We start from the raw sequence: 144,179 nt of genomic DNA, 5'->3' as shown, positions 1-144,179 counted from the left end.
GTACACTATATTTTGGGGAAAATAAAATAAAAAACAGAGGCAAAATTGTTTCACTTGGAAATTAAGCCAAATCTCTGGGACAAACAATTTTTGTAAAATAATATTTACACATTACATATTAAAATCGTTTGTTTATTTCACTGTTTGTTTAGATTATAGTTTTTATCATATCATTTCTATAATGGGTTTTCATAGTATAATATTGAAAGTTTAATATTATTATTGGACAAGGGTAAAACAGTCAAATCTGTACTTTAATTCTATTTGAAATGTACCAAATATAAAAGATAAAGGCCTGGTTAAAAGTTTCCAGTTCAGTTTTAATGTGACCAAGTAACAGTTTTCAAGTAAGAAAAAAAGTTTAAATCTGTTCGTTAAACAACAACTGGGACATGAAATTGAAGTTGAAGAAACACCCATATATTTATGTGTGTTGAAATAAATATTTTAAAAAAGTTGTCCTCAGGTGTCAACCATGTTACCATCATAACTCACTTATACAAATAATATTCAGTTCCGTAAATAATAAATGGCATGATCATCCTTTCAGTGTTCTTTCAACTTTTAAATGACTCTTAACTAATTTATGAAAACTGAATATTTGTAGAAATATCAGCATGACATTTTCTTTCTAATAATCACATTTTAGTATCAAAAAAATAACATTTTGTAATTTATTTACACTTAAAGGGATAGTTCACTCAAAAATGAAAGTTCTCTCATGATTTACTCAGCCTCATGTCATCCTAGATGTGAATAGGTGCATCCCAAACCGCACACTTCAGCACTATTTTACGTCATTTTGAAGTGTAGGTAGTGCAAGTAGTATGTTTACACTGAAAATGCAACAAAAAGAAGTGTACTAAGAGTACCCGGATGATGCACTTTTTCTTCCATCAAAATGGAGTGTGGAATGTTGGAAACTTCGTGCACTCAGCGCATGTGGCTTGCGGTACATAGCGGAAGGGGCGGAGTTACCGGCAGCGATGGTGATCTGGCAAAACTATTGTAAATATTGGAGAATATGACAACTAGCGAAACTTCTGTGAAGACAGCACCTTACAAAAGTGAGTTAAATGCATTACCATCATACCATGCTGTTTGAATATGTATTTTATTGAGATATAAGTGTTGAACTGAGGGTGGGTAGCGCGCTAAAGCTAGTGGCAACACAACGCTTGGGTTTGAAACGTCACTTCCGTCAGCTGTTAAACAGCGCACGCTTCCTTGTAGTAAAAACCGTTAAGTGTTCCATTTGGGATGATACTACACTTTGAAAATTCATACACTACATGGCTGTGTGCATAGTACATTTTGTAGGTGCATAGAGTATAGTGTGTCATTTGGGACACAGCTTATGACTTTCCTGCAGAACACAAAAGAAGACTTTTAGAAGAATATTTCAGTTCCTCACAATGCAAGTGAAAGGGAGCCAAAATTTTGAAGCTCCAAAATCCACATAAAAGTAATCCATATGACTCCAGTGGTTAAATCCATGAGTTCAGACATGATATGATAGGTTTTTTTCTTTTATCATAAATTCTCCTCTCTGCCCACTAGGGGGCGATATGCGTGAAGAATGTGAATCACCAAAAACAAAACAAGAAGAAAAACAAAGTGAAGTGGAGATTGACTGAGCAGGGAGGAAAATTAATAATAAAAAATAACTTAAATATTGATCTGTTTCTCACCCACACCTATCTTATAGCTTCTGAAGACATGTATTTAACAACTGTCGTCTGGAATGTTTTGATGTTGCCCTAGTGTGGATTTTGGAGCTTCAAAAGTTTGGCACCTATTCACTTACATTGTGAGAACCTACATAGCTGATATATTCTTCTAAAAATCTTTGTTTGTGTTTAGCAGATGAAAGAAAGTCATACACATCTGGGATGGCATGAGGGTGAGTAAATGATGAGAACATTTTCTCTTGCTCTCTCACTTTCTCTCAACACACCCAGCCACCCACACACACAGTAATTGTGCTTATTTCCCTCTGCTATGTATTTTTCATCCATCTGTAGTGCTTTCTATGTTTTTCTTGGCGTCTCCGCAGGGATGCACATTTGGAGCAGACACATCTCACACCCACACCTCCTCACCTCTGCAGGTGGAGGTGTGAGGAGGTGTTGTGATCGCGTGGAGATTCCAGCTGTACTCTCTAATTCTCTGCAAAAACGCACATGCCATTGGAGATGTGGAATTGCTGCGGTTAGTATATAATGTATGGTGTATGTTAAGGATGCTTCAGCATTGAAATTTTTCGCAATATCAATTGCCGGTAATTGTTTTTATGTTATGGCTGATATCTGCTTTAATTGTTAATATTATATTGCTAATAAATCTTTTTTATTCTAAACAGTGTTGACATTGGATAGACAGATGAATGGACGGAGGGATAGATAGATAGATAGATAGATAGACAGACAGACAGACACACAGACAGATAGATAGACAGATAATTCAAACAGAATTATGATAAACTGGTTATTATACTATCTGTTGTGATATAGCCAGTATATCACAATTCTGTTTGAATAATAATAATGTAAAAAACCATACATGCTTAATTAGACCATTGCAGGTAATTTAAATAAATTGTAGGCTAAAATTGGCAGATTGTCTGATATGTCTGGTATGTCATTAATATATTGTGCATCCCAAATGTGTGTGTGTGTGTGTGTTTTAGGCCAGTCTGGACAGCACTGCCCTCAGCCTCCAGATGGCCACGCTCCCAACAGGTGCTGTCAGGGTGGAGGGGGAGGGTGAGAGGTCTGACATCTGTTGTCCATGCACTCCAGACCCTCATACACACACACACACACACACACACACACACACCCCACCCCACATCATTGTACAGGTATATGCGTACATTTAAATATGCATCCTGGTGAAACACAGCGCATCAAAGCCTTTAAAAAGAGTAGCATGACACATGTTCAGTTAGATATGTTGTATCAGACCAGTACACTGGTTCATAGTTCACGCCCCCAAATATCAGCTCTCCCAGAAAAAAGAAAAATCACAAAAGAGATCTATTTATATCACAATTGTTTTGCCAAGATGATGACATTGAGACTAAATGGAAAGCAAATGGAGACTTTTGCTTAAGAGCTGTACTCAGATCTGACAAGATACCAAAGTCTGGCATGAAAAGGCAAATATTCCCAAGAAGGAATTATTGGAGCTATGCTATCCACATTAATAGTATCGCTCAAAACTCTTGTAAACTGCATGTAAACAGTCGTCTCATTTGTGACTTTGTTTTTCTCCTAATTGGAATTTTAAGAGTAAGATCTTAGACAAAGCTCATATTTTAATAAAACTGAGGACTAGAATTTTACTCTGGTTTATTTTACATGCAGAGTCAAGTTTCCTCCCCCTCTGCATCAGTCCTCTTATTCTTTATCTTCACATAATTCTGATTAATTTTGCTCCTCAGCCCTGTTTCAGATTGTTTAATTGCTCACTCCATTTTTTCCCAACATAATGGTATTGATTGCCCTGAGAAGACAGCCTCACTTTCTCTCACTTTGCAGAGATTTGTCATGCCAAGGAACTTGTGTTTAGATATATTGCTTAGAGATTACTCATATTGCAGTAACTAAAAAAGTTAATGCAACACATTGATGAAAGTATAAATAGCATAACAAGGGATGCCAATGCAGTAACAATGATAAAAAATAAATGCATGATTCATAAGCATTTGGACTTGGACATTATTTGCCAAATAAAAATAGAACAAGAAACTGTATAACAAGATGCATATTTATATACAGTAAGGAATTACATAAAAATAGCATATATAATAAACAGAAACTGGAAATAAATAGAAAGTGTTACGATTTTGACATTTAAAAAAAAAAGTTAGGACGTAAAATGAAGGAGAAATATTCTGCACTATTTCTAGGTCACTAATTAAATACGAGCAAATTTGTGACATTCATCATGTTGACTTCTTTGTGCAAAAGGTCAGATTCCTTTGCTTCCATCGAAGCACACAAGAGGCTTTTTAGAACATTCTTAAATCATGCTGGATAACATTTAAGTTATTATTGTAATGTCAGTTTTTAATTGTAAAAGGCACAAATACTATTAAAATTAAACTATGTATTAAATTATAAATGAATGCAAAATATAAGCAATTTCACTAAACCACATCCCCCAATATCAGCTCTCCCAAAATAAAAAATAAATACAAAATAAATGACAATCAAGATTCCTTCAATATCTTATAGCATTAAGATTAGTGTTCTCAGACTTTTGGACCCTATTGTGTCTATTATATACAATTAATAAATAAAGTGACATCTGCATATACAGAAAAACAACAACAATAAATGCAATTCAGGGGGTTAGGACAAAGTCTTTCAAGCAAGTCAGTCCACTGTCGGCCATCTTTGGAACGCTCTCGGGAGGATATTTCCAGTCATGCCAGTGAAGCTCCTATCTACTTGAATGGAGAAAGATCAAAATCTCAAAAACGGTTGGTCAAGATTACGATCAAAGAGCATATTTTAAATCAGCAATAAAATCTGACAATACTAAACTGTGATTCTTTACCTCATATTACGCAATTTTCCAGGCTTGTATAGCTAATGTGCATGTGTATTCTAGAGTTGATTGACAGGTGACGTCTATATCTAAAAGATGATTGGCTCTTTTATCAGTAAAGGCGGTCGCACACGGGATGAGAAGCGCCACGCTGCATCGCGGCTAGGACACATGGCACAGGTATCAAACACATGGCACATCCAGTGGTGTAGTAGTGTCTGAAGTGGTGGGCATACTGTGAATTTATGAAAGACCCAACCCAAAACACATGCACCCGATCTCTAAAATGTATTTACATTTCTATACAGTACATATGTAAAATGTGTAAGATTATTATTACAAAATGTATATCAGGCTAAGTTTCTTGCTGGTATGGTGTACAGTACACTAAGAACAATGGTATGATAACTTGATGTTAAATATGTATTTAAATTAATAGGTGTCATTAATGTTCCTTTCATTCCTTTCACAAATTCATAATACACAATAAACTGTTAAGCATTGTAGCTAATATGAGTGTAGTAATGTTCACGTTAGCACGTTATCTTGTATTACCATATATAGCCTACATAAAAATGAATGGTTATTTGTTTTATTTGTGTACTATTATGTGCTTTTCTGTGTATAGTGAAATTGTTTTCCTACAACTGAAATGATTTGATATCATGAGAAAAAGGCACCACCGACAGCAGTAAAAGGCAAAAAAAAAAATAAAAAAATAAAGGCTGCTCTGGAAAAAGACAGTGTGGTTGTTTCAAGGAGCACAATACTTGTTGATCCCTTTCCAATCATAGCGCTTATGGTTGTGACCATAAAGCTCTATTTTGGTCTCGTCACTCCAAATTACAGTGTGCCAGAAGCTGTGAGGCATGTCAAGGTGTTGTCGGGCATATTGTAACCGGGATTTTTTGTGGCATTGGCTTCTTTCTGGCAACTTGACCATGCAGCTCATTTTTGTTCAAGTATCGTCGTATTGTGCTCATTGAAACAACCACACTATCTTTTTCCAGAGCAGCCTGTATTTCTCCTGAGGTTACCTGTGGGTTTTTCTTTGTATCCCGAACAATTCTTCTGGCAGTTGTGGCTGAAATCTTTCTTGGTCTACCTGACCTTGTCATGGTATCAAGATATCCCTGAATTTTCCACTTTTAATAAGTGATTGAACAGTACTGACTGGCATTTTCAAGGCTTTGGATATATATTTTATATCCTTTTCCATCTTCATAAAGTTCCATTACCTTGTTACACAGATATTTTGACAGTTCTTTTCTGCTCCCCATGGCTCAGTATCTAGCCTGCTCAGTGCATCCACGTGAGAGCTAACAAACTCATTGACTATTTATAAACAGACACTAATTGCAATTTAAAAAGCCACAGGTGTGGGAAATTAACCTTTAATTGCCATTTAAACCTGTGTATATCACCTTGTGTGTCTGTAACAAGGCCAAACATTCAAGGGTATGTAAACTTTTGATCAGGGCCATTTGGGTGATTTATGTTACCATTATGATTTAAAAAGGAGCCAAACAAGTATGTGATGATAAATGGCTTCATATGATCACTATGCTTAAATAAAAGACAAAAGTCATATTTTCAAAATCAATGCCAAAATTTCACAATTTCTGCCAGGGTATGCAAACTTTTGAGCACAACTGTATATATATACTCAAAGTGAGGATTTCTTAAAAAAAAAAAAAATGACATAAATAGTTTTCATTAATCAATTAATGTCATACAAAATCCAGTGTGAACACGTTTGCATTCAAAACAGCACCAATTCTCCTAGGTACACCTGGACACAGTTTTTCTTGGTTGGCAGATAGGATGTTCCAAGCTTCTTGGAGAATTCACCACAGTTTTTTTTATTTATTTAGGCTGTCTCAATTACTTCTGTCTCTTCGTGTAATCCCAGACTGACATAATGTTCAGTGGGGGGCTCTGTGAGGGCCATGCCATCTGTTGCAGGGCTCCCTGTTCTTCTATTCTATTCTATTTTCAAAAGGAATGTTTGGGAGTATAAAATGTATATTTCCTATTGACACACTAAAGTAGCAGATATAAATAACCATCTTAAGACAAATGTTTTTGTGAAACATCTTATGTGCCTAAGACTTTTGCACAGTACTGTATATATATATATATATATATATATATATATATATATATATATATATATATATATATATATACGTTTAGCAGGGAAATAAATTTACAGTGCAAATTATGGTTACTCCAGGGATGCTTGTGCATCAGATGCTGGAAATGTCCCACCCCTTACTGAAATGGAAAATATGACTGGTTTGCAATTATCCAATCACGTGTGAAATGAATGTTCTGATTAGTGGATCAGCTTAGTCGGACTGTCTGCCATGTTAGTGCCATCAGTTGGGCTCCTGCAGCTCTGTGCGCATTTAGTGAGAAAAACACTACACTTTTTAAAATGAAATAAAAAACACAATTCACTCAATGGTGCTGCGGCATCATGTTAGTAGACTGAAAAAGTTCCGGGTCAAAAGACTACTCGTTGTTCTGGTGGCCATACATATCATCACTTATTTCAGGTGGGCATACGCAAAATCCTAATAAAGATAGGTGGGCATATGGCGTATGCCTGTGTATGCCCTAGACTACAGTACTGGGCATGTCGATGCGGTTCAAGTAGCAGACAGTACACACAAAATTTACCAAGGTTTTTCCCTTGTTCAAGAATGAAGAACACAAAGTAAATCTATGTCCTTTGATAATGATTTGGTTTCTGGGCGCTGCCAACAGATGCCGAGTGGCACTGTGCGTACCTTCATTGAAAACATTTGTTTCGAATTTTAGAACATGCCACGTCGTCCGCCAGATGTGTCCTGTGTGCCATTTCCTTTCTACATCCACTGACTGTTGGGCACTCAGAGCTCCTTAGTTGAGCATTACAATTTCTCCTATTCATTTTAATAGAAGTGGCCCATCTCTGCTAAATAATCTCTGGTTAGGACTCTCATTGGTGTAGCATTTAGTCCATGGGGAGTAAAGGAAGGTTTAACAGTTTTACAGAAATCTTGCACTCCAGTGAATTCATTGGCACTTCATTATTGAGTCTCCATGTGTGTAAATGGCAGCTGAGTGCCGCTGGTAGTGTATGTGCGAGGTTTACCAGCGAGTAGCCACATGACGTGTGCTGTGCTGCGCCGTGTCCTCGCTAGCACCAGGAGTCTTAATTGGGCAACATGTGCTGCAACTCTAGCAAGCAACTGCTCTCGAGCAAACAGCTGTCACTCAATGGTGTCATCAGTGGTGGAACCTCCCACCACACCAAAACAATGGAGCCAAGTGTGAGCTTATGATCAGCACCGCATGCATCTCTACTCTCCCATTTCTCACATTAACTCTATTTACATCTCCCCTCTGGCTTGCTGCATTTTCCTTTGCTGAAAAAAAAAAATGGTCATGGTGGTAAAATGGTATATTGATAGTACCAGATGGAAATACCATGGTATATTTATATACAGTATGTTATTATACTTTATGATTTCCAAATTTATATGCCATAGTATAAACACAGCACTCCAACATATGTCAAATATAGCATGGTGGTATAGGTACATGTTCAAAAATGTGGTAACACCATGGCACTGTGCTACATATACAGTACAATGGTATTGCATTATCACCATATTCATATACCATGGTACTGTATGATCACCATATTCATGTACCATGGTAATCAAAGAATACCATGGCACTACCATCATGGTAGTGTCCAAAAGATAGTATCAACATGGTACCATGTCCAAAAAACATGGTAATACCATGGTACAACTCCAATGTACTTCAAAGAATACCATGGTAAAACCATCATGGTAGTGTCCAAAAACATGGTATTAACATGGTACCATGTCCAAAAATATGGTAATACCATAGTTCTGTATGGTTGCCATATTAATTTACCTTAGTATGTACATACGACTTCAAGGTACTTCAAAGACTAGCATGGCAATTCCATCATGGATGTGTCAAAAACATGGTAATGCAATGGTATTTGGTTTATGTACCATGTCACTGTATGATTACCATATACATATACTATAGTACTCAAAGAATACCATGATATTACCATCATGGGAGTGTGAAAAACATGGTATTAACATGTCACCATGTCAAAAACATGGTAATACCATGGTACCTTGCTATGTATACCTTGGTACTATATGACCACCTATTTGTATACTATGGCCTTTACATGGTACTTCATCGTACTTGGTACTTGGCAAACATGGTATTACCATGAAACCCTGACCAAAATCCATGGAAATATCATGGCACTGTGCTTCATGTACTATGGTAATGTATAATCACCATATTCACATACCATGGTACACAAAAATCCTGGCAGTAACCAAAGGCATGGTATTACCATGGTACTTGGTACTATATTTAAACACCATAGTATTTATGTGGTATTTTAAGGTACTTTATGTAATAAATATGGTATTAGCATCATGGCAGTGTCAAAAATATGATAATACCATGGGTACCATGTCTACAAAACTGTGCACACATGAATGATTAACCTGTTTATATACCATAGTGTTTATACGGTACTTCAAGGTACTTCGAAGAGTACCACAGTATTACTATTGTGATAGTGACCAAAAACATGGTATTATCATACTACTGTATTATTACCATATTCATATACCATGGTATTTAAATGGTACACCAATGTACTTCAAATAATACCATTGTATTACCATCATGGCAGTGTCTAAAAACATGGTAATATCGTGGTACTTTAATACTGTAAAAGTACCATGGTACTGTTTGATCACCATATTCAATTAGCATAGTACAGTATTTACATGGTACTCCAACATACTTCAAAGAATGCCATGGTATTGCCATCATGGTAGTGTTAAAAAAAAATGGCAATACCATGATTCCTCTTATAAGTGTTTTCAGTCTCCATTGACCCGACCCCTTTAGTTTTTTATCCTCTCTGGTACGTAAAGAATCAATACTGTCATCACAGGTATTCAGTTAAAGGGCAGGGGCTTTTGACAGATGGCATATGGAGTGTTTGCATGTATACAGGGGGAGGAGAGAAGGCTGTTTTTTAATAGACCGCAGCCCTGACCAGTCAGTGGACAGGGATTACAGTAATCATATCAGTAACTCCGTGGGAAAGCAGGACATGTCACCGCACCAGGCCCCCACTGCCCTCTGCAGCTCGTAAACACACACACACACAAATTCTACAGAATAATCATTCACTGTTTTAAAGTATCAAGTTACATACAACAAGTTGAGAGCTTGAGGAGAGGAATTTGTTCTGAATGGCATACTACTCCTACTATTTCTTTAGTATGCAGTTTATACACTGTCCCCAGCACAAGAAGACCAGAGCACCAAAATTATGAATGAAGGATAAAATGAGAAATATATGGGGTGATTATGGGGTGGGGGGGTTCTGCGAAATGACCAACATGATCACATGAGAGGTCGGCACTTTTGCATCAGCTCAAGTGTGTTTAACTTCCCATGTGGTGCAACAGGAAGTGCGTTGCAGAAGTTGTGTGGGAGACCTGGGTTTAGATTCCGCTTTGAAACCATGAAGTAGTTGTGTTCGCATTATCATTGACAAGCTGGATTCGGAGGTTGCATTTTTCCCTCTAATATTACATTTTTACTCACTGATGGTTAGGTTTAGGTTTGAGGTTTGTATAATACGTGCTTTACTCTTCACTGTATTACTGCCTGTAGAGCTGAAAACAATTCTTCACAACTTGCTTTTGGCGATCTTCTGTGGACATTTCACCTGCAAAATGGAGCTCACACATGCCCATATGCCCAACAACAGTTGCCACTTTGGCCACTGGGGGCAGTGTTACAATTATGGCAAGCACAGACCATATTTAGCCAAAGAAAAGTCAACCTACTGTTTCCGATTTCACTGTGAGATCAGTCAGAAATGAAGAAGGGGGACCCCCCAATAAGATGAAGCGAGAACCTATTACCCACCCACCCAAAGATCACATCCTAGTACCGGCTCTGGTCATTAGAGTATGAAAACTTGAATTGTTATGAGCCAAAGCTAACGTGTTAAAAAATCTCAACCTCTGAGGTCAACTGGACACCTTTTTCAATTTTACCAAAGAGGAGAACTACAATATTTGTCAGTAAGTGCCTGAAAACTTCAGTGGATTCTCTCCCTATTTATTTTTCTCTTTTGAGCTCCTGTTTTTCTAAAACAGCGTGACCTCCATTTCCTCATTTGGCTTGCGGGGTTTGCACAGCCCTCTGCAATATTGCTTTTAAACTAGCTCCTATAAACAAACAATTACAAGAGACGATGACTTATCTGCCTCAATGGCTTCACTATGGGGAAGCGTTTAATTCAAGATTTCACAGTCCCCTGCGAGAGATGACGGGGGGCCAAACGAAACATACACTCATTTCCCCAGGCCATCAAGGAAACACTTGCGCACATACAATGTACAAGATACACTACAAAAAACAAAAAAAACAAAAACAAAACAAGACAACACAAACACAAGAATATGTTAGTGAACATAACTCACACTCCCTCCTGCCCTCAGTAGTTTGTATTTATGGTATTTAATAGTTCTTCTAAATTGTAACCGCGGCCAGCATTAATCTTTGTCATGCGATTTATGGTTTATGATGGCATGACCACATAGTAAATTAAAATACGGGTCAATTTGTGGCCCCCCACAGCCATTAAGTTTGAATGACCACATCAGTAATACAACATTAATGGATGAGAGTGGACGACAATATGGGGCCTGACATTCGGAGCTGATCGATAGATTTCAGGTTGAGTGGTGAGGTGCGGTCAAGCTGCTATGCAGTAATCACACTGCTGGTGCCTGAGACTCAAATGGACTCCATTGGAATGAGCTTCATAAAGAAAGGATGGGTGTATGGAAAGAATCTGTTTAACTGGAGTCTGAACTGTAGTTTCAAAAACAAGAACTGCATAATGAGGAGTAGAGTTGGGAGAAAAAGGAAACTCAAAGATGCATCACAATGCTTTTTCAAATGATTCTGCATTGATGCAGAAACATTTATGATGAGATAATTAATGGACCCTAGATTTTTAATCTTGTTATTATTTAATGTACACAAATTACATTAAATAATAACAAGTCACCGCTGCAACAATGGGGTTTCAAATATGCCTGTGTGACGCTCCTGTTCTACCCGTTCCGTACGGGACTCGAACCAGCGTCTCTGGCATTAGAGGCGGGTGCACTAACAAGGCTAAAGGCTACAGCCTCTAGTGTCAGTCGCTAATGCACCTCTTGAGGTCAGGAGAGTGAGATTTGTACACATTGCACAGCTATCTATCAGCTGGCTCCCACTACACTCACCTTCCTAAACCCTCACTCCCATCCAGTCACAGCACCATTGTGACGCTCCTGTTCTACCCACTCTGAACGGGACTCGAACCGGCATCTCTGGCATGGGAGGCGGGTGCACTAACAAGGAGGGTAAAGGCTACAGCCTCTAGCATCAGTCGCTAGTGCTCCTCTTGAGGTCAGGAAAGTCAGGTTTATACACACTGCACAGCTATCTATTAGCTGGCTCCCGTTACACCTGCGAAGGAAATAACAGTAAATTTGGCATTCTTCTATCTTCTGACTGCTGTAATATACCTTTCATTTTTCTCTATTTTATCAACATGCTGAATTATTGACAAGTGCCATCCCCATCAGACATTTTTGCATAAATTTAGCCACGATTACATTTCGCTTTAGTGCTACTGATAATGTGGTGCAATGACAATCCCTAAGACATAAGTTCTTGTCTCATGACAATTTGGAAGTAATCGCGTTCACACAAACAATGTTGAGCACGATTCAGTGGTTGCTTTTCAGCTATTAAATTACATTTTTACTTAGGTTTGGGTTAGGGCGAAGAGTTGACTGCCTTGCATCATTTACAATTAAAAATGCAACTCGCTTTTGGCGCCACTCTGTGGACATTTCACCTCTGCAATACTTTCAGCTTTGGCCACTGGAGACAGTGATTCAAAGTTTGGGAAGCATAGATTTCAGAAGCAGAACTTTCAACCTATTGTCACAGAATTCACAGTGTGATCAGTCTGTTTTTTATTTTTTTATTTTTTTATTTTTTATTTTTTTTGTTTTTTTTTTGCTTTTGGAAAGTTGTGGTAACGTGATAGTGGATTTTTTTTGTTGTTGCTGTTGTCGCAAATAGGAATGCAATATTATGTCATATTTGCTGTAGCCTCCCATTCACCGCTATACAGTAGATGTTTAGCCCGCTATAGTTTACTTCCACATTCCAAACACAGAAATTTGAAATGTGTCCATTAAAAATTATTTTATTGAAAAAGCATACTTAGAACAAAACATTACGGATACAGATAAGTGCTATGCAGTATGCAGAACTGCCACACTAAATTGAAATAATGCAGGAAGATGACTAACATTAAAAATCACATTTAAAGGAATGTTCCGGGTTCAATACAAGTTCAGCTCAATCAACAGCATTTGTGGCATAATGTTGAACACCACAAAAATTTCAACTCGTCCTTCCTTTTCTTTAAAAAAAAAAAAAAAGAGCAAAAATCGAGGTTACAGTGAGGCACTTACAATGGAAGTGAATGGGGCCAATTTTGGAGGGTTTAAACACAGAAATGTGAAGCTTATAATTTTATAAAAGCAATTGCATTAAATATTCTGTTAAAACTTGTGTATTATTTGAGCTGTAAAGTTGTTTAAATTGTCATTTAAATGTCGTTTATGGTTTGTTGACGTTACATCATCATGTAATGAAGTTGTAAAATTGGCTATAACTTTACATAGAAAAGATTAGACACACATATTGTTTATATCTTGTGGCTATACTTTTGAAAAAGTTAATATTTTAATGTTCAGAAATTGGCCCCCATTCACTTCCATTGTAAGTGCCTCATTTGAACTCATATTTTTGCTTTCTTTTTTTTTTTTTAAAGAAATGGGGGGTCTTAGGGGGGCCACCCTGACTACCACCCCTGGAGTCGTGAGTTCGAATCCAGGGTGTGCCGAGTGACTCCAGCCAGGTCTCCTATGCAACCATGTTGGCCTGGTTGCTAGGGAGGGTAGAATCACATGGGGTAACCTCCTCGTGGTCGCGATTTGTGGTTCTCGCTCTCAATGTGGCGCGTGGTAAGTTGTGCGTGGATCGCGGAGATTAGCATGAGCCTCACGTGCTGTGAGTCTCCTCGGCGTCATGCACAACGAGCCACGTAATAAGATGCACGGACTGACTGTCTCAGAAGCGGAGACAACTAAGACTTGTCCTCCGCCACCCAGATTGAGTTGAGTAACCGTGCCACAGCGAGGACCTACTAAGTAGTGGGAATTGGGCATTCCAAACTGGGAGAAAAGGGGATAAAAAAAAAAAAGAAAAAAAAAAGAAATGGGGGTCTTTCTTTCTTTCTTTTTTTTTTACCACAAAATAATAATAGTAAATAATAATTAACATTATGCCAGAAATACTGTCGATTGAGTTTAACTTGTTTAGAACCCGAAACATTCCTTTAGCCTTTTTCACTAAGAGCTATAAATCAAAGCACCCACATCTTTCGGAGAATGTGAAACACTAGGTCTATCGCATGCTTTATTGCAAAAGATTGAAATGGATTGAGAATAGTTTCATAATTGCATCAATACTCGAAATGTAATCAAATTCTGAGTTGACTCAAGATTCCCAACCATAATGACGAGGTCTAAGTGTTGTTCTGTTGCTTGTTCCTCCCAAAATTCATATTGGTCTTGTTACATGTTTAATATTAATATTCATATTTCATTTGAGCGCTGAAGCAGAAGGGAAGACTTTCAGTGAAAAATGACTTAAATTTTGATATTTTCATCACACACAGAATCATATGGCTGTAGATGACTAGGAATATACACTGGTAATCAGCAGTTGTTACCTGAAGAAGCTATTTTTACTTGATATAACCTATAAAAATTAGTTTTGTTGGTGTAACCTGATGTATTGGGTTAAAGTAATTTTTATGACTTAAAACCAGTCAATTTAGATGTTACCATCATTGTTTTTCAGTGTAGCATATGTCACATGGGGTTCTTTAATGTTTTTAAAAACATGTTTATTTTTCAGCCATTTTAGGAGCTTCACAGACGTGATCACTATAAACTGCTGTTGTATGGAAAAGAGCTGAAAAAAGATTTTTCCAAAATTCTCCATTTGGGTTCCATTGAAAATTAACAGCATATGCATTTGGAACAAATAATGGTGAGTAAATATAATGACAGAAATTTCATTTTTGGGTGAACTATCCCTTTAAGTCCACATGGGGCCTGTCCCGAATCCTTAAAAGTGTTTAGTCATGATAAGCATGTGGAATCGCATGATTCTAGCAAAGAAACATCCATGATCCTAGCCAAAACAAGCTGGTACATATACATAACACAACCCAATGAGTAACAAGTGCCACGGCAGAAAATACAACTTCTAGAAGCAATAGCTATTTAATGAAAACATAACAAAACATATCTGATTCATATACACGCACATATGCACTCGTACTTAGAGTAACACGTCTGCCCCCTGGCCCGTCCTTTTGTCCTGCTATTTTTCTTGTCCTGGATCCCCCTTGTGCCTGGTTACCCCCGCGGCATCTGCTGAGACTCAGCCCATTGTCCCCTCCTGTCGCAAAACAGGTCTCAATTAGGAAGCTATACCCTCTACGGCTACACTGCGGTTGAGGCGCATTGCCTGTCATAGCACCTGCCACCCACATGTCCCTCACTTTGGAGGCCCTGTAACTAAACCACTCTTCAATTACACACTGCACTAAAAATAGCATCTGGGGCCCTCCACTGTGCCTGTAATTTTAGTGAGCTTGTGGCATTAATTGTTAAACACAGCATTTGTGTACGCACGACCCCCAGAAGACAGAGGATGGATGGGTTTTGATATTTAATATGGTGAATGAGTGAGTCAGTAGTAACTGAGGAAAAAGGAGTGTGTGTTTGTCTGACAGACTTGTGGTGGATATGTTTTCAGGAGTCTTAAGGGTCATTCAGACCGAACAAAGCAAGATGCAGCGCAATAAACAGAACAGAAAGCAGGTGTCTCGAGATGCGTTTTTAACATTTGTAGTTCTTTTTAACCTGACACACCATCTAAAATACAGTCCTGCACGTAATTAAAGGGTGGGACGGGTGGGACATGTTCCTTCCACTTTTTGCCTTTGACAATTTTGTCCCCAACACTTTTTGGAATAGCTTTCATCAGGTAAGTGTCTAATGCAGAAGAAACATCTCCAGGTCTTGAGCAGGAGTTTCCATTTCTTTTGTGCATGATTTAATAAGTGGTGATCCAGCGCTAGAGTTTGTTATTTTTTATGTTATAATGAGTGCACGTTGCAGCTGTAATCAAGTGACAGCGGGCAGCGATGTTCTCTTGTGCATCTTCCTCCGCTGTTTCGCAGCTCGTGCTCCTATCCAGTTAAATCGCAAAGCACAATACAAACAAATGTGTTGCCGCTCATGATGTACATCCACTAACGTACAGATGCAATCTTCATTTATTAAAATAAAAAGTTGTATTACGGCAGTTTAGAATCCGGAACTCTTTGTACCAGAGCCATAAAATTTATGAGACCACTCAGTCATTCAGACAAATGTACTGTACTGATCAATGTATTTATCCACTCACTAACAAAATCCTATTTCTGATAGTTACATGTATGGATCAAGTTTTCAAATTAATCGTGAAATATTTATTAGAGCGTTTGAATTGCTCATTCAGAACAGCAGGATGACGTTTTTTCAAAACAGTAAAATATTATTTGACATTATCTGCACGTAACCGATTTAATTTTCATGAGTTTCATGACATCACAAACTGTCCTCACCACTTTTTTAAATAAAGTGATGCCCACGCCTGCACTAGGCGCTGAAAAAACAGCAAGACATGGCGCAATTGTCGAAGACATACATCTAATGCACGCTGTGTTAGAGAACGTTGTGAATCAATTGATTTCAATTCGGATTGTTCATATCAAGGATGTAGAGGGAAAATGCAACGGTTTGCGACCAAATAATTTGACCAAAAGTTGAGAACGTTTTAAAGGGATAGTTAGGGATAGACCCAAAAAGCACTTGTGAAAGTTGTGGAATCTGATTTGCTGTTTTTCCACTTCATTTTAAAGTGACCTGGCTCTTTCTCAACCCTGAAAAAATGGATCTTATGAATTCTTATTGGTTTATAGGCTTTGTTTACAATGCACACAATTCCGGGAGAATTCAGGAGATCAGCAGTTACCGAAATACTCAAACCAGCCCGTCTGGCACCAACAATCATCCATGCGATTAACTCATCAGCCAATTGTGTGGCAGCAGTGGAGTGCATAAAATCAAAAGCTTCAGTTAATGTTCACATCAACCATCAGAATGGGGAAAAAAGGTGATCTCGGTTATTTGGACTGTGGCATGATTGTTGGTGCCAGATGGGCTGGTTTGAGTATTTCTGTAACTGTTGATCTCCTGGGATTTTCACACACAACAATCACTAGTATTCACTCCGAATGGTGCCAGAAACAAAAAAGGGCAGTTCTGCGGATGGAAACAGAGAATGGCCAGACTGGTTTGAACTGACAAAGTCTACGGTAACTCAGATAACCACTCTGTACTATTGTGGTGAGAAGAATATCATCTCAGAATGCTATACTGAGATGCGGGTTGGCACTGTTTTGGCGGCACGAGGGGGACCTACACAATATTAGGCAGGTGGTTTTAATGTTGTGGCTGATCAGTGTATACTGTATGTGTCATATGTGACATCTAGAAGAAAAAAAAAAACACGAAGTTTATCCTGACCGTTTATACTAAACACATTTCCAAAAATCTGAATTTAATGGATTTCTAATCATATGCGATTGATGTTCAGATCAGGTTTTTAAAATTTCAGGTTCAGATTTGGATTTCTGCATTTCTTGTGAAATTCAGACTACAAACTACTAAAGAGATATGAATAATATTTTTGCTGTTTGTCTAAACAGTAACACTTTACAGTAAGGTTGTATTTGTTAACATTAGTTAACTATAATAGTTTAAATGAAACCGCACCTTATAATCTTGGTTCATTTTCATTTCAGCATATATTAATACATTTATTAAAATTAACATTAGTTAATGCAATATGAACTAACGTGAACCATGAAAGTTATATATATATATATATATATATATATATATATAAATTAACATTAACTAAGATTAATAAATGCTGTAAAAATAGATTGTTCATTATTAGTCCATAATACCTAAAGTCTAATGGATTGAACGGGACAAAAATGTTCTTTAACACAGAAATATGTGGATGCCATTTATGAATGCAAAATCAAATACAAACATGTGTACTGTATATAACAAACACAAATACATAAACAGAAAAATGAACATCCAAGCACAATACTTGGTCTTTGCTGATTTATAAGGTACACAAGCATAAAAAAATAAATAAAAAAATAAATAAATAAAAAAAAGAGAGAAGCATGCATTTGTATTAACATTCATTCATCTTGTCAAAACAATCTTGTCAAGGTGCATTTCCATGCAGCGCCACAATTCTTGCAATACGCCACATCACATCTAGGGCCTGGATGCTGACCTCTGACCCCCAGCTGCTTCCACGTGTCAGGACGCTATGAATAGTGTTGTTAATGGTAAACGGGTTTGCCCCGAGCTTCAATGAAACCACTGACCTCATTAACTGGCCCCATCAAAGATCTATTTAGTCTTGTTTCACAGGGCCTTTTTAAATGTAACATTAACAAAGAGAGACAAGGACGTTAGCCAAAGATGTGCTCTAATATGTTACGGCAGTTTCAGTGGATGAATGATTGGGTTGTAAACGACATGGAAAAGTGAAAGTGGCATCAAAGAGCCGAGAGTTTAAATCATCTACATTATGTCGGAATTCTATGGCGCTATTTAACGTGTCAGTTGATAATGGTTGAAAATGAAAACAAAACACGCTATTGTAGTTATAGGGTTTCTGGTGGAAAAAAGCTAATAAATTAAAAACTAAAATTTGGATCTTAGAAGAATGTGATTGTCGATTAACTCAATAATTTTCACTAGTCCCTCAGTTTTAAAAACAAACAAAAATCCTGCATAAAGGCACTCACAATGGAAGTCCAAGGTGCAAGTGTAGCATTTAAAAAGAGTGTTTATAAAATAAACATGGAGCTTGTATTTTTGTTTAAAATATTTAAATGAATTCTTTGTACAAAAAGTTGTGTTATTTGACCTGTAAAGTTGTTTAATTGTCTCAATTTAGTGGCGGGACTACCATTCTATACAGATTAAATGAATATACCAGGTTCAATACAAGTTAAGCTTAATCAACAGCATTAGTGACATAATGTTGATTACCACAAAAATTAATTTCGACTCGTTTTCTTTAAAAAGAGCAAAAACCGAGGTCACAGTGAGGCACTCACAAATAATAGGGCCAATTTTTCTCCAAAAAGCACATAAAGACAGCATAGAAGTAATCCATATGATTACAGTGGTTAAAAAATACATATCTTCAGTAGCAATATGATGTGGGTGTGTAACAGATCAATATTTAAGTCTTTTTTTTTCTTTTTTTTTACTATAAATCTCCATTTTCACTTTCTCATTCTTCTTCTTTTGTTTTTGGCGATTCACATGCTTTGTGCATATCACCACCTACTGGGCAGGGAGGAGAATTTATAGGAAAAATGGACTTAAATATTGTTGCACATGAATTAAACTACTGGAGTCATATGGATTACTTTTATACTACTTTCATGACATATTTGGACCTGCTGAATTCTGGTCACCATTCACTTTGGACTACAGAGCTGAAATATTCTTCTAAAAATCATTTGTGTTCTGCTGAAGAAAGAAAGTCATAAACATCTGGGATGGCATGAGGGTGAGTAAATGATGAGAGAATTTTAATTTCTGAGTGAACTATCCCTTTAATATTGAAAGTCTGGAACAAGGCTAAAATAGCCAAATTTAAATATAAAAGGCATTTGGAAAGTACCAAAAATAAATGATAAAGGCCTGGTAAAAAGTTTCTGATTCAGTTTTAATGAGACCCTCATAGTGTATAACAAATAAAAGTTTAAATCTGTTTATTTTAATAAAAATCGACTCCTGTGACATGAAAGTGCCCAAACTTGATGAAACACCCTTATATTATCAGCATGGTTGAGAACACTGTATGACAATTTTTTTTTTTTTTTGGTTCCTGGGTAGTAAGTGTTATTTCCTAATTGCTTATGCCTCAAAAGTATAGAAAATGGATATTAATCCCCACAAACTTTGCTTTTGTGACCAGGACAGTGATATTTTAAAATTGACCTATTTCCAATGAGAAAACGGGCGACCTTGTGTCTTTTCGTTCACATAAAGTCAGAAAAAACCCAACATATGAATCCAAATTAACATGTATTTATACTAAAGTAATACAAAAATGACTACAAAAGATTTACAAGTGAGTAGTTTTTCGAGATTTAAGATTATACTGTAAATCACTTTCACGAGTCAGCCCCCAAATGTAGTCTCCCATCATGTTCTCATTATACTGTCCTTGGTAGTGATGTTCAAAGTCAAGTATATCCTGATGGAAGTGCTTGCCTCGCTCCTCCGAGAACACTCCCATGTTCTCCTTGAATTCATCAAGATGAGCATCAAGGATATGGACTTTGAGGGATTTCAGAGGTGGAGCTGAGGAGAGAAACCCATACTACCCCAACCAAAAAGACCTCAATGACTTGATTAGAAATCTTGGTCTCACCAAGCCCAATGCTGAGCTTTTGACATCTAGGCTCAAGCAGTGGAACTTGTTGGATGAAAGTGTGCAAGTCGCAGATCAGAGGAAGCCTCACCAACCTTTTTCCAGCTTCTTCACCTGTCAAGATGGGCTCTGCTTCTGCCACAATGTGACCAGTCTGTTCAAGGCAATCGGAATCGCCTGTAACCAGAATGAGTGGCGCCTCTTCATTGACAGCTCATCCAGGAGCCTCAAAACCGTGCTGCTCCATAATGGTAACAAGTACCCGTCTCTTCCCCTTGCTCACTCAGTGCACCTCAAAGAGGATTACAACAGCATCAAGACCTTGCTGGACACCTTGTATGATGAGTACGGCTGGGAGGTCATAGGAGACTTCAAAATGGTGGCATTCCTAATGGGTCTCCAAGGCAGTTTTACCAAGTTTCCCTGCTATCTTTGCCTTTGGGACAGCAGGGACACCAAGGTGCACTACCACAGGCGGGACTGGCCACAGCAGACGAGTTCTCTGTGGGGAGGAACAACGTCAAGTGGGAGCCACTGTTGGACCCCCGGAAGGTGCCGATGCCACCACTGCACATCAAATTGGGCCTTATGAAACAATTTGTCAGAACTCTAGATAAGGAGTCGGCAGCCTTCAAGTACCTTCAAGACTTCTTCCCTAAGCTGTCTGAGGCAAAGGTCAAAGCCGGTGTCTTCGTCGGACCACAGATAAAGAAGATCCTGGAGTGCAATGAATTCCCCAAAAAGCTCACTAGTAAGGAGAAAGCGGCTTGGAACAGCTTTGTCGCAGTGGTTCAGGGCTTCCTGGGCAATCACAAGGCTGAAAACCTGCTGGTTGAGACTCTGGTGAAGAACTATGGCACAGTGGGCTGTAATATGTCCCTCAAAGTCCATATCCTTGATGCTCATCTTGATTAATTCAAGGAGAACATGGGAGCATACTCGGAGGAGCAAGGCGAGCGCTTCCATCAGGATATACTGGACTTTGAACGCCGCTACCAAAGACAGTATAATGAGAACATGATGGGAGACTACATTTGGGGGCTGACTCTTGAAAGTGATTTACAGTATAATCTTAAATCTCGAAAAACTACTCACTTATAAATCTTTTGTAGTCATTTTTGTATTACTTTAGTATAAATACATGTTAATTTGGATTCATATGTTTTTTTTTTCGGACTTTATGTGAATGAAAAGTTACAAATTTGCCTGTTTTCTCATTGGAAATAGGTCCATTTCAAAATATCACTGTCCTGGTCACAAAAGCAAAGTCTGCGGGGAATAATAGCCATTTTCTATACTTTTGAGGCATAAGCAATTAGGGAATAACACTTACTACCCAGGAACAAAAATTGTGTTACATAGTGGAATCAAATCCATACCTGTGGCGTTGCTTGTGCCATCTACAAGTTTAAGTTTCTGTGTGTATTTAAAGGGATAGTTCACCCAAAATTGATTTATTTATTTATATATAGTATTGTGGTCATTACTGACTTACCCTCATGTTGTTCCATACCTGTATGACTTTCTTTCTTTAAAATAAAAGCAGTATACAATACAAGAAAAGCAGTACACAATACAAGACCAAAGCCCAATATGCCTGACTTTCAGTGCAACCTTCAGGTGATTTTAACCAGGTCATCAACATAACCACTTATGGAATTGCAATTATCTCGTCACGGACAGCGCTTCACTTAATCTACTCACAAACTTCTCGGTTTAAGAACTGCAGCTAATTAACCACACACACAAAAACAGGAATGCATTTAAATATTGATTCTCACTCACACACTCCATGCTTAACTGCCTTGCTCGAGTATTATGTATGTGTGTGAGTATGATTATGAATATTTTAAGGGGCACATTTAACATGGTGAAGCCACACGGCCTCGGAGAGGGATTTGAGCCCACTCATCAGCTAATGACCCTGGGCGCTTCCAGCAAACCTCTTCATATTTTAAAGAAAGTCGATAACACAAGCAGCCCAGTCAGCAGCATTAAGATTCATACAGACGCCACGGGACCTGAAAAAAATTAATAGCACACGTGCCTAACAATCTATCCTGTGATTTAGAGAGCTGAACTCCTCTGCTCGAGATGCAAAAAGGTAATGAATACACAGCCGAGATGAATTCAGAACATGCACCCTTTCATTTATTTACCTTAGGGTTGCCACCCATCCAGGATTTTCCAGGATCATCCCGGTTTTTTGCCATCTGTCCTGGAAAAATTATATTCCATTCCAGGGTGCAAAATGTCCTGGAATTTCAATATTTTCCCAACGCGTTCACACATATGAACCCTATGGGGGGGGGGGGGGGGGTTTGAGGTTGCAGCGTGAAGCATTTACATGTTTCTATTGATCATGTTATAAATATTGGGGGGGGGGTTCACTCGCTTGTTTTGTTTATTGGGGGTATTAAACCCACCCACCCCCCCCCACCACACATCCCCCATGGAATCTACGGCCTTGATATGCCAGCTGTGAGTTTTAATTATTTTATTTATTTAAGTTCAAAAGTTCGTGTGATGACGAGTAAGGAAACAAAACTGCAACGCTCCCGTTAGATTAGCAGGTGTTTGACTGTCACCAGAAGTGTTTCCTAGCAAACCAATTGATAAACAATGCTGCAACGCTAGCATTTGTGCTACAGGTGTACGGTTATCAAAAGAGAGTTTACTTTAATTTACTGTGTTTTTAACACCTGTCTCTGCAAACATTTGTTAAACAAGATTTAATATCATGTAATGTAGGAACTGAATGTTTATCACTTATCTCCCTGGGTGCTGACATGCTTGTGTTTAAAATTTCTGCATGAGTTTCCCAGTTGGAATTCCAACTTCAAGTGGCGTTCCACTGCACCTTTCCGACTTTCCGAGCATTAGTTCACCTACCGATTATTATTATTTTCTTTATCCCCTTTTCTCCCAATTTGGAATGCCCAATTCCCACTACTTAGTAGGTCCTTGTGGTGGCGCGGTTACTCACCTCAATCCGGGTGGCGGAGGACAAGTCTCAGTTGCCTCCACTTCTGAGACAGTCAATCCGCACATCTTATCACGTGGCTCACTGTGCATGACACCGCGGAGACTCACAGCATGTGGAGGCTCATGCTATTCTCCACGATCCATGCACAACTTTCCATGCGCCCCATTGAGAGCGAGAACCACTTATCGTGACCATGAGAAGGTAACCCCATGTGACTGTACCCTCTCTAGCAACTGGGCCAATTTGGTTGCTTAGGAGACCTGGCTGGAGTCACTCAGCACGCCCTGGATTCGAACTCGTGACTCCAGGGGTGGTAGTCAGCGTCAATACTCACTGAGCTACCCAGGCCCCCCGCCTACAGATGATTAAGAAATGCAGTGACGTTTATGTTCTGACAATGTGCTCGCTTGGTGATATCAGAGCCCTACAAGCTTAGCCTAAAATAGCATAATGCGACGGTCCCATAGACATTCTATGGCGGTACACTGGTGAGGAGACAAGAGGCCATTATTTTAAATTGAGGAAACAGCTCATTACTTAATTAACTGACCGCCTTCCTGCTAATCTTCAACATGTTTTACACTAAACAATACTTTTGGAATGAATTCTGTGTGGAGTTTTCAACGATAAATTGATGTTTTATAAATAATTAGATACCCATGTTGCTGTCCTTAAAATGGATAACTTTGTAGCCTGTCTCTCAGAGAAGTATACTTTTTCACATGATTTGCAACACAAACTCTACAAAGACAGCACAGCCACGACAAATGAGCAGAGAGAGATTGGAGTTTTTAAAAGTGCAAGGGGCCCTGACAAGTTTGATAAAGCAAAGAAGTGACACAGCGCTAAATGCGGTGGTCCACGGACAGAAAAACCTGCATTATTGGCTTTACTTGTGGCTGGAACAGTATACATTAAACACCATGACATCACCCTAAACAAAGTCATTTTAAAATGACACGGCGCTTAAAGGTGCTGTAAGCGATTTTAGCGTTCTGAAGCTTTCACGTGACTGAGCCGTTGAATTAGCCATGCCCATTCATCCCAAATCCTCCTCCCCCCCCTCCCCCCTCCAAGAGAAGATAATTTGAGACCAAAACTGAGCAAATAAGTAGCATTGTTTGTTCCTGTGGCTGTCAAATTCAACAGTGGCACAATAGCACACTCAACTGGCAAATATTATGAATCGTAGCCTTAATGATCCGCTTTAAATACTACCATAATACTACCAGTTTTGTTCGCCGAGGGTGCGTTTGTTCGTCCAATAGAAAAAAGTTCGGCTTCTTCCAAAATATAAACCAGGCTTAACGGGATGAACCGGACCACATCTCCACCACCACAGCACAAACTGGCTGTTGCTGAAGGAGATATAAGAATAAAAAATAAAAAATGTACTACCTCAAACATTTGTCTTTGTGCTTATTTTGAATGCAGTTACTCGTTCAGTCTAAATTGGCTGATTGCATATTGAATATTGAATATGACAAATTTTATTATGTACTGCGTGTGGACCACTACAGATGCAGTACAGGTGCATTTTGCATGTCTGATGCTATTTTTCATTAATATATGCCACATTTCTCAGGCTTTAGATGTGTGTTAAACGTGTGCGGATGTGTGTTCATCAACCTGTTACATGTTCGACTAAATCAGACAGGCCTATTGAACAATTTGAAACTGATTTATGGAGAGTTCAAAAAGAACCTATTAATTCACTACAAACCATAGATATCCTATCACTCAGAAACATATTTTAGCCTATTTCTAAGATTTACGCATTTCAATTGCATAACAAAATTACATCAATTTTAATTAATAAAACTTAAAATATTTAGTTTATTGTTATTATTATTATTATTATTATTGTTATTATTAAAGGTGCACTCAGTAATTTTTTATTTATGTCACCTTGGACTTTCACTAACACATAGTGGAATTGATTACAGCATCATTCAAATGCATTACAGTTTTCAGTTAGAGCTGCCATTGTAGAAATTCACTAATCACTGTCAGAAATGATTCATTTAATCTATGGGTGAAAGTGTCAGGGCAGTTACTGAGATTAAGCCAGCAGTATTCAGCTGGTCATGTGATTCTAACATGGCAGCCCCCTTGAGGGGACCCTCTTCGTGTAAAATAAAACTGCTTTTAAAAGGTCTCTAATATGACTGCAGTCTTCAGCTCAAGTGAGTGCTCAAGATTGTTTACATATGTTTCAAAATTACTATTAATTTCCTTAGGAGTAAAACTTTTTTTGCACCTTTAAAGTTTACTCAATTCAATTTGATGAATTTATTTATTTATTTTTATTGAAGTGCTTACATCTTAAAATTATTTTATTTTGAGTGTATAATAACTTTTATTAACAAAAGAAACAGTATTAGATTATATAATGCTTAACTGTTTTTAAAATTGCAACATTGCCCATATCCACCATTGAAAGCTGCTGCTCAAATGAACAGCTGCGCGATTGCCTGCTGTGTGACATCACAGTAATATCATCTTAACAATTTGGTTGCTTGGAGACTTCTTTGTTGACAATCAAAAACCACGCAAAGCTAATGATATTAGCATTGCCATTTCATTTCTTTATATGTCATCTTCTGAATGTCTATTAAACAAGACATACATTTGCAGTTAATAAAACAATTAAAAAAAAAAAATAATCACAATAAACATTTTCACCAAATAATACAGTTCATCAGCCTGACTCGATAATGTTTCTGTTGCTGTTTTAGTGCTTTGCAGCAACATAATCCATTTAAAATGAACATAGAATTATACTGATGTGCGGTCACAGATGTGCCAGTATCTACTCTTTTACAACAGCTTCAACCATGGCTATCAGATTCCAGAGTCAGAACAATCCTTTTTATTATGCACTATAAAATCCTGTCTTTGTGTCAGTCATCAATGTGCAAGAAGGCATTGCTTAAAAGTACAGTTTAAATTCTTCTGACACACAAACACACAAGCCAAAGAAACTGAAAAAGAGCCCTCTTTTACTCTTTCTAGCTGATCTCGTATTCAAAGTCTGCCTTTAGCCGCATGCAGTCGCAGCATCAGCTCTGCGGCAAAGCTGGGCGTCCTCCCAGAGGCTAGACAACATATGGTTCTGTCTCTCAGCATGGAGCGGTGTGACAGTCTCACACTAAGAAAGAAACCGAAGTGCCTGGCTGAAAGAGGAAGAGGAAATAAGAACCTGCTTGAAGAGGAAGTGTGTCATTGGTGATCTATTCCATGCAAGGCCACATCGCAACACTCTGCTCCAACCTTAGAGGAGTTAATGCATCTGAAGTCTCCCATAGTGAGACTTTTGAATATCAGCGTGAAATCTGTCCAAAATATGCCCCAGAGCCACAACACTTTGCTTTTTTACATGTCGTTTATTGGGGCCAAGTAAATCAGAAATAATTTACAACCCTTACAACAACAAAAAAAAAAAAGTGGCGAATGACTTTCACCTGTGTGCCACACAGATCTTGCGTTCCAGCGAGGGGCGGCGGGAGTACTTAAGGAAAAGAGATAGCGGCAGACGGGAGAGAGAGACGCATGTAGCTGTTTGAAACGCCATTAAAGGTTGAATTACCTGGACTGCCACCCCGCTTCCCGCTTCCTTCCTTATTACTGGAACCTTTACACTGGTGCCGAAACCCGGGAACTCCGAAGAAGACTGGCCGCCATGGACACCTCACCGCTGGGCGAAGTCATCCGTGCCCTGGCTAGCATCCAGGATACCCATCACCAAGCCCTGCTCGCCCAGGAGCGTCGTTTACAGGAGCTCCTCCAGGCCCAGGCCGAGGATCGGCAGGCCCTACGGAGCTGGCTATCCTCCGCCACGACCCCGGTGGCAGCGATGATCCCGCACCTTCTCCTTATCAAGATGGGCCCTCAGGATGATCCGGAGGCATTCTTTGAACAGTCAGCCACCGCCTCTGGCTGGCCTTGAGCCCAATGGGCCCTTCACTTGCTGCCGCTGCTTTCCAAGGAGGCCCAGCTTGTGGCGGAACAACTACCAGCTGAGGACTGCCTGGACCACGCGAAGCTGAAGACCACTGTCCTGCAACGGGTGGGCGGCACCCCCGAACAGCACCGCCAGCGGTTCTGGTCCCTCACACCGAGCGAAATCGGCCGCCCGTTTGCGTTTGCCCAGCAGCTCCATGAAGGGGGAAGGGCGCAGCGTGGAGGATATTATCGAACTGATGGTGCTGGAGCAGCTGACCGTATGTCTGCCAAGGAAAACTGCGGAATGGGTCCAGTGCCATCGCCTCACGTCGGTGGATGACATTGTCCAGCTGGCCGAAGCCCAAATGGCGGCCTACCCGGAAGCCAGCGAGCAGTCCAAACCTCTCTCGCATCTCTCTCTCCTGTCTGCCGCTATCTCTTCTTCATAAGTACTCCCGCCACCCCTCGCTGGAATGCGAGACCGATGTGGCATGCAGGTGAAAGTCATTCGCCACTTATCTCTGCCCAGATGCCGCTTGGCTCCACCCTGCTCACCTCAGTTAGATTAATCATGAACATGACAATATTAAGTGAATTGGTCACACTTTATATTAGGTGGCCTTAACTACTATGTAATAACTTTAAATACATACAAGACTATGTATTTACTGTGTAACTACATGTTGTTCTGCAAAATGCCCACATTTGCTGTTACTGAGGTTGAGGTATGGGTAGACTTAGGAGCTAGTGTTAGGGGTTAGAGTTAGGTTCTGGGGTAAGGGTTGGGTTAGGGGTAAAGTTAACAATGTAACTACAAATGTAATTAAATGCAAGTACTTTAAATTGAATTACAATGAAACAACATGTATGTACATAATAAGTACATTGTATCAAATGGTTAAGTACATAGTAGTTAAGGCCACCGAATATAAAATGGGTCCAGTAAATTCTACATTTGTACTAATTCAAACATGTCAAAATGAATGCTCTAGTTTAATATTAATATTAAGTAATAAGTAAATATTATTTATGATTGTTAATTATCTTTACAATGTGTCATAATGTCTCAATCCTAAAGTAGAAAAGCTTGTCAGATTTATTTGCTAATTTGAGTAAATTTCACTTAAAATAATAAGTTGTACTTAAAGGGATAGTTCACCCAAAATTTTACATTATCTCATCATTTACTCACCCTCATGCCATCCCAGATGTGTATGACTTTTTTTCTTCAGCAGAACACAAACAAAGATTTTTAGAAGAATATCTCAGCTCTGTTTGTCCACACAGTGCAAATGAATGGTGTCCATGTCTTCTGAAGCAATCCAGTGTGCTCATTATTCCAAAGAAGATAAATAAATAAATAATCAAAATGTAATAACTTGCTCCACCTCTTTACTCACAACTTTACTTTTCTGCAGATATAATGAAGCCCTATTATTTTTTAACACAACCTTCAAATGTGCAATGTAGGTTTCAACCCGTTCTCTTGTACTGTAGGTTTTTATGATCTAATCAACTCCCAGTGGATAAAGTAAAGTCTTTTTAGTTTTTTAATATCCTGTTTCATTAAGGAATTTCAGATTTCGGAAGTAAAATATGTTACATATGTCATTTAATGTAAATTCAATTAGGTTTTGAAATGTTCTACTTCGTAAATTCTTTCCTCATCATTTCCAAACAAACCGGAGGCAGCTTTGTTTTTTTTTTGTGTTTGTTTTGTGGTGGCCTGAAGTGCTCTAGTGTAGGTCTAAAGAGGCCGTGCTGCCTGGAAGTTGGATTGGAAAAGCCCTGATTGTCTCTCTCGTGCAGTCATTTCCGTTGCCTTGAAAGAAAGCAAAGAGAAAACAAAGAGAATCAATAACTTATTGGAGGGAGACTATCAGTAATTCCAGTGTGCCCTGAGGATGGTAATGTCCAGCAGAGGCTGAGAAAGACCATTGTGCAGTAGAGCAATCATCAAACCCAATCTGTATCTCAAACTACTGTTCTTCCAAAAATCAGCATAACAGCATGTGCGATGAATATCCCTTCCTTTTTTACTAGTATCAGAATCTGTGTTGACATACAGTACATAGTCTTTATACAGCTGAGCTAAGGCTACTCTAATCAGACTCAGTGCTCACTTCAAATTCTGTGTAAAGATGTAATGCTGCATAAAAGCTGAACTAAAATATGCCAGCCCTGACCCAAAAGTATCAAGAGCAGTTCTGATGTGGCTTTGGTTTTGTGGAAATAAGATGCAGCGTTAGTGCAGCCTTACGGCTGTCAAGTAATACATTTTTAAAACATTATATGCAGATTAATTAATCACAATAAATTTTGCTGAGAAAGGCCATTAAATATCAATAATTCATTTTACACTGTAAACTCTAATTAGTTGACCATACTCAAGTTCACTTGGCTCAAGTTAACTGAACTTAAATATTTTAAGTAATGTTAACTAGGTACAAGTAAATTTAACTCATCCATGATCATTACCATTGTTTTTATTTAAATATTTAAATTGAGTTATATCATGTCTTATAGACCAATCGTATTGTTTGCCAAAATTTCAGCACATACACAGTAAGTGGTGGCAGAAAGCCGGCAAACTGTTGTATTAGATTTGACAGACTAGACGATTAAACAAAAGTACAACACAGTACCATCATAAATACAGATATATTCTTAGCTATACAATTATTATAATGATATGAGTTAATAACATACCTGTAATAATATTCGCTTCAAATGTTCACTGCGAAATCGTGATTTGAAATTAACTCCTAAATCCAGTCAGCTCTGTTGATGGCTTGAAGCCACAGCCGTCTACGAGAGCCCTCTAAATCATTTTTCAACAACGGAATCCGATAAAAGTTTACTACTTGCGCACGGTTTTTCCCACCACTACCGTAAGTGACGTAAGCGGTAACGTTGCCAAAGGATTGGAAAATTATGACTGGACTTTCGTTAGCCATATGGCACATTGGATTCTACTCTGTACTTTTTAGTGCACATAAATCTGCACTTTTGTCAAGTACAATTGAATAAAGAAGAATGGCTTGAATTTAACAGGCTCCAAGTTACCAGAGGTAACACTAATCACCCTAATGGTGACTTCACAAAAGTCACACATATCAACCAGCTACAACAAAACAACAATAGTCATAAGAATTTAAACTATATATGTACATTTTTAAATAACAATTATTATTTTTCAACATGAGTTCCCTTGTTTTGACCAAACATACATCACTTCTTCAAGAGCAAGGGCATATGGGTTTTCCACACAGCCACAATTTTGATAATTTTGAGTTAATAGTACTCGAAGCCAAAGTGTAAAGAACGTATATATTTGAGTTACGATTCCAAAATGTGACATTTCAAGTACTGTTTAATTAGGACCACTTAAATGTGTTTATTAATGAAAACTTTAGGGTTTAAAAAGAAACAGTAACTTAATTGAAACTAGTAAGAATAAGCTTAAGTTGAGTAAACAATTGTTGTTTACAATTTGAGATAACTATTAGTATTTACATTGTATGATGATTAAATAATGATAGTTATATTATAATAATGATCAATTTAATATATATATATATATATATATATATATATATATATATATATATATATATATATATATATATATATATATTAATTATAAATATAATAATTCAGATAAATAAAATGCATTATATTATTGTGGCAGACAATAAAAGCATTGACAAGACAATACAAAAAGTGTCTTTAGAAGGCAATATATATGATTTATTTCCATATTATTGACTTGTCATTGGTCTACAGTCCACAGCAATCCATTTAGCAATTTAATTAATCAAGCTGTCCAAGATAGATTTTCTAATCCCCGTCCCCATCATGTGCTGTCTGAATGTGGTTTGTTGTTTGTACAGCTGCCCGTTGCCTACACAGCTAGAGTTTTGCTTACTGCCCCCTGCTGAAAATAGGTGGTACCTCAAGAATAGATCTGATGGCAGGAATATTCATTATTATGGTTCGGGGATACAATTAATTGCATTATTTATTTATTTTTTACATGTTATTTTTTTTAATATAATTTAGCAAGCTAAATTAATGTGTTAAATTGTCAGCCCTAATTTGTATGTATAATTTAATATTTCCATTCATCATTGATTCAGAATTCCTTGTTTAAAGCTGAAGTGTTTAATTTTGCATTGTTGCTGTTTCGGGCTGGATGGCATACTCAAACAAACAGAGGAATGTTTTGATAGCCACACAGACCTACATACTGTGTCCCATATGACGCACTATACACTATACACAGGAAAATCCGCCCCCTTCCAATATGTACAGCAAGTCGCAAATGCTGAGTGCATGAAGTGTCTAACATTTTTACGGAAGAACAAGTGCATCATCCGAGTACTTGTATGCTTCGTTTTGTTGCATTTTCGAAATTTACATACTACTCGCACTACTTACACTACAAAATGACGTAGAATAGTGCAGAAGTGTGCAGTTTGTGATGCACCTACAGTGTTACACTTTTTAGAGAAATCAATTTATCAATGGTATACTTATAATTGACTTCAAATTAAGCAAGGATACCAGAAAGTAGGAGAAAGTTTTAACACTGCTAAATTATATCAGTTATAAAACTACAATTTCACAACATAATTTTTGTGATTGTAATTTCTGTGTAAATGGATTTATTCTGCCTCAGTACAGCATTAAACAGTCATTTTGTGGTATATATTTTGCTTCAGATCCAGCTTCTCTGCTGCCTTTGCAGTGTAAAGTGGTAATAGAGTGATAGATTGGAGTCACATACTGTGATTTAGAACTGTTTATAGTTCATCCATCTTACTGCATCATCTGAACACCAGCATCGGGCCCCATATGTGCATCTCTCACTCGGCTCCCAATGGGCACAAGCTTTGGGCACTGATACTGCCCACACATCTGCTTGGCTGCCAATAGTGCCAGCTTTCTTTTCTATTGGCCTGACTATAGGGAAAGCCCTGCTCCTCCCCATCCATCTGTGCTGGGTGACGGGCAACTAGCGACAGGGCATCATGAGTATTCAGGTCATTTTTTAAAAAACCTTATATATTAAACTTTGGGTTTGCATAAAGGTGAGCACTTAAAGGGATAGTGCAGCTGAAAATAAAAATCATTTACTCACCCTCATGGCATTTGAAACCTATGTGACTTTCTTTCTTTTATTGAACACAAAATGACATGTTAGACACAATGTTAGCCTCAGTCACCATTTACTTTTATTAAAGATGTAATGAAAGTAAATGGTGACTGAGATTATCATTCTGCTTAACACCTTTTGTGTTCCACAGAACAAAGTCATATTGGGTTGGAGCAAAATAATGGTAATTATATGTTGAGAGTATTTACATTTTGGGGTGAACTATTTCTTTTACTAATCCATAACCATAAATAAAAGCATTTCCTGTTACCAATACAAATACTTTTTGTTTTTTTTTCATATCTTTTCTATGCTGTGCAATATTTACACTTTATATTTTATGTTTTAATTATAAAAATGTTTAAAACAGTCCATTAACTTGGTGTTAGAGTCTGTGAGAATCTGAAAAAGGAAATTAATAGACAGTGATTTTTGGTTCGATTTCAAAATGTAACAGTTGTGGTGAAGTTAAAGGAAGATTCCACGTTCAGTTCAAGTTAAAGGAATATTCTGGTTTCAATACAAGTTAAGCTCAGTCGACAGCATTTGTGGCATAATACTGATTACCACAAAAATTACATTCAACTCGTCCCTCCTTTTCTTAAAAAAAAAAAAAAAGCAAAAATCGAGGTTACAATGAGACACTTACAATGGAAGTGAATGGGGGCCAATTTTTTGAGGGTTTAAATATTTAGAATTTTATAATGGCACTTACATTAATTCTTCTGTTAAAACTTGTGTATTATTTGAGCTGTAAAGTTGTTTAAATTGTCATTTTAACAGTCGTTTTAGGGGTTGTTCACTGTAAAAAAAAATCCTGTTGTTTTTACAAAAAAAAAAAAAAAACTGGCAGCTGTGGTTGCCAGAATAATTATGTAAACAATACAGTAAAATTTTACAGTTTAAAACTGTTGTAATTTACATGACCACGCTGGCACTGTGAAAATAATAATAATAATAATGTTAAATTTACAGTAAAAAAAAATCATAAACTTGATATTAACCTTCTGAAGCTATAAAAATCTGCTTTTCATTTTATAATGTATAGTTAATCACCGTAGTAATTACAGAAGAGCACATGATGACATGAAGTTCATCAATAGTGGCTCTTCCAGGAGCAGTGACCAATAAACATGTAGAGACAGTGCTCAGTGTCACTCACTCAAACACTAAACACTATCAGGGTAACACATGTGAAATTAAAATAATTCAGTAAACATTAACTAAACTACATTAAAAATAACACTGTACATCCCAATGTGCATAAGTGATATTAAAAATAAGAAGAAACAACTATTCCCATAAAATATAATGACGTAATGGGTCACGCAGAGAATTGTGGGAATGGCCAATTATTGTTTTTACTGTAATTTTAACAATAATTTAAACATAATGTACATTTTTACCATTAATTAAACAGGAAAATCATACTTTTTACATCTAAAAAATTTAATGTTTACAACATTTTATTGTAAAAACTATTGTATTCTCTTTTCAAATATATTAAAAGAATTTACGGTATATTTTACAGTTAATACTCATTAATCAATGAAAGTTTTTTTTTTTCTGTAGCATTTTTACAGTCTTTTACTCTTAAAATTACAGATATTTTTTACAGTGTTGACATTACATTATCATGGAAACGAAGTTGTAAAATTGGCTATAACTTTACACAGAAAAGACTAAAATCATGTTTACACACCTATCCTTTATGTCTTGTGGCTATACTTTTGAAACATTGAGTATTTTAACATTCAGAAATTGGCCTCCGTTCACTTCCATTGTAAGTGACTCACTGTAACCTCGCTTTTTGCTTTTTTACAGAACAGGAGGGACAAGTCAGAATAAATGTTTGTGGTAATCGACATTATGCCACAAATGCTGTCGACTGAGCTTAACTTGTATTAAACCCGGAATATTCCTTTAAGCTCAATCGAAAGCATTTGTGGCATAATGTTGATTACTACAAAAATTTATTTTTACTTGTCCCTCGTTTTTCTTTAAAAACATAAAGGCAAAAATGTGTGTTAACATAATTTTAGTATGATATAATCGCTTACTAACCTTTTCTGTGTAAAGTTGTATCCAGTTTTACAACTTGCCACGTTGCATGACAATGTAACGGCGTAAACCCCAAAACAACCATAAAAACAACGATTTAAGCTTTACAGCTCATATAATACACACGTTTTAACAGAAGAATGAATGTGAGTGCTTTTATAAAATTACAAGCTTCACATTTGTGCCTTTAAACCCTCCAAAAATTGGCCACATTCACTTCCATTGTAAGTGTCTCACTTTAACCTTGATTTTTGCTTTTTTTTTTTTTTTTTTTTTAAAAAAGCTAATGAGTCTAAATTATTTTTTGTGGTAAGCAACATTGTGCCACAAATGCTGTCAACTGAGCTTAACAAGAGATTATTTAGCAGAGATGGGCCACTTCTATTAAAATGATGGGAGAAATTGAAACGCTCAACCAAGGAGCTCTAAGCGTGAAGTGCCCAACGGTCAACGGATGTAGAAAGGAAGTCCTGCCTTACAGGTAAAAGAGCCAATCCCCTCTTAGAAACAGACATCGCCTGTCAATCAACTCTAGAACATGCATGCACATTAGCTACACAAGCCGGGAAAATTGTGTGTTTTAGTGTAATATGAGGTAAAGAAGCACAATTTATGATTCCAGTATTGTTAGATTTTATTGCTGATTTGAAATATGTTCTTTGATCGTAATCTTGACCAAACATTTTCGAGATTTCGGTCTTTCCCCATTCAAGTAGATTGGAGCTGCACTGGCATGAAATAGCCTCCCAAGAGCATTCCAAAGATGGCCAACAGTGGACTGACTTGCTAGAAAGACTTTGGCTTAACTTGTATTGAACACATTCATTCTATCTCTCTCCCTTTATCAAATTAAAACTGATGTATGTAATTTTTCACTATTAATGCAGAATCAACTATACTGTAAGTAAGCCATTTGTAGGTTGATTTCACTGAAAAGTGTACCAATACTCTGTGGCGCTATCAAAAATGTTGTTTATTTGAACGTCCTATACAGCCCGATGCAGCAACATTAAATGGTGGGAGTTTTTTTTTTGGGGGGGGGGTTCTGGAATGCTTTTTTCAATTATGTTTGGTGATGATAGTGGTGCAGAAATTACACACCTCAGCTTTAACATCCATAAGTAATGCACAAATAAAGATGCAAACACACCCTGAGCACAAGCTCTAACATCACACTTTGCCTTCTGGCAACACAGTTACACTGTTTTAAAAGACTTCAGCACATCCAGTGTTTGGGTCCTGAAGGCCAGTGCTGTTCCTGACATATGCAATGAGACGAGGGGCAGACAGGAGTCAGGTCCAGTGATACGTCTGTGGCTTGGTGAGGATCCCTTATCCCCCTACAACTGCACATATGCTCACAACATGAACAGTTGGACGTGGCCGTGGGCTAAACTGGGTCAGGCCAGCACAGATGGAGCCAAAGTCCCAGTGGGTCACAAGAAACTGAACAAAAAAGAGAGCTGCTGCTTTTGAGTCTTGATAGATATAATCTGTCTCTCAAAACAACACAAAAACAAAACCTTTAAAGAAAATTCAATCCAATCTGGGTTGTGTGGTTCTGCGGATGCCAGTGTCTAGATGACTTAAAAAACAATGCTTGACACGTTTTTGTCAAATGTGTTGCCTGATGTTGCCTTCGCTGCTCCATTCTGGTGTAACCAAGCACGCCCTTCCCATCCGGCTCGACAAGAGCAGAGCTCACTGTTTAATTTATTCAAATGCTGAGATGCTCTAGTGGTTTTGCAACTTTTGCAACATTTAAAGAACATGACAGTTATCCTTGGAGAGACCAAAATTATGCAGGAGGAGCGCTTGTAACTGCTTTAGAGAGCTGATATATGTAGAACAGAAGGTTTGGGGAAACTCTTAGAAAATCAAACAAGGACAGCCCTCATGGTTGATATATTAAGGCACAGTCCAATGTAAATGACGATGTTTGACATATGGAGAACACAATATACTAAAGCTTGACACAGTTCCATGCAAAGAGCACTGTTTTTCTTATTCCAATAAATTAAGCATTACAAAGTAATTATGGAACCTGATAGCACACATGCATTAACCATATGTCTATTTGATGTGTATGAAATATGTGTATAAGATGCAGGGCTGGATAGGGAGTGCTGGGGTGCCTAACCATAACCCTAACCTAACCCTAACCCCCAATTTATCCCTATATTCCCCCTTCCCCAAGTACAAGTGAAGCAAAGAATCAAATTGTTTCATCATGGCGCTAACCCTAATGAAAATACGCTGGAATGGAAGACATGGTGGTCTGGTCTGCCCAAAAAATGCTGACGGACCGGCAGGTCATTTTTAGCTGGGTTTTTAGCCCGTATTTTACTATTATATTAATATTGTAGTTACCGTGACTGCAGCAACCAAGGTTAATTTTGTAACTACTATGGTTTTACTAAACATACCATGGTTAAACTATGGTTACTGTAGTCCATGGCTAATTTTTGTAAGGGAATGTCACTCTAATTCAATATATAACTATCAGATTGTTATATAGCTTAAAATATTTTCTTCATCTGGATCTTTTTATTCATCTGGAAGCTATTCTTTAAAGGCAGATGGTTAATTGCATTAAAACTATGGTTTCTGCCAAAAAACATGGTTACTACAATATTACTATAGTAAAACTGTGATGCAATCTACACACAACAAATGCCGAGCCGATGTACAACATAGTTAGCTACTTTTTGTTAGTAGCATGTAGTGTAGCTAACTACTTTTTTTAAGTGTAGCTTGAGTGTGGTTCAACTAATTCAAGTTATGAGTAGCTTGTAGCTATAGTTTCAAAGTAGCTTCCCCAACACTGCGTAATAAGGCACAGTAGAGAGCCTCAAGGAACTTCTTGATGGCATAATCCAGGCAAGGGTGTCTTCACATATCATATGTTGTAACCTACGACTTTCTTTATGCTTTTTCGAATTTCAAAAGGAAAACTCCACACTCATAAGTATGGGCAGGCAACAACGTTTGCAAATGCTGTAAGTTCCTAAAGAGTACAAAGGTTTCCACATGTTAATGAGGGTGAACTTCCTCCAGAGACCAGAATCCTAATGTTGAATTAACTTCGCCCAGATGCGTTGCACGTGTCTGTGAGTGGCACGAACCTCGCATGTGTTTACACAACTGTATATCTTGGAAACATGTCAAGTTTTGCAGCTGCAGTGCCAAAGAATTCATCGCCCAGGAGAAGCCACAGGTAGTTGATGAAGTGGCAGTGCCAAGCATCCCAACTGGCGAAGACAAAGCGCAGCTGCTGAGAGTCAACGCAGCCAGATGCCGCTGCTGACGTGCCATGTGTTCCTAGAGGGGCAAGGGGGGGAGAGTGAGGCGCTTGCCAAGACTTTCTCATCTGGTGCCAACCTGACACATGTTTTTGGAACACCCCTTGATTTCCGTTCCCTGCTCACTCACAGAATCCTTCAGAAAAGAGGGGGCTTCCCGTTTCTCCCTCAATTTTCAATGATTCCTGTGCCAACCAAATGGGAAGCTGGCGCCCACTGCCGGACATGATACCTGCTAACACAGCGACTATGAAGATACTGGGCTGGCGGACAGCCATTGCTGCAGTGCATCAAACGTAAGTTCACCAGCTTGCCTTCTGCTCTTCGATCACCTTTCACCCTTCTCTCTGATCAGATATCTTTGAAGATCATCTGGAATTTCAAAATTTGTGCCAAGAACAATGCTCCAAGCATCCAAGCCTGATAACATTGAAAAGAAAATCATGTTTGATTGTCAATATTCCTCAAAACAAGAAAGACGTCCACTTGGAGTTCAAAACGAGTCCACTTGGAGTTTCAAACGCAATACGATGCACTGAGAATCCATGTTTCATCTCAGCCTCCAGGAGGGTATCCTTGCATCAAGCTCTTTCTCTGGATGTGAATGGATCGTTCACTGACGATACTATTTCTCAAACTGGAGGGGAGATTCTCAGACAAAGCTTCCAGTTTGCAGGAACATGCCATCCCTGTTTGCCACGGAGGGGTTTGGGGAAGTGGGAACTTTTTGAATGAGTGCCATGTCGGAACAATTCTTATTTGAGGCCCGCGACTGCCAGCTGGTGGCTAAGTGCGCCCGTGCTGTGAGCTGATGCCAAAACCAGTTGGCATGATGAAGCTTGGGTGAGAACAGTGTGATGGCTAAATATACACTTAGATATCAGTCCTGACCAACTTCAGTCCATCTGTCTGTCTGTCTCTGTCCCCATTTTTTTTAAATATCCATTACCAGTCAAAATTTTCACACACCTACTAATACATTCTGTATTAGTGCTGTTTTTCACTATTAAGTATAATAGAAAAGTCATCAAAACTATGAAATAAAACAAATGGAAGTATTGGAATTACGTAGTGACCATGTTAAACATGTTATAAATATTAAACAAATCAAAACTATCATACATCTTAGCTTCTTCAAAGTAGCCAAACTTTGTCTAGATTACAGCTCTGCACACTCTCTCAACCAACTTCACGAGGCCCATCCTGAGATGCCTTTTAAACAGTATTGAAGGCTTTTCCTTTATTGTTTGGTCCAACTTGCCCATTAAAAAAAAAAAAAAAAAAAAATGTAAAAAAAAAATTGTAAATAAATGTAAATGTAGACCATTTCTATTTGTCTTGAAAAAATATTAGGAAATATTATAGCATAAGCCTTTGGATCAAAAGGTTTTTAAAGGTACAATTAACCCAATATATGAAACTTTGTCATAATTTATGCAAGTTGTTATTCCTCACTACAATGACTTTTGTTTTTCTTTGAAAATTAATTTTTATTTTTGGGGGAACTGTCCCTTTAAGATCATGAGCAACAAAAATTCAGTCAAGCATCCAAACTTTTTACTAGTAGTTTAAGTATTAAAAGTTAAAAACAGTAGTATGATATTCCAAAGACAGGCAGAAATTACTCACTACAAACTGCAATATGTCTTTAAATCTAATGGTATCCTTACCATTAGATTTAAAGACATATTGCAATTTGTAGTGAGTAATATCTGCCTGTCTTTGGAATATCCTACTACTGTTTTTGCAGTTTACAAATCTGTCTGCCCATCCACCCACCTCCCTTTGTGACTGTCTGTCTGTCCATCTCTCTGTCCATCTGTCTATCTGTCCGTCTGTCTGTCTGTCTGTCCATCCATCTGTCTGTCTGTCCGTCCGTCCGTCTGTCTGTCCATCTGTCATCTGTCTCTCTACGTATCTGTCTGTCCATCTCTGTCTGTACATATGTCTATCTGTCCATCTATCTGTCTTTCTGTCTGTCTTTCTATGTATCTGTCTGTCCGTCTCTCTGTCCGTCTTTCTATCTGCCCGTCTGTCTGTGTTTCTGTCCGTCCATCCATCTGTCCATCTGTCTGTCTGTCTTTCTCTCTATGTATCTGTCTGTCCAGCTGTCTGTTCATCCATCCATTTGTCTATCTGTCTGTCTGTCTGTCTATCTGTCTTTCTGTCCGTCTGTCTATATGTCCATCTGTCTGTTTGTCTATCCGTCTGTCTGTCTTACCATCTCTCTGTCTATCTGTCCTACTCTCTGGGTACCTGTCCGTCTGTCTGTCTGTCTACATATCTGTCTGTCCTTCTGTCTGTCTCTCTGTCTGTCAGTCCATCTGTCTGTATTTCTGTCTGTCTGTCCATCCGTCTATCTCTCTGTCTGTCTGTCTGTCTGTCTGTCTTTCTATCTATGTATCTGTCTGTCCATCTGTCTGTTTGTCCATCCATTTGTCTCTCTTTCTGTCTAGCCACCTATCTGTCTGTCCGTCTTTCTGTCCATTCACTGTCTGTCTGTCTATCTACGTATCTGTCTGTCTAACTGTTTGTCAGTCCGTCTGTCTATCTGTCCATCTGTCCGTCTATCAGTCCATCTGTCTGTCTGTCTCTCTATCTAGATAATCAATATGGCATAAATAGTAAGCAGTATGATAGTATGCTATTCTGAGCTTTGTCATTGTAGGCGAGGCATTACATGGTATATACTGCGCAGTGAGCGCTTCTTAATTTGCTTAATTTAAATCTTTTTTACTGCTTGTTTTTGTTTTTATTTACTTTTTATGTTCTGTATATTCATATTTGTTTTCTTTAATTTCTTGTTCCCATGTTTAGACTGATGATCAAATGGTAAAGTTTGTGGGCTGCTTCTGTGTGCTCAAATATCATGCTGTCCTTACACACTTCCTGGTCTTCAGGGTGGTCTTGCTGTAAAGCCTGCAGAAGACCCCTGAAGTGGCTCCTGAGAAATATTGAACAGTGAGCACATGCGTCATCCAGCCTCAAAATCACTCCAGCCGGAGGGAAGGTGGCTCCGGTTTTCTCCAAAGCTCCAACATATGGAGACGATGTGGCCATTACCGATCACAGTGGGAGCCACACCTACCACTCGCTCTACAAAAACAGCAAAAGCCAGACATGATGTATTACCAAAGTGCTCACCTGTCAATCAGGAGACCTGCAGGGCAAGCACATCTCATTCCTGTGTGCCAATGACACATCCTACACGGTGGCCCAGTGAGCATCCTGGATGTGCCATTGCCTGTACAGGAAATATCCTCAGAGAGAGCTGAAATATGTAATCGCAGACTCAGAGAGCTCACTGCTGGTGGCCGGACAGCTTTTCACGGGCACCTTGGAGCCGATGGCCCAGAAACTCAGGCTTCTCTGCCTGGAGCTTCCCACCATGTCCATCCTAGAGACTCTGCAGTCAGAGGACATGCAGTGACTGCCTGGGGAGAGCATCTCAGACTGGGTGGAGAGGCCAGCCATGCTGATCTACACCAGTGGAACCACAGGCAGACTGAAGGGAGTGCTACACACCCACAGCAACTTGCAGGCCATGGTGAATAAATGTTTTATGCTGTATGCAAATACATGCTCTCAAAAAGATGCAGCTTTGTCTTGTGTTTAAACCAGTGATTATGGGTTCGTACACATTTTGATTTTGATTTGTTAAACCTTTCAACATTTTATGGTGGTCAAAAGATTAAAATATTATTATTTTTTATTTTTATTTTTTTAAATTAATAGGTTAACAGTTACTTTTTAGGGAAAGAAAACAAAATAATATGTGTAGCTTATGACAGACAGATATCTAGATAGATACTAGATAGACAGACAGACAGACAGACAGACAGACAGAACGATCGATTGAACCATAGATGATAGACAGACAGACATCTAGATAGATAGATAGACAGACAGACAGAACGATCGATTGAACCATAGATGATAGACAGACAGACATCTAGATAGATATATAGACAGACAGACAGACAGGACATCTAGATATATGGATGGATTGATGGATAGACCGGTGGACATCTAGATAGATACCAGACAGACAGACAGACAGATAGATAGACAGATAGATAGACAGATAGATAGACAGATATTAAATACATTCATGATCGATGACACATAGAATCAAATGAGATCATCAGAAGTTTGGTCCACTTTGATTTGAAGCAGTTGTTGTATGATTTTAATGCAGTTTTATGTAAAGTAGTTTTACGTTATATTTGATGAGAACTGTAGCTGTGGAATGAGAGCCCCTCCCTCCACAGATGTCACTGCGTTCTTTTACTTTTGTTCCACTTGAGCTCTCTGAATAATCACTCAGATTATTTAATTTCATGCTGCACTCAAGGCACTGCAGTTTTTCCCCACCAAAATTGACCTGCATTTCCAATAGGGTGGAAAATTAGATCACTCTCAATTAAGGGGGGCTTCATCTGTCAAGCTCAAGCTTGTGTGTTCCTCAAAGGCTGGACGGAGCTGCCGCTGGTCAACCTCACAACTTACCACTGTTACACACACTCACATGCTTTATGTCTTGTGTACATGTGGAACTAACCTGCCTCTATTGTTTGTCAAATTTAATTTTACACAATTATAATTTTTTTTTTTAAAATATATACATTTTTAACTAAACATAGGCATGCAACGTGTCCTGCACGTTTGTGTTACAGACATAAATGATATCACAATTCATGCAGCTTGTAAAGAAGTGTGCTATTACTTTTCAAACCCTTTCACACATATTTTCTTACGATTAATTTTGTATGACTTCAGAAATCAATGGCATTTAATGGGAAAATCTTGATTTTTAATTACATTTTTCATTGAGGTGACTTTTGTGTGATTTGAGCAAGCTGTGACATTCAATATTTAATTTTCCTCCCACCAAAACTGTTGTTGGGATACAGCTCAGAGTGTCAGTTTATGTTGTGTAGTTTTTACCATTTATAATAGAAAGATTTATTGTTCTATTGCCGTAAACAAACTGGGTCTCTGAAGGCTAAGCAATTGAACCTAAAAAATTCAGCATATATCAGAACAAAAAAATGGTTGAACACCTTAGCATTACCACTAAGAACACTTTGGCATAGCAGTGCCCTGGTAACCACCCTATTGGTTTTGCACTGGAGAGCTCCTTTTCTTTGGAAAATGCAAAAATCTACTTTCTTTTCAAGATTGTTCTTTTATAATACATAATAAATATATTCATATTCATTCATTTAATATACATTTCTTACATTGAAATTCATGTAATAGTTAATATATTTGGTTTGATGTATGAATATATAAACTATTTGTAACGTTGCTGGAACTGCTGACAATGATGGGAATGACGAAGACGTGAAGATGAAGAACCCAAGTGCAGTTTATTTACAAAGTACGTGAAATCCAAAAACCCTAACCATAAACGTGATCTAACAAAAGCATAAACTAGACTTGACTATGACTACAAAACAACATTCACATTCAATACTTGACAACTAGACAATGCAAACATGAGGGCTTAAATAAAAGACATGGGAGAACATAAACCAGTGAACAAACAGAACTCATAACAAGCTAATTAAACAATAAACCAATGGAAACATGACACATGAACATGGAGGGAAAACAGAAATCACATGACAAAGGAAACAGGAACACATGACATGAAACAGGAACTAGAATTTCAAAATAAAAGACATGAATCAACAAAATACACCTGACATATCTCCCCCACTAAGGGGTGGCTCCTGACACCCCAACACATAAACAAAACACGTAAAACATGACATAATTCAAAGTTCTGTAGGGAGCGGGGGGGGGGGGGTGTCTTGAGGTGTGGCGAGAAAGGGCGAGGGGCATGGACCAGGGCAAAGTCCATGGGGGGTGAAGCCATGAGAGGCTCGAGGGGCGGAGCCATGGAAGGTGGAGCCGTGAGAGGCTCGAGGGGCGGAGCCATGGAAGGTGGAGCCCGGAGAGTAGCCAAAGACTCGAAGGGCCAGAGTGGAGCCGATGGCAGGGAGGACCAAGGCGGTGCTGGAGGCTCGGAGGAGCAAGGTGGAGCTGAGGGATCGGAAGACTGAGGTGGAGCCGGTGGGACTGAGGACCAAGGTGGAGCCGTAGGGAAGGAGGTCCCCGGTGAAGCTGACAGATCATAGGGACGAGGCGCAGCCAGAGGATCGGAGAGCCAAAGCGGAGCCAGGTGACCGACAGACCAAGGAGGAGCCGGAGGGACGAGGGACCCCGGCACAGCTGACAGGCTGAAGGACCGTAGTGGAGCTGAGGGAACGCCGAGCTGAGGCAATATCGAGGGACCGACAGGCCAAGGCGAAGTCCAGGGCTCGGAGGGTCCAGGCGGGATCGGAGGGCCGAAAGTTCCCCTTGCCTGCTCAGGAGAACTAACGGTGGGTATAAGGGTGGGAACCATCTCCAGGTCCCACTGCTCAGGTGTGGCTGTGACGTGGCATGGAGCAGGCTGAGGCGTTGCCGTGACGTGGCATGGAGCAGGCTGAGGCGTTGCCGTGACGTGGCAAGGAGCAGGCTGAGGCGTTGCCGTGACGTGGCATGGAGCAGGCTGAAGCGTTGCCGTGACGTGGCATGGAGCAGGCTGAGGCGTTGCCGTGACGTGGAACTCTGGCTCGGCGGCGGCCATGACGTGGAACTCTGGCTCGGCGGCGGCCATGACGTGGAACTCTGGCTCGGCGGCGGCCATGACGTGGAACTCTGGCTCGGCGGCGGCCATGACGTGGAACTCTGGCTCGGCATCCGCCGCCCCCACAGTGAACGGGGAACCGATGAACCATAGGGCAAGGTCGATATATTGAGCCAGGCTGAAGGAACTGCGACCGCCAGGCATCAAAAAAGAAATGGACTCATTCAGTCCAAATCTAAAACAGTCTTTGAGGGCAACCTCATTAAAGTCCACCTGGCTGGCTAGACCGCAGAAGTCCTCAACATAGTCCTCCAGGGGACGATTCCCCTGACGTAGGCGCAGAAGTAAAACTGCTGGGTTCATGGTGGGTCAAGGATTCTGTAATGTTGCTGGAACTGCTGACAATGATGGCAGTGACGAAGACGTGAAGATGAAGAACCCAAGTGCAGTTTATTTACAAAGTACGTGAAATCCAAAAACCCTAACCATAAACGTGATCTAACAAAAACATAAACTAGACTTGACTATGACTATGACTATGACTATGACTATGACTATGACTATAAAAAAACAACATTCACATTCAATACTTGACAACTAGACAATGCAAACATGAGGGCTTAAATACAAGACATGGGAGAACATAAACCAATGAACAAACAGAACTCATAACAAGCTAATTAAACAATAAACCAATGAAAACATGACACATGAACATGGAAGGAAAACAGAAATCACATGACAAAGGAAACAGGAACACATGACATGAAACAGGAACTAGAATTTCAAAATAAAAGACATGAATCAACAAAATACACCTGACACTATTTTATATATTATTATAATATTAATATTATTATACTATTATAAAAAAGTTAATTTAATTTTGCATTGGCACTCACAATCTCCAAAAATACCTGCAGTTTCATCATGAATCATGAATCATCATGAGTTTGTGAATCCCCGGTTGGAAACCTTTTTGTACAGTATGAGTGTGTCAGTTATTGCAATTTTGTCTAAGTGCTTTTTCTGTTTGCCATTGTGGTGATCTGGATTGTTTTGGTTTCATGTGCGTGAGGGATGATTGTGTGAGTATGTTCAGAATTAGGAGGAATTAGGTATTTTGCCATTTAAAATGTAATTAATCAAAATGTATTTAATAGCTTCATTTAATATTAAACGTATGCTAGACAGCATTGTCCACAGATACCCATTCTAGTGTGCAGAGTGTAGTGGTTAAAGTCGAATGTTTCAGCCTAATGCAGGGTGGCATGTATGTGAGCGCATGCATCAGCCCAACTGCACATGGTAAATAATTAAGTTCAGAACACAATGAAAACTAAAGAATTGCTTGTATGGAACATTCAGTCCACTTTAACTCAAACAGTGAACATTAAATCACATCACTGATTTAAAGATTCTGAGCACTATGGCGTTGGTCTGTTTCTTGCTTTCCAATGACTCTATCATGCTTTAAACATTTGAACCCTGATAATCATGAAAACACAACTGGATCTGTAGGTCAACATCTGTGTTTTACGTCTCTTGTAGGTTCAGGGTTTGGTGTCGGAGTGGGCGTGGAGTAGAGATGATGTCATTCTGCACACGCTGCCCCTCCATCATGTGCACGGCATCGTAAACAAGCTGATGTGCCCACTCTGGGTGGGTGACACCTGTATTATGCTGCCAGAGTTCAGTGCTCAGAAGGTACAGTGCACCCTCTAACACATTATTAATTACAACAGCTCAGTCATATAACATACACTAGCGCCAAAAATATTGGGACACAAGCTACACTTTAAAATGAATGAATGTTATTGCATTAAATATCAAAATCAAAGCAAGTGACAATTATTTTAAAAAAAGAGGTAGGGCAAGCATTCTTTTCAAGCAGAAATTTTTGACAATTTTAAATCACAATTTTTCTTTCACAATTTTAAATGATAAACAATAGATATATTATCAAAATAAATACATTTATTTGGACACTTTGTTTGTCAAATATTAGTTGTACAAGTCCATAGTTAATGTGCTGTACTACACCTGTTTGAACTTGAGAGGAACTTCATAGAATTACAAAAAAATCACCAAAAAAGACAAGCTGTTTGGACCCATAGACTTTCATTGTAAGTGCATTACTGTAAACACGTTTCCTGTTTATTTTTTAAATATTGTAAATATTGTTCACATCATTTGTAAGTCGCTTTGGATAAAAGCATCTGCTAAATGAATGAAAGTAAATGTAGGCCCTTATGTTTCTGCCTTTAAACCCTTCATTACACTGACCCATAAACTACCATTGTAAGTGCATTACTGTAAATGCGCTTTCTATTAGTTTATTTTGGTTTTGCTGAGGCACAATTATGTGGCCAAGAGTTACTGAAATGTGCATACCCAGTCAGATAGCTATCTAATCGATGCAGCGACTAAGTGTAAATAGATCCTCACAAATCTGCCATAAAACCCTCCAGAATGCTTGTCCCATAGACTTCCACTACAGTGCATTACTGTAAACGTGTTTCCTATTTATTTTTATAAACTAAGTGACTACAAGACCTTTTTGTCTGTGGTAATCGACAGCATGCCACAGACGTAGTACATAGGCCTTGAGTTGTAAATAACCCATAATATTCCTGTAAGATCAAAGCCATTTGATTTGTTTCATTGTGCAATCCGTGAAGCTTTCGTAAAGCAATTAAATGAGTTTGCAGGACTCACACTGCAAGCATCACTGAGTCTGCCTGTCTGCCTGCCTCCCCTTGGGTGAAACTCCTGAAACCTGTGCAATGAAGTTGTGTATAGCGAGCAGAGGAGGGCGCCGATCACCCTTATCGGGTACTTGTCAGAGGGACACGCTAATTGTAGCCGTGTTACAGTGTGCCAGCACTCTAAGCGTCAATACTGGGGCTGAGGAACTGACAGGTACTGGCTCAACCAGTGTGTGTGTGTGTGTGTGTGTAAAAGAGAGCACGGGCTGTCACAGCAAGCGTGGAGTTTGCATGATGGATTGCCCCGTGTAGCTTTGTATCTAGCCACGCCAACTCTCGGTAAGGGCTTTAGAAGCAGATCAATGCATGCTGTGACATTGAGGAATGATACCGTGCTTTGTAAAGGGAGGGGGCTCATGGTAGCGGGCAGGCAAGCGGAAGGGCTATAAGGTCCAGGAGAATTTAATGGGAGTCAAGGATGTGATTGACAAGAAAGGTCTACAGAGGACGCAATGAGGGAAAAAAAGACATTCAAGACAACAAGAAAGTTCCTTTCTTTGTTTTTCAGCAGGTATGACCTCGAACGTGCACTTTAAAACATAAACGCCTTCTTCGAGAGATCAAACGCTTTCTACACCACAAGGGATTTATTATTTACAACATGCAGTGCAGTCATTTTTAATGAAGCTGAGAAATCGATACTTGAGCAACCATTACTTGGGCTTTGAGTTGTTTGAGTGATGAACATTCAGCTCAGTTGTGGTGGGAGCAAAACACGCGTGAAGATGAATTTATTGTGGTATGAATACATTAGACAGCCTGCAGTCAGAGAATGTACCATTATTAATGACGGGATGTAAATGCTATCCATCATATAGGTGAAAGAATGGGGCAGGGTGGGTGTTTACGACATATGTGTTGGTATGTATTTGATGAAAAAGGGGAGAATTTTGTAAGTGTGAATAGAGTTTCTCCAACTTCAGGCACTTTTAGCACTGTTGACTTCTAGAATGCAAAATCTTCCTAAAACATGTTTTACACTCACTAATTTTTAGGGATGCACCGATACCTTTTTTCTCTTCCAATCCGGTAACTGAAATCTTAGTATCGGCAGATACAGATCCCGATCTGATACCAGTGATGTTGTTGTTTCATAATCAGTTTAGAATATCTATACTTCACTATGTGACACTAATTGTGCATACTCTTTTATACATAAAGAAACACAGTCCTCTAAATACACATTATTTCAATATAAATTAATAGCCTATTAAAAAAAACTTTATTGTTAACTAGTTTACTGGATAATGTAGGAGCAAAATTCCAGTGAAAGTCTTCAGTAGAAAAGAAGCTAGTTTTCTTTGCATGATTTTTTAAACTTGTATTTGGACTTTAAAGGATTCAGGCCTCTTTTATGTTCACTGTAGTTGTAAAATATCAGTCCACTTTTTATTCACACAGTTATTTTTTCGAACATATTCAACTTAAATGTTGTTGTAATTTGTAAACAAATAATAATGATAGTAAAATTCTATTCCCTTTTTCTTCCAATTTGGAAGGCACTTAGTAGGTCCTCATGGTGGTGCGGTTACTCACCTCAATCCGAGTGGCGGAGGACAAGTCTCAGTTGCCTCCGCTTCTGAGACCGTCAATCCGCGCATCTTATCACGTGGCTCGTTGTGCATGACACGGCGGAGACTCCACATGTGGAGGCTCATGCTACTCTCCGCGATCCACGCACAACTTGAGAGCGCCCCACTGAGAGCGAGAACCACTAATCGCGACCACAAGGAGGTTACCCCATGTGACTCTACCCTCCCTAGCAACCGGGCCAATTTGGTTGCTTAGGAGACCTGGCTGGAGTCACTCAGCACACCCTGGATTCAAACTCGCGACTCCAGGGGTGGTAGTCTTCTTCTTCTTATTGTTATTATTATTTTATTATTGTCTTTTAAAATTGTATTATACAATTTCTGTCTTGCACCTTTAAAACCCTCAGGCTTTTATTTTGACGGTCGGAACACTCGAGGAAGTCCTGTAAGTGTCTCTATGTGGACAAGTTCACAGTGGTTTAGTTCGCTTCTTATTCAAAATCTGGGGTAATGCTCTTCCGGTGTCATTGTAAATGCATGTTTAATAAGCAAACCGAACTAGGTTCTACATCTATATACATATTGCACGACACTTTGAAAATTCGAGCGCATCACCTGCCTGAGCTGCTGCTCGTGCATACTGTATATTTACGTAAACACAGCCTTTTAAGATTCACAAAGCTATTGCATGTCTTCAAGTGGTTTTGGATAAAATGCCATATGGACTACTTAAATGGTGCTTTTATGGTTTTTTATGTCATTTTTGGAGCTTGACAGTAACGAACATGACTAACACACAGTATTGGATTTGGATCGGGCTCGTCGGACCGATACCCGATCAGCCTAAAAATGTCAGTATCGGAGCATCCCCGCTAAATTTAACATTTGTTTACAAACAATGTCCAACAGTGTATGTACATTAATCACTGAAATGTATGTAATTTTTGTAATTTTTCCTGAAAGTCATGAAAATTCCCCCACAAATGTCATTTTTACCACATCTCAAATTCTGTATTGTGTTTAATAGAATTCTGGAGTGAAAATGACGCTAATGTAAATGTAATTTTTAACATTTTGAAATAAAATAGACAACTCCTTTGCCTTTCTAAGGCTAATTTCACATCTAACCATTTATGGATCCTTAATACACACAATTAAGAAATATTTTTACACGACTAATATGGCAAAATTACATCTTAATTGAAAATGATGCTCAATAAAAAATACTCTGCTCTCAAGTGATATTTCCCTTGATTTTTCTTTGCTTATTTTAAACATCACTTGTCTTTTATTTCATCTCAAACATGCTCTTCACTGATACTTTTGTTGACTTTGTTAACAAGTACATTAATTTTTGAAAAAAAAATACTTTTTTTCAGGGGCAAAATTATATAGTGTGGGGGAAATGACTCCACAACTGTGGGGCAGTCATAATTTTTGAAGAATTAATAGAAAGGATTTTCACTCAACTATTGCAGTGGTCTGTTTATTGAACTTTTTGTTCAGATTATCATAGTTTTATACATGCAATAATTTGTATTTGTATTTTTATAATGGATTTTCATGGTTTAATATTGCAAGTCTGGGTTTGGGACAAGGCTAATAAAATAATACAAATCTAGGCCTAAACATAAAAGGTGTTTGAAAAGTACCAAAAATAAATGATGAAGGCCTGGTAAAAAGTTTAGCATTTCTATTCCTATTCCTATTATAAATCAATCCTATCACGAATCCTGGATGAATACTGGAAAATTGTAATTATTTTGACATTCATTACTTTATATATGTATTCTATTTAAATCAATTTGATGTTATACATTATATTTGTGATGTTTGTCTTTACTAAGAGCTTCTTTTAGGATTGTGTCACTTGAGATATTGTTACTTGTTATGATGACTATAAAGAAACTAATCTAAAATCTAAATTTTGAAGATTTTAATAAGTATTTTTGTTAGATTTTGTAGTGCCCCTTAGGACAAGAAACTGATGAAATTTGGCATGTGTCCTCTTATTGTCGTGGTGTTTATTTGTTCTACGTTTTGTGAATGTTGTATTTCGTTTTATTCCGCTCTTGACCATTTCCAAGAATTCAGCTGAATCTTGTTTGCAAAACAATTTGATGAATCTTAATTTTTTTTTATAGCTTTTTGTCAAAAGTGTCACCAGATAAAAAAAAAGTAAACCAAGTTTCATGTAAATTGGATGAGCAGCCAACAGTTAGTTCTCACACATCTTATGCCGATATTGTAAACACCTTTTCTTGTGTCCTTTACAGATAATAATCTGATGATTTCAAATCTAATTTAAACACGATTTCCTTGCGTGGTCAGATTTTTGAATAAGCAGATTTTGGGGAGTTACCAGCGTATTGGTGTGCATGTAAACACACTCGCTAACACATATCAAACATTTAAAAAAAAAATTCAGTTCTTTGTTGAGGGACTAATGAAACGAAAAAGAGAAACAAGAGCAACTTTGGTACCAAAGTGCAGAGGAGGAGGTGTAGACATGAGAGATGGCTTTTTGATGATAAAAGAAGTGTCACTATGTGTGTGTGTGTGTGTGTATTGATGGAGAGAGGGTGAGACAGGAGAAATGATAAAAGCGCAGAGGTACTGAAGCAGGAAATAATGAAATGGAGAGAGGGAGAGAGAGAGAGAGAGAGAGAGAGAGAGAGAGAGAGAGAGAGAGAGAGAGACAGAGAGGGAGGGAGGGAGGGTGGGGCAGACGTGTGCCTCCCAGGGGGGACAGAGCCAAGGAGAATCTGTCGTTCACCTTCAATTAATTCACGTGTTTCTCCCACTGAGTTCTAAAGGTGCAGCGAGGCGTGCCGCCGACTGCTAGACTGTGTGTGTGTGTGAGATATAATAAAGAATTGTTATATTGTAATTTCTATGTGTCTTTTATGTGAATTGTACACAGTTATGTTTGATAATTCCGTGTACCCCTTATTTATTCTCTCGTATGTTGTACAATGAAAGAGAGTGTTTAAAAAGAGAGTTCGGCTGTATTTACCCTGCAAAACTTAATGCACAGATCTGATCTTTTGAACCATGTTTGATTTTTTTTGTTCCGATAATTACGATATTACCAACTTTGTTTACATAAAAGGAATAGTTCCCCCAAAAATGAAAATTCTGTCATCGTTTACTCAACCTAATGTTGTTCCAAACTTGTATAATCTTTCTTCCATGGTGCACAAAAGGAGATTTTAAGCATAATGTTAGCCTTAGTTACTATTTACTTTCATTGAAAAAGATGAATTGAAAGCAAAAGGGTGACTGAGGTGAACATTCTGCCTAAAATCTTTTGTGTTTCATGGAGGAAAAAAAAGTTGTTGGTAACAACAGGAGGAGAATTTTCAATTTTGGGTGAACTGTTGCTTTAATGACGCACCTATACAAAATCATCATTAATTTTATAGTAAATCTCATAAGTCTGTGAGCGACTTAGGGGCTGTTCAGACCAAATGTGTGCTTTTGTTAAATAGCCAGACGCTGCAGAATGAATGGAACTGAATGCAGGTGTCTTGAGACACACTTTTAAAGTTAAAGTTCTTTTAACTTCATACAGTGTCTAAAAAAATGTGGTACTTCTGCGTGTGATGTTGAAAAAGACAGAGACATTGCAGCGCTCAAATACGTCCAGCACGTTTATAGAAAAACAACTGAAAAATAGCACAGACAGATGCAAAAACACATTTGATGTGAACGGCCCCTTACTATGCTTTCACGTGTATTTTAATTTACGCTCATTTCTTTTGTTTAAAAATGTGTGTTTGACATTTCAACTAGCCCGTAGCTTCTTAATTACTTAGTTTAGACATGCACAGATATTTCCGAAAATTCTTTTACAGTCAATATTAATGACAAAACTTTTAAATTAACTGCGAAATTGGATATGAGTATTTAGATCATATGACTAAATTTCAGATATGTATTGGAATTAGAACCACATATAAAAGTGTCCCAAATCAGATGCGAAAGAATCAGATCTGACGTGTTTTTGCTATTCATGAGCATGCAACAAGACTAGATCTGCAACTAATATCCTCAAAAAAATCGGAAATGTGGCTTTAGTATGTAAAGTTTAAAGCTCTGTAATTGAGAAGTGTGTATAGGCTGTTATTCTGCTTGTCTTAAAGGGGTCATGACATGCCTTTTTTTATAATTTTAATATGTTCCTTGAGGTTCACTTATAAGTGAAGTTTTTTTTTTTTTTTTTGCTGTGCTCTTAACTGACTTGCCATCTCACTGCTTGCCGCTAATGGCTAGGGCTACGGAAGTGATAAGGTACAGTAAAGTAGGCATTGTTATGGAGGCAATCAGATGCAAATGCATACCACAGTGTGACATCACAATGTCACACTGTGAACGAGTCGCTTTGGCAGCTTGGTTTCAACAAATGCTTTTTTTGCTGTGAGGAGGAAGTTTTGAGTTCTGAAACTTACAATATGTTTTAAAGTGCAATGACCTCTTATATGACAAAATATAAAGGACAATTTTGATTCTTCATGTCATGACCCGTTTAATGTTTCTGTTTCTATCCATGTGTGCGTGTGCATGTGTGTGTGTGTGGTGGGGATTGTTTCTGCCATCCTTCAATATGCTTCATGCAGCACATTTATCAAAATCAGTGAAAGGCTATACAAGCCCAGTGTGCCCTGCACAGCGAGTCTTCACTCTGACCTCAATAGCAGCCCTACAGGGATAGTGAACTGAGTTTCTCTTCTGCTGGGCATCACACTGACCTTTACACATCTATCTTTTTCCTATTTTAACAATATAAGCCATAAAATCAGTTATCGCCATTGCATAAAAACACCTATTTGTTATCGGTATTGACTACAGCTTCGACATTGGTAATTCCTTCACATTTTGTGTATTCCTCTCAAGACAAATAATACAAGGGATGCACAATAAAATAATATTATACCAAATACATGTAGATTTATGATATTGGATTGTGATAACGGTTATCACGCCATCACATCAAAATACTTATTTTTAAGCATGTCATAAAAAAATCAATATATCTACATTATTTTCTCAATACGTTTTTGAGGCATCAATATTTTTACATTAGCCGGCATTTAAATTAGAAGCCTAATTTGTGTGCTTTCCAATTCACTGACAGTTGGTCTTCCGTTTAATTTAGTCTGGTGTAATAGCGTTGGGAGACCACAGAGATATAACAGTACTGAAGCCGGTCCCGGGTAGGTATCACACAGAGAGGGATGTGTCTACGCAGCATGTGGCACTTGTGAATGTATGAAACTGGTGTAACTGCGCAAACCGAACAATTAGAAATGGCGACTTTAATAATGCAATTTCTCTATGAAAAGGTTTCATTTACGCTGTCAAACCCCAAAAAGACAAATTTGTAACTGAAAATACATTGTGTAGCCTATAAGAAAGATACATATACACAAATCATCCAGTGATGGCTAGAATAAATAATCTTTGTCCTTTGATAATGAATTGGGGCGAATTTAATAGAAAACCCTACAATTTGCGCTCCATGGTGCTGCAGAATTTTGAGCAGCCTCTGGAGTCATAGCTGGGTGTGCCGACAGATGCCGATCGGCGGTGTGCATACCTTCATAGAAAATAATTGTTTTGAATTTTAATTTCCGCCAGACATATCCCCACCCCCACTTTTAAGTTACCATGCAGCTCAAACTATACCAAAATTGTGTTTAGGAATATGTTTGAAGAGACAGACTATGGAGATAGAATTGTTGCATATTAACATACAAATGGAAAGAGATTCACAAATAGAAAGTTGGTTCACAAACAAATTGAATGAGATCCACAAATAAATGTAAGGAATTTCGCAAAAATGAAATGAATTCACAAATAAAAAGAATGAGACTTTTTAAATAAAAAACAATATTTACAAATATATTTTTTTACTCACAAACACAACTCTGTCCAGCATTCATTTGTGAATCACGCGCTTTTATTTGTGGATCGCTTCCTGTGCATTTGCAGATGGCTACATGCATTTATCGATTTTGAAACAAATTTAGCATCAAGATGTGCAAACAAATCTACAAATAGGTGGACTCCACCCATCGTCTACTCAAGCCAATCAGATAATGGACACATTACTCGGACCAATCATAGCACGTTCTATCTTCAACCAATCATGCTTCGTTTTACTATCAGGGTGGGACAAGTGTCACAGAGCTCTCATGAGCATGGAATCAAGCACATACAGATAAGCTCCAAGGCTGCAAACTCTAAGAAACGGACATCATAAGAGGAATACTGTGATTTAAGGTTTGTATAATTTTCTCTCTGTTATAAACATGTGTTGTGTCTTGTTAAATGATGACAGCTGAAAATTGCCCATTTGTAGAGTGTCCTGATCATTAACTTTATAGTTAACCTGGCTGACATTATGAGTCTGCTATTTTAATTTTAACCAAGTTTCTTGACTGAAATGTGTCATCAAAACCTTTACTCTTAATGCTACATGGCAGATCCAAACAGACACACTACTAGACACTACAAAAGCAGTAGTACAGACAGTGTCTTTATAAAACATGAATCATATTAGATGATCTTAGGAGCACAAACCATAAATTAATACCCTATATTACACAGTGAACAAAATCTGCAATGGCATTAATTTGGTTTCACATTATGTTAATGTATTTAATAAAAGCAGTTGTAAAGTAATATTAGAATTCTGCATTTTAGCACATTTGTGTGAATGTTTTAGGAGGTACTATTACAGGGTTCCTTTTTAAAATACAGCATCATGCTCTGACAGTGATAATTGACTCATTAGTTATTGCCACCTTTTTCAGATGTTTCCCCTGTGTACTGCCCATCAACTTTGAGCACTTGACTCACCTGCTCCAAAACTCAGTGGTCCCAGCTCCAATACAGGACACCTTTACAAAATGTGTAATATGAGATTCTTTATTTTTCTATTATGTCAGATTTCTTTTGTTACAATGTCATGTCTTGAAATGAAAGTGCAATACAAAATGTAAATAAACCGTAACATTGGCTTTGGGTTGACTTTCTTAAAAATGAAAATTCTGTCATTTACTCACCCTCATGTTTTTTTAAAACCTGTACTATTTAGTTTCTTTTGTGGAATATGAGAGTACACTGTAAAATGTAGATGCTGCTAATGAAAGCGAAGCTCATAATTCCTGACACCTCCTTTTGAGTTCCTCCAACAGAAGAAAGTCAGTCGTCTGAGTTTGGAATAACATGAATATGAGTATAAATGAAGACTCATCTCATTTAGTTGACAAATCTTTTATTGAGTTCTATCAAGGCATTTTGAGGTAAATATGTTTTAAAGAGTGTCTGTTGTAATGGTGGTGGCCCCCAGAATAACTTTAAATAAATAAATTAAATAATAATAATTGAACAAATAAATTTGGGCGCCAGACAGGTTTAGGCCTGTCACCAAGTGTAATTTGACCCTGGATAGCTCTAAGCCACCTGTTACACAATATGTTAAAATAAAAACAGTTTTGTTTGAACTCAAAGAATACACATACAAAAAAGGTTCAATTCTCACTTGTGTATTATTTCAAAAGAACAAAGGCACACAAATGAAATGTAAAAGGATGAATGATACAATAAATCAAAATAAACATGAAAAACAGTAATTAAGTATCCCCAAATAAATGTATGCATATGTTTGGTTAGGAGAGTTCACATGTACCTTGAGATCCCTATCTGTCACTCAATCGACGTTGTGTCGATGTAGTGACACCAGGGGTCACTCTTGGGAGCCCAAGACACCTCTGGTCTTTGATAAAAGGCCAATGGAAATTGGCGAGTGGTATTTGCATGCCACTCCCCCGGACATACGGGTATAAAAGGAGCTGGTATGCAACCACTCATTCAGATTTTCTCTTCGGAGCCGAACGGTCATGCTCATTGAGCTGAATACCACTGTTCACTCACCTCTGCTGGATCTGACGGCGCATTTCAGAGGCTTCTCCCCCCTCTGCACTGGTGCACTGCAGAGAACGCCCCTGGGCGCTTCGGCAGAAAAACTAGAGAGTATATTTTCTGAAAGAGCTTTTTCCCCTCTAAAAGAGTATATATTTCTCTAAAAGAGCGGCACACACAGAACGTCTTTTTAAAGATGTGTCTTTTTAAAGATGCCTTTTCGATTGTGTGTTATTCCTGGTTGTGGTTGTTATCTCTCAACTTTGGATGGTCATGATCGCTGTCTTTCATGTCATGTCTCACTGCAAGAACATGACCATGGCAATGTTGCGGTCGCGGCTTGTTTTCGTAAGCCGCCCCAGCGGCTCCCGCCTCGGTCCTTCTACCTACGGGTATGAAGCCAGCGCGGCTAGCACTGGGGGCGATTTGGGGACCACAATGGGATAGTCTCCGCCGGGTATCCCCCCGCGGACCTCCCATTCCCCAGCACGCTCGTCTGCCCCAATCGGGCTTCCGGATGAGTTCGCCGGCTCGTCTCATGGCGAGTCTGGCTTCTTGTTCAGAGCCCGCGAAGATGATGAGCTCTCGAGCGCAGCATCGGAGAGCAGGCTTGTCCAGTCGGGCGCAGAAGACTCAGCTGGGCTTCCCCCTTCGGGGATGATTGCCCAGTCACAGGCCAATGCCGAAATGACGGATATGCTTTCCCGGGCGGCCGCGAGCGTCGGGTTAGAGTGGAACCCTCCGCTCTCCCCTGAACCCTCGCAGCTTGATGATTGGTTTCTGGGCTCACGGCGCCGCTCAAAGCAGCCACGCCCCACTCCAGTGCCATTCTTCCCGGAAGTGCACAAGGAGCTGACGAAGTCGTGGGAGGCACCTTTTACTGTCCGGCCCCGATTCCACAATTCCCCCGCTCTCAGTACCCTCGATGGCGGGTGGCCAGGGGCTATACGGCGATTCCCCCGGTCTATAAGGCGCTCATGGTGCACCTATGCCCGCAGAGCACCGCCACCTGGCGTGGACGCCCTAAGCTCCCGTCCAAGCCCTGTAGGCTCACGTTGTCCCTGACGGCTAAAGCCTACAGCGCTGCTGGACAAGCCGCCTCTGCCCTGCACGCCATGGCTCTCCTGCAGGTCCACCAAGCCAAGGCACTGAAAGAACTGCACGAGGGTAGTTCCACCCCAGATTTCATGCAGGAACTGCGCTCGGCGACCAACCTCGCTCTCCGAGCGACAAATGTCACGGCGCGGTCTCTCGGGGCGGAGGCACACTAGTGGTCCAGGAGCGCCACCTTTGGCTCAACATGGTCGAGATGGGTGAGGCCGACAAGACACGATTCCTTGCTGCCCCCATTTCCCAGGCGGGCCTATTCGGCAACACCATCGAGGACTTTGCCCAGCAGTTCTCGGCGGTGAAGCAGCAGACGGAGGCAATCCGGCACATCCTGCCCCGGTGTGGCTCAAGATCCCGCACCCCATCTGCTCATCGCCAAGGGCGTCCCCTTGCGGTGACTGCACCGGCTCCGCCGCAGCCCGCCCCTTTGGCCCGGCCCCGGCATGGAGCCCACCACAGGAAGCAGACACCGCCGAAGAACTCCCGGAGGTCCTCAAAGCGCCCCTGAGATGGGCAACCCGGGAACGAGGGAACCCACTCACATGGAGCTGGTAAGAAGACCACTCCATCCCCCAGTGGAGGGCCGGGTGGAAAATCTTTTGTTGCCTTTTTGTTTGATTTCGCTGCATGCCCAAGTGGCTGCGGTTCCCAACAGTTCAGCAAAAGAGTGGCTTCCTTCCTCCCTGGGTCACATACCCAGTGTGTACGGTCGTCACCACGACTACCGTCCATGGGCTTTTTCTTGCAGGATTGGCGCTCCAGCTTCCGCCCCTGAGCACCCAGCTGTGGCACACAGCCGCCCCCGATGTGGCAGTCTCCACGAGTTACGAGGACAGGCCTCTTCCTCCCCCATCCCAGGCTGTTTCGGGGGTGGTCACAAGGAGCCAGGTAAGTGCTTCGATGTCCCTAGACTCAGCACGACCACGACGTGGTGTGGCACCTCGCGCTCTGCCCCGCCATGAGGCCCCACCTGCCGGTACGTTTGACAACGTTGTCCCCTTGGTCCCCCTCGCGCGGAACTTGGATGCATGGCTCGCACTTTCCAATCCATCGCGATGGCTGATCCTGACCGTCCGACTTGGCTACGCGATTCAGTTCGCCAGGCGCCCGCCCAGGTTCAGCAGTATTCACTTCACCTTGGTCAAAGGCGAAAACGCTGCCACCCTGCGCGCGGAGATCGCTACCCTCCTACGGAAGGATGCGATAGGAACTGTCCCTCCAGCTGAGATGAAGAATGGGTTTTACAGCCCTACTTCATCGTACTGAAAAAAGGCGGTGGGTTGCGGCCAATCTTGGACCTGCGAGTACTGAACCGGGCTTTACACAGACTCCCATTCAAGATGCTGATGCAAAAACGCATTCTGGCGAGCGTCCGGCATCAAGATTGGTTCGTGGCGGTAGACCTGAAGGATGCGTACTTCCACATCTTGATCCTTCCTCGACACAGAGCCTTCCTGCGGTTTGCATTCAAGGGCCAGGCGTATCAGTACAAAGTCCTCCCTTTCGGCTGTCCCTGTCTCCTCGCATCTTTACGAAGATCGCAGAGGCTGCCCTTGCCCCGTTAAGGGAGGTGGATATTCGCATTCTCAACTATCTCGAAGACTGGCTAATCCTAGCTCACTCTTGTGACATGTTGTGCACACACAGGGACCTGGTGCTCTCACACCTCAGCCGACTAGAGCTTCGGGTCAACTGGGATAAGAGCAAGCTCCTCCTGGTTCAGAGCATCTCTTTTCTCGGATTTGAGTTGGACTCAGTCTCCTTGACGGCGTGCTTAACAAACGAGCATGTCCAGTCGGTGATGGCCTGTTTGAAGCGTTCAAACAGAAAATAGCGGTTCCACTGAAACTTTTTCAGAGGCTCCTAGAGCATATGGCGTCCTCGGTGGTGGCCACCCCGCTTGGGTTGATGCATATGAGGCCGCTTCAGCACTGGCTCCAGACTCGAGTCCTGAGATGGGCATGGCGCCATGGGACAAATCGTGTGGCCATCACACCGGTCTGTCACCATCTTTTCAGCCCTTGGACCGACCCCTCCTTTCTACGAGCAGGTGTTCCTTTAGAACTGGTCTCCAGGTGCGTCGTGGTCACGACAGATGCCTCCAAAACGGGCTGGGGCACTGTTTGCAACAGGCACGTAGCCGCCGGCCTCTGAACAGGCCCGCGACTGCATTGGCACATCAACTGCCTCGAGTTGTTGACAATTCTGCTTGCCCTGCGGAGGTTCCGGCCGTTGATCCAGGGCAAGCACGTGTTAGTTCGGACAGACAGCATGGCAATGGTAGCATATGTCAACCACCAAGGCGGTCCTGTTGTATGTCACAACTCACCTGCCGTCTCCTCCTCTGGAGTCAGCAGCACTTCAAGTCGCTGCAAGCCACTCACATCCAGGGCAACCTTAACTTTACAGTGGACGTGCTGTCACAGCAGGTTACCCTCAGGGGAGAGTGGAGACTCCACCCTCAGGTGGTCCAGCTGATTTGGAGTCGATTCGGACGGGCACAGGTGGACCTGTTCGCCTCCCAAGAATCCTCCCACTGCCCACCCTGGTACGCCCTCACCAAGGCTCCTCTCAGCATAGACACGCTGGCACACAGCTGGCCCCCTGGCCTACACAAATATGCATTTCCCCCAGTGAGCCTGTTTGCACAGACCCTGTGCAAGGTCAGGGAGGACGAGGAGCAGGTCGTCCTGGTAGCACCCTACTGGCCCACCCAGATGTGGTTCTCGGACCTCACGCTCCTCACGACAGCTCCCCCTGGCAAATTCCCCTGAGGAAGGACCTTCTCTCTCTCAGGGATGGGGCACCCTCTGGCACCCATGCCCAGACCTCTGGAATCTCCATGTGGTGGTAGACATGATCACTCAGGCTAGGGCCCCCACTACAAGGCGCCTGTATACCTTTAAGTGGCGTCTGTTCGCTAAGTGGTGTTCTTCCCGACGCGAAGACCCCCAGAGATGTGCAGTCGGATCAGTGCTTTCCTTCCTGCAGGAGAGGTTGGAAGGGAGGCTGTCCCCTTCCACATTGAAGGTGGAACCTAAGGCCATAGGTGCCTCTCTAACAGACATTTGCAGAGCAGCAGGCTGGGCAAAACCCAACACCTTTGCAAGGTTCTACAACCTCCGGGTGGAACCGGTTTCGTCCCAGGTAGTGACACGCAACACAAGCGGATAAGCCCGGGATAGCTGGCCGGGTGTATCGCTTGCACATAGCGCCTTCCACCTCCCTTGGAGCTGAAGACGTGTGCCATTAATTCCCAGTAGTGTTCACAAACTTTGTTCCCTGGTTGACTTCCTCCGAGCCCTGTGGCAGTCGAGTTTTCGGAGAGACTCATTGCCGGCCCAGTACACGTGCTAACTAAGAGTCCTGTTCTAGGGTAGGTGCTCCGCATGTGGCGGTTCCCTGTAAGGCTAACCCCATGCGATATATATCTTCCACTAGTTTGTTTCCCTGTTGGCAAACTGCGTCTTCCTAGGGCAGAGCTCCTCTGCCCCAGTCTCCATGTTTGTAGTAACTCCTCCCCCGTGGGTAGGATCTACCTTGAAGACTCTCCACATGGTCGGAAAGACCATGTGATGGTATCTTCCACTTAAATATCCCCCCCTCTCTTTGGGTGAGGTGTGGTCTCCGTGGTGTCTTCCCCTTGGGAGGGACACCCCCCAACTAGATCTGGTGGCCCAGTCGGATAATCTCCCTTCTTTTTTAGGGTGTAGAAAAAGAGAAGGGGAAAAGAGGCCATGACTGGGTTAAGCCTGTCTCTATCTTTTGGGTAGTCGACTTGTCCCCAAAGGGCCGTTCAACACTCATAACTATGTTGGGGAGGTTACGTGTCAACCTGGTGTGCTGGCTATGAGGCACAGAGTAGTCTGCCCACCACACACCACCAGTTCACGTAACACAGTTCAGCCAATTGTGCCATTTCGTTTAGGGACCCCTAGTGTCACTACATCGACACATCGTCGAGTGAGTGACAGATAGGGAACGTCATGGTTACTTGTGTAACCTCCATTCCCTGATGGAGGGAACGAGACGTTGTGTCCCTCCTGCCACAACGCTGAACTACCCGCTGAAATGACCGGACCTTATATCAGCTCCTCAGCATAAAACCTGAATAAGTGGTTGCATACCAGCTCCTTTTATACCCGTATGTCCGGGGGAGTGGCATGCAAATACCACTCGCCAATTTTCATTGCCTTTTATCAAAGACCAGAGGTGTCTCGGGCTCCCAAGAGTGACCCCTAGTGTCACTACATTGACACAATGTCTCGTTCCCTCCATCAGGGAATGGAGGTTACACAAGTAACCATGACGGTTTCAAGGACGCAGAGGGAGAGTCACAAACGAGGATATGGAGTAGGTCAGCAAACCTAGGTGATCACTTGGCACTTCAGACACTTGTATCCAACTTAACTCTGCTACACAGCACTTCAGTGGGTCAGCAATCCTCTGCTACTCATACCACTCCATTTTAAACATTGAGTAAATGGCTAGATGGTTTGGTCCATTCTTTGAATCCAGGCAAACAATGTTAAGCACTAGTTAGTACCTTTTTGTTGTCCTCTTTGTTCTTTTCTCACTCCATTGGCGCTCCTGATTTCACATGTACACTGGGCAAACTTTCCCCAAGCACAAACTCTGTTCACACCACACTTGTCTCACACCTTGTCTCACACTTCTGTCTCAAACACCTAGTGCACTCAAATGAGCAGATATTTTATACTCTCAGGTTTGGGATTGGTGGCGGATCCTTAAAGTGACAGGGCACATTTTCTCTTTGCCACATTGTTATTTAAACACTTTAAAGCAAGTCTGTTGGCTAAAAGGTATGATTTGTTTGGTTACTAATTACAGGTTGTCATGCATGTAACTACAAAAGACAATACATTTGAGTACATGTATTTACACACACAAACACTGGTATTGAACATTACAACTGGAGTGCTTGCATTTTGCTTAAGTTTGTTGTATATGAACATCCTCATTGCCATGTCATGGTGTTGTATCAGTTGTCTTGGACGGGTACTTCTAGTCAGGGTAAGAGGATTCTGAAAAAATGACTGGAAATAATTACAGTTACATGTTAAAAACAAGTCTATTACTGTATAGAAAAGAACGTTACACAAACAAGATTGGGCCATGGAGCTTTGTGATGTCTTACCACCAGTAGCACAAAAGTCCCACAACTGTATCCATCTTTTTGTGATTTGGAGCAGAGAGCACCAGTTCTCCAGTATCCTCACAACTCTTTTATTATTATTATTATTGTCCTCCTGTATCTCACAGCCCATATACTTCCTGAGTAAATAAGTGAAACATGCATTGTTTTACAGGGTTAACATAATTATTTCTTGTGCATAACATTGGACAGGTCTGCCATAACACTAAGTGCTAAAAATATAAATCCTTTGATATATTACTTCAATTAATATTTTTTTAAAATATAATTAAATTAATATAATATTTTTTTAAATACATTAACATAATGTGAAACCAAATTAATGCCATAGCAGATCTTGTACACTGTGTAATATAGGGTATTAATTTATGGTTTGTGCTCCTAAGATCATCTAATGATTCATGTTTCATAAAGACTATCTGTACTACTGCTTTTGTAGTGTCTAGTAGTGTGTCTGTTTGGATCTGCCATGTAGCATTAAGAGTAAAGGTTTTGACGACACATTTCAGTCAAGAAACTTGGTTAAAATTAAAATAGCAGACTCATAATGTCAGCCAGGTTAGCTATAAAGTTAATGATCAGGACACTCTACAAATGGGCAATTTTCAGCTGTCGACATTTAACAAGACACTACACATGTTTATAACCGAGAGAAAATGATACAAACCTTAAATCACAGTATTCCTCTGATGGCGTCCGTTTCTTAGAGTTTGTGGCCTTGGAGTTTATCTGTATGTGCTTGATTACATGCTCATGAGAGCTCTGTGACTCTGGTCTCGCATTGATAGTAAAACGAAGCATGATTGGTTGAAGATAGAACGTGCTATGATTTGTCCAAGAAATGTGGCCGTTATCTTATTGGCTTGAGTAAACGATGGGTGGAGTCCACCTATTTGTAGATTTGTGTGCACGTCTTGATGCTAGATTTGTTTCAAAATTGACAAATGCATGTAGCCATCTGCAAATGCACAGGAACCAATCCACAAATAAATGCACGTGATTCACAGATGAATGCTGGACAGAGTTGTGTTTGTGAGTAAAAAAATATATTTGTAAATATTAAATGTTATTATTTAAAAAGTCTCATTTTATTTATTTGTGAATTCACTTTATTTTTGTGAAACTCCTTACATATATTTGTGGATCTCATTCAATTTATTTGTGAACCAACTTTCTATTTGTGAATCTCTTTCCATTTGTATGTTAATATGCAACAATTCTATCTCCATAGAGACTATTGTGCAGTGAGCAGCCCCATTCATATCAGAAAACAATGCAGAAATGTATATATGTATGCATATTTTTAAACACATATTTCAATAATAATTTGGAAAATTTTCAGATTATCGATGCATGGAAAACAATACCAAGCCTACTTATTTGACATCAGTACTGGCTAAAATTTAGATATTGGTGCTTCCATATCGGTTTCAGCTATTTGTAGTAATCTTTTTTATTATTATCGTGTCAGCTGATTAGGCTGATAGAGGCAAATTATATCAAATATTTTTTTACGATTTACAGCATATACTCTATTTCTATGCTATTTTTTAAAAGTACTAAACAGTTATCCATTTATAACAAGTAAAGTTTGGGCATGGAGGAGGCGGGAACCGGCAACATAAACAAACATGCAGCGCAGCCATGTGCGTTTCTCTCTCTCTCTCAAACCAGTGCCTCCGGCTGCCCCTTATCTCGCTCTCCTGCCGATCAGCTGATTCAGCTCCGGCCGTGCGCCATGGGTGTTGGTGAGAAACAGAAAAATATGAATTTTTTCATGATGACAAAAAAATAAAAACAAAAAAATAAAAAATTCCTTTTGTACTCTAAATCTCCATTTTTACTTTCAATTTTACATCTGAAAGTCACATGTGGTGCCTGTTTAGTTTCATTTTCATATCGGAAAGTGAAAGTTAAAGTGGAGATTTATAGTGCAAAATGACTTTTTTTTTTGTCATCATGAAAAAAATGCATATTTTTCTATTTCTCTCCCACACCTATCATATCACTTCTGAAGACATGGATTTTACCACTGGAGTCATCTGGATTGCTTTTATGTTTCCTTTATGTGATTTTTGGAGCTACAAAGGTCTGTTCACCATTCACTTGCATTGTATGGAGCTACAGAGCTGAGATATTTTTCTTAAAATCTTCGTATATGTTCTGTTGAAGAAAGAAAGTCATGCACATCTGAGATGGCATGAGGGTGAGTAAATGATGGGAGAATTTTTATTTTAGGGTAAAATATTCCCTTTAAAAATGAGCCTTTAAATCTTTATTTAGCTCTGTCAATATACTTTCACAAAGGCATCTTCACATAGGGTCAACAAGTACCCAAACTTTTGTTCAAAATCTTTTGAAGAAAAACAGCTAGAACATAATTATCAGCATAAACAACAAAGTGTAGACAATGAAATGATGGCTTATTGTCTCTTTCTCAGGTTGATGGTGTCTGGTTCTGCTGCTCTTCCACAGCCGGTTCTGGAACGCTGAGCGGAGATCACAGGTCACATACTGCTGGAGCGTTACAGCATGACTGAAACTGGCATGGCGCTATCAAATCCACTTAATCGGCCATGCATACTTGGTAATGCATACTAAAAACAACAACAGCAAATAGACTTTTCCCTACAAATATTTACCATAAGAACCAAAGTGAACTTACTACTGTAAAATTGTGGTAACTTGGTATAAGTAGCCACCGTTATCAAAACGCAAATAAAACAAAATGACAGAAAGATGCTGAAAGCTGTTTGAAGGAGATCCAATATTAATTTAATATGATTTCACAGTAGTAACAACTTTGTAAACTGTATATTGCTTGAATGTGCAACTTTTAGTAGCAGTAATACAATGCACCAATGCACTGTTTAGGATCCATACTTATGATGCGTGCTTTAATACTGCGGTATATTCTTCCGGACCCTCTAGTAAAGGGGAGGTTAAGTCTTTTATTACCACCTTGCCTTAGTTATGTTTCTCGTACGGATGTTTATACTTTAATGTTTCATCTTTGTACCAGTGTAGATTTTGTTTTCGTGTTTTTTTCTTCTTCAGATGGCTCAAAATGGAGAGTTATCACAGATCAAACTCTCATTCTAAAGTCGTTTGTTTGTCTTTTTGTCTGCAGTTTGTTGTTTACATGTGATTTATCTTCTGAGAAATCCTCTGGGGGTCTTTCTCAGTCTTTCTTGTCATGCACAAGTGTCAGTATCAAAGCACTTCTAGTGTTCTTTTCACGATTTGTTCTGCTTGTTTTGAGCATTGTTTTGTTTACCTTTTGACATGCGTCTCGTGAGCGAAAGTGCTAAGGCGACTGTCAGAGGCCGCTTGAGCCCTGTATTGTTTTATTAGTAGTGGGTTCAAAATGTACGATGGGCTGATGTTAATGCACAGAGGTGAGGATTAAGAGAAGTTTGTCACTATTAGCATTTCTTTCTCAGCCTTGTGAGAGAGGAGTGTGAGGCCTGTCATATTTAGAAGTATGTTAAAGTCAGTCAAAATCAGTCCCAGTGCTGATTGTGATCACAGGAAACGATGCCCATGAATTATGATGTATCTGATCTTACATGTAAGACAGTTGCAGTGTGGCATGAACCAGATCTCTGTTTTATCTCTGTTGTTGCAAGATTTTGATGTTCTTAGACTTCAAGCTTAGATCAAAAGTGTCCAGAAGAGATGTTGTGGATTTGATGATGTTTTTCCAAAGGATATTTTCAGTTTAGGGGCAGTAGGGGTGAAATAAATTCCAAAAATAGTGCAATTCTTGATTTAAATGAATTAAAAGAAAGCTCAAAAACATGATTAGGTTCTCATTATCTACAGTATCTAGTTAAATAAAATTGTAATGTTTTTACACCTACTTGTGTTCAATAAAGAGAACTCAAAACCTGGAAGTTTTTTTAGTTGTTCAACATTTTTCTTTGAAAAGAGAATAAGATAAAGAGAACATTGTATGGCTTGGTGTATCAAAAATAACATTGAGAGCACCTTTTTATCTTTTCAATTTATGTTGTAATTGATTTTGTCATTTTTTATTATTACTTCATTTAAAGTCAACATGGAATTGTCCTTTTTAAATATACATTCCTGGCTATATTGTGCATGATTAATCAGTGTACGTTATTTCAAAATAATATTAGGCTATTTGAAACCAGCTCTGAAATGCCTTTCATTTATGTCTGGCATACTAAATCTCTTTTATTTTTTATTTCCCAGTGGAGTAAATCAATTCCTGGCCTACATTTTGTTCCTCAATGAATATCCTGTTTAACTCTGAAATATGTCACATTATGAAAGGAAAATGGGTGACCTTTTCATGTTTCTTGTTGACTATAAAAAAGTAAACCTTAATAGAATGAAGAGAATATTTCATGGCATGATATACTTTAAAAGAATTCACACCAAAATCACATTTTCTTTTAATGAAATACATATATGATAATGCTAATTTTTACGTATAGATATTTATAGTGTTTTTTTTACAAGAGGGCCTGAAGCAATGGACTCCCAAATGTCTTTCTTTCGCACCTCTTCACACCTTTGCATCTCTCACTCCTTTAGTCAATCGCAGATCAATAACTGTTCTTGTTCAAAATCTGTTTTCTCAACTTGAATCGCTCTCTCTCCCCTCTGGTCTCTCAGGTTTTAATTTAAGTTAGTGTGCTTTATTGGCAAGAAAACATTTGAATTGGCAAAGCATTTGCAGCATAGATACAGTAAGAAATGTTACAAAATAAGTCAAATAAAAAAAAGTTAAATAGTTAAATTAGATAAATATTATCCAAAGTTATATTAACAAAAACAAACAAACAAAAAAATCTAAATTTAATGAGATAAAGTAAAATAACAATGCAATAAGAATTTTAATAAACAAATAAATAACAAATAAAAAAAATTATTAATAATAATTTAATTAAAAAATATTACAAATAATATTACTTACTGTTTACTTAATTACTTAATGTTACTCGCCCCACACAGTTTGTACTACGGGCATGAATGATACCTCAAATCATGTGGCTTGTTGTGGAGTGGTGTGCTATTACTTTTCTAATTGATCACACTCGCAACTTACTTCTGGCTTATGATAAAACGGGGGAAAATATCCCATAGACTTTATTTGAGTATTGCATGGGCAAACACCACTCACATTCTCAGAAATCACTCAGAAATGTTAACTAGCAATGAAAAACAAAACTAAATGTGCCAATTGTAGAAATACTGAACAGAATTTTTCTCTCTGTCTCTCTGTGTTGTGTTTTAAAAGTAGGTGCAGCCACCCCCAGTGGTGGCACAGTGTGGACTGCCGTGCGAGAGGTTTTGAATTAAACATGAGTGTGTGTGTGTGTGTGTGTGTGTGTGTGTGTGTGTGTGTCCTCTGTTTTAATGAGGGCTTGTGATGGGCAGAGGCACTGCTGGCTTGATAATGGCTTCTCTGACTGAGAGCTATTGTGTCCTCTTCTCAGTTTGTGACAGGAATACTGCCACACGGACAACCACATTCCAGTATACACACACACACATCCTCATATCCCAGTGGACACTGCACAGAGACCTCAGATCAGCCCCTGTCTCATTTATATTCACACTGAAGCCCCTAATGCTCAGACTCCCCACATGTGTATTGCAGGAGTAAGACATCTTATTTCTGATGTATATCTGCTATAGCTCGGTTGCACTGTAGGCAGTACATTAGTCATATATGAGATACAGTAACATTCCTCCCAGCATCCAAAGTTAAATATGCCTAGCACCAAATGTGAATTAAAATTGGCTTTGGTGAGAAAATACAATACCTTTACTGACCAGTTGGCTGTTACCTTTCTTTAGAGTTTTGTTTACATCGCACTGTAAGAATGTAAGATATTTATCGTGGGTCAGGTACATTTTATTTATTAAAATGACCTGCATCATTTTGAGTCACTTTGACACAGAAACACATTTAGAATTTTATGCACTAAAGTAAAAAGGATAGTCGCTGCTTTCTAATGGTAAAATTATTATGTTTCTACTCTAAACCATTGCTGTGAAATAATTTTTTTAATGTTGCTGATATCATCTTTTGGTAGTACTTTACAATACTTTGTATTATTATACTTTGCATTCATTAACATTAGTTAACACAATAGTTAAAATGTACTAATAATAAACAATACTTTTACAGCATTTTTAATGTTGGTCAATGTTCATTTGCACACATACTAAAACACTTCTTAACATTAAAAGTTGCAGATGTTAACATTAGCTAATGCATTATGAACTAACATGATCAAACCATGAGCAATAGTGTTTTGATTCATTTATATTAACCAATATTAATAAATGGAGATAAAAAAATCTAAAAATAAAACATTGTCCATGGTTAGTCCATTGTCCAATGCTTTAACTAATGTTAACAAATAGAACCGTATTGTAAAGTGTTAGCCATCTTTTAAATATTTTTCTTTTTATTCTTTAATTTAACTCAAAATGTGTCAAAGGGACTCAGAGTTATGGAGCAGGTTGCAAATTTCTATTATTTTGCTCAATTATGTTATTACAGGACAAATTAAAAACACCTGTAATAAATATTTTCATACTAGTCTTTGTCAAACTCACATCCAAACTCTTTCTGCCATTCATTTCTACACCTCACGACACTAAGTTACTTTAAGGTAAATGTTAGAAGAACCGTGACTGAGCTTTTCATTAGTGGACCGACTGTCTTTTTGATTTGATTTGTTTAGTTCAGTGAGGGCCAGACTGTTGTTCTCATATTGAAATTTAAACTGTGTTTTAGATTGCAATTTCTTAAAAAGGCCCGTTAACTCATTTTTATTTACATGATAGACTATTTATACTCACATCTGGAGCTTGGTGAGGATTAATATTGGACTTTGGTGAATTAAAGTACCAATTTCCTTCTGAAACAGCAAAATCTGTACATTATTCCAAACTTTTGGCCGCCAGTGTATATGTTTATATATACTGTATATATATATATATATATATATATATATATATATATATATATATATATATATATATATATATACAGTCCTATATATATATATAACAACAGTTAGTTACGTTCCTCAAATCTGACTGGACGAGAAATGTTCTATGAGTACTGATGTCTCACAGCATCTGCACTCAGACGCTTCACTGTTTGTATCATTCCGCTTGTGTTCGTGCTGTTCTAAGCTAAAGTGTAAGAGCAGCGCAGATGTGCGTCTTTTTATTTTTCCCTGTGACATTAAAGGTTTTATCCAGCAGGTGGCGATAAAAGAAAATGTTTACGTTGTTATGACCCAGTAAAATTTGACTTGTATCAAGTCAGCGCACGTCAGTCAGCGAGCAGTTTATTTGAAGTCATTCTCATTGTCTACTGAAGACACTGTTTCTACTGAAACTGTAGAATGGTCCTGTAGAATATAACAAAGGGATATCCCTTTGTGTTCCTCCGTATCCAGCGGTGGACCATTCTACAGTTTCAGTAGAAAGGCTTGGCTCTACAGTAAAACAGTGGCCCCTAGATGTGAAATAAAAACAATAATGTGGGGACTTGCTGTATCTAAATCTTTCATCATTGACAATATTGGCAAGATTGAGCAAGTGCGATTACCTGCATCTGTTGCAATGTCCAAGCAGTAGTGTAGTGTTAGTCAGCTTGATGAAGATAATGGGAATTTTGGTCAACTACATCCTATTTTCTCTGTGTAAAAACAGCCGTCCGAGCGGGGGTCACCACTAGGATTTTGCAGTAGCTGGTGCGCTAGAAAACGTTCTCTCCTCCACCATGTTGATTACATCTCCTTACAATGTGGAAACTCTGGTATCAGATACGTGCCCTGAGTATGTGTGATTACTCCATCGGATGTGTCTCTCAGCTGTGATAAACCTTAATGCTGAAGCTGTTCCCAGGTGTAGTGTAGTAGTAATCCGAGCGATCATGGAGTAAGAGACAATGAGAATGACTTCAAAGAAACCACTCGCTGACTGACGTGTGCTGATGCATGTCAAACTTCACTGGGCCATAACAACGTAAACATTTTCTTTTATCACCACCTGCTGAATAAAACCTTTAATGTCACAGGGAAAAATAAAAAGACACACATCTGCGCTGCTCTTACACTTTAGCTTAGAACAGCACAAACACAAGCGGAATGATACAAACAGTGAAGCGTCTGAGTGCTGATGCTGTGAGACATCAGTAGTCATAGAACATTTCTTGTCCAGTCAGATTTGATGAATGGAACTAACTGTTGTATAAATGTATATATACTGGATGTTTGTATGTACATACCCTTCATTTGTTGAATATACAGTATAGGCCATAAAAACCTTAATTTGGTAAATACTTAATTATAGAGCATAGAGAATCTGCTGTTTCAAAATAAGAGTCACACAACATAAAATAGTTTGTTTTGGGCTTGTTTATAGTTAAAAGTCCCACGTTATAAACTACATCTAGGATTGTATTCATTTTGGACTTTATTAGCCTCTATGCCTTCCCATTACAGAAAGGAAAGACCAAGAAAATCATTGTGATTTAAAAACTATCAGCTGATTAATTGGTTATCTGCCTTTTCCACTACCTTAGAGATCGGTATCGGCAAAATCCACCATCGGTCCACTTCTAATAGTAATTAGGGCATTCAATTTGCATCTAGAGTCTCTGGACCTGTACATTTTTGTGTTCTCATGTGAAGCCTGGTTTAGAAGGAAAGGAGGGTGAGCTAATGGTTCGAGGGTCTTCAGTCTTTCACAAGTACTGGAACAAACCTCAGGAGACCACAGACAGCCTTCACTGACGACGGCTGGTTTAAAACTGGTACTGCCCTTTCGCACATCACATATACTGTTGTAAACCCTTGTCCTGTTACTACACACACAGTGAATGATGGTGAGAGGAGAGGAAACAGTGGTCCAGTTTGCTATTATGTAAAACAGACACAAAATTCAAGGAATGGGACATCCAAAACTGAAAATTTTTGTTATTTACTCACCCTCATGTTGTTCCAACCCCACATGACTTTCTTCAAATTCAAAAGATGAAGTTTAGCAGAATGTCCAGTTTACTCTTCTCCATACAATGAAAGTAAATGGTGACCATAAAGAGCACTGTAAAAGTAGTCAATACTTCTTGTGTGCTACATTCCTTCTTATCTGAAGCCTTAGGATACCTTTTATTTGTACTTCCACACATTTGAACCTGTCGTGCCACAATCATTCACAAAACGCATGAGATCCAATGACTTTTGACGGCAAGTTATTTTAGTGGAAAACATTTTGTTGCTTTCTTATCCTAATTAGAGCTTGAAAGCCACTGGTCACTGAATGCATGCTTTCATTGTATGAACAAGAGCAGTGTGAGACTTCTTCTCAATTTCTCCTTTTGTGTTCCACAGAAGAAATAAAGTGATACAACATGAGGGCGAGTAAATACAGTGCATCCGGTAAGTATTCACAGCACTTCACTTTTTCCACATTTTGTTATGTTACAGCCTTATTCCAAAATGGATTAAATTTATTATTTTCCTAAAAATTCTACAAACAATACCCCATAATGACAACGTGAAAGAAGTTTGTTTGAAATCTTTGCAAATTTATTAAAAATAAATAAATAAATAAAATAAAAAAAATCACGTACATAAGTATTCACAGCCTTTGCTCAATACTTTGTTGAAGCACCTTTGGCACCAATTACAGCCTCAAGTCTTTTTGAGTATGATGCTACAAGCTTGGCACACCTATTTTTGGGCAGTTTCTCCCATTCTTCTTTGCAGGACCTCTCAAGCTCCATCAGGTTGGATGGGGAGCGTCGGTGCACAGCCATTTTCAGATCTCTCCAGAGATGTTCAATCGGGTTCAAGTCTGGGCTCTGGCTGGGCCACTCAAGGACATTCACAGAGTTGTCCTGGAGCCACTCCTTTGTTATCTTTGCTTTGTGCTTAGGGTCGTTGTCCTGTTGGAAGATGAACCTTCGCCCCAGTCTGAGGTCCAGAGCGCTCTGGAGCAGGTTTTCATCAAGGATGTCTCTGTACATTGCTGCATTCATCTTTCCCTCGATCCTGACTAGTCTCCCAGTTCCTGCTGCTGAAAAACATCCCCACAGCATGATGCTGCCACCACCATGCTTCACTGTAGGGATGGTATTGGCCAGGTGATGAGTGGTGCCTGGTTTCCTCCAGACATGACGCTTGCATTCAGGCCAAAGAGTTCAATCGTTGTTTCTCATGGTCTAAGAGTCCTTCAGGTGCCTTTTGGCAAACTCCAGGCGGGCTGTCATGTGCCTTTTACTGAGGAGTGGCTTCCGTCTGGCCACTCTACCATACAGGCCTGATTGGTGGAGTGCTGCAGAGATGGTTGTTCTTCTGGAAGGTTCTCCTCTCTCCACAGAGAAACGCTGGAGCTCTGTCAGAGTGACCATTGAGTTCTTGGTCACCTCCCTGACTAAGGCCCTTCTCCCCCAATCGCTCAGTTTGGCCGGGCGGCCAGCTCTAGGAAGAGTCCTGGTGGTTCCAAACTTCTTCCATTTACGGATGATGGAGGCATTGGGACCTTCAATGCTGCAGAAATGTTTCTGTATCCTTCCCCAGATCTGTGCCTCGATACAATCCTGTCTCGGAGGTCTACAGACAATTCCTTGGACTTCATGGCTTGGTTTGTGCTCTAACATGCACTGTTAACTGTGGGACCTTATATAGACAGGTGTGTGCCTTTCCAAATCATGTCCAATCAACTGAATTTAATCAAATCAAGTTGTAGAAACATCTCAAGGATGATCAGTGGAAACAGGATGCACCTGAGCTCAATTTTGAGTGTCATGGCAAAGGCTGTGAATACTTATGTACGTGTGATTTTTTTCGTTTTTTATTTGTAATAAATTTGCAAAGATTTCAAATAAACTTCTTTCATGTTGTCATTATGGGGTATTGTCTGTAGAATTTTGAGGAAAATAATGAATTTAATCCATTTGGAATAAGGCTGTAACATAAGAAAATGTGGAAAAAGTGAAGCGCTGTGAAAACTTTCCGGATGCACTGTAATGGCAGATTCTTTTTAGAGCTGTCAATCAATTTAAATTTTTAATTTTTAATTAAATTAATTACATGACATGCCGATTAAATCATCTCACATATCAGTAAATTTTTGCAGAGAAAGCCCCCAAAATAAGAACAATTCAGTATGTAATGATCAAATAATTATATTTCAAATATCATAAAAATTATGAATATAATTCAAATAATTACAATGCATTACATTACTGTGGCAGACGAGTAAAGCATTGACAAGACAATACAAAAATTGGCTTTAGAAGGCAATACATTATTTATTTCCATATTATTGAACATAAGCCTATCATTGGCCTACAGTCCACAACAATCAATTTTGCAATTAAATTCATCAATCTGTCCGAGATAGATTTATTATAAGGGCTTTTCTAAGGACGTGTCAATGTACACATGTGCTAGACGGATGCTTCTGTAGCATTTCACTTTGGTTGCGTCATGTCATAATCACAGTGTTTTTAGGTCGTAGTTTGAAACTCGTGATCCCTGCATTCGGTGTTGCGATCCATCCAGCTGTGTTTAAACGTAATAACACATTCTCATCTTATACTGTTGCTAGTGTTAAGCAAGCCTGAGTGTGCTTTGTTGTCTGTGCAGCCGCATGCTTCCAATACAGCCGGAGTTGCGCTTACTGCCCCCTGCTGAAAACAGGTGGTACTTCAAGCTTGAATTGCTGCGTAGAAATATTACTTATTACGGTCTGGGTACATGATTAATTTAATTAATGTTTTTATAATTAATTTCATTGAATTAACGTGTTAAATCTACAGCCCTATTATTATTTTTTTTAATTATTTTTTTTTAAACTTTTGTGTGAATTATGCCTTTAACAAAAGAAAAAGGTAAATAAAAAATTTAGAGAAAAAGAGAGCAGTTTTATGTGAGAATGAGATAGAGGAGGTAGGAAGGACAGAGTTGCAGTGTGCTCCACGCTTCTGTCACACTCCATTACACACAACCATCCCATTATAAGAGAGAGAGAGAGCAATCAGCTCAGAGCAAACCAGTGTGTGCATGTGTGTGTGTGTGTGTGTGTGTGTGTGCGTGTGCGTGTGTGTCTTATTATTATGCTTGTGGTATGTGTTCATGGACAGAACAGTTTCTGAAACCAATTAACTGCCTCTTATTTATTAGAATTTTGACTCTTAGTGCATAATAGTCTTTTGTAGGCAGAGTCAGCATAATATCTGGTCCATATTGCAGCTTATTCTGGGCAAGAACCAGCCATGTAGACAGGAAGAGACTGTCTGATCGACAGCTAAAGCGACAAACCAGTTTGTTTATTTTAAATGTGCCATTTATGGGCGAGTGTATCTGACGTAGATTATACAACAACGATAGACTGGTGTGGTCTGAAATTAATTAAAATAATAGCAGTCGGCCTGTGTACACTGAAAATGTTTGTGGAAAATATTTTTAGAGTTTGTTCAGAATCTAAATTTCTGTCTAAAAGTACACTAAAAATACACATGTATATATTAGCCTATTTTGAAGATTTATGTATTTCAATTCAAAACAAAATTCCATCAAACTGAATTGTGTAATGTTTACCAAAATGAAATAAAGAAAAAAAAATGACAATTCAATTTGATGGAATTTTGTTATGAAGTTGCAATGCGTAAATCTTAATATAATTTTTGAGTGTTATAACTATTGATATTTAAAGGTGCTGTAAGTGATTATTTTTTTCATGAAAAAGTTTGCAAAAAAAATGTCCTACTCCCTTAAAGATATGAATGAAATAATTGTCCTGAAATATCGCACCTCTCCGGTGGTTAAATCCATATCTTCAGAAGGTGATAGATGATAGGTGTGGGTGAGAAACAGATCAATATTTAAGTCAATACTTTTTTTTACTTTAAATTCTCCTCCCTGCTCAATCAATCTCCACTTTAACTTTCACATTCTTCTTCTTGTGTTTTTGGTGATTCACATTCTTCATGCATATCACCCCCTACTGGGCAGGGAGAAGAATTTCTTGCAAAAAATAATTAAATATTGATCTGTTTCTCACCCACACCTATCATATCACTTCTGAAAACATTAATTAAAACACTGCAGCCGTATGGATTACTTTTATGAAGCCTTTAAGTGCTTTTTGTAGCACCACATTTTTGGCACCCATTCACCTCATTGTATGGACCTACAGAGCTGAAATATTCTTCTCAAAATCTTTATTTGTGTTCTGCAGAAGAGAGAAAGTCATACGCATCTGGGATAGCATACGGGTGAGTAAATGATGAGAGAATTTAAATTTTTGTGTGAACTAACCCTTTAACATACTTCTTTTGGATATCTTGTTTACATGGTACTAACTTCTACAAACAAAAATTAAGTTGCGTCAATTAAATTGTTACTATTTATCAATTTGCATAAAATGTCTCATGTGTATAATATGATTATTCTCTGAATGTCATGCAATGCCTTTGGTGTTGTGTTGTACAGCTCGACGTATCTAGATACAGAATCATTTTCTCTCATTTTAAACTTTGCACCAGCCCTGCACATCATACGAATTGTCCTGAAATCATGTGCTTGGAAAGATTAGTGGAGATCAAACATCAAATTGTTTGTACTCCACTTAAAACTAAAACATAGTTCATCTAAAACTGCTAATTCTGTCATCATTTACTCACCCTCACCTATATGAATTTCTTTCTTTTTTGAAACACAAAATAGATGGCAGAATGTTAGGGACTGACAGCCTCATTCACTTTCATTGTATTGAAAAAAAGATGCATTGAAAGTGAATGGGGACTGTGGCTGTCATTCTTTCTAACATCTCTTTTTGTGTTCCACAGAAGAAAGAAAGTCACATTGGTTTGGAACTATATAAGGCTGCGTAAATCATTACAGAACTGCCCTTTTAAGAACTCCCTTATTCTCATTATCAGCTACCTAAAAGTAGCATGCCCCTTTTTTCTCTCTTCTTCCTGAGTTTTCTGAATGTTGCACCCCATTCCTCACCTGCCTACCCTCACACCCTTTCTGTCTATTTCATCATCACACTCTGTGAGAGAGAGAGAGAGAGAGAGAGAGAGAGAGAGAGAGGGCGGATCAATGTGGCCCATGTCTGTCCGACTGTGTCTTTAATAGTGTAAGTGTGGCTGCTGACTGTGACTGGCACCTCTATAGATCATCTGTCACCTCTCTTGAACACTCACTTTCTGACAATCCACATGTTCCTTTCTTCCCATTGATTTTCATGCATACCTTTGTGTGTACCTCTATTTATTTCTTATCATTCTCTTGTTCTGTCACACTGTTGTTGTGAAATCTTTGGCCGCTCTTTTCAGGCTTAGTTCTCCATCATCTCACACACACACACACACACACACACACACACACACACACACATGTTGGTTGATGTTGGTTTATGAGGACTCTCCATAGACATAATAATTTTTATACTGTACGAACTATAGATTCTATACCCTAACCCTAACCCTACCCCTCACAAAAAACGTTCTGCATTTTTACATTTAGCAAAAAACATCGTTTAGTAACATAATTTGAATTATGGAGACACTAGAAATGTCCTCATAAACCACATTTATAGCATAATAATGTAATGACCAGTTTGTAACCTAAAGAAAAAAAGTCCTCGTAAACCACCCAAACCCACTCTCTCTCTCTCTCTCTCTCTCTCTCTCTCTCTCTCTCTCTCTCTCTTCTCATTAACTAAAATGAAATATTAGCTCACTATATCATATGTCATTTTTGCCTCTGGATCACTCTAGTCTTGCGTAGCCTTGACTTTTGACTATGAGCATAAAGTCAGGTCCACATAATAGCTTATTCTGGAGCAGAACTGCACACTTTGACAGGAAGAGACCATCTGACTGACTTGTAAAGTGACCAACCACAGTTTGCTTTTGTATGTGACATTCAGTCAATTTGACATCTCTGAGCTGTAGAGAAAAGCAGTATATGCAGGGTTCCCACAGTCAGAATTGTAAATGTAAATATTTAAATGTACATTAAAATTTAAATAAATAATTCAAATAAAATTAAATGAAAAATAAATAATGAAATAATAAGAAAAATATTTCAATTAAAAAAATTCATACTGTAGCTTTATGAATTTAGAATTTATGAATTTACAAGATTTACAGCCCTGATAAAGTCTCATAAAATGCATAATACATTTTTAAAATATCATGGAAAAGTCATAGAAATGTATAATGATAGAAATAGTAAATTTTTCTCATTATATACAAACATATATAAACATACAGTATATTAGAGGTCTGCAACCCGATCCGGGTCTGATTGGACCTGAAAAACCGTTGGGTTTTGGGCTGGGTTTGGGTCACTCTTTTAAGTATGACTTCAGGTTTGTAATTAATGAAAAAAATAAACAGGCCTACCTAACTTGTTTTGCACACATGCTCTTACTCACATACACACGTTGACGACAAGTAACACCGTGTCCTAACCAGATGCGATGCCGCGACACGTGATAAAAGGTATCTTTCCATGTTAATCAGAGTTTTTGTCCAAACCAGCCACAACACACGACAGCGTCAGGGCTTTCTATTTTTGCGACATCGCACCAGGCAGCTCAGTCAACAAATGGGTCTAAAATTATTCTTAATACAGTATATTAAAGTCGGCATCTCACTAGACGGTTCACAACAACTTGATTTTGGCCGAGGGATTTTGGTCTCATACCTACCGAATGTTGTGCTTGAGGTCTCACTCTCTTTACCCAGAGCTCTGTCACACACACACACCGGTTCAGAATGGCAGAGGGGAGACATACCAGCTCATCCTGACTTTCTCTCCACTTCCCTGTCACGTGGAGATCGGTGAAATAACAACAGGAGTAGCCTACCACGTAACAGATTGAATAAAGATGCGATTCATAAGGTAATTTTGCCCTGTGTATGTGTGTGATTGTGTATTTATCCTCTCGGAGTTTGCTGTAGAAAGCGAATTCCCATACGGAGCTTATGTGAGAAAATGAGTTGCACTCAATAAACAGACTGTTTCGTCTGTAATTGCTCTGTTTTCTACATTTTATTGTCAATTATTCTCATTTTAGTGTATTAATATTGCGGTGTCGTGTCACGCCTGGTGTGGATAGACAGACTGAGTGTCGCTGGAATCTTATCGCATCACGTCTGGTTAGGAAAAGGTGTAAGTGTCCGTTCACACCAAACGTGTTTTTGTACGCATCTGCTCTGTTTTTCCATTGTTTTCCTATGTAAACACAAGCTGGACAGACATCTTAGGCTGTTGCACCGCATCTCGCTGTTTCGTCTGTGTCTCGCAAAAGACCCCCCGCATTTTTAAGACACTGTGTTAAAGGAATGTTCCAGGTTCAGTACAAGTGAAGCTCAATCGACAGCATTAGTGGCATAATGCTGATTAACACAAAAATGTATTTCGACTTGAAAAAAGCAAAAATCTGGGTTACACTGAGGCACTTTCAATGGAAGTGAATGGGGGCCAACCCGTAAACATTGAAATACTCATAAGTATAGCAACAAGACATAAACAATATGTGTGTAAACATGATTTTAGTGTGATAAAATCACTTACAAACCTTTTCTGTGTACAGTTATAGCCAATTTTACAACTTCGTTACCATGACAATGTAATGTCAACAAACCCTAAAATGACTGTAAAAATTACAATTTAAACAACTTTACAGCTCAAATAATACATATGTTTTAACAGAAGAATTAATGTAAGTGCTTTTATAAAATTATAAGCTTCACATTTCTGCCTTTAAACCCTCAAAAAATTGGCCCCATTCACTTCCATTGTAAGTGTCTCATTGTAAGCTCCATTTTTGCTTTTTCAAAGAAAAGGAGGGACGAGTCTAAATAAATGTTTGTGCTAATCAACATTATGCCACAAATGCTGTGATTGAGCTTAACTTGTTTGAACCTGGAACATTCCTTTAAGTAAAATAAGAACTTAAAGTTTCAAAAACGCATGTCGAGACATCTGAAACAAAGATTCAACGTTTTGAAGAAGTTCATGATGTAAAGAGGACTTAATGTGACTGTTAAGTTCCGTACACACATGTAGCGACTTCCAGCGTCAAAGCGACTAGTTCTCATTCATTTTCAATGAGAGCTGGCGACAACGAGCGACAGCGACCTCTGGCGACTAGATGTGGGCGTGGCGAGTGACATGACAAAGTTGAGAAAAGTGTAACTTTATGCAAATGAGGAGCGACTTTCGAGAGCAACAACCAATAGGAGTGAAGAGGGTGTCATCTGCAGTGAGATAATGGAGTCGAGTGCAGACAAGACATGACAAAGAAGTTTATGTGAATGATATCACTGTTCTGTTTGATTTGTATGTAACTACATGCATCGACATAATAGAAACGATGCATGGAAGAGAAAATGTCAGCAGTTTGAGTGAGTTTGATTCGTACATTGATAGATCGTTCATTTTACTAATGATATGATGCACTGAGCACTGCTGCAGGTTATATAAAAACACACTCCCCTGCAGAATATGTATTTTTAGGGACTGAATCTTTGCCAGATTAGAGTGATATCTTAATTTTACTGTCAAAATGCCTCATCTGTGATTAGATTTTCAAAAGACATGGCCAGACACGCAGTCCACCAATAACGTTAGAACGACAGCAGTAGGAATGCCCATTAGAGACGTCACAGTACAAAGATTAGCGACATCAAGCGATAAAGTTGCTGCATGTGTGAACGGGGCTTTGCAGTGTTACACATGATACCAGATTGTTCTGCATCAAGCAAAGTTTCTGCGCTTGATGAACGTTAAGCCAAAATTTTTGTGCTGAGGGGCCACCATGCCTTGCTAAAAATGTGTATGTTTACTGTGACCATATTGTTACAAATGTTGCCTACGATGCTTACATAAAATACAGCCTATTGTAACAATAATTGCTAGGAGAAGAAATAATAAAGAGAGTGAGCGATTTCAGGTTTAAAATCTGACGGTGCCGGTAGGATCGGGTCACATATCTCGGGTGTCACCTTTATTTTAATGCCTTTGCTATTCAGAAATCACAAAAACATTTGGAAATCCTTTATTAAAAAAGTGTGGGAACCCTGAATATACAAGTGTAAATTTCTTAAAGGAATAGTTCACCCAAAAATCTCATTCTCGCATCATTTACTCATTCTCATGCCATCCCTGATGTGTATGACTTTCTTTCATCTGCAGAACACAAACAAAATTTTTAGAAGAATATTTCAGCTCTGTGGGTCCATACAATGCAAGTGAATGGGTACCATAACTCAGAATATCCAAAAAGGACACAAAGGCAGCATAAAAGTAATCCGTATGACTCCAGTGGTTTAATCCATGTCTTCAGAAGCGATATGATAGGTGAGAGTGAGGAACTGATCAATATTTAAGTTATTTTTTATTATAAATCTTTACCTTTGACCACCCCCAACCAGTAGGTGGCTGAATGTGAAAGTGAAGGTCACTTCCACACCAGTATATGAAAGTGAAAGTGTAGATTTACAGTAAAAAAGGACTTAAATATTGATCTGTTTCTCACCCACACTTATGATATTGCTTCTGAAGTCATCGATTTAACCACTGTTTATGGATTTCTTTTATGCTGCCTTTGCGTCCTTTTTGGACCTTCTGAGTTCTGGTCACCATTCACTTGCATTGTATGAACCTACAGAGCTGAAATATTCGTCTAAATATCTTCATCTGTGTTCTGCAGAAGAAAGAAAGTCATACACATCTGGGATGACATGAGGGTGAGTAAATGATGAGAAAATTTTTGGTTGAACTATCCCTTTAACAATCCTCAAGGAATGTCTGATAAGCTGTTTATTGTGCTTTCGAATGATACAGATGAATGTTGTTAGAATATCATGGAGGTTTTTAATCTTTATCAGATGCGAGCTGTGCAATCAGTGCTTTTATCATAAAGCAATTCTGCCAATGCTCATTGCATCATATTAGATAAATTAGATCACTCAGCCATGTGCAATGCACTCGCTCGGGTATTAATTACTAAAATAATACTATAGCTGCATCCCAACTGGCATAATGTGCAAGATTAGAATTAGGGCATCCCAAATTTTAGTATGTTAAAAACAGTATGTGAAATTTGCTTGGATGGTATAGTATTTCCATTGGATTGTTTTGACCTAATATATCCAACAACCCGAAGAAAAGCTTGTCCCTCATTTATTAAAAAAATAAGCGGTTACAGCATGGCACTTACAATGGTGAATGGGGCCAGTCCATAAACATTAAAATACGCACTGTTTCAAAAGTATAGCCATTACACATAAACATTATACATGTTAACATGATTTTAGTGTGATAAAACTGGTTACTAACCTTACCTGTGTAACATTGTATCCAATACTGGGATTACAGGGGTTCGTTGTCATGGCAATGAAGTTTTAATAATGGATATAACATTACACAGATTAGTTAAGCGATTTTATGACACTGAAATCATATAATGTTTATGTCTTGCGACTAAACTTTTGAAACTGTGTGTATTTTAATGTTTATGGACTAGTCCCATTCACTTCCATTGTAAGTGCCATACTGTAGCCGCTATTTTTTATTTTTTTTATTTTAATAAACGAGGGACGAGTCAAAAATATTTTTTGTGGAAATCAACATTATGCCACTAATGCTGATAACTGAGCTAAATTTGTATCGAACCCGGAACAATCCTTTAAACAAATGCACTTTCCCATCACCAGCTAAGTATTTTCTTCTAGTGCATGTAGCAAAAGTATGCAAATTGGGATGCCGCTGATGACAAAAAGAAGTTAAGGAAGATAAATGTCATCTGAGCTGTGTGTTTTGTCAGTGCTTGTATGTAATTCGTCCTCATTAGCCTCTCTGTAGAGCTGAAGCTGTTGTAATGCTTTAACACACATGCACACATTAATATTCATGTAGCTGAGAGTGTTTACTGCAACTCTGGTTGCTTACCAGAGAACACTTTCCATCATGCTCAGTTCATCTTCAACTCGAAATTTCAGCTCGTATTGAAGGAGGCATATAAACAACACTTTATATGCTGTCTATCAGCACCATTAATGGAGCATTTGTGGTTGTAGCACAAATCTTTGCTCAATATAAAACAGGTGCTGTTACAGTATGCAGAAACCCAAATAGTTTTTATCGTGTCTGTTTGAAATGTATTTTCATCCTTTTTTTCCTCTTCCCTTTCCACTCTTCTGCTTTTGGGAAAAGCTTAATGTTTTTCTCAAGACAACTGATATAAATAATTTATTTTTAATAAAAGATAATACAAATTGTGACGTGCTTTATTAGCTTTATTTTCAGTTTAACATTTATTTAAATTTTTATTTCTTTTACATAAACCAGGCTTAAATATAAATATAAAGTCAGCTGCTTTAAAGAAGTGAATTGTGTCAGGGGTCGTTCACACAGAATGCAAATATGAGTTTTAAAACATTTACAAAAGATAATAACTTCTCCAAGAAGGGTTTTGTTTTTTTCATTTTTTTCATTTTTATGAAACAAAGGACTATATGAAGACTAGATAACTACATCTAGGTATAACGGTGTAACAAGTAAAGGACGTGCAAGGAGGAAGCGGGAACTGGCTGAACAGTAAACGTAAGATTTCATGTAAAACTAAACTTAAAACAACATAAAACATAAGACAAACAGACACACACAATGCGGCCGCGTGCATCTCTCTTTATATCTCATGCTCCATCACGGCCAGGCCATGTCCTCCTTCTCGTCACACTCCCCCGCCCAATTCAGGCCAGGGCGCCACCGGTCTGACTAAATACTCCCCCATCTCTGGAGATGAGACGCTGCCCTTCCGGCCATTCTGTCATCTGGTGGTCCACCCTGCCTCCTGCGAACCTGGGGGAGAGACGTGTGGAGGCGTGGGGAGAGGGAAAGGGTGAGCGGAGACACACAAAGAGAGAGAGGAGAGAGAGAAGAACTTGCTCGCTGGCTCCTGGACGCACTTGGTCCTCAACCGCTCCTCCGCCCTCTGGCGGACACCAGCTTGCTCCTCCCCCGGTGGATGGCAGCGAGTCCTCCGGCCCCTGGCGGATGGAACCACTCCTCCCCTTCTTGGCAGACGGCCGCTGTTCCTCCGGCTCTCGGCGGCCGGCAGCGACCCATCCATCCCCAGGCAGCGGCGAGGACTCTGCGACAGTGCATCCCTCCTCCCTCCCGGGTTTCAGCACCACTGTAAAAAGTAAAGGACGTGCAAGGAGGAGGCGGGAACCGGCTGAACAGTAAATGTAAGGTTTAATGTAAAACTCAACTTAAAACAACATAAAACATAAGGACACAGACACACATGCAACACGGCCACATGCAATCTCTCTCTCGAACCACCGTCTCCGGCTGCCTTTTATCTCACTCTCCCGATTCAGCGCTGGCCGTGCTCCATCACGGCCCAGCCACACCCTCCTCCTCGTCACACTCCTCCCCCGCCCAATTCAGGCACCACCAGTCTGATTAACTCCCCTCCCATCTCCGGGGGGGGAGACGCAGCCCTTCTGGACGTTCTTTCAGCCGGTGGCTCCTCCCCTTCTCGGTAGACGTCCACGGTTCCTCTGGCTCTCGCTGGCCGGTAGCAACCCCTCCATCCCCAGACAGATGGCAGTGGCTGCTCCCCTGGCGGATGGCAATGGCGAGGTCTCCGCAACAGCACATCCCTCCTCCCTCCCAGATTTCGGCACCACTGTAACAGTTCAAGGATGGGCAAGGAGGAGGTGGGAACTGGCTGAACAGTAAACTTAAACTTTAATGATATAAATGAACTTAAAACAACATAAAACATAAGGACACAGACACACATGCAACACGGCCACGTGTGTCTCTCTCTCTCGAACTGGCGTCTCCGGCTGCCTTTTATCTCGCTCTCCCACTGATCAGCTGATTCAGTATCATGTATATCGCAATGATTTTAATGAGCCTTTTATTTGGCCAATAAGTTCCATAGAGTGCATCAGTAGAGTAATTTCACGATTCTTCAGGGCTGTGTAATTAATCAAAATAACATAAAAAATGGAGACATGATCATTTGTGATTATTTAACTGTCAAAGTCTGCATTTAAAGACAGATAAAGATGGTCTGTGTGCGCTTCAGTATGAACCGGTGATGCACTGATCTGTGTACATGCATGGGGACTAGTGTTTTTAGTGCAGTTCCCCTACATTTACATTTACATTTATTCATTTGGCAGACGCTTTTATCCAAAGCAACTTTCAAAAGAGGAAAACAAAAGCGAATCATCTTAAGGAGACAGTGGTATGAAAAGTACCATACTACAAAGTTTCACTAGCATCAGAATAGTATTCAAAACAGGTAAAAAAAAAATTTATTTATTTTTTTTATTAATGACTGGTTAAGTACTCATGGAAAAGATGTGTTTTTAGTCGTTTTTTGAAGAGTGAGTCACCTTCACAGTTGGAGTTGGGAAGGTCATTCCACCATCGTGGTATGATGAAGCTGAAAGTCCAGGAAAGTGTTTTGGTGCCTCTTTGTGTTGGTACAACAAGGCGACGTTCCTTAGCCAACGCAGGCTTCTAGTGGGTGCGTAGCTCTGCATAAATGATTTTAGGTATGCTGGAGCAGACCCAGTGACTGTTCTGTATGCCAGCATCAGAGCCTTGAATTTGATACGTGCATCAACCGGCAGCCAGTGGAGAGAGACAAGGAGTGGTGTAACATGCGCTCTCTTTGGTTCATTAAAGACCAGACGTGCTGCTGCATTCTGGATCATTTGTAGGGGTCTAATTGCACATGCAGGGAGGCCTGCAATGAGAGCGTTACAGTAGTCCAGTCTAGTTATGATAAGTGACTGGACAAGCAGTTGTGTGGCATGTTCAGAGAGGAAGGGTCTTATCTTCCTGATATTGTAGAGTGTAAATCTACATGATCTTGCGGTCTTTGAGATGTGGTCTGAGAAATTTAGTCTGTTGTCGATGGTTACCCCTAGATTTCTGATTGTTTTGGAAGGCGATACTGTAGTTGCACCCAGCTGCACAGTGATGTTGTGTTCAACAGCAGGGTTGGCTGGAAAGACAAGGAGTTCAGTCTTGGCTGGGTTGAGTTGCAGGTGGTGTTCCTTCATCCAGGCCGAGATGTCTGCCAGGCAGGCTGAAATTCGATCAGTCACTGTGGTGTCATTGGGCTGGAAAGACAAGTAGAGTTGCATGTCATCAGCGTAGCAGTGGTAAGAGAAACCATGTGCCTGAATGATGGGTCCCAGTGATGTTGTGTATATAGAGAAGTGGCCTAAACACTGATCCCTGAGGTACCCCAGTAAGTAGCTGATGTGGCTTGGATACCTCACCTCTCCAGGCTACCTTGAAGGACCTACCTGAGAGATAGGAATTAAACCAGTCAAGCACAGTTCCTGTGATGCCCAGCGAGGAAAGGGTAGAGAGTAAGATCTGATGGTTGACTGTGTCAAAGGCTGCAGAATGGTCCAGCAGAATCAGGATGGATGATCTCGATTCAGCTTTCGCCTGTCTCAGTGACTCAGTGACAGACAGCAGGGCAGTCTTGGTGGAGTGTCCACTTTTGAAGCCTGACTGATTGTCATCCAGCAGCTTGTTCTGTGAGAGATAGGCAGAGATTTGATTGAAAACTGCCCTTTCAAGTGTTTTTGCCATGACTGGGATGAGAAAGACTGGTCTGTAGTGTTCTATTTGTGTGGGGTTAAGTGTGGGTTTCTTCAGCAGCAGGGTTACTCGAGCCTGCTTAAATGTAGTGGGAAAAGTGCCTGTAAGTAGAGATGTGTTAATTATGTTTGTGAGTGCAGGTAGGATGGACGGAGAGATGGCCTGGAGAAGGTGAGTAGGAATGGGGTCAAGGGAACAGGTGGTAGGGTGGTTGGAGAGGAGGAGTTTAGAGACCTCAGTGTCAGTCAGAGGAGAGAACATAGAGACAGAAGAGTTGCATGCAGGGGACAGGTGTTTGGCAGGGTGTGGTGCTGAGGATGTATTGCTGATGGTTGTAAGCTTATTAGTAAAAAATGTGGCGAAGACATCTGCTGTCAGTGATGTGTCAGGTGGTGGAGGGGGAGGGCAGAGAAGTGTGTTGAATATTCTAAACAAGCTGCGAGTGTCTGTGGTGCTGTTGATCTTGTTCTGGTAATAGGAGGTTTTTGCAGATTTAACGTTATCTGAAAAAGTTGCAAGCAGAGACTGATATTTACCTAGATCTGCTGGATCTTTAGATTTCCACCATCTCCTCTCAGCTGCCCTGAGGTCAGTCCGATGTTCATGTAGGACGTCAGACAGCCAGGGGCTGGGTGGTGTAGTACGTGCTGGCCTAGAGTAGATAGGACAGATGTTGTCTAGACAGGTTGTTAAAGTAGAGCTTAGTGTGTCTGTGGCAGTGTTTACATCAAGTGTGGAAAATACATTTAGTGTGGGAAGAGAGGTAGAGGCTGCAGTGGAAAGGTGTGAGGGTGAAAGAGAACGGAGGTTATGGCGAAAGGAAACCAAATGTGGAGTTTTAATGTAGATGGGAGAGTCATGTTGAATTGAATAAAGTAGTGATCTTTAGAGATGTAGAGGAGTAACAAGAATATTTGAGTTGGTACAGTTACGTGTAAAAATGAGGTCCAGCTGGTTGCCCGATCTGTGAGTTACTGTGGTGTGTAGTCTTTCCAAGTCAAATGAGGCCAGAAGAGTATTCAGTTCAGTGGCCTGGGGCTTGTCTTGGTGTATGTTGAAATCACCAAGAACCACAAGTGGCCTACCATCCTCTGGCAAGGAGGACAGCAGGACATCCAACTCCTCAAAAAGTTTGTCAGCTGACCTGGAGGGCGATAGATGACAACAACATGGATTTTTGTGGGTTGCATTGTAGTAATAACATGGGATTCAAAACTAGTACTGTTACATAGTGAAGAGTGTGGTGAAAAAGTCCAATTGTTATGAATGAGCAAACCTGTTCCCCCACCCCTACCGGTGTGTCGAGGGGTGTGAGAGAAGGAGAAGTTGTTGGAGAGAGCAGCAGATGTTGCTGTATCCTCTGGACGTATCCATGTTTCTGTCAGTGTCAGGATGCTGAGGGTGGACTGTGTGGCAAAGGCTGGAATGAAGTCAGCTTTGTCTGGCAGTTCCAGAGTCCCACTGAGAAAGAGAGCGGAGCAGGTGCTGAAGTGCAAAGTGGCCGTAGGTTGCGTTTGGTCTTGCATCGATATTGTGTAAACGGTCTTAACAGATAACAGGGATGCGCTTGAAGGCATGTGTTATTCGTGAAGTAGACATGTTTGTATGTACAAGGAAAATAAGACAAGAGATAAAAGTAAAAGATACTTAAGTGCTATGGTGAGTGGCGCCTTGTCGGTGTCCTTGCTCGGTGGACTCGCTGGTCTTTACATGAGTAGGTCTTCACACGAGGGCTACCACTTCCGCTGCTGCTTCCACGTCAGCATTCAAGTAAAATATATACACGATGTTAACAAGCCGTTCAGTGAAAAAAGCAGGACATGCCTTAATGCTACTTAGCACAACAAAGCTAGTCACGTGGTCAACTGAAACTGAAACTAAGGGTCGCGCGAGGTGACAAGCGCATGTACAAACGCGACTTCCGTACACCGCAAATAAATTATGCTGCGCTTTAGCAATAAATAATACTCTAAAACAAGTGAAGCACTGTTTATAGACACTAAAAACAACGATAGTTTTACACACACTGGACAACCAACTCTAAATCTAGCAATGAATACCCTGGGACCATTCAAAACAATATAGCACATACCAACACACCTGCATTGTGAAGTACTGACGGTTCAAGCATTCACACAATTCCAAAAATTAGTAACCGCTATAAAGTTATTATAGAAATCAACAAATGCGGCACAGTAAAGGAGAGTTTGACAGCGGTTCACAAGATGCAAAAGTCATAACAGTCAAACAAACATTGCACTTTCCGTTTCATAATAAAAGCTCCTGGTGAAGGTTAAAAAACACACATCTGCACTTGCAGTGTCAAAACCCAGTTTAGGTTGAAGTGAAAAGGACAGTATTAAATTATAGTAATAAACTTGACTGGGTTCCACAGTAATAATTTAGTACAATGCAATATTCATCTGGTCTCCAAAAAATAAGTGAAGTGGTTTTTGCACACCTTGTTCATTCACAAAGAAAAATGTTTTAGTAAAAATATATGAAGGTAAATTAGATTTTTATTAAGCTTCCATGTATGATTGTTTGATAAATATAAGTATAAATGTGCAAATCAATGAAAATTATTTCATTTTACTCTCCCTTGTGTTAATTTAGTGAAAAACTTTGGGAACCATGCCTTCATCATTTTTAAATAGATTATTTAATGCCTTTGAAATATTAATTCTACCTGGCTATAATGGCTGCTTAGATGAAATGATAGATCCCCTGATTAAAAAAAAACAAACACTTATGCTATTTCAGAGCAAAAACATAATTATCGAGAAATATATCGAATATCGTCTATTTGCTGAAAAATATCGAGATATCATTTCTGAAGCCATATCACCCAGCCCTACAACTAACCTAAAAGCTCATCTAAAACATAACCATCCCATCCAGATTTCCGAGCTGGGAAAAAAAAAAACGCAGTTGGAGATGAAGAGGGGTCTTTCTGACTTAAATTTTTTTTGACATTCCATTCCGAGTCTGAATATTCTTAAGAATTAAAAGTTAATTGCTCTTTGAAAGGGTGTACTTGCATTATTATGCTATTATATTATCATTATATCAGTGGCATAAAATGGTCTTAAAATGACAATATATCATTTATCACAATTATTTCTGGGACAATATATAGTCCAACAAAAGTAGTTATTGTGACAGGCCTACCGCCTCCCACACCGGAGACGCTGGTTCGAATTCTATTCGGAGCAGGTCGAGCAGGACCAGTTACATATATATAATTATTTATTATTAAATATAGTGTCTTTTTCTTTATTTCACCTTAGAAATATTAAAAAATATCCAAACACAAGCCCAGCCCAGAGTCACAATGCCAGTCAATGTGCAATGTCTTAAAAACACACACTTAAACTCACTGTGTGTTTTTAAGAACAAAGACCGTGTTCTTCCCCTGTTTTGTTTTCATGACTGTCAGTGAATATAGAGTCATTCACACAGGCGTTCAGGAGGTGCATTGGAGCTCACAGCCTGTCAGAGCGCAGTGTTTGTTCACTGATGTGTAAGTGTGCTGGACGTCAAACATGGCCCTTGTCACACTGCCCTTTCCAGAGCTGTCAACTCCCCTTCAAACTCCCATGCAAGTGTGTGCGTGTTATATTTGTTTACACACTGAGCTCCCAGCAAAACAGCCTATTTATATTTTATATTTATAAGTGTTGCCAGGAGCTGTCAAAGGTGTGTTTGTTGGCACGCATGGGAATATCTACTATACTATAACTGTAACTAAAGTTCTGTTCCAAAACTTAGTTAGCTGCCTTGCTTTCTACTGTCTACAGGCTGCCTTCCAAGGAGCCATGCACACCGAATGCGTCCTTGCGCTTAAGCATTAAATGCACATCTTGTCCAGCCAGGTCTCCTAAGCAACCAAATTAGCCCGGTTGCTAGGGAGGGTAGAGTCACATGGGTTAACCTCCTCGTGGTCGCTATAATGTAGTTCTCGCTCTCGGTGGAGTGCGTGGCGAGTTGTGCGTGGATGCCATGGAGAATAGCGTGAAGCCTCCACACGCGCTATATCTCCGCGGAAACACGCTCAACAAGCCACGTGATAAGATGCGTGGATTGACGGTCTCAGACGTGGAGGCAATTGAGATTTGTCCTCCGCCACCCGGATTGAGGCGAGTCACTACACCACCACAAGGACTTAGAGCGCATTGGGAATTCTTGGATCATTAGTGACCCGGGACCTCATTCCACCTCCTCTACCTCATCCAGTTTTTGGAGTTATGCCCCCACCTGTTTATTGCTTAATTACCAAAAGTGTAGGGTGGTTAGTGACACAATTTATAAATAGTGATACAAATTAGTACTATATCATGTTGATTTTCTGGGCAACAACAGTAAATCATTAGTATCCTGTATGCGTGTACACAAACAGACTTTACATGCTATCTGTTCCTCAAGGTGGCGCTGTTGTTTTAGTGATTTACTTGGTTTACCTTTGACATTGTTTGACGAAGAAGCAACATGGAAGTAAACTATTGCAAGTGTAACACATGAACAGTATGATATGGCTGTTGCCATTTAAGTGTACTACTGAAATTATTAAGAAGTTGTACATCTATTTAGACTTAACAAGTGCCTGAGAAAATACATATGTGCTTCTTGTGTGTAGCTCAATATGTGTTTGAAAGTTTCAGGATGGTAACATCGTTTTATCATTTGTTAAACAAAAAAGAAATGATAACAAAATATATTCTATTCTATTATTTTCTAATTGTCTTGAAAATGCTTTGAAAATTTGACACTACTTGAGTATTATGTAGATCTATTTGTAATATACGTGCCAGGTCACATGTATATTTAACTTAACGGCGTCTTAAAAAAACGCAATGCTCCTTTTGCGAGAAAAAACAGTGAGACAGCGTAACGGTCAAAGATGTCCATGTTTGAGGTTCATATAGAAAAACTATTGAATAACAGTGCGGAGAGATGAAAAATGTGTTCAGTGGGAACGGTGTTCAGTGTGCAAATATGTTTGCGTAAGCGAGAGGATATACAGTACGTATACTGCAATACTGGCATGTAGTGTGAAGGATGACTTTGCTTTGAACGCACGAGTTTTCTGTTGGATGCTTTCTCTTCATTGCATCATATGTTCGTCCTTGTTTAGCATGCAACATGGCTATGTTCCTTTAAACACATCAGACAGACAGAGGGGAAAAAAACTCACACAATAAAGCTTCTTATCATTTTAATTAGGAAAGCCGCTGGGCCGTATCACCATCCACCATGACTGCAGTAGACTGATGCCATTACTGCTGCTGCGTTCATGTCTACACATTAACATTAAACTTCTATATCCTTTCTTTTAATTGAAGAAGACCACTGGCCTGAGGGATTCAGGTCAACATGAAACAGCATTTGTAACCCATTTTATTTCCATGACGTTTCATATTTATGAGTGAAACAGAATATTTTTAAAAAAGTTGTATAGGACTTGATTTTACCCACTGAGAATTTACTTGATCGTAAAAAGAAGGTGTTCTATACCAAAATTAGCATTTAATTGTTGGTTGAAACGTAAGCCTTAAGTAAGCCTTGGGGACTAGTCAGACAGCCGAAAATGAAAGTCATTTCAGAGGTGGTGCAATGTTATGTTTTGATAAAAGATTACGTAGACAAGCATTTTTATTTCTTTGGAATAACATGTTCTGATGAATCATGAACAATAAGACCAGTAATGTGTATTAAGAGGTTTTAATTTCATGTCAGCTTTAAAACTATAACTTTAAAATATTTGTGACCTTTAATTGCTTCCAACAATGAAAACAATAATTTTCCTAATCAGTTGCCTAATTCATGTCTAAACATCCTTAATAAAAAGGATTTTTTTATCATTTTATTTTAATATTTACACATTTAAGTTGTGACAAATTTCCATTAAACTGAAATGAGAAATCTTTAAGTAATCTACATTATTATGAATTAAGCACAAATGTATAGTTTATTTAAATACTTCACTTTGTGCTTAATTCCTAATATATACAATTTGTTAACAATTACTTAAAATTACTAAAATGCATAAATTTACAAACAGACTGAAATGTGTTTTGAGTAAGAACTTGAGAAGCAAAATTCTGTAAAATATTATGACTTGTTTACAGAGAATGTATGTTCCCTATCTGTCACTCACTCGACGTTGTGTCGATGTAGTGACACTAGGGGACACTAGGGGTCACTCTTGAGAGCCCAAGACACCTCTGGTCTTTGATAAAAGGCCAATGAAAATAGGCGAGTGGTATTTGCATGCCACTCCCCCGGACATACGTGTATAAAAGGAGCTGGTATGCAACCACTCGTCCAGATTTTCTCTTCGGAGCCGAACGGTCATGCTCATTGAGCTGAATATTACTGTTCATTCACCTCTGCTGGATCTGACGGCGCATTTCAGCGGCTTCTCCCTCCTCTGCACTAGTGCACTGCAGAGAACGCCCCTGGGTGCTTCGGCAGAAAAACTATAGAGTATATTTTCTGAAAGAGCTTTTTCCCTCTAAAAGAGTATATATTTCTCTAAAAGAGCACACACACGGAACGTCTTTTTAAAGATGCCTGTCCGATTGTGTGTTATTCCTGGTTGCGGTCGTTATCTCTCAACTTCGGATGGTCATGATCGCTGTCTTTCGTGTCTGGGTGCCACTCACATGGAGGCAGCGTTTGTGGATGGTTCATGTTCTCACTGCGAGAACATGACCATGGCAACGTTGCGGTCGTGGCTTGCTTTCGTATGAATTTGGGGACTTTCGATTTGGGGACCCCAATGGGATCGTCTCCGCCGGGTATCCCTCCGCAGACCTCCCATTCCCCAGCACGCTCATCTGCCCCAGTCAGGCTTCCGGATGAGTTCGCCGGCTCGTCTCACAGCGAGTCTGGCTTCTTGTTCGGAGCCCGCGAAGATGATGAGCTCTCGAATGCAGCATCGGAGAGCGGGCGTGTCCAGTCGGATGCAGAGGCCTCAGCTGGGCTTCCCCATTCGGGGATGATTGCCCAGTCACAGGCCGATGCCGAAATGATGGACAGGCTTTCCTGGGCGGCCGAGAGCGTCGGGTTAGAGTGGAACCCTCCACTCTCCCCTGAACCCTCGCGGCTTGATGATTGGTTTCTGGGCTCGCGGCGCCACTCAAAGCAGCCACGTCCCGCTCCAGTGCCATTCTTCCTGGAAGTGCATGAGGAGCTGACGAAGTCATGGGAGGCACCTTTTACTACCCGGCCCCGATTCCGCAGTTCCCCCGCTCTCACTACCCTCGATGGCGGGGCGGCTAGGGGCTATACGGCGGACGATGGCCACACTAGTGGTCCAGGAGCACCACCTTTGGCTCAACCTGGTCGAGATGGGTGAGGCCGACAAGCCACGGTTTCTTGCTGCCCCCATTTCCCAGGCTGGCCTATTCGGCAACACCGTCGAGGACTTTGCTCAGCAGTTCTCGACGGTGAAGCAGCAGATGGAGGCAATCCGGCACATCCTGCCCCGGCACGGCTCAAGATCCCGCACCCCATCTGCTCGTCGCCAAGGGCGTCCCCCTGCGGTGACAGCACCGGCTCTGCCGCAGCCTGCCCCTCCGGCCCAGCCCTGGCGTGGAGCCCACCGCAGGAAGCCTACGCCACCCATCTCACAGCCGGCGCCAAAGAACCCACGGAGGTCCTCAAAGTGCCCCTGAGACAGGCGACCCAGGGACGAGGGAACCCACTCACGTGGAGCTGGTAAGAAGACCACTCCATCCCCCGGTGGAGGGCCGGGTGGAAAATCTTTTGTTGCCTTTTTGTTTGATTTCACCTCATGCCCAAGTGGCTGCGGTACCCAACAGTTCAGCAAAAGAGCAGCTTCCTTCCTCCCTGGGTCACATACCCAGTGTGTTCGGTCGTCACCACGACTACCGTCCATGGGCTTTTTCTTGCAGGATTGGCCCTGATCACCCAGCTGTGGCACACAGCCGCCCCCGATGTGGCAGTCTCCACGGATTACGAGGACAGGCCTCTTCCTCCCCCATCCCAGGCTGTTCCAGGGGTGGTCACAAGGAGCCAGGTAAGTGCTTCGATGTCCCTAGACTCAGAACAGCCACGATGTGGCTCCGCCGCGAGGCCCCACCTGCTGGTACGTCCGATGATGTTGTCCCCTTGGTCCCCCTCGCGCGGAACTTGGACGCGTGGCTCGCGCTTTCCAATCCATTGCGATGGCTGATCTGGACCGTCCGACTCGGCTACACGATTCAGTTCGCCAGGTGCCCGCCCAGGTTCAGCGGTATTCACTTCACCTTGGTCAAGGGCGAAAACGCTGCCACCCTGCATGCGGAGACCCTCCTATGGAAGGACGCGATAGAACATGTCCTTCTAGCCGAGATGAAGAAAGGGTTTTACAGCCCCTACTTCATCGTACTGAAAAAAGGTGGTGGGTTGCGGCCAATCTTGGACCTGTGAGTACTGAACCGGGCTTTACACAGACTCCCATTCAAGATGTTGACGCAAAAACGCATTCTGGCGAGCGTCCGGCATCAAGATTGGTTCGCGGGACTGAAGGATGCGTACTTCCACATCTCGATCCTTCCTCGAGACAGACCCTTCCTGCGGTTCACGTTCGAGGGTCAGGCGTATCAGTACAAAGTCCTCCCTTTCGGCCTGTCCCTGTCTCCTCGTGTCTTTACGAAGAACATAGAGGCTGCCCTTGCCCCGTTAAGGGAGGTGGGCATTCGCATTCTCAACTATCTCGACGACTGGCTAATCCTAGCTCACTCTCGAGACATGTTGTGCACACACAGGGACCTGGTGCTCTCACACCTCAGCCGACTAGGGCTTCGGGTCAACTGGGAAAAGAGCAAGCTCCTCCCAGTTCAGAGAATCTCTTTTCTCGGATTGGTGTTAGACTCGGTCTCCTTGACGGCGCGCCTTACGAACAAGCGCGCCCAGTCGGTGCTGGCCTGTTTGAAGGCGTTCAAACAGAAAACAGCGGTTCCACTGAAACTTTTTCAGAGGCTCGTGGGGCATATGGCATCCTCGGCGGTGGCCACGCCGCTCGGGTCGATGCATATGAGGCCGCTTCAGCACTGGCTCCACACTCGAGTCCCGAGATGGGCATGGCGCCACGGGACACATCGCGTGGCCATCACGCCGGTCTGTCACCGTCTTTTCAGCCCTTGGACCGACCTCTCATTTCTACGAGCAGATGTTCCTTTAGAACTGGTCTCCAGGCGCGTCGTAGTCACGACAGATGTCTTCCAAAACAGGCTGGGGTGCTGTTTGCAATGGGCATGCAGCTGCCGGCCTCTGGACAGGCCCGTGACTGCATTGGCACATCAACTGCCTCGAGTTGTTGACAATTCTGCTCGCCCTGCGGAGGTTCCAGCTGTTGATCCAGGGCAAGCATGTGTTAGTTCGGACAGACAGCACGGCAACGGTAGCATATGTCAACCACCAAGGCGGTCTGCGCTCTCGTTGTATGTCACAACTCGCCCGCCGTCTCCTCCTCTGGAGTCAGCAGCACTTCAAGTCACTGCGAGCCACTCACATCCTGGGCAACCTCAACACTACAGTGGACACGCTGTCACGGCAGGTTACCCTCAGGGGAGAGTGGAGACTCCACCCTCAGGTGGTCCAGCTGATTTGGAGTTGATTCGGACGGGCACAGGTGGACCTGTTCGCCTCCCAAGAATCCTCCCATTGCCCGCTCTGGTACGCCCTCACCGAGGCTCCCCTCGGCATAGATGCGCTGACACACAGCTGGCCTACGCAAATATGCATTTCCCCCAGTAAGCCTACTTGCACAGACCCTGTGCAAGGTCAGGGAGGACGAGGAGCAGGTCGTCCTGGTAGCACCCTACTGGCCTACCCAGACGTGGTTCTCGGACCTCACGCTCCTCACCTGGCGAATTCCCCTGAGGAAGGACCTTCTTTCTCAGGGACGGGGCACCCTCTGGCACCCGCGCCCAGACCTCTGGAATCTCCATGACTGGCCCCTGGACAGGATGCGGAAGACCTAAGCAGTCTACCACCCGCGGTGTTAGACATGATCACTCAGGCTAGGGCCCCCTCTACGAGGTGCCTGTATGCCTTTAAGTGATTACTCTTCGCTAAGTGGTGTTCTTCCCGAAGCGAAGACCCCCAGAGATGCGCAGTCGGATCAGTACTTTCCTTCCTGCAGGAGAGGTTGGAAGGGAGGTTGTCCCCTTCCACCTTGAAGGTGTACGTTGCCGCCATAGCAGCATACCTTGACGCAGTCGACGGTAAGTCCTTAGGGAAGCACAACCTGATCATCAGGTACCTAAGAGGTGCCAGGAGGCTGAATCCCTCCAAACTGCGCCTCGTTCCCTCATGGGACCTCTCTGTAGTTCTTCAGGGTCTACAGAGAGCCCCCTTTGAGCCTTTGCAGTCAGCCGAGCTTAAGGCACTCTCCTTGAAGCCTGCCCTCCTGACTGCGCTCACTTCCATCAAGAGGGTAGGTGACCTGTAAGCGTTCTCTGTCAGCGAAACGTGCCTAGAGTTCGGTCCGGGTTACTCTCACGTGATCCTGTCGTTGCTGTGTCCGGTGCACGCTTTACGCATCTATTTGGATCGCACGCAGAGCTTTAGAATCTCTGAGCAGCTCTTTGTCTGCTTTGGTGCACAGCGGAAAGGAAGTGCTGTCTCTAAGCAGAGGATCGCCCACTGGCTCGTTGACACCATAACTATGGCATATCTCGCCCAGGACATGCCGCCCCCGGTAGGGCTACGAGCCCATTCTACCAGAGGTGTAGCGGCTTCCTGGGCCCTGGCCAGAGGTGCCTCTCTAACAGATATTTGCAGAGCAGCGGGCTGGGTAACACCCAACACCTTTGCAAGGTTCTACAACCTCCGGGTGGAACCGGTTTCGTCCCAGGTAGTGGCACGCAACACAAGTGGATAAGCCCGGGATAGCTGGCCGGGTGTATCGCTTGCACATAGCGCCTTCCACCTCCCTTGGAGCTGAAGACGTGCGCCATTAATTCCCAGTAGTGTTCACAAACTTTGTTCCCTGGTTGACTTCCTCCGAGCCCTGTGGCAGTCGAGTTTTCGGAGAGACTCGCTGCCGGCCCAGTACACGTGCTAACTAAGAGTCCTGTTCTGGGGTAGGTGCTCCGCATGTGGCGGTTCCCTGTAAGGCTAACCCCATGCGATATATATCTTCCGCTAGTTCGTTTCCCTGTTGGCAAACTGCGTCTTCCTAGGGCAGAGCCCCTCTGCCCCAGTCTCCATGTTTGTAGTAACTCCTCCTCCGTTGAGTAGGATCTACTTGAAGACTCTCCACATAGTCGGATAATCCCCCTTCTTTTTTAGGGTGTGGAAAAAGAGAAAGGGAAAAGAGGCCACGACTGCGTTAAGCCTGTCTCTATCTTTTGGGTAGTCGACTTGTCCCTAAAAGGCCATTCGACACTCATGACTATGTTGGGAGAGGTTATGTGTCGACCTGGTGTGCTGGCTATGTGGCACACAGTAGTCTGCCCACCACACACCGCCAGTTCACGTAACACAGTTCAGCCGATTGTGGTGTTTCGTATAGGGACCCCTAGTGTCACTACATCGACACAATGTTGAGTGAGTGACAGATAGGGAACATCATGGTTACTTGTGTAACCTCCGTTCCCTGATGGAGGGAACGAGACGTTGTGTCCCTCCTGCCACAACGCTGAACTACCTGCTGCTGAAATGGCCGGACCTTATAACGGCTCCTCAGCATAAAACCTGAATGAGTGGTTGCATACCAGCTCATTTATACGCATATGTCCAGGGGAGTGGCATGCAAATACCACTCGCCAATTTTCATTGGCCTTTTATAAAAGACCAGAGGTGTCTCGGACTCCCAAGAGTGACCACTAGTGTCACTACATCGACACAACGTCTCGTTCCCTCCATCAGGGAATGGAGGTTACACAAGTAACCATGACGTTTAATTTTATATATATATTTTTGTATATGTTTAATCATTTTAATTTTATTTTTTATCCCATTGGCATTTTTTTTTTCGTTTTTTTTAAGCAAAAACCTCACTAAAGTTTTGTTTGTTTGTTTGATTTATGCTTAAAACAAGAATATATATATATATATATATATATATATATATATATATATATATATATATATATATATATGCAAAGGAACTTAAAAAAGTTCTCAAATAAAAGGAGGGTCAAATAAAACAATTTTTAAAAATTAAATAAATATTTATTTAATTTTTAAATAAAATAGTCATATGCTAGCATTGCATTCTGAAATGCTTTAAAAACTTCCAAATAATATTAATTTAAAATTAAATCAGTAAATAAATCAATAAATGTCCCTTGTATTTCATTTTGGCAGTTTGTGTCTATTTTCACTTTAAGCATTATCTTTCTTGTGTCTTCAGTTTCAGGGTTACAGTTATTGGCACGTCGCTAAACAACAGTGGGCATCACCTTTCAGAATCAGTTTCTTCAGACTTTCTGGTTACTGAGTTTAGGCTCTTTTTTCACACTGTGTATTTTAAAGTAATTTGGCCTACATTAAACTAGAAATATATTCTCTGTAAACAATTCTTAATATGTTGCACAATTTTGCTTTTCAAGTAAATGTATCTTGTTTAAAGGATGTTTAGACACTTTTACTGGAAGCAAGACAAAATTACTGATTAAGGGGGAAAAAACGGGTTATGGATTCCTAGAGAGGACAAAAACGTTCATAAACGCTTATCAGACCCATGTCAAACACACTCTCACTCTCCCGGACCATTTCCATGACAAGAGAGCCACGACGCTGTGACCAAATGACACCCTGTTTGGCGGGTGGGGTTATTTTAAAGAGGAACCGGGCAAGTATAAATACACCCTTACTGCTGTTAACACCCAGCTACATTCCCTACCTCCCTGATTCGTCTCCCACTTTCACTCTCTCCATCTCCTTCACCTCTCAACCCCCTCCACACCCCAGCCTATCACTGCAGAGCACTGGTCTGTGAAGAAATTCCCAATATCTAAATTTACACACTGTATCAATCTTGTTTAATAGACTGGAAAGCTTATTGCTCCAGTGCCAGGCGGCAAGAGAGGGCAGCGCTGATAAATTGCACCGTCCCTGTGACCCGTGATGTATAATGAAATATTTATGATTTATCCCAGCTAATAAACTGAAATGAAGAGCCTGATGTATGGGAACAGATGGGCCCTCTATTGACACCTCGCTCCTCGCTGGAGACAGAGAGAGTGGGATGGAGGGCGAGCGGCAAAGAGAAAGAGATGATACGCTGTGCATCTTAGAGGTTTATTGAATATCGGAGGGAAATGGGGTTGTTTTTTCTATGTACACGTTGTATATAATAATCTAGGCATCAAAGTACAGCTGGAAAAGAAGGGTTTTTCTTCTATTTTAAAAATTGCATTTAATTCCGTAAATCGGATGTACTTCTTTTCTTTCTTTTTCTTTGCAAGGAAAAACAGAAATCCTGTATTTTCTTAGAAAATGCATAAAAGCATTTTCACACACAAAAAAGTACATAAACTGTGCAAGCATGATATTTTGATATGAAAGCAAAATTAAAGGAAAATTCTGGGTTCAAAACAAGTTAAGCTCAATCGACAGCATTTGTGGCATAATGTTAATTAACACAAAATTAAATAAAAATTTTGTCCCTCCTTTTCTTTAAAAAATGCAAAAATCAAGGGGGCCTGGGTAGCTCAGCGAGTATTGACGCTGACTACCACCCCTGGAGTCACGAGTTCGAATCCAGGGTGTGCTGAGTGACTCCAGCCAGGTCTCCTAAGCAACCAAATTGGCCCGGTCGCTAGGGAGGGTAGAATCACATGGGGTAACCTCCTCGTGGTCGCGATTAGGGGTTCTCGCTCTCAGTGGCGCGCGTGGGGCGCGTGGTAAGTTGTGCGTGGAACGCAGAGAGTAGCATGAGCCCCCACATGCGGAGTCTCTGTGGTGTCATGCACAACGAGCCATGTGATAAGATGCGTGGATTGACTGTCTCAGAAGCGGAGGCAACTGAGACTTGTCCTCCACCACCCGGATTGAGGTGAGTAACCGTGCCACCATGAGGACCTACTAAGTAGTGGGAATTGGGCATTTCAAATTGGGGAGAAAAGGGGAGAAAAAATAAATAATTAAAATCAAGGTTGCAGTGAGGAACTTGCAATGGAAGTGAATGGAGCCCATTTTTGGAGGGTTTAAAGGCAAAAATGTGAAGCTTATAATTTTATAAAAGCAATTAAATTAATTCTTCTGTTAAAACTCATGTAGTATTTAAGCAGTAAAGGTGTTTAAATTATAATTTTTACAGTAATTTTAGGGTTTTAGTGTTTGTTGACATTACATCATCATGGTAGCAAAGTTGTAAAATTGGCTATAACTAAACACAGCTTTACAAAACACTGCCACTGTCTAGTATGTTATTAACATTAATCAAACAACAATAATGAGAAAACAAGAAAAATACTCACTGCTCTTGGCTGGATTACTTTAATAGCTTTAAAAAGTATTAATGTACTAATAAAAAGTATTATAATCATTGAAAACCAATAATTTCAGTAGTTTTATTTACTTTATTTTTTTGAATGCGTACTTGAATACTTGATATGATATTATGGTCTCTAGAAATAACTTGGGTCCCTCCTTCAGTGATAGACTATGCAATTGTTTCAGATGTTTTATCAATGTCAAGTTCGAATCGCTTAGAAAAGTAAAAGCTCACCTCTCCTCAACAAGCCACATGATTTCAGGTATCATTCATGTCTGTAGCACAAACTGCAGGACGAGTTACTTGTCGAATTGTAATACTTAGGGTTATGGGTTTGTTAAAACAGTTACAGTATAGTGATGCTTGCTTTCGTAAGCTGGCTGAGAACTCATCAACTGCTTCACTCATCAACCAGCCATGGCCTCCTGTTGCCCCCGCCCCACCAGCTTAACCCTAACACACACACACACACACACTCATACACTATAACCCATGACACATTGTCCTTAACCCTCACACGCCTCACACACACACACACACACACACACATACACACACACACACACTTATTTCTCAACTTCTCATTGCCCCAGCTGAGGCTCAGCACTCAATAATCATCCCTGCTGGTTTCCAACACCTTCATCCAACACTCTTTCCTTCCTCTCTTTTACACTCACCTGCTCTGACCTTTCCTCTTTATGCCCTCGACCCACCTGAGCCCTAACACTCAATGGCTGCATTCACACAGCCCATGTTTGGGGCTTGGCAATCGTGTTAAAGGGATAGAGTCATTTACTCATGACGTGAGTTTAAATCAACCTTTAAACACTCCAAAAATTGGCCCCATTTACTTCCATTGTAAATGCCTCACTGTAAGCTTGATTTTTGCTTGGTCTAAATTATTTTATTGTGGTAATCAAAATTATTCCACAAATGCTGTCGATTGAGCTTTACTTGTATTGAACCCGGAATATTCCTTTAATTAGCTTTATTTTTCTTGCCCCATTCTCAAAATTTTGTTATATTTCTCTGAAAATAAGACCTGAAATCTTTTGTAGTTTTGCTTCTCAATTAAATATATCTTGTTATATTACACAGCTCTCTGGAATACTTGATTCTGATTGGTCAATGGCGCCATCTAGTGGTCTGATATTTCTCAGTAACAACTGCACCTCCAAGAAACAGACCGCTCAATCGGGTATTTGCGACCCATCTTTCCTGCTTCTCGGATCACTGTGCGATCTCTACAAGTAAGCTATTAAAATAATTTCATCAAATCAATGTTTCATGTGCATTTATTCATTTATTCGGTAATACGCTGGATATTAAGCAGTCATGCAGTCATTAATTACAAAATAAACACCTTCAGAACTCTGACGCAAACTGGAGGTGGATTTCAGCTTTTCAGCGATTTATTACTTCTCACATAATTATATAATTTCAAATCAAATTAATGTTTCATGTTCATTTATTTGTTTATTTGGCAAGTAGTCTTCCAATAATGAGTGAGACTGTCATTTTCACAAAATATTCACCAACAGAACTCTGACGCAAACCGGAGGTTGATTTTGGCTGTTTATTGATTTCTTTCTTCTCACATAATTACATAATTTCAATGCAAATCAACATTTTATGTCCATGTATTTATATATATGGTTAATAGCCGTGTATTAAGCTCATGTCAAGGTCCTGACCCCCTGTCGGGGTTTATTTTGTGATAACAACCTGGCTGACTGTACGTTATCCCTTAATTAAGGATGATTTTACTGGATAAAAAAAGAAAATTATTAATAATTAAATAATTTTTTTCCAGGTAACCTGTCAAATATAGGTCATAGGTCATGATCCAATAAATTCCTGATAAAATCAAGTCCTGCCCTACATTTTTTCTCATTCAAATTCATGTTTCACTCAGAAATGCCTCACTTTATTGAAGCAAAATGGGTTGTGAATGTCAAATATTTTCTCACTTTGATGCAGTATTTCTTTTTCATTGAGGAAACTTGCCTGCTGTGGGCAAGATGTAATACTACTTCTTTTGCTTAAAACTCTAGCATGTTTGTGTGGTAATTAAACAGTCTCCAGCTGTGCAACTCTGTGCAATTGGTTTTTAAGATGCAGCAGAAATTCTTTAGTTTGACTACAGGCTATTATTAGAGAACAGCACACCAAACACACACACAAAACCCTTGCAGTTTCAAAGGGATATTTAACCCCAAAATTAAAATTCTGTCATCATTCACTCACCCTCGTATGGAATGGATGTGGATTATACAACCGTTTACCTCTGTGCTGGAGCCCCATATGGACAGTGATTAATCAAGGCAAAGACCTCCATTAAACTGGACAGCAGAGTGGGAGCAGGTCTCTGTGACCGCTTTGGATGCTCTTTCAGGGGACACGGCGCTCTTCAGAGATGGGGTATTCTGGATCATGGGCCGTACATCTGTGGACATCATCAAGAGCGGAGGATACAAGATCAGTGCACTTGACATGGAGAGACATATGCTAGCCTACTCTGACATCACAGGTACACACAAACATTCTCCCAAATATGCTTGTAAACATCATCCTTTTGTATCAGCCTTTCTGTGGTGTAGATGGGGCTGTGATTGGTGCTCCAGTTGCCACCTGGGGTCAGAAGGTCATGGCGGTTGTTCAGCTGAGGAAGGGAAAGATGATGACTCTGACAGAGCTCAAGGCCTGGGGCAGGTAACTCATCTTGTGAAGGCAAATTTATGACTATCAGCTTGATGTCTGGTCCACATTGCACTTTATTTTGAGAAGAGACCATCTGAATAGCTTGTAAAGTGACTAATTACAGTTAGTTTACATGACGTTTAGGGGCAAGTACATATGAAATCGGAACAAATGTACTTGCTACCTACTGTAGCGCATCAAATAAAACTATTGAATATCTTCAAAAGATTTGATGCCATGAACCTTTCAAAATTTGGCAAATCCAGCGATTTGAAAATTGGAACAGATTATTGGAAAAAAAATTGTAGCAGCAGAGAATTTGTAAACACGAATTGGTTTCATGATGGACTGATAAAAACCTGTCCACCTTGACTAGAGAAAATTGCATGAAAAACTTTAAAGCTGGCAATTTCGGCTAAGGCTATAAAATTATCAGGTCACTCATGAATATTAATTATGTTACATGGCATTTGCCCAATAGTCCTAAATGATTAGCTGAACGTGGTTAGGAACTTAGAACCAGTTCTTATTTGGAACAGGTTCCATTTTTATTTTATTTTTATAATACCAAAACCAGATGATTTTCATGACTTTTGGTTCCGGTAACAGTCCTTGAACATGCATTTTTCCACTGGAACAAAATGTGGATGGAACACCATCATAAATTGCAGTTTTTCCTGCAGTTTTTCCTGCAGTGCAATTTAGCGAATCTACAGCACGAAACAAAGAGCGTGTCCAATGTATTGTAGTCCTTTTCTCGAACAAATTACTCTAATAAATTGGTTGTTTTGAATCTATAACATGGAACACACAATGTGCTCTGTGTAGTCTGCTTCCCAAATGAATTACTCTTATGAGCTGGCTCTTTTGAATCTACAGTGCAAAACAAACAGTGTGATCAATGAAGACTGATTCCAGAACGAATGACTCTTATGAACTGGTTCTTTTGAATCTACAGCATAAAAAACACAACCCACCCTGTGTAGTCTGATTCCCGAACAAATTATTCTCATGAGCTGCTTCTTTTGAATCTACAGCGAAACACAAAGTGCAATCAATGTAGTCTGATTCCCGAACAAATGACTCTTATGAGTCGGTTCTTTTGAATCTACAGCGCGAAACAAATGGTGCTTCCAATGTAGTCTGATTAAAAACAAATGACTCTCATAAGCTGGTTCTTTTGAATCTACAGCGCAAAACACAAAGTGTGATCAATATAATCCGATTCCTGAACGAATGACTCTTATGAGCTGGTTCTTTTGAATCTACAGCACAAAAAACAAAGTGTGACCAAATGTAGTCTGATTCCTGAACGAATGACTCTAATTAGCCTGTTCTTTTTAAACTACAGTGCAGATCACACAACGTGCCCAGTGTAGTCCTATTTCTGAATTAATGACTCTTATGAGCCAGTTCTTTTTCATTTACAGTGCGAAACACACAGTGCTAATCCAGCGTAGTCCGGTTCCTGAACAAATTATTCTTATACAGCACGCTTATGAGTGAACACATTTTTTGCAAGAATTGTATTATATTTATTACTAATTTTTTATATCTGCTCTGTTGAAATCTGAAATCATCTCATTATTTGGCAAAAGTCTGCTGAGGGCAGTGCATGCAATAAAAATGTAATTTCTTACTTCCAAATATTTGTTCCTCAAAAGTAAGAATCGTTAATGGAACTGTTAAAGACTGAATCTCTGAGAAGAATTGGAACCGTAATCATTAAATTCCTTACGATTCCCCTTCCCAGTTATAATTGTTACCATACCGTTCATTTTGTCCACCTCTTTTTGTGTGCAGTATGAATCAGATGTTCCTCTCAGTACCTCCACCTCCTTTTACAGCTCCCATTTACCCTAGTGGCCAGAGCATGGTATGCCAGGACAAATTCTGTCCAGTGACCATTAACAACTAGCTACACATGCTTGAACTTACTCAATCTCAAATAGGCAGGTGATGAAATGCTGTTGAAATGCACCAGCAGCTTTGATACGACAACTTACGAGTTGCTCATTGTGGACCGCAGCGGTGTGTTTGGAAGTGTAGGGCTTGCCTCAGCGTGTGTGTGTAGCATCTTGAGTCAGATGTGAAGCCGGACTCCCTTAGGACAGATGTTAGACTGGTGATGATGTTTTAAAACCCTGGTACATATAGCAATACACACACCCATGTAGAAGTAATCATTAAGAAGCAAGTCACAACAACAAACAGTACTTTTATAGTTGGGAGAAGGGCTGGAGAACGACATGATGATCTTTAAATGTCCGTAGAGTTACAACCTTTTGTCTTATAGTGTGCAGTTAGCCTTAGCAGCACCTGTTTATTTTCTTTCTCTTTCTCGTTCTCTTTGTTTTTGTTTTAAATGTCACTTGCATTTCTTTGTCCCACTGCAAGCACTGTCAGAAGACACATGTCCCTTTATAGGAAGTAGCTCAGGGCTTTCTGTGTGTGTGTGTTAACTCCATATGGTGTGGGGGTGTTGGCGACTGTTTACTGATGGTGTGTGTGTTTTGCGGGCGTCCCTCTGACCTGTTCCTGCACCCTCCAGCACCGCCCAGAGAAGAGCAAGAAGCATGGAGGTTGAGAGAGAGATGCTCACTCCACAGTGCCATAACAGTAGCTGTCATCCTGCATTTCCGTCACTCTGTATATGTCATAAAGAGTCGAGAAGATTAGCTGGAAGTGACACAAGTGTTGCACACAGACACGCATGCAATGGGAATGCGATGAGAGGGAAGAGCAGAATGTTCAGCAAGTGGATTTTTTGAGAGCGCAAGAAAAGAGGGAGCATTAACTGAGACACCTTTCTGGAAGGTACTTATGTAGAAGAAAATAAATTATATTACAAAAATCTTCTCCCATACACACAAAAAGCATAAGATGATAAGGGAAGCTCCAGGCTTGTAGACAGCCGTGACAGTTGTGCCTTCAGAATGCAAAATATATTTAATTAACACAGCACTACATTTTGCCTTTTAGTATTTGTCTTTATTTCACAATGAGTTCAGTTGTTTGCAGAATTAATCGCATTCCAAATATCTGGAAGCGTTTTATAAAACATAACAGATATTCCAGTGTAGAGAGCTGGTTTAAAACATATGCATGAAGTGTTTCCATTTTATGTTTCTTCTATAAATGGAGATGTATGTAAATCACTTGTGATGTCTCACATCTGCACCAAGTCATTAAAATCTTTCTTTAGCCTGAAGACATTTTTGCCACTTGTTCCAAAGAAAACATCCTGGTTACTTACGTAACCTCCGTTCCCAGATGGAGGGAACGAGACGTTGTGTTGATGTAGTGACACTAGGGGTCACTCTTGGGAGCCCCAAACACCTCTGCTTTTTTGAAAAAAAGGCCAATGAGAATTGGTGAGTGGAATTTGCATGCCAATCCCCTGGACATACAGGTATAAAAGGAGCTGGTATGCAACCACTCATTCGGGTTTTGTGCTGAGGAGCTGAGACCAGGTCCCATCTATTTCAGCGGGTAGTTCAGCGTTGTGACAAGAGGGACACAACGTCTCGTTCCCTCCATCAGGGAAGGAGGTTACGAAAGTAACCTGGACGTTCCCTATCTGTCACTCACTCGACGTTGTGTTGATGTAGTGACACTAGGGGTCCCTATACAAAATGCCACAACTAGCTGAACTGTGTTACGTGAACTGGCGGTGTGTGACGGGCAGACTGCTGTGTGCTTTGTAGCCAGCGCACCAGGCCATTGTAGTTGCAGGAGGACGCCCTTGGCGACGAGCAGACAGGGTGCGGGGTTTTGAGCCACACCGGGGAAGGATGTGCTGTATGGCCTCCATCTGCTGCTTCACCGCCGAGAACTGCTGGGCAAAGTCCTTGACGGTGTCGCCAAATAGGTCAACCTGGGAGATGGGGCGGCAAGGAACCGTGCCTTGTTAGCCTCTCGCATCTCAGCCAAGTTGAGCCAAAGATGGCTCTCATGGACCACCAGGGTGGACATCGCTTGCCCGAGAGACCGCGCCGTGACCTTCGTCGCCCGGAGAGTGAGGTCGGTCGCCGAGCGCAGTTCCTGCATCAATCCCATGTCAGAACTACCCTCGTGCAGTTCTTTTAGTGCCGCTCCGCCATCGAGGGTAGCGAGAGTGGGGGAGCTGAAAGACTGGGACTAGGCAGTAAAAGGTGCCTCCCATGATCTTGTCAGCTCCTCATGCACTTCCGGGAAGAAAGGAACGGGGGCGGGGCATGGCCATGGGCGGGGCCACTTTAATTTTACCTCTTTTGAGCCATTCAGAGGTGGACTTACTCCTATGCTTTGGATCATTGTCTTGCTGTATAATCCAGTTGCACTTAAGCTTCAACTCATGGACTGATGACTGGACATTCTCCTTTAGGATTTTCTGGTAGATTGCAGAATTCATGTTTCCCCCAATTATTGCAAGTCGCCCTGGCCCTGAAGCAGCAAAGCATCCCCACACCATCACACTACCACCACCATGCTTGACTGTAGGTATGATGTTCTTTTTGTGGAATTCTGTGTTTGATTTATGCCAGATGTAACAGGACCCCTGTCTTCCAAACAGTTCCACTTCCGACTCATCAGTCCACAGAACATTCTCCCAAGAGCTTTGAGGATCATCAAGGTGTGTTTTGGCAAAATTCAGACAAGCCTTAATGTTCTTCTGGGTTAGCAGTGGTGTTCGCCTCGCCACTCTTCCATGGATGGCATTTCTGGCCAGTGTCTTTCTGATAGTGGAGTCATGAACAGTGACCTTTATTGATGCGAGAGAAGCCTGCAGTTCCTTAGATGTTGTCTTTGGCTTTTTTGTGACTTCCTGGATGAGTCGTCGCTGTGCTCTTGGAGGAATTTTGGAAGGTCGGCCACTTCTGGGAAGGTTCACTACTGTGCCAAGTTTTCTCCATTTGGAGATAATGGCTCTCACTGTGGTTCTTTGGAGTACCAGAAACTTTGTAACCCTTCCCAGACTGATGTATCCCAGTCACCTTTTTCCTCATCATTTCTGGAATTTATTTTGACCTTGGCATAGTGTGCTACTGGGTGAGAACTTTTAGCCAACTTCATGCTGCTGAAAAAGTTATATTTAGGTGTTGATTTGATTGAACAGGGCTTGCAGTAATCACCCTTACAAAAAATCAAATCTAGCCACAAACTTGCAGCATATTTGCAGCTCGTTATTTTCACAGGCAAATGAGCTGTTGATTCGCTGCAAATGTTTGCCAGAAGTTTGCAGCTTTTCGCCAGAGGTGGTGAACCTCCAGTAAACCTTTGGCAACAGTGGACAATTTGCCGCAAGTTTGCCGCAAAGCTCATTTGCATGTGACAATTTTTAGTGGCAAATTGCGGCAAATCTGGGGCAAATTTGCCATGAACTCTCGATTTTCGTAAGGGCAGGCCTGGGTGTGAACAATAAAGTTTTTTTTATTTTTTTTTATTTAGTTTTCAATGAACGAGAAAAACAAAGATAGAAAAAACAAAAGGAAATAAAAAAAAATTAAAAAAATAACAGACAAAAGTTACCCAAAGAGCACAATTGTATAAATAGCATACATGAATATAATATCCTGCCCACCTCACATGGATTAATTGTAATTGTAAGTGTAACAGAATAAACAAATGACTCCCGTTTGCTTTGCGCCTCTCCAGAACAGCTTTGCATACACAGGGTATAGTTTTGTTCCAAATGAATGTGCTAATGCATTTGTCTAAGTCTTTAAAGATGAAAAAGGTAAAAAAAAAAAAATTGGGGTAGAATAGCCATCTTTATTGTATTAATGTGACCAGCCAGAGACAATGGTAGAGTTGACCAACGACTAAGGTCCTTCCTAGCTTGGTCCATAAGTGGTTGAAAATTATGTTTGAACAGATCTTTGTAACATTGCGTTATCTTGACTCCCAAATAGGTTAGGGGACCGTTTGTAACTCTGAATGCATATGAGTTCATGGATACTGACAATTCTTTCTTATTAATTGGGACTAGTACACTCTTTGTTAGGTTGATTTTATAACCTGATGTCACACCAAATTGTGAAATAATGTCCAGGCACTTTGGAATTCAAGCCTCAGGGTCAGATATGAACAACAGAAGGTCATCCACATATAATTACATTTTGTGGACGTGGCTGCCCCTGTTAATTCCCCCTATCTCATTGTTTTGTCACAAGGCTATAGCCTATGGTTCAATGGCGAGATCAAAAAGAAGAGGTGACAATGGACAACCATGTCTTCTGCCCCTTTGGAGGGTAAAATAGTCAGAGTGGCTATTGTTGGTCCTTGCTGATGCCTGTGGTAGATTATACAATGTTTGAATCCAAGAAATTAAAGTTGGGTCAAATCCAAATTTGCCTAAAGTTTTAAAAAGGTGTCTATACTCGATCCAGTCAAAAGCTTTGTGTGTATCCAATGAAATAATTATATCTGGGAGCTGGGATGAGTGCTTAGAGTAGATTATATTAAGGAGGCGGCATAGATTGTAAAATGACTGCCTATCCTTTTTAAAATCTGTTTTATCAGGATGCACAATGGTCAGTACTATAGATTCCAGTCTGAGGGTAAGGATTTTTGTAAGTATTTTATAGTCACATGTAAGAAAGCTAATTGGCCAGTAGTACTGACACTTGGTTGGGTCTTTATCTTTTTTTGGCAATATGGAAATTGTGGCTTGGGTCATGGATGTAGGGAGTTTCTTTTGTATAAGTCATTCTGTATAAACAGAGCACAGTAGGGGCATCAATTTCATTGCAGGCCTCCCTGCATGTGCAACTAGACCCCTCCAAATGATCCAGAATGCAGCAGCACGTCTGGTCTTTAATGAACCAAAGAGAGCACGTTACACCACTCCTAGTCTTTCTCCACTGGCTACCGGTTGATGCATGTATCAAATTCAAGGCTCTGATGCTGGCATACAGAACAGTCACTGGGTCTGCTCCAGCATACCTAAAATCATTTATGCTGAGCTACGCGCCCACTAGAAGTCTGCGGTCAGCTAAGGAACGTCGCCTTGTTGTACCAACACAAAGAGGCACCAAAACACTTTCCCGGACTTTCAGCTTCATCATACCACGTTGGTGGAACGACCTTCCCAACTCCGTCCGTGAAGCTGACTCACTCTCTGTCTTCAAAAAACAACTAAAAACACATCTTTTCCATGAGCACTTAACCAGTCATTAAAAAAAAAAAAAAAAAAAAACTTTATTCTATTTTGAATACTATTATGATGCTAGTGATACTTTGTAATACAGCACTTTTCATACCACTGTCTCCTAAGATGTTTCTCTTATGTTTTCCTCTCTTGTAAGTCGCTTTGGATAAAAGCGTCTGCCAAATGAATAAATGTAAAATGTAAATGTAAATGTAATTTGGTGGCAAAGGTCTTGTAAAACTCAATCGGGTATCCATCTGGGCCTGGTGCTTTTCTGTTTTTCATTAGTTTGATCGCCTGCCCAATCTTGGCTGCCAATATTGGCTCTTCTAGACTGGCTTTATTGTCATCATTTATAGTGGGAAAGTCCAGAGTTTCAACAAACCCATTATCATGAGAACTAACCGAGGTATATAGGGAGGAATATACATTTTTAAACTGATCGTTAATGTCTTTTGAGTCAGATTTGGTGGTGCCATCTGTAGCTTGTATTTCTGTAATAAAGTTTGCAGCTGAATATTGTCATAGCTGATGTACGTAATGGCTTTGTCTTGATTTTAAAAACATTTCCTCTGCTTGTTTAGATGTAAGAAGGTCAAACTTGGTCTGCTATGTGATTCTTTTCTTACAAAGGTCTGCAGATGGAGAGGCAGAGTGTTGCTGGTCAACGTCATGGATAAGCTTGGTTGTTCTGTGAAGCGTTATGACCTGCTCTTGTTGAGATGGGCTATGAATTCTATTATCTGACCCCAAAGATATACTTTTAATGTTTCCTATAAAGTGAATATATTAGTGTCTGTTAGCTGATTGGTTTCAAGAAAAAAATCTATCTGTGCTGAAAGGATATCTACAAAGTTCTTGTCCGCTAAAAGTATTGGATTGAGTCGCCAGTTGCGGTGTGTGGTTGAATTATCTAGAAGCCAGATTTCCATAACAGCTGGGAGTGATCTGAGATGATGATACTTTCATAGCTATGTGATTTCAGAAGTGGAAGCATTTTTTTGTCCAAAAGAAAAAATTGATTCTTGAATATGTCTGATGTACTGCAGAGAAAAAGATAAACTCCTTTGTGACTGGATTTTTACATCTCCATGGGTCTACTACACCACTGGACTGGCAGAAGACCTTTATAATATGAGCAGATTTAGAAAGAGGGTCTGTTGGGATTTTAGAATGGTCAAGAGAGGGCTGCAAAACAGTATTTAGATCTCCTTCCAGTATTAGGTGGTGTGAGCCCTACTCTGGAATGCAGCCAAGCAGCACTTTAAAGAAATGGGGGTTATTCCATTTAGGGGCATATATGTTAAATAAGACTACCAGCAAGTTATACAGCCTGCCTTGAACAATAACAAGATGTCAGTTTTTATCTGGTATTACCTTTGAATGTATGAACTGCATACTTTTCCCAATTAAGATTTTAAGCTGTTCCACGGCACTTGGAGTTAAATTTGGAGTGGAAGACTTGTGACACACATCCTCTTTGTAATCTGGGAATATCTGACATACGTAAGTGTGTTTCCTGTAGAAATATTACATCTGCCTGAAGTTTCAATAAATGAGAAAACACCTTACTTCGATTAATGGGGTTGTTGAGTCCCCTCATACTCCCACTTACAAATTTTGTTGTTGTCCTGTTCATCCCATCTATGGGGGCCATGACTGAAAAGGGAAACTGAAGAATGTCTATATAAATTCACCTGGTAGCAGATCCACATCTCTAACCCTGGAGTTAGGGAGGAAGGAGGAGACAAACAAACAGAAATGTAAAACACATTTTTAAAAAACCTAATGTAACATGTAACACCCATTGCTGGCCCCTCCCCAACTGAGAGGCTACACCTCCCATCCCAAGCCATTATGAAGTAACATGTTCAAAAGCTTACCTATAAGGGCTGAGGCCCCATAAAAACCTTATGTAATAACCATTTAGCTTAACAGCTGCAACATTTACAGTCAACGAGACCTGTTCAGGGTGTGCGTGAATGTGTGTTCATGTGTATTTGTCTGTGTGTGCCTGCATATATGTGTGAACAGTGCATTCATTCGTGTCTGTACAAATCAAAGTGTGTGTGTGTGTGCGTCTGTTTAAGTAAAAAAAAAAAATAAAAAATAAAAAATAATTAAATAGAACTAAAATAATGATAATATAATAATTAGCTCTTGGTATCTTAGTACTGATGAAGCTGACCCTGTGGTATAGAACTATACACTATGAAGGTAAGCATTACAACTTTGTGCATGAACAATGTAGTCTATTCCATACAAAAGGTGCAATCTATTTGACAAGAAAAAGAAAATGTGATCAGGAGATTACCCCTTTTCAGGTGTGTCCCGCATGCATGTACAGGAGTGCACACGATTGCCATACACCTAGGCTAATCAGTACTCCTTAAAAGAAAAAAGATAAGAAAAAATGCAAGAGCTCTAGCTTTGACAGCTATTGAAGTATCTGAAGAATTAACAGCTCATTGATTTATCTGAAAGTGATTTAGGGTCGACATGTTCATATTAATAAAAGCAAATTAAGATAGAATAGGAGCATGCATATGAATTACAGTCTGGAAACTCGCAAATGAGTCAATTGTTAAACAGACTGACCCCGTTACATACAATCCAGTAAGACAACACTATAGGCAATGTTATACATTTTCGATGATGTTGACCGGAGAGAAACCAAAAACAACAACAAAGTTTCCTGGGATAATTCAATGTCTCTGCTGTCAGCCAGGCCGACTTCTTACCCCCATTAGCCATGGCAATCTTGAAGTAGAAGGACGAGTATGACCAACTTCAGTGGAAATTATGAGCTCGTAGAAAGTACCTTTACAAAGTCTTCTGCTTTTGCAGGTCCGGTAAAGCTTCTCTGCATGCCGTCCCAGGTTGTAATCCTCAGTTTGGCTGGATACTACATCCCATATCTAATTCCCTCACACTGCCGTATTTGTTGTCTCACCTGCTTTAATGCCGCCCTCTGCCGGGCTACTGACTGTGTGTAATCGGGAAACAACCGAATCCTGTCGCCTTGCTCAGAGATCATATTTTGTGCCGCAGAGGATTTCTGTAAGATTGCTTCTTTTTCTTGGTAATAGTGGCACTTGACCACAAAGGCTCTTAGTTGCTGTGCTACATCTGGAATTTGTTGTAAAGTACGGTGTGCTCTGTCTAGGACAGGTGGTTTATCCAGGTTCAGCACTTTCTGTAATAATTCAGCAATGAATGTGCTTGTGCGACTGCCCTCCTCACGTCTTTCTTTGACACCAAAAATGCCAAATTACATCTCCATGATTGCGCCTCTAAGTCCTCACTCTTTGCCGTAAGACTCACCACTTCTTTTCTCAGCTGGGAACCGGTGTCTGAGTGGTTGTTAGCCGCTACTTCCAGGTTAGCAGTGCGCTCTTCCAGAACGTTAGCTCTCATGTTAGCGTGATCAATGGCCGCCTTTATCTCCCCTCTCAACATGCTGATTTGCTTGCGTATTTCAGTGTTCTGTGTCTCCGCTTTCTCATCTATTTTTGTCAACAGTTCAGTGTTTAAAGACATAATTGCCTGGAGTATAGCTGACTGACCTGGGTCCGCTGGATTCCTGTTCTCTGCGTGCTCGGTCACCTTAGCATTCTTCCTCAGATCTGGCATCTTGTGCTTCTGAAATAACTCCACCAAACCTAAATACTGACTTTAGTTATCATGATATAACGTTGCACGCTCCGCTTAAAAAACAGTAAAACCATGTTATGTGTGTGAAGGTTGGTCTCGTTGACCGATATAAAGGTTAATATGGGGGAGCTCTGTAGAGAATGTCTACATCCCTTCAAGCGTGAACAATAAAGTTACCAGTATTAAAATCATTTTCTGTGAATGGATTTTAATTGTAAAATTAATCCATGTAATAAAAGCAGAAGAATAGTCTCCGTGACAAAAATACCATATTCTCACTCCGGCCCCCCTTGAAAATATAGCAGATTGACCTGGCAGCAAAATGTTTGGGGACCCCTGCACTAAGTAAACATGCATCGCCACATCAAAAGCTCCTCAATTCAAACAGCACAATAGTAAAACAACCAAAACCATGAAATAAAAATAAAAACAATACCAATTACAACAACACTGTTGTTAGTATTTGTAATAGCATGCCCACCTGCTGCTCTGTCAGTGACGATTCCAATGTCTGTGTCTCATTAGGCCAATTCTCTCCCCCTACCGCCTCACTCTCCACTCTGATTCGCACTCTGTTGATGTTGGTCGAAGTTGATGATGACTCTTTAAACCCCTTTCTTATTTCCATGTTGCTACTACTCAATCACAGCACCACCAAAATTAGATTTTGAGACTGCAGCGCGCGCAGGAATCACGTTACGTAAGGTTACGACTACTTTTGATGATAATGCTTGGGGACTAGCCATTGTCTGTTGTATTCGAATAAATAATGAGGTAGGTCTGTGAAAGGTTTGAGGACGGTTTGTGGATGCTTTTAATTGTCATTTATAAGTACTTTGGGATTATAATTCTGTTTCAAATTTCGTTTAGTGTTAAATATGCAGTTTTATGTTAACCCTTGTGCGTCAATTTAAAAAAGTTACTCAGAGGTCCTTAGAGGACAAAAATATCCACGTCAAAAATCTGCCATAATAATTGTATATATTAATATTATTTTCCACTTTCACTGACTTGGGTTTTTTTTTAACCAACATCAGTCCTGATCATAACTACCAAATATTTATTCATTTTCAGGATTTTAACCCTTTAAATGCCAGTTTGTTTACATAATGCCACTGTTGTTTTTTATGAAAATAAATAAATAAATAAATAAATAAACACAAAAAAGTGAATTATTTTCCACAAAAAAAAACACTCAGGACCTTAGAGGACAAAAATGTCCGCATCAAAGAACCTGCCATAAAAATATTACATATTAATATTATTTTCCACTTTCACTGACTTTTATAGTGATTTTTTTAAACAACATCAGTCCTGATCATAACTACCAAATATTTATTCATTTTCAGGATTGTAACCCTTTAAATGCCAGTTTGTTTACATAATGCCGCTGTTGTTTCTTTACACACACATTTCTCAATACACACATACAGAACACACTCTAACATCCATACCAACACACCCACACAATTTTAGCTGCATCATTTGTTCAATTGGCCTGCAGTGCTTTATAATACAGCAAACAGAAAATAGGAAAAAAGCATGTATCTGCTCCATAGGCTAAACATGAGCAAAATTGCTCCATCTGGTGGAAAATATAAAAAATTTAAATTTTGAAGCCAGGACTCAGGAATGAAATCATAACATCATAGAATTCATGATTTTATGCTTTAATGGCTGATCGTGGTGGAAGACATGCCCCGAAACCAGATGGTCAAAGTCAACAAGGACCTGCTGTGTCAATTCTTCCCCACCCCACTTTGAAGAAACTGGGATCTGGGATAAGTGTTCAGAGAGATTGGAAAACTTAGCAACTTACAGAAGAGCTGCGTCCAGATCAGTTCTCAGATAAGAGATGTTTCAGATTGTGAATTGTGTTTTTGTTTAGAGGGCAGTGTGTAGATTAGGCTTTGACTACAATGCAAATCACTGCATTGTTTTTATACAGTATATACTTCACAACATCACTAGTTTATCATCTCAGTTTGATATTGTGGCACCTTATTTCACTGAACTTTAGCAGATAATAGAAATGAATCATAAATGGTGCTTGTTTTCAATGTCAAAGGTATTATTAGGAAATACAACTGTAATGTAACAAAATTGTGTAACAAATTTTAGCGCAGTAAAAATGTTGTAACATCATTATTTCTATTTAAAATGAAGAAATTTAATAATTTTGTAATGAAATGCATTTTGAAATAAAATCATTTATTTTGATCAGTAGATGTCGTGCTTATTTTCATGTGCCATCAAGTGTTTGTGTGCATGTGTATGTGTGCAGCTGTGTGTGTACAGGTGTGCGGTCAGGCCCAGAGGTGGTGTGGGCTCGTGAAGAAGTAATTACAGCACAGATGGGTCCTCTCTTCTCTCCTCCCTTCTCCTTCACTGATAGTGAGTCTACAGCATTTTATTTGTCTGAGAGAGAACAAGTGTAGAAGTTTGCATGACCTGTAAACTGAAAGCCCAACAGAGTCTGGACGAATCCCTGCGAGGAGTCCAACATTGTCTGATCCGCTGAATATCAGGTGAGTCCCCATGTGTGTTTCAAATCATTATAAGCACTTTGTAACACAGAGGCTGTGTCCAAAATCTTTAAGGAATAGTTCACCCAAAGTTAGAAGTCTGTCAAAATTTTCACATGTCGTTCCAAACCTATATGACTTTCTCAAGTGGAACACAAAAGGAAAGAATATGTTATGTCCTGCTAAAAACAATGCAATTTCTCACATGAACACGTGAGCGTGAATATGACACGAGCTGCATGCACTACTTTTATTACCATGATACTCATTTAATTTTCTACTTTTGTGTTCCACATAAGCAAGAAAATCATATGGGTTTGGAATGGCATGAAGGTGAGTAAATGATCAGAATGTTCTTTTTTTTATTATTATTTGAACGTCTAACTCAAATGTTCATGTATCATCTTGTCTGCTGAGATACTTCACTAAAAAAAAGTTTGAACATATACCAATTTATTATTTGAAGTATCCTGAATTACCATATAAACACCATGGGATCTGAGTATAGTAATTATTCAGCACCATGGTATATAGGGAGACCGGGGCTAGTTGTCACTCAAGGAAGTTGTCACAAAGAGTCAAAGTCCAATTGCGCAAATGTATGTTTTTTCTAGCTGTGGTTTTGTATGTTGGTTTCAAACACCCAGTTCAAAACCTTCTTAAATTAGAATTATTTCTGTGAATTCTACCCTCCAAAGTAAATGTTCATAACCATTATAATTTTGTTCTAGCTCTAGGGTAAACAAGCATTTGGCATTAAGACAAGGCTCAACTATATTATGAAGGCAGATTTTTACCAAAAGGTTTAAATGTGTTCTTAGAACAAAGGTATTTTTCATGAAAGTCAGGTCGGGTTAAAAGTCTCGTTAAAAGTCATAAATTTAGACTATTGTACAATTGATACTATGTACAATATTTGTTGACCAATACAAAGTTTTCCTATTTTTGTACGTTACATTTTTCCAATTTTGTTGTTTCATGAAAACTTTTTTTTTCCCTTTGCCGAAAAGCCTATATAATAGGCTATTTAAATTCAGGTGTAGATTTAAAGGGATAATTCTCTCATCATTTACTCACCCTCATGCCATCCCAGATGTGTATAACTCTTTTTCTTCTGCAGAACACAAAAGAAGATTTTTAGAAGAATATTTCATCTGTGTTGTTCCATACAAAGTCAAACTTTGAAGCTCCAAATGCACATCAAGGCAGCATAAAAGTAATACCTATGACTCCAGTGGTTAAATCCATGTCTCCTTAAGCGATATGATAGTTGTGGGTGAGAAACAGATCAATATTTAAATCATTTTCTACTATAAATCTCCATTTTCACTTTCTAATTCTTTTTTTTTTTGTTTTTGGTAATTCACATTCTTTGTGTATATCGCCACCTACTGGGCAGAGAGGAGAATTTATAGTAAAATAGGACTGTTTCTTAACCACACCTATCATATCACTTCTGAATATATGGATTAAACCACTGGAGTCATATGGATGACTTTTATGCTGCCTTTATGTGCTTTTTGGAGCTTAAAATTTCTGGCCACCATTCACTTGCATTGTATGGACCAACAGAGCTGAGATATTCTTCTAAAAATCTTCATTCGTGTTCTGCAGAAGAAAGGAAGTCATACACATCTCGGATGAAATGAAGGTAAGTAAATGACGGGAGAATTTTCATTTTTGGGTGAACTATCCCTTTAAATGTACCTCCACCTATGTTCACATGAGACCTACTCCTCTGGTTTGATAGCAGGTACCATTGTGACAACATATAGTGCGACAACATGCCCTGATAGTGGGGCAAGTTGTCACAAAAGTCCAGTGTGTTCTATGAACTGTAACTTTTCTTCCAATTGTTGTAATTAATCTCACAATCTGTTTGTAGTTCGAAAACAGAATAAATATGTGCTGTAGCAAAGCTGTTGTCTTGATGTGGTTTCTGCACTACTCACTCTTCTCAGCTAGTCTATAATCTTTAAAAGCAGAAATATAACCCTAGTACATTTCTTTTGAAGAGTAAAATATAAAAATGTGTCAATTTTGTTTGCCAAAGTTGTACAGTTGTGAGAAAATGTGAGAGCTCAGCAGTGCATGTAATGCTCCACAGTATAAATTATGATGCTACATGTTGAAAAATTAGCATTTTAATTATTAAAATAAGTTATTTAGTATAACATAATTTATTTAAAATCATTTGAAGACATTTTGACAAAGATTACTGAGGCCCCCCAGTGGGCCCCGGGCCCCCGGTTGAGAACGACTGCTTTAGAGTCTCCTGTCACCTCGACTCGCAGCCCATCCAGCACATCCATCCTTCTCTGTCTGGCCTGAGATCGATAGAACTGCTCTCTTAATCAGCTCTCTAGTGACTGCAGGCATTGCAGGGGGAGGGAGAGATGGAGCAGTCTCTTTTTCCTGCTTGTTGTCCTCTGTTCATTCACCATCTCTTTTAACTCCGAGTCTTCTGGAGCCTCCTCCCAGTATTATCGGGGCCCCGCCTGGGGAGTCCGTCCATCAGTGTTTCTGTCAGTCTTTTTCTGTTGTGAGCACCCTGGCTCAGTGTTGCTGCTGATGCTCAGAATAATTGCGTTGATTTATTACTGGGGAACTGCGGCACTGTAAGTTAATTTATAAACAATAACTTCCAAAGTCACAAACACTCAGGACAGGAGGAGATGCACTCACGGTTTCAGACCGGCTTCCTTGGCACCATCACATCATGTCTGATGATACAGAACATAAACAAGCAAATATTTAAAGGAACAGTTCGCCCAAAATTGACAATTCTGTCATTATTTACTCACACTCACACATGTTGTTCCAAACCTATATGTCTTTCCTTCTACTGCTGAATACAAAACCCAATATATTTTAAAGAATGTTGTGATGCTAATTTCCATACAATCAGCAGTGGGCAGTCTCATTGGCACATTGTGCCTCAGATTTGATGTTATTGACGTATCGGCATATTTTATTTACAGAGTTTATTAATAATTTGATTTGAGAGTGAAAAAAAAAAGTTCATACCAAGTCATTATGTGTCTTCAGAAGACTTGGAATATGATTCACAAAACACATGGACTACTTTTGTGACACTTCTGGGTGCTTTTTAAGCTTTTAAGTGAGGCACTATCCACTGCTATTGTATGGAAATCAGCATCACATTATTTAAAATATCTCCTTTTGTGTTCCACAGATTAAAGAAAATCTTGTGGGTTTAGAATGACATGAGATCAGAATTTTCATTTTAGGTTAACTATCCCTTTAATATTACATGGCTCTCTGGAATACTCTATTCTGTTTGGTCAATGGCGCCATCTAGCGGTGTGATATTTCTCAGTAACAACCGCACCTCCACGTATCAGACCGCTCATTTGGGTATTTGCGAGCCATCTTTCCTGCTCCTCGGATCACAATTCGATCTCTACAAGTAAGCTAATAAAATAATTTCAACTCAAATCAATGTTTCATGTGCATTTATTTATTTATTTGGCAAGTAGCTTTAATAAGATGCATAATGAGCAGTCAGACGTTCATTCATAAAAAAAAAATAAACACCAACAGATGCAAACCAGAGGTGGATTTCACCAGTTTAGGGATATTTTCTTCTCACATAATTACATAATTTCAATTAAAATCAATACGTTATGTTCATGTATTTATTTAGTTAGTTAGTAGCCGTGTAATAAGCGGGATAATGTACAGTCAGCTTGTTGTTATCGCAAAATAAACCCCTTCAGAGTGATACAAGAGTGCTCCACTTTGTGGCAGGGTCCTGATTACCCTGTTGGGGTTTATTGTGCGATAACACCCGGCTGACTGTCCATTATCCCTTCTGTATTGACAGCCTTAGTTTCTGTTTGAAAGTACACTTTATAATTTTAGCAGAAGTACAAAAGAAAAACTCTTAGCCAGTTTAGGAGGGGCTTTGATAATGGGGGACCTTGGCGTTACAAAGGTTGAGAACCACCTCTCTAAAGGAAGCACAGCAAAGAGGGAAAAAAGAAACAATTGCATTTGCAGATAACTCTGATGAGAGTTGGTTGAAGATTGTTTTTGTGTGTTTGTGAGGGAGGGTTTTACTCCCCAAGGCTCTTAAATGATCGAATGTCTACTGCTCAAGTCAGACACACTGGAGTGCACAAACACACACACTTACAAATACCCCGGCCTACACAGATGCCCACTGAAGCGTGCCGAGTGGGCTGTCTGCAGATGGATGCTTATTGGGCCCCTGGGCCATGTGGGGGCCACAAGAGACAAGCCAAGAGAAACATTCGACTGGACTTCACCGTGTTACTGCTACTACCGTTTTAGCTTTCAAACACAAGCAATAAAGTATTACAACTCTCATGTGAATTGCAAAGGGTTAAAGATTTAAAGCTTTTAATCAGCAAATGTTTCAACAGCATATTCAAATGTTTCAGTTACCTCAAAAGTTAGATTACAAGTTTGTTAAATTATTATTTATTGTTACCTGCCACAAAATAGATGCTCGCAAACACAAATAGTGTTTGCCTGAGGTAGCAACCACATCAACAGCAGACCATTTTTACAAAACATACATTCCATCAATATGTATCACTTTATTATAGATTTATATATCATATAAATGTTTTAACTATTTAATCACACATTTTTCCGTGATTAAATTCATTTTGATTCAATTATGGTGCATGATACATTACAACACACATTAAAAAATCATCATAAATACATTTATTTTATACTTTGTCTCGAAGAACTTGCAAGAAATTGGTTAGTCATCATTTATTTTCATTATTTAAATATGTACATGTTAAAATTTCCTTTTTTTGCGTTAATTAGTTAATTAGACACATTTTTGCATGTATTAATCTTTGATACAAGTATATATATATTCCATAAAATCAGTGGACATGTTGCATTTGGACAAAATCCTCTGGCGTTTTCCAGTGGATTATTTTTAATAATAGAATCAAATAGGCAGATTTACTTTCATATCAAACTTCGTTGGCAAGAGAGATTAAAGTGTACATTGCCAATGCATTATTAGACACTGTATATACAGATCTAAAACATGTTGAATGCTGAAGTTTAATTTGCTAAAGTTTATAATCTCAAAACTATTATTTTCTGGGACTAATGGGGCAAAACATCCATGATAGGTGGCTCCCAGCTGATGACCCCGTAGCTAGAAATCTGAAGGCACCGGCGGAGGTGCGGCAGGCAGTAATGCCTAGCAGGTTTAGACATTTACCTGTGCATCTGAGACACTGGCTGCCATTAGGTCTTTTCAAGTATACCTGTCTGCAGCTCGCTGTATGGCCACATCCTTCAGTTTCTATCTGGGTCTCACTGTACATTTCCACTGGAGTGTTTTGAGCGGAGGAGGCCAAGCTTTTTCAATTCATTCCTATGGACGCCAAGCGCGACACTTGGACTGTGGGATTGACAGCGGCGCGTAGCAAACTGTTCCCTAGCATTGTGAGCGGCTTTGAGCAGATTTCTTTCATGCCAGTGGAGATGTACGCTTAATGTACGTTTCCACTGGCGCAGAAAATTTCCCCTCAACATGCTAGACAGCTACCGCTTTGTTTGTAATATCCAAAAGCAGTGTGTTTTGTCTCATTGTTTTCAGTATATGAGCAATAATATCATCTTATACTGTATATGCACGAGCTTGTGAAGATGCCAGCTTAATTAGTTTTTGAATGCCCACAATGTACAAACAGTGTTTATTTATTACACTTTTGCTTACCCAGTCAAAGTATTGCCAAAGAATGCATGCAATCATCATTTGAAGTCTGTTTGAAGTCAGAAATATACATGATGATGTGATTAAACAACTGAATCCAGCAGAACTCCACCATTAAAGGTATATTGTAAGCGTTTATCGACAGACGTCATTTCTTTCAGCTCACTTTGATTGGCTCGTTTTCCGCTCCTTATTTGCATAAAGCTGAGAATTCTCAGCTTTTTTGATGCTCTTGATTGCTCCCCACGCTTGCGCCGCAACATTGTCAATCCCACAATCCACCTCGAGAGCGTGGCTTTCGGCTCCCATAGAAATGAATTGAAAACGCTCGCTCACCTTCGCTCACCACGAACCAGTGGAAACATACAGTAAGCGTGCACTGCTCCACACAATAAGTTAATGTGCAAGGATACTGAGTCAAGTGACCACCTCCTGAAAATCTATATATACACCAATGTTAGCCACAGAAAGTTGGGGAAAACATTAGTAAAATTTCACCCATTGTACAAAAGTGCCTGGGTCAGTTCCGGGGTTTGTTCCAAGGAACAACTCGGGACACCTTTCTCGTATCACATGAAGTTTCAGGAAGTAAAATAAATGGATACTGCATTAATTGCGTACATTCTTTTAATGCGTTAAACAAAAAATATTAATAGCAGAAATTAATGCATTACATTTCTCAGCCTTAATAAAAACTAGTGTTTAGTTTAAAACGTTTAAACAGCGTTTTCAAATAACGCTTCTGTAACCTCAACAGTTTGATTACAAGTTTGTTAATGCATGTTTTTTCACCTACCGCCAAATATACTGTACGTTCGCAAACAGACATCGCCTAAGCATCCATAGCAACAAAGACAATTTCAGGTTGTAAACAAACCTCAACATTTAAATTACTGTAATTTACTAAACTTTACTTTAAATTACTACATTTCTTTAATTGTTACTTCCACTTTACTTAAACAACATGATCACAAGGGAAGTCGACATGTTGTTTCCGAGAGTTCAGGTACCCTAGGATCGACCACATTATGCCTACTCACTGACATGTTCAATCTCCTATTACACACTTTTGCATCGGCTAGAGCCTGTTTATCTTCCCTTTTGGTGCGACCGGAAGCGTGTTGCTCCAGCGGTGTTAGAGACCTGGCTTCAGATCCCGCGTTGAAACAAGGAAGTAATTGCTTTTGCATAATCAGTGACAGGCATGATTTGGATGTTGCATTTTTCCCTCTTACATTATATTTTACTCCACTGATGGTTAGGTTTAGGGTTTGACTTGGGGGTACAGTTTATAAAATATGCATTCCTCTTTACTGTATTACATCCTGAACAGCTGAAAACAACTCGCTTAACTACTCACTTTTGGCGCCCCTCTGTGAACATTACTCCAGGAAAATGGAGTTAACAGTATGCATAAAGCCAACAACACCTACCACTTTGGACAATGGGAGCAGTGTTTCACATTTCGGTAAAACAGACAGATTTCTAGAAAAGTCAACCTACTGTTTACGATTTCACTGTGAGATCAGTCTACCCTCAACACTAAAACTGACAATAGCACATAGATCCCGATAAAAAAAGCATCACCAAAAGTTGAATCCTATTGATTCTCTAAAACAGCTAAACATGACAGAAAATAATGCTAAAAAGAAAAGTGTTTTACCTTCCTTTTATTAACGGGCTGACACCCCAGCACTAAATTGTTTTTTTAAATGTACAGATGAACACTGAATTATTGTGTCCCAGCACTCATAATTTTATGTGCTCAACAATAGGCATAGACAAGGTCATGGGAGAATAAATAACAGGCAGACTGGATAATGAGCTATCATTCTGGACAAGCGTTGGCACCATGGAGCGGGCGGGCTGACAGGATCATTAATAAAAACTGCTGGGTTTGTGATCGATTGCTTTGATGGATGATCAGACTCACAGATACTTTAAACACCTGGCCGTCACTCTAGAGAGGGCGAGCTGCCAGTCCACGTCTCTTGGCCAGTAACACCCAGAATTATTGTGTTAACAAGAGCTGTTACCCACAGCAAAGGAAGGGAGCCCTTGTAACGGGAGCCAGCTGGTACGTGATAGGTGTGCAGTCACTCCCCTGGCCTCAAGGGGTGCACTGGTGACTGATGCTAGATGCTGTAGCCTTTAGCCTCCTCCTTATCCCGGCCACCTCCCAAGCTGGAGACACCGGTTCGGATCCCACTCGGAGTGGGTCAAGCAGGACCGGTTACAATGGTGCCGTGACCCGGATGGGTGATTTTGCATGGTTTTAGGGTGACAAGATATCCCGGGTTTACCGGGGCCAGTGCCAGTTTGAAGAGGTGTGTCCCGGTGTCCCGACAATTCTCTAAAAATGTTAATTATGTGCCGGTTTCAGCTGGTAGGCTCACAAATTTTTTTCTTCTTAAATTAAATCTCCTCATTGTTCTTCTAGCTATTGTCTCTGGTATAATTTGCAGAGAGGAGAAGCAATTTCATTGCATCACACATTGATTTGACGATACTTTAATTTTAGTCTTGCAGTAAATCAGCTGAAATGTATCTGGTTAACATGGCAATGACGTAATGCGATTGGTGCTCCCGCTCTTTGTCATCCTGTCAGTCAGAACAAGTTAGAAAAGGCCAATTAAAAGGTGTTTTTAAAAGCGAGCAGAAAGAAGCCGATTCATTTCTTCCCACGACACATGAAAATGTAAGCGATGTGTTTTGCTGTCACTGTGAATGTTTATTTCCCCATGAGCACGGAGGTAATTCAGACAATGTCACATTTAGACAGCTACACTGCACTTTTTACATGACATGACAAGCCATTTCATAATTACACATACAATATGACATCACATGGATAGAATAGGCTACATGGAATTTGTACATTAAAAAGCTCAAATGTGGTTAAATCGTGAAAAACAAAATATAAATTAAAATATGCATTTTCACAAACTATATATAAAGTTAAGTGCAGAGTTTTGCATACCTTTTTGTTTTATAAGTTTTCACACCCCTTTTAGAATGTATACAAATATAAGAGATCAAAAAAAAAAAATATTTATGTAGTACTGCCCTTCAAAAGCTACATAACACAAAATGTACTCTAATATATACAAATCATTCTGTTCAAAAGTTTGCATCTATTTGGTTCTTGTGTTGCATTTATGAGCATCAATGAATGTTTGCACCTTTTGTAATAGTTGAGTATGAGTCCATCAATTGTCCCAAGTGTCAAAAGCTGGATGTCATTATCATAAAGCCACACAATATTAAGAACCAAGGGAATGTAAACTTTCGAACTGGATCATCTGTGTAAATTCAATTACTGTTTTGTCTTGTGGTGGAATGTGAGTATCTGTTATTTCAAATATAGCTTCTTCAGGGCAGTACTAAATAAAAACAAAATGCTATTTTTTTATAAAAAAAAATAAATACAAAAAACGATAATGCACACACACACACAAATGTCCCGGTTTGAGGCTTTAAAAATCTGGTCACCCTAATGATTTAGAATTTAGTGCCATGATTCTTAGCATTGCAAGAGATGCTGTAACATCACAAGATGTTAGCATAATCTGTCCAAGTCTATAGTGAGTTCCCTATCTGTCACTCACTCGACATTGTGTCGATGTAGTGACACTAGGGGTCACTCTTGGGAGCCCCAAACACCTCTGCTTTTTTTTTAAAAAGGCCAATGGGAATTGGCGAGTGGAATTTGCATGCCACTCCCCCGGACATACGGGTATAAAAGGAGCTGGTATGCAACCACTCATTCAGATTTTCCCTTAGGAGCCAAGCGGTTGTATTCAGTGCATTGAATTCAATTTCCTTCCAAAGACGCACCTCAAAACTGCTAGATTTACAGTGCATTTCAGCGGCTTCTCCTCCTCTGCAACCGTGGAGTGCAGAGAACGCACCTGGGCGCTTCGGCAGAGAGAAAAAAGAGTATATTCTAAAAGAGTATATTTTCATTCACAAAAAGAGCGGCACACACGGAACGTCTTTTTAAAGATTCCTTTCCGTTTGTGTGTTAGTCCGGTCGTTATCTCTCCGCTTCTGATGGCCACGATCGCTGTCTTACGTGTCTGGGCGCTGCCCACGCGGAGACATTATTTGTGGATGGATCATGTCCTCGTTGCGAGAACATGACCATGGCAACGTTGCGGTCGCGGCTTGCTTTCATAAGAAAGCAAGCCACCCCAGCTGCTCCCCGCACCGGTCCTTCTACCTACAGGTTTGAGGCCATGTCGGCTAGCACTGGGGGTGATTTGGGGACATCAGTGGGACCACCTCTGCCGGGTATCCCCCCATGGACCTCCCATTCCCCAGCACCCTTGCTTGCCCCATTCGGGCGCTTGGAAGAGACCGCCGGCTCGTCTCAGGGTGAGTTCGACCTCTTGTTCGGAGCCCGGGAAGATGATGAGTTATCGAGCACAGCATCGGAGAGTGGGCTCATCCAGTCGGACGCAGAGTCTTCGACTGGGCTTCCTCCTTCGGTAATGGCCGCCCAGTCTCAGGCCGACGTGGAAATGACGGACATGCTTTCCTGGGTGGCCATGAGTGTCGGGCTAGAGTGGAACCCTCCACTCTCCCCTGAACCCTCACGGCTCAACGATTGGTTCCTGGGCTCAGGGCGCCACTCACGGCCACGTCCCACCCCCGTTCCTTTCTTTCCGGAAGGGCATGAGGAGCTGACAAGGTCGTTGGAGGCACCTTTTACTGCTCGGTCCCGGTCTTTCAGCTCCTCCGCTTTCACTACCCTCTATGGTGGAGCGGCCAGGGGGTATTTGGTGATCCCCCAGGTGGATAAGGCGCTCGCGGTGCACTTGTGTCCGCAGAGCGCTGCCACCTGGCACGGGCGCCCGAAGCTTCCGTCCAGGGCCTGTAGGTTTACATCGTCCCTGACGACCAGGGCCTACAGTGCCGCTGGACAAGCCGCCTCCGCCCTGCACGCCATGGCTCTCATGCAGGTACACCAAGCCAAGGCACTAAAAGAACTGCACGAGGGTAGTTCTGACCCGGGATTGATGCAGGAACTGCGCTCGCTCTCCGGGCAGCAAAGGTCACGGTGCAGTCTCTCAGCAGGCGATGTCCACCCTGGTGGTCCAGGAGCGCCACCTTTGGCTCAACTTGGTTGAGATGCAAGAGGCTACAAGGCACGGTTCCTTGACGCCCCCATCTCCCAGGCTGGCCTGTTCGGCGACACCGTCAAGGACTTTGCCCAGCAGTTCTCGGCGGTGAAGAAGCAGAAGGAGGCCATACAACACATCCTGCCCCGGTGTGGCTCAAGATCCTGCACCCCATCTGTTCATCGCCAAGGGCGTCCTCCTGCAGCAACAACACCGGCTCCGCCGCAGCCCGCCCCCCTGGCCCGGCCCCGGCGTGGAGCCCAACGCAGGAAGCATACGCCACCCGTCTCATGACTGGCCGCTAAGAACTCGAGGACGTCAGGTCAAAACCACCGTCCACTGTCCCATTTTTGCAGGTATGGCGCTCCAGTGGCGGACCCCCCGCCCCTGTGTGCCCAGCTGTGGCACAAACACGCCCACATGGGATTGGTTCCGGTGGACTACAGGGACGAGATTCCTCCTCCCCTCTCCTCGGCCAATCTTATGGTGGGTGGCAGGAGCCAGGTAAGTGCTTCGATGTCCCTGGACTCAGCACGGCCATGGGGCTCGAGTCCCCTCGACGTGGCACCTTGAGCTCCACCCCACCTGCCGGTACGTCCGACATGATCATTCCCTTGGTCCCCCTCGCCCGGAGTTTGAGCGCGTGGCTCACGCTTTCCAACCCATCGCGATGGCTGACCCAGACCGTCTGACTCGATTACGCGATTCAGTTCGCCAGGCGCCCCCCCAGGTTCAACGGCATCACCTCGGTGAAGGGCAAGAACACCTCTACCTTGCATACGGAGATTGCTACCCTTCTGCGCAAGGGCGCGATAGAGCCTGTCCCTCCAGCCGAGATGAAGAAAGGGTTCTACAGCCCTTACTTCATCATACTGAAGAAAGGCAGTGGGTTGCGACCAATCCTGGACCTGCGAGTACCGAACCGAGCTTTGCACAGACTCCCGTTCAAGATGCTGATGCAAAAACGTATTCTAGCGAGCGTCCGGCATCAAGATTGGTTCACGGTGGTAGACCTGAAGGACGCGTACTTCCACGTCTCGGTCTTACCTCGGCACAGACCCTTCCTGTGGTTTGCCTTCGAAGGCCATGCGTACCAGTACAAGGTCCTCCCCTTCGGCCTGTCCTTTTCCCCTCGTGTCTTCACAAAGGTCACAGAGGCAGCCCTTGCCCCACTAAGGGAAGTGGGCATCCACATCCTCAACTATCTTGATGGCTGGCTAATCCTAGCTCACTCTCGAGAGTTGCTGTGCGCAACAGGGACCTTGTGCTCCGGCACCTCAGCCGACTAGGGCTTCGGGTCAACTGGGAAAAGAGTAAGCTCACCCCGATTCAGAGCATCTCTTTTCTTGGTTTGGAGTTGGACTCAGTCTCGATGACGGCGTGCCTCACGAACGAGCGCACACAGTCGGTGCTGAACTGTCTGAAGGCATTCAGACAGAGGACAGCGTTTCCACTGAAACTTTTTCAGAGGCTCCTGGGGCATATGGCATCCTCAGCGGCAGCCACACCACTCGGGTTGATGCATATATGAGACCGCTTCAGCACTGGCTTCAGACTCGTGTCAGACTCGGATCAACGGCTGGAACCTCTGCAGGGTGACCAGTACTGCCAACAACTCTAGGCAGTTGATGTGTCAACACAGCCGCGGGCCAGTCCAGGAGCCAGCGGCTGTGTTCCTGTTGCATATGGCACCCCAGCCCGTCTTGGAGGCGTCTATTGTAACCACGATGCACCTGGAGACCTGCTCTAGGGGAACCCCTGCCCGTAGAAATGCAAGGTCGGTCCAAGGGCTGAAGAGGCGGCGACAGATCGGCGTGATGGCCACGCGATGTGTCCCGCAACACCATGCCCATCTCGGGACTCGAGTCTGAAGCCAGTGCTGAAGCGGTCTCATAGGCATCAACCTGAGCGGTGTGGCCACTGCTGAGGATGCCATATGCCTGAAAAAGTTTCAGTGGAACCGCTGTTCTCCATCTGAATGCCTTCAGACAGTTCAGCACCGACTGTGTGCTCTCGTTCGTGAGGCGTGCTGTCATCGAGACTGAGTCCAACTCCAGACTGAGAAAAGAGATGCTCTGAACTGGGTAGAGCTTGCTCTTTTCCCAGTTGACCCAAAGCCCCAGTCGGCTGAGATGCCGAATTTTAATAATGCTACCTCATCTGTCAGCATGATGCCGGTGAATCACGTTCAGTCTCTTTGTACGTTATGTCATTGTTTTGTCCGATGCTCGCTCACATCCCTATGGAGAGTGTGCACGAGTGCGAGCATGAGCAACAGGTAGCTGACTGCAGTTTACTTAATGGCCACAGGTGTCATTAATAGCAAGGGTTTCTGAATCTTACATACTGCACCTTTAAACTAGTAACTAGTATTTAGTAAATTAACATTTCAAGCAAACATATCTTGCTTAAAGAATGTTTAAATGTTTTGACTGGAAAACAACACACAAAAACGTGATAATATATATATTTTTTTCAGTGATTGGTTGTGGTTGGTAAAATCCAGCGACGTATGGACAAAAGTATCAAAATCAGTGGTTCTCAACTCGTTTTGCCTAAGGACCCAGATTTTAAATTGACATCAAGTGGTTACCCAACATAGTACCAAAATGTATCCTACAAAAAGTGAACAAAAATGTATCATTGCCATAAACTGTTTAGGCCCAACAATATGCAAGTGAGCCTGCATCTAATGTAGTCTGGTTCATATTTTCTTTCATCTTGTGTAGTTTTGTTCATGGTTTGTGTAGAGTAGGGCATGTCATACAACCTGTTCATGCTGGAAACTAACAAATTTAGTTGTAGCTTCTACCTACTGAGAGATGAATTTGCACCAAAATATCTAGAGTTTGATGGGATGCACATCCTTTGACATCAACTGAAAAGGTATGGGAAACTTTTACTCCTTTTGATAAGCCAATATGTTATTCTAACTAAGCACGATTGTATGGTTAGTTGCATTTTATTGTTTGCATTTAGCATTGTTTTTTTCCCCCTTGTGTCCATAACCCCATCAGAACATACCTGCAACCCATTGTTTGGTCACGACGCACCATTTGAGTACTGCTGTTCTATGATTACTGACTTGGGAAAGCTTTGTGTTGATCTATGCTTTGGGTTTATTGTTAGTGAAGACTGTGTTGTGTGTGTTTGTTTGATTGTAAGATTATCAGATGTGCAGGGGATCTGAAGGTATGCTGGTGTCAACAGAAGTCTTCTATTCACACTCTGTAATGGGACACATTCATTATTGACCAGTTGCCTTGCTCAACAACTTACACTGGTAGTATTTATCTCCTTCATCTCTCTTACACTCTCTTTCTTTTTCCCTTACTCAGCGTTTCATACACTCTTCGCTTGTTTGTCCGCAATAGTAAGTGGTATGAGAGGGTGGGATGGGTGGGGCGGGCTGTTTCTGTCAGGCGATGAGTTATACTGACATCAATACATTGACCTCTTTTCCTATCTGTCGAGATATGAATTGATTTTGGGTGGGGCTCTGTGAACTAGGGATCTGAATTGGCTTTGGGCATGTACAGGAGAAGTCACAGTCAGTTGCCATTCCAAACACTGGGTCTGCTCCAAGTACAACTCGTCTAAAGTTTTGTGTATTGCTCTCCCTCCATTTCTTACGCCAAACAAAAGTTTATACTTAAGAAAACTTGAGAAAATTGTCTTACTGTGTCCTAATAAGGTGTGAAGCAAAGTTTCCAGTGTCCTCATTGAAAGCGTAATGCTGCGTGAAATTATGACAAAATCACAGCCAATCAGAAAATATTTGATGTTTAATATACAGCTCTGTGGACTGTGATTTTGGACCAATGAGATTTTACTGTGGCTCGTAGTCATTTTACTGTAACCAAGTGTTAGCATTGGTAGTGTTGCTGCTCATTTGCATAAGCATAAGTGAAACACAACTTTCATTGCCAATGCTTTTTGGAGCATGTAAAGCAGGGTTCCTCAATAGATGCCCACAGGCCACATCCGGCCCGTGAGAGACAAATGTTTGGCCTGTGCTAAAGGCCTGTTCACACCAAATCCGTGACGATTTTGTGAGACAAACCTGACGAAAGGTCTATACAGACAGTGCATAAAAAATAAAAATGTAAAACAATTTCACCCCTGTACAATAGGCAGCACTGTTGCTGTTCTACAAATATTTATACCAGTCTCATGCCCGCACCTTCAGCTGATAGAAATGAATATATTGAACACTGTTAAAGCATTCATGTACCTAATTTGGCATAACTGTTTCATTATGTTCTTTCCATGTTGTTGATGCATTCTGAGGAGTATAATCTGTGTTTTTGTGCAAGTGAGACGAGTAAAGAGCGCTGTTGCATAAATATACACTATATTGCCAAAAGTATTCGCTCACCCATCCAAATAATTGAATTCAGGTGTTCCAATCACTTCCATGGCCACAGGTGTATAAAATGAAGCACCTAGGCATGCAGACTGCTTCTACAAACATTTGTGAAAGAATGGGCCGCTCTCAGGAGCTCAGTGAATTCCAGCGTGGTACTGTGATAGGATGCCACTTGTGCAACAAGTCCAGTCGTGAAATTTCCTCGCTACTAAATATTCCACAGTCAACTGTCAGTGGTATTATAACAAAGTGGAAGCGATTGGGAATGACAGCAACTCAGCCACGAAGTGGTAGGCCACGTAAAATGACAGAGCGGGGTCAGCGGATGCTGAGGCACATAGTGCGCAGAGGTTGCCAACTTTCTGCAGAGTCAATCGCTACAGACCTCCAAAGTTCATGTGGCCTTCAGATTAGCTCAAGAACAGTGCATAGAGAGCTTCATGGAATGGGTTTCCATGGCCGAGCAGCTGCATCCAAGCCATACATCACCAAGTGCAATGCAAAGCGTCGGATGCAGTGGTGTAAAGCACGCCGCCACTGGACTCTAGAGCAGTGGAGACGCATTCTCTGGAGTGACGAATCACGCTTCACCATCTGGCAATCTGATGGACGAGTCTGGGTTTGGCGGTTGCCAGGAGAAGGTACTTGTCTGACTGCATTGTGCCAACTGTGAAGGTTGGTGGAGGGGGGATTATGGTGTGGGGTTGTTTTTCAGGAGCTGGGCTTGGCCCCTTAGTTCCAGTGAAAGGAACTCTGAATGCTTCAGCATACCAAGAGATTTTGGACAATTCCATGCTCCCAACTTTGTGGGAACAGTTTGGGGATGGCCCCTTCCTGTTCCAACATGACTGCGCACCAGTGCACAAAGCAAGGTCCATAAAGACATGGATGAGCGAGTTTGGTGTGGAAGAACTTGACTGGCCTGCACAGAGTCCTGACCTCAACCCGATAGAGCACCTTTGGGATGAATTAGAGCGAAGACTGTGAGCCAGGCCTTCTCGTCCAACATCAGTGTCTGACCTCACAAATGCGCTTCTGGAAGAATGGTCAAAAATTCCCATAAACACACTCCTAAACCTTGTGGAAAGCCTTCCCAGAAGAGTTGAAGCTGTTATAGCTGCAAAGGGTGGGCCGACGTCATATTAAACCCTATGGATTAAGAATGGGATGTCACATAAGTTCATATGCGTCTAAAGGCAGATGAGCGAATACTTTTGGCAATATAGTGTACGTCATATTTATATTTGCACATGTATTTTGCTACGAGTATATTCATAAACGGACCCCCGAAGTCAACTACTCTTTTTATAATGTCTGGATTAATGCCTGGATAATACAGTATAACACAATGTACTGTGGTACAAATACATGAGGAATAGTGCACATTAAGAATAACATTGTACAGAAAGAATATGATGCATTGCCTAATATTAAAAATAATATATAAGAAAACATTGGCTCACAGTCTTTTCACTTAAAGGCATCATAAAAGTAATCCATACAACTCCAGTGGTTTAATCGATATCTTCTGAAGTGACCAATTGGTTTTGGGTGAGAACAGACCAATATGTCATTCCTTTTTCCCTGTAAATCTTGACAGCAGTCTCCTTGGTGATCGTGATTTCAAGCCCAATTACACTTTCTATAGTGCCACCTAGGGCTCTGCGCATGTGTCAAGCACTAGGAAGTGTAATCGAAATAACACATCCAGTTTAATGGCACAGACTTTTGAATGGTAACTCTATCGCCCCCTTGAGTATTGAGGTTTGTTACTGCCACTGTAATGCAAGAACACTTGTTAAGCATGTTCATCCAGACTATGCTTTGTCAGTGTGCTGGCCTAGCACTCGCATCAGTGCACACATACTTTCGTGAAGTATGTTTCCAGTTTTTCTATATAATCACTGACAAGAGGCACCAATTTAAGCCAAGATCTGACCTGGCCAGAACACTGCCTGGCTCGGACACCGCTATCAAGTTAAAGTGAAAAAAAAGAGAGAGGGAGATAGACAGGGGAAGGAAGAATCAATACGAAGAAGCCAGCATTCTAATGCCTCGTTAATGGCCAGGAGTATTAATTATTCAGCTGAGGCCATTTTATCTGCTCGTTAAAGTGGCAGCAGAGAGGAGAAATATGCAGCATTGTACAACATGTCGAGGGTCATTACCAAACCTTTCTTTCTCACACATACACACAGTGCACGCCAAGATGACCGTATCCACCAAAGCTCTTTTACCAAGAGAACACGAGTATGTGAGTGTGAGACGAATAAAAAGTACAGACGGCTATCCAGATGCAGATCAGGCTATCATTGCATCTCTCCCAACCAATCCATCAAGTCCCAATCGGTTTTGAAAGCACGCAGTGCAAATTCAGATTCTTCCAGCTGGTCCACTGTGGCTTTGCATCAGAGTACATGACGTGATGCGATTGTTAATGACACTGCAGCAGAACTCTAGATCTCATTTGATTTATTTCTCCATCCATTACCATGACCACAGCACACACATCATCTTCCACCATCACTGTCATTATGACATCACAAAGTCAAATGTATACGCATCGGGCTTCTCTACAGTATGCCAGTGTCAGGGAACATCTGTCAGAGGTTGCTTCTGCCACATGGGATTAAAGTCATGATGGCCAACCCGTGGGGCTGTGCCTGCAAGGTATGAGTGTACAACAGGAATGTGGCTGCCAGTCCACCCTCGTATTTGTCTTGGTGGGCTAATGTGGGATCCACTCGGATGATCAACATGGGGGATGTGGATGCTCTGGGGGAGTTGTGGTGTCAAAGGCATCGAAGGGCTTGGCAGGGTGTTACGGTCTATTCTCTGTCAGTCGGGGAATGTGTTTGCCCAGTTAGACTCCAGCGACCCATTCCACCAGTCGTGTTTGACCTGTTTAATCATGTACATTTAGACTGTTTGAATTGTTTCAGCTCAGTTGAGATGCTGTCTGTCTGATCATACAGTTCACTCACCTTGCTGTGTGTGTTTTCGGGTCAGGTTTTGTTTACATTATGGGCACCAAATGTCCACACTGAGAAGCCGTCTTTTCACTGTATTCAACAAACGACAGACGATAGACCGGAAGTCATTCATTTCCAGTGGAGAGTTGCACGGGTGCTGCATGGGGTTCTGACCATCTGTAGATGCGACATTTTTGTATTCGATTTGAGCTTTGGATGCATTTAATTATTATAATATAGAAAATAGTTTAAATAAGGATAAAGAAATTATATGACAACTAAATGATTTTTGTTATTTTAATATTTCTATATCTGCCACTTTTTTAATGGAAAAGCAGCTATAATGAACAAACGTTTATTGTTCATTTGACTTGATTGTGTCATTAGTATATCACATATTATGCATCACGGTACACCGCAAAATACAGAAATGAGATGACCGGATTTCCAGTTTGTTCTGGTCAACTTTATTGACTTTATTACACTGACACCAAAATTTCTTAGCAGAAACTCTGATGTAGGTATGTACTGTATATATGTATGGATTTTTATTTTTATTTTTTGTATTTTGTATTATTTCATTCTTTTTTTATTTTACTTCTGTGTAAATTAATGTTTTACTTTTTATTTAAAATGTATTTTAAACCCCAAAAAAACAACAACAAAAAAACAAAACAAAACACTTTTATTCATTTTAATGCAGTCTTTAATTTGACTTTTAATTTCTGATATGTGAAGAAGTTTAACCTGCACTTCATGTGTGAAAAATGCAATACAAATCAAATGTATTATTATTATTATTATTATTTATATATTTAAAAATACATTTCCCCTGTAACCTCAATGCTGCTAGCTACTATTTGTTATTAAGTCAAGTAATTTTTTATTTTATTTTTTTTAATAGTGCTTTTCACAACACACATCATTTCAAAGCAGCTTTAAAGGAAATCATGCATTTACAAAAAAAAATTAAACTGTAATATCTATAAAGTCTTAGAGAGATCATTATGTAGTTTGATTAAATATAATTGTAAATTGTGTATAAAAATTAAATAAATAAATAATTATTGTATTTAGAACCCCTGTGAGCAAGCTGAAGGCGACTGTGGCAAGGAACACAAAACTCCATAAGATGTTGGTTAATGGAGAAAAATAACCTTTGGAGAAACCAGGCTCACGGTGGGGGCCAGTTCCCCTCTGGCTAAACAACATGAATATAATGCCAATATTAGTTATTTGTGTGCAGTGCAAGTCATGGTTTAAAATTTGTAAATTAAGCATTAAGGTCCAGTGTTTAAAAAAAAACAAAACAACGATTTTATGAACTTAAAGATTAATGACTAATGTCTTTTAAGTCCATCCTGGATTAACTGCAGAAGTTCACATAGATGCATTGTCCTTTGTTAGCTGATGAAGGCTTTTGTTGGCAATTAAATGATAGTCTATGTATTCCATTTCAAGAGTGTAGTCCATCAATAGACAAAGGTGATGCAGGCAGAGATCAATGAGGTGCATCACAGTGCAACCGGCAGTGCAACCGGCAGGTCATTTTGGTGAGGTTCGGTGGGGTCCATCGTAAGTCCAAGGTTCAGGCAGTGGCATATGAAGTATCCGATGTCTTACAGTTGGAGTTGGCATCAATTCATCCTCTGAAGTCAAAAGACTGAAGTGATGTCTGGCTAACACTGGCTGTAGTTTGTCGTCATACTTAGCGACACGTAGCAGTGGATTCCGACACCAAGCAAGAACGGAGCTGGATCTGGCCGGCTCTGGTAACCTCGGGATATAAATAACGTTTCTTGGTACATGTCCAAAGGATAGTAAGGAGTTAATAATATTAAGAAGAGGTTCTGAGATTACAGGGAATACCTCTTTTAAGAGCTTAGTTAGTATTGGATCTAACATCCATGTTGTGGCTTTTGAATTTTTGATACATTTTGTTAGCTCTTCATGACCTGTGACTGCGAAGGATTGAAGTTGCTTGTGAGGAAAATTATGAGACACTGTTTTCTGAGGTGCTGTGACAGTTGATTGCATAGTTCCAATTTTATTTCTGAATTTTTCAATTTTATCTATTAAGAAATTCATGAAGTCATTACTATTATGCTGCGATGGAGTATCTGGTTCAGTCGATGCTTTATTCCTAACCAATTTAGCCACAGTACTGAATAAACACCTAGGAGTGTTGTGGTTATTTTCTGAGTTTGCTAAAATGTGCTGACCTGGCAGCTTTTAGTGCCTGTCTGTAGCTACAGACACTATCCTTCCATGCACCGTAAAATACCTCCAATTTAGTATTCTTCCACTTGTGCTCCATTTTCTGAGCTGCTCTCTTGAGAGCATGAGTGTGATCATTGTACCACGGTGCGGGGCTTTTTTCTTTCATTTTCTTTAATCGAAGGGGGCAACACTATCAAGAGTGCTAGAGAAGACTGTATTTATATTTTCTGTTTTTACATCAAGTTCTTCTAGACTTTTTGGCTAACTGATTATGTGAGACAATTCTGGAAGATTATTAGTGAAGCTACCTTTAGTGGTCGAGAGAATAGTTCTACCTGAACAATAGCGTGGTGTAGATTGAGTGACATTAGCTGATCACAGCAAACAAGAGACGAGGTAATGATCTGAGATGTCATCACTCTGCGGTAAAATTTCTATATTATTAACACCAACTCCATATGACAGAATTAAATCTAGCGTATGATTATGGCAATGAGTTGGTCCTGTCACATTTTGTCTGACTCCAAGAGAGTTGAGAATATCGATAAATGCTAATCCCAATGTGTCATTTTCATTATCTATGTGAATGTTGAAGTCATCAACAATTAATGCTCTATCTACATTAACTACTAGATCTGATAGAAAATTTGCAAAGTCACCAAGGAAACCAGATTACGGCCCAGGTGGTCTATATACTTTAGCAAGGGCAAAAGATGACAGAGATTTTTTATTTATATCTGACGGTGTCACCTTAAGCATTATTAGTTAAAAAAAAAAACTCAAACGTCAAACTTATATCCTGTCCCCTGAGTAACACCAAAAACTTCACTGTAAATTGTAGCAGCATCTCCTTCTCGACCCTTCAGACGAGGCTCATGTTTATAACAATAACCCGGGGGGAGTAGATTCATTTAAACTAATATATTCATCTGGTTTAAGCCAGGTTTCAGTGCTTTGGTTGAAAGAGATCTAATGTTTATAGCCCTACCTTTATATGATATTTATCTTCAATTTGTTTTTGCTTTTTTCAAGTTGTACCTTAATCAAATTTTTTCTAAATGATTTAGTGAGGGGTTTGTGTTTGGTACAGACATAGCCTCTATATGATATCTAGGTGATACAGTCTCTATGTGTTGTAGTTTAAGTGGCCTGTGTGACATCTCAAGGCAGCTAGCAGACGTTCGGATTAACCAGTTTGTCTGCTTCCTGACTGGGCCCCAGTTAGTCAAATACTATCAAATACTATTCCCTGGAGGGATAGAGTCCACCTCTCTTTAGCAGGTCAGGTCTTCCCCAAAAACTCTACCAATTGTCTATAAATCCTATGCTATTCTCCGGACACCGCTCAGACATCCAGCCATTCAGTGACACTAATCTACTACAAACCTTGTCACCACAATGAGCAGGGAGGGGGCCAGAGCATATTACAGTGTCTGACATCGTTTTTGCAAGTTCACACACCTCTTTAACCTTATGTTTAGTGATCTCCGACTGGTGAAGCCAGATATCGTTAGTGCTGACATGAATAACAATTTTAGAAAATCTACATTTAGCATTAGCAAGCACTTGTACATTTGATCTGATGTCAGACGACCGAGCCCCCGAAATGCATTTAACAATAGTGGCTGGATTCTCTATTTCCACATTCCTTACAATAGAATAACTAATTATTAAGGCTCTTTCAACATGATTCTCAGTGGGTGCATCACTGAGTGGGGAGAATTGATTGGAAACCCTAACAGGAATGGAAGAGTGGTGTCACTTTGCTGAGGGAGTAAGTCACCGAGACGTCACCCAAACGGCCTGCTGTGGGGACTCCACAGCCAGAACCAAAGTGTGTGTGTTGCTTGTTGTACTACCCGCATTCCGAAACAGTATCTACCGGCTTCTCTTTCTCACTGACCTCCACTAGCGTTCGGATGTGTGTCTCTAACTCATTAACCTTCTCCATCAGCCTGACTAATTCCTTACATTTATCACATGTGAATCCCTCACTGCTGACGGAAGAAGCTATAGTAAACATGTGGCATGCAATGCAGGAAGAAATAACATGAGTGGATGCCATGACTTACCGCAATTGTTTGTTGTTGTTGTTATGGTTGTTCTTGAGCGGCAAGGGTTTGAGATCAGTGTGGTTCGATGTGGTTCCTAATCAGCAGATGTTTGAGACTGATGCAATAATCCGTGTAAAACACAGTGGAGAAAACAAATGCACAGTCGAGATGTGAGATGTAGACAAGCAAAAAAAAAGAAAAGAATAAACAAGAGAAACAGGTGCGCGTGGTACAATACACAGTTGAAACAGTAGAAAAGTGGGAAAACCCGAAGCACGCGGTAAAATGGCAAAGGATAAAATGATGAACGTGAATAAACAAGAATAAGCAATGCTAAGCAGGCTAGCAAGGTACAAACACAGACTCGTGCAGCGTGCCAGCAGCAACCGGAACAGGAAGTGTCAAGCACCCGTATGTATTATTAACTCGTATGTAGCTAACTGCAGTTTAACTACTTCTATAAATTATTATAAAGTAGTTTCAAAGTAGCTTACCCAACACTGATATATACTTGGTTACAATGCTTTGCAAGAGGTGTTTGGTCATGTTTAGCCATGGTATGTGGCAGGTTCAAGTCCAGCTAATGATCAGATTCCTCCTCTTTTTGGCCAATCATTTCCTGTTCAACATGATCACATGAGAAGTTGGCATGATGTTTTCGTCTCCAGCATGTGTTCCTTCCCTAGTGGCATATCTGAAAGCGTGTTGCTTTAGCAGTGTAGGAGACCTGGGTTTGGATCCCACGTTGAAACCAGGAAGTCACTGTGTTTGCTTAATCAGTGACGACTGTTTCAGAGGTTGCATTTTCCCCTCTAATATTACATTTTTACTCTACTGATGGTTAGGTTTGGGTTTTGGTTTGGGGGGGGTACAGTTTATAAAATACACATTCTTCTTCAGTTTATTACATCCTGGACAGCTGAAAACAACTCGCTTCACAGCTCGCTTTTGCCGCCTCTCTGTAGACATTTCACCCGGAAAATGGAGCTAACATGTGCCCATATGCCCAACAACACTTACCTTTTTGGCCACTGGGGGCAGTGTTTCACATTTCAGTTAGCACAGACCTATTTTAGAAAACTCAACTTACTGTTTCAGATTTCACTGTGAGATCAGTCTGATCCCATCTCTCTTCACTGTCCAATAAAACATGCAAAAAGCTCAAAAACTGGATAATGTGTAAATCAAAGTTTTGATGTAATGTGGAACATGCTGTACATGTAATGTTGAACACATATTGCTTTACTTCCTCCCATCCTTCCTTGCTGAAAATTCTTATTTTCTCCTCTCATCTTCCCGTTCCCTCCCTCTCCTCATATGCCCTTGTCTTCCTCACAGGAGGAGTTATTTATCATCTTTATTCGAGGAGTTTGAGGGTTGTGGGTCGGGCAGTGGTACTGGACTGATGAATGAGCCAGTCCAGTGATGTGTAGCCTCCTCAGGGGGCCAAACGAGACAGCTATTTAGTGACTGAACAAGACACATCACTTTTCTTTTATTGTTTTCAAACTGCACAGAGGGAGATAAAAGTCAGTCTGGGCAATAGGAAACAGAAAAAAGGGGAATGTCTCACAGACAGGCCCAGACACAGCAAACAGCCTCCTGGATTATCATTGTGTATATATACAGTATACTGTATATACTCTATATGGATGGATGGATGGATGGATGGATGGATGTCTATGGCAATTTTGGCCATTTTGAAGGTCTGATACAGGAAAATCTTAAATCTGATAAGTTACAAAAGATATAGCCCACTAAGTCAGAACAGTCTGAAGGTCTGTGCCAAGTTTGGTTGATGTAGCTTTAAATCTCTGGGAGAGGGTAGAGTCAGAAATGTTGATCTTGATTTCCTATGGAAAAACCTTACACCCAAGTTTGTAGGATAACAGTATGTTTGCTTTGTCAAGCCAACATAATAAAAATACATTTTAAATGTATTTCATTAAATTTAAATGACCTGCATTTTAAATATCTTGGGCAAATACATCTTTAAAAGATGTATTTAAAAGAATAGAGGGGCAGATAAATGATAAAAGACACAATGAAACAAAGAGAATGAGAAAAAGTGAGAAGCTCAGACTGTACAGAAAGGAGCGGAGAGGCTTTGAAGAATGAACTGAAACAAGTTTTGATGTAGATGTGGTAAGAAAACAGGAGAGAGAGAGACGAGTGTAGAGGACGACAGGAAAAAGACGGAGGCTGCCCGTGTCCTTGCCTCTCCTTCCATGCAGACGAGCATATGTGAGCTGACAAGCTGACATTGCCAGTGGAGAGTGTGGCACCAGGCAGGCGTGCGTGCGTGCGCTGTGTGTGTGTGTGTGTGTGTGTGTGTGTGTGTGTGTGTGTGTGTGTCCTGACATCGAGCAAACAGACAGCTGATGGCACAGATTAGCTTCAACTTTACTAACATATCTTACCAGAGTAACCTTCCACATCCTCATACACACACTCAAACCCACTACTGTAACACATCACATATACTGCAAGATCCACTGTATTGTTATGTTTTCCATGTAAATATGAAAATGCATACAGTTCATAACCAACCCAGTATGACATATTTCAGACTGTACTAACAGGGAATGTTTCAATCCTTAAAAAAAGTATAGATGGTTGAATAATTATACCATAGTAATGTGATGTATATGGTAGGCTTCTGAATGACTAACATAGGCATGGTAACTCCAAAGGACTAGGTACATGTCCAAAAACACATGGTAGTACTTTTTCTTTGGAAAACACTTTTAACGTTGGGTAAAGACTGTGTAAATGTTAGGAACAAACATATTATTTTAAAGCAAAGGGATTAGGCAGAATGTTAGATTCAGTCACAATTCATTTTCATTGTTTGAAAAAAAAAATGAAATGAAAGTGAATATGTGACTGAGGGTAACTTTTCATTTTCCCCCCAACATTTAGGAGTTTGTTAGTATATAGATGACCTCAAAGCATACAGACATGAAATAAAAGCCCAAAAAACTCAGTTTCCCTATCTGTCACTCACTCGACGTTGTGTCGATGTAGTGACACTAGGGGTCACTCTTGGGAGCCCGAGACACCTCTGGTCTTTGATAAAAGGCCAATGAAAATTGGCGAGTGGTATTTGCATGCCATTCCCCCGGACATACGGGTATAAAAGGAGCTGGTATGCAACCACTCATTCAGATTTTCTCTTCGGAGCCGATCGGTCATGCTCACTAAGCTGAATTCCCACGACTGTTCATTCACCTCTGCTGGATCTGACGGTGCATTTCAGCGGCTTCTCCCTCCTCTGCACTGGTGCACTGCAGAGAATGCCCCTGGGCGCTTTGGCAGAAATAAGAGTATATTTCTATAAAAGAGTATATTTCTCTAAAAAAGCAGCACACACGGAACGTCTTTTTAAAGACACGTCTTTTTAAAGATGCCTTTCCTTTGTGTGCTATTCCTGGTTCATAACAGCTCATTATCTCTCTCCTTCTGACGGTCACGATCACTGTCTTTCGTGTCTGGGCACTGCTCATGCGGAGACAGCGTTCGTAGATGGGTCATGTACTCTTTGCGAGGACATGTCCATGGCAACGATGCAGTCGCGGCTTGCCTTCGTAAGATAGCAAGCCACCCCAGAGGCACCCATGGGTATGAGGCCAGCGCAGCTAGCACTGGGGGCGATTTCGGGACCCCAATGGGCCTGCCTCTGCCGGGTATCCCCCCGCGGACCTCCTATTCCCCAGCACGCTCGTCTGCCCCGATCGGGCTTCCGGATGAGTCCGCCGGCTCGTCTCATGGCGAGTTCGACCACTTATTCGGAGCCCGCGAAAGTGATGAGCTCCCGAGCACAGCATCGGAGAGCGAGCTCATCCAGTCGGACGCGGAAGCCTCAGTTGGGCTCCTCCTTTCAGGGACGATTGCCCAGTCACAGGCTGACGCGGAGATGACAACATGCTTTCCCGGGCAGCCGCGAGCGTCGACTAGAGTGGAACCCTCCACTCTTCCCTGAACCCTCGCAGCTCGATGATTGGTTCATGGGCTCGCGGCACCGCTTTTTACTGCCCGGTCTCGATCTTTTCAGCTTCCCTGCCCTCACTACCCTCGATGGTGAGGCGGCCAAGGGCTATTCAGCAATCCCCCGGTGGATAAAGGTGCTCGCGGTGCACCTATGCCCGCAGAGCGCCGCCACCTGGCACGGGTGCCCAAAGCCCCCGTCCAAGGCCTGTGGGCTTACGTCGTCTCTGACGGCCAAGGTCTACGGTGCTGCTGGACAAGTCACCTCTGCCCTGCACGCCATGGCTCTCCTGCAAGTCCACCAAGGTGCTAAAGGAACTGCACGAGGGTAGTTCCGCACTGGGATTGATGCAGGAACTGCGCTCGGCGACCGACCTCACTCTCCGAGCGACGAAAGTCATGGCGCGGTCTCTCGGGTGGACGATGTCCACATTAGTGGTCCAGGAGCGCCACCTTTGGCTCAACCTGGTCGAGATGGGTGAGGCTGACAGGACACGGTTCCTTGCTGCCCCCATCTCCCAGGCTGGCCTATTTGGCGACACTGTCAAGGATTTTGCCCAGCAGTTCTCGACGGTGGA

The 144,179-nt window shown here is 40.6% G+C and overlaps 1 pseudogene; it reads left to right on the top strand.

The window, feature by feature from the left end:
- Positions 1–38,059: 38,059 nt before the first annotated feature.
- LOC127440225 (malonate--CoA ligase ACSF3, mitochondrial-like) lies at positions 38,060–105,746 on the top strand (annotated as a pseudogene).
- The last annotated feature ends 38,433 nt before the right edge of the window (positions 105,747–144,179 follow it).

Source organism: Myxocyprinus asiaticus, chromosome 1 (genome assembly GCF_019703515.2).
Source record: "Myxocyprinus asiaticus isolate MX2 ecotype Aquarium Trade chromosome 1, UBuf_Myxa_2, whole genome shotgun sequence".
Classification (NCBI taxonomy): domain Eukaryota; kingdom Metazoa; phylum Chordata; class Actinopteri; order Cypriniformes; family Catostomidae; genus Myxocyprinus; species Myxocyprinus asiaticus.
Note: the sequence above shows the minus strand (reverse complement) of the source record. Positions and strands in the feature narration are given on the sequence as shown.